Source organism: Mesoplodon densirostris, chromosome 4 (assembly GCF_025265405.1).
Source record: "Mesoplodon densirostris isolate mMesDen1 chromosome 4, mMesDen1 primary haplotype, whole genome shotgun sequence".
NCBI classification, from domain to species: Eukaryota; Metazoa; Chordata; class Mammalia; order Artiodactyla; family Ziphiidae; genus Mesoplodon; species Mesoplodon densirostris.
In genome coordinates this window covers 154,160,352-154,304,530 of record NC_082664.1, presented here as the reverse complement: position 1 = coordinate 154,304,530, position 144,179 = coordinate 154,160,352, and the positions used below count along the sequence as shown (strand labels likewise).

General features: G+C 42.8%; 2 protein-coding genes across 5 annotated transcripts; both read right to left on the bottom strand.

The window, feature by feature from the left end:
• Nucleotides 1-36,512: 36,512 nt before the first annotated feature.
• On the bottom strand, nucleotides 36,513-56,688 carry TM2D3 (TM2 domain containing 3). 4 transcript variants are annotated; one of them, XM_060095394.1, is made up of 6 exons: nucleotides 56,584-56,688; nucleotides 56,098-56,190; nucleotides 54,221-54,378; nucleotides 49,085-49,259; nucleotides 47,565-47,640; nucleotides 36,513-36,577 (listed from the first exon to the last, which is right to left on the bottom strand). In XM_060095394.1, the coding sequence occupies exons 1-6, from the start codon at nucleotides 56,672-56,674 to the stop codon at nucleotides 36,550-36,552; spliced, it is 621 nt and encodes a 206-aa protein (XP_059951377.1). In that variant the 5' UTR covers nucleotides 56,675-56,688; the 3' UTR covers nucleotides 36,513-36,549. The 4 variants fall into 4 exon arrangements, with proteins under 4 accessions (XP_059951377.1, XP_059951375.1, XP_059951376.1 ...); XM_060095392.1 differs by lacking the exon at nucleotides 36,513-36,577 and adding an exon at nucleotides 45,318-45,640; XM_060095395.1 differs by lacking the exon at nucleotides 36,513-36,577 and adding an exon at nucleotides 45,655-46,483.
• Nucleotides 56,689-58,591: 1,903 nt separating this feature from the next.
• Nucleotides 58,592-111,476, bottom strand: TARS3 (threonyl-tRNA synthetase 3). Its single transcript, XM_060097520.1, has 19 exons — nucleotides 111,109-111,476; nucleotides 110,067-110,129; nucleotides 109,161-109,357; nucleotides 102,573-102,696; nucleotides 99,174-99,295; nucleotides 97,481-97,598; nucleotides 95,403-95,467; nucleotides 92,414-92,492; nucleotides 91,358-91,504; nucleotides 90,222-90,320; nucleotides 81,572-81,738; nucleotides 79,743-79,905; nucleotides 73,019-73,156; nucleotides 70,791-70,868; nucleotides 70,606-70,706; nucleotides 63,438-63,542; nucleotides 61,149-61,221; nucleotides 60,414-60,528; nucleotides 58,592-59,093 (listed from the first exon to the last, which is right to left on the bottom strand). Exons 1-19 carry the CDS (start codon nucleotides 111,409-111,411, stop codon nucleotides 58,945-58,947), a joined length of 2,406 nt encoding a protein of 801 aa, XP_059953503.1. The 5' UTR covers nucleotides 111,412-111,476; the 3' UTR covers nucleotides 58,592-58,944.
• Between the last annotated feature and the right edge of the window lie 32,703 nt (nucleotides 111,477-144,179).

Here is a 144,179-nt window from a genome sequence, read left to right as displayed (position 1 = left end):
TCACCAGGAAGAAAAAAATTAACAACAAATGGAAAAATTATGGACGAATTTAATCATCTATAATTAACCACAGGAGAACAGCAAGTGAAACCATTCCCATTTCATTTTATTTGAGGGCTTATCTATTCAAATTATGCATGGCTGGGCTTATTCTCAGCCCCAGAGCTGACTTCTAACCAGCAGCTGGCAGAGAAGAACCATCCCGAGCACAGACAACGTCACTGTCTTCATTCTCCTGGTCCAGCCCCTGGCTGCACCATGGTGGGGGTGCCGCAGACCCACGTCTCCTTGCTCCCAGCACCCACCCAGGTCCTTCCACGAACCCTTCCTCCCTGGCCTGAACCAGTCCTGTTCTGTGGGAAATCATCTCCCCTCTGCCCTCAATCCTTTCTCCTCAGCCTCCTTCCACTCCTGGGCCTAAACAAGCCCGAGGTCTCCCCAGGATCTCCACACTGCACTGTCTTCTTGGATGGGGGCTGCCCTCTCCTCCAAGTTCAAGGGCAGGAGGAACGGGCAGCCCACATCCTGGGGCTGCACCCAGAACATGGTTCAGGGTCATCTCTCCAGAACTGCTCTTTGAAAGGCTGCACCATCTACCTTTTCCCGTCAGCATCACCCAAGGCGCCACCAAACCCTCCCGGATTCTTGCTCGTATGTGGTCCTTCAGAGCTCCGAGTCCTCTGAAATAGTTCTTTCCCTCAAGTTTAATGGCTTCTGCATCGTCCTTTTTGTGACACCACGACAGGGCTCAGGTGTAATCACAGAAAACACCCTCACAGGTTGACACAGAGGGGAGTTCACAGAGGGTGTCAGGAGTGCACAGAACCCTTTGGGCTAGAGGCGTGGCTTTGGGGTTCGTTCTCCCCGCGGAACTGGACGCCAGGTGAACTCCATCTCTGGCACCATCGCCATCAGGAAGTTGGGGAGGGGGAGGAAGCCCACGTGCCTCTCGGCTCTCAGCCACGACCACACCAGCTCCGCGGATGCCCTCTGTCTACCTCTTGCAAGCATGAGGCCATTGCTTCCACCGATGCAGAAAACCCAAATGCCTCTTGTACTGTGCTCACCAGCAGATCAGAACGGAAGCAGCAGCAGCCGGGCCTCAGCCTCACCTTCCTTTCCAGGTGTCATGTACTGAACTGCCACCCTTACTGACCGTCAGAAGCAAGTGAGCCTGAGAAATGCATCCCCAAGAGGCTGCGATGAAGAGAAGGAGGCAAAGGACATGTGCCACAGCCCCACGGTGCCCACCCCAGCCCGGACCCTGTCGTCAGCGGCTGTCCCCCTTCCTCACCACCATCCACTTCTTTGAATCCATAAGTAATTTTGTACGATGCCCTCCCCCTCCCAAGTTGTGTGTGTGTGTGTGTGTGTGTGTGTGTGTGTGTGCGTGTGCGCAGGGTGGGGGGAGGGAAGGAGAGCGGGAAGGAGAAGTCGTACTGGTCATAATAACTAGTAACTTGTCCTTGAAGACAGGGACTGATGCGCTTTCCTGTGCAGGTGTGAGCCTCGGTTACTTTGCTGAGCGATGCAGAAGCCACAGGGGCCCTACGACATTAAGCGCACAGGAGCGGATCAGGGTGGAAGAACTTTGGGGGGAACCCAAGGACACAAGAAGCCCCAGCGCAGGGAAGGGAGCTGACGGTCACAGACTACAGATAGCCTCGTGTCACTTCATTTCTCACCTCACTCCCGCACATCTCCAGGGTAGGCAGCTCGTTTTATATAAGAGAAAACTGAGGGGGGTTGGGGGCAGGAAAGATCACCCTCGTGCGGTGCTGGCAAGGTGTGCAGTAGCAGGGCTGAGAAGTGGCCACCAGCCCTTCAAATGCCGCCCTAGGGGGGCGGGGGCCAATGTTGATGCCCTGGGGACATCAGTATCCAAAGGACTCTTTCAGTTGCAAGAGACAATACCAACTCCAAATACCTTTCAAGGTTAAAAGGTGGCAGGTGGGGAGCTTACTGGCTTGTGTAGCAGGGCTTCGGTGCCATACAGCTGCACCAGGGGATTGGCAGCCTGCAGCCCAGCACCTCCCACCAAGGCCAACATTTGGCCCAGCTTCCTTGCCCCGCCCCTTACACAGGGCTGAGTCCTCTGATTGGCTGGGCCTGGGTCACGTGCCAGACCCGCAGCCCCCTCCCCCCCCATACCAGGAAGAAGGATCCTGGGTAGCGTCCTCCACTGAGCCGGCAGACACAGCGTCCGCACCTGCAGCCCCAGTCCACACACAACTTAGACCCCAAACTGGCTGACATCACGAAGGGAGAGGGGCTGTCTCCAAGGCTGCAGACCCCCCACCATGGGGCAGAGGACTCCTCTCCGTAACCTGACCGTAAGTAAGGCCTGGCAAGTCCACGGGAGCACATTAAAGGATAAACGCCACAGAAACAAAATTGAAAATAAAATTTATGACCCTTTTTCGAACCAATATCCTAAAGCTGGCCGAGACAGCCAACCAGACGTGGTCCCTGAATTGCAGGAGAAATCTAACGGGCACTTATACTATTAAACCACACCTGCGGGATGAACCTGGCCGTTTTCTAGCTCCCCGGGGGACGGATGAAGAATGAAGAGAGAAGAAGGACTTGCCAACAGTCATCTCGCGCCGTCCTCATGCTGCTCATCTCATGGATGCTCATCCGTCACACCGTCGTCAGGCCACCTCACAGACTCCTTATTGCTGCACAATCTTTCTGAGGAGGTGGAAGCATCTGTCTCTCCGGCTGAGAGATGCAGGTGGTGGGCAAATATCTGGGCCAGAGGTTGGGCCGAGGAAGCCCCAGACACCCCATTTTCATTTGATGGAAACACTCTCATTGGCTGGATGGATAAGGGGCTGTGGTTGGGCCTGCCCACCAGGCCCAGCCCCCCCCCCCCAGCCCCCTTGGAGAGGCGCTCCCAGGCTGGAGAGCCAAACCTGGAGCAGCACAGAAGCCCAGAACATTCCACGGGCCAGGGGCCAGCTTTCCACCATGGCAGCCTGCTGTTGGGCCATCCAACATTCCTCTCCATCCTTCCTTGCTGAGTTCCAGTTGTTCCTGGGTGGCGATGGGCCCAGCAACAGGCAGTGAATCACAAGTCCGTCCACTGGTCATCAGTGGTAGAGGCAGGCATGTGACCAGTTCTGGCCAAAGAAACAAAAAAGCCCACTAGGAAATTGTGTGATCATTTTCCTTCTCAATTAGCAAAGGACATGCAAGGGAAAAGTTCCTTGTTTGCTATCCCCTTTTCTTTGCACACATGGTATCGGGTAGTGTTGCCTTGAGTTGCTGGGACTGACTTAGGGAATTTCAGAAAGGCCAACTGAGCGCTGCTGACCTGCCTTGCAGCTGCCCACCTCCCTGCTTCCTGTTGGATTAGGTAACAATACTTGTGTGAATGAGATGGTGTCATATTCTGTTACTTGCTACTCAAAGCAACCAACTACTATATTCACAGTCACCTAGTGGGCTTGAGACAGAACCAGGATAACATGCCAGGCCAGTGCCCATCATACTTAACTTGGAATCCCACTTTTAAAGGTTTTCCACACCTGTTTGGAGCATGCAGCAGGTAACTGATACACACTCACACTGGGTCACATCTGGAATTCTCAGGGAGAATTCCTACTGTCAGCCAGTGGCCTTGTGTCTAACATGGTTTAGCCCTATGAATTTGCATTCTTCTTGCTTTTTAGAAATTAAACTTTTAAATTTGAGATAATTGCAGGTTCATCTGCAGCTTTAAGAATAATACAGAGAGATGGTGGAAATAAGTTGGTGCAGCCACTATGTAAAACAGTATGGAGGCTCCTTAAAAAACTAAGAATAGATTTACTATATGATCCAGCAATTCTACTCCTGGGCATATATCTAAACAAAATTATAATTTGAAGATATACATGTACCCCAATATTCATTGCAGCCCTATTTACAATAGCCAAGACATGGAAGCAACCTAAATGTCCATCAACAGATAGATGGATAAAGATGCGGTACATATATACAATGGAATGTTACTCAGCCATGAAAAACCATGTAATAATGCCATTTGCAGCAATATGGATGGACCCAGAGGTGATCATACTAAGTGAAGTAAGTCAGACAAAGACAAATACCACATAGTATCACTTACACGTGGAATCTAAAGTATGACACAAATGACCTTATTTACGAAGCAGTGCTCCTGGGCTCCCTTACCTGCTGCTCTCCGCCCGGGCGCCCCTTCCCAATAAAGTCTCCTGCTTTGTCAGCATGTGTGTCTCCTCTGACAATCATTTCCAAGTGTTAGACAAGAGCCCACTCTTGGGCCCTGGAAGGGGTCCACCTTCCTGCTACAGTTCTGGGAAAAGCCTCTGCTGCTCCCTGAGATGCAGAAGGTCTATTCAGGGGCCCCAATGCTGCCATCTGGGTTCTGAGTGGACGCCTCTTTGAGAGGCAGAATCTTCTCCCCAGATCTGCCACAGGCTCTGGGCTCACGACCAGAAGCCAGGTCCTCAGCTACACAGAGAAAGCATTAGTTCTAGCAAGGTGGGTGTCGGGGGCGGGGGGATGGTCCTTTCAGACTTGAAGCAACGAAGTCCAGGCTGGGCAGATTCTCTCTTCCCAGCTGCCTATTAAAGAGCTGTAGCAACTTACATTGAGGAACCAGCAGTCAGATGTCTTCAGCTTTAAAAATATTCATCCTCCCTGAATGTTGCCATGGCACAAGAAAGAAGAAAGGAGAAAACCATAATTCAAGAAGATATGTGCACCCCAATGTTCATAGAAGCACTACTTACAGTAGCCAAGACATGGAAGCAATCTAAATGTCCACTGACAGAGGAATGGGTAAAGAAGAGGTGGTCTGTATATACAGTGGAATATTACTCGGCCACAAAGAAGAATGAAATGATGCCATTTGCAGCAACATGGATGGACCTAGAGATTATCATGCTAAGTGAAGTTAAGTCAGACAGAGAAAGACAAATATCATATGGTACCACTTATATGTGGTACCTAAAAGAAAAAAAAAGACACAAATGAACTTATTTCCAAAACAGAAACAGACTCACAGAAATAGAAAACAAACTTACAGTTACCAGTGGGGATATGGGGTGGTAGAGGGATAAATCAGGAGTTTGGGACTAGCAGACGCAAACAATTATATACAAAATAGATAAACAACAAGGTCCTATTATAGAGCCAGAGAACTATATTCAATATCCTGTAATAAACCATAAAGAAAAAGAATATATATAAGTGAATCACTTTGCTGTACAGCAGAAATTAACACAATATTGTAAATCGACTATACTTCAATTTAAAAAAAATAAAGATTGAGTTAAGTTTCTGTAGTCCCTGTCACCTTCCTCAAAAATAGTGATAATAATAACACAGAGACATAATGTATCCTTTACACAGTTTTCCCCAATAGTATAATATCACAACCGGAAAATTGACATCGATCCAGTCAAGATTAGAACTTTTCCATCACTACAAGGACCGCTCCAGTGGCCCCTTTATAGTCACAGCCACTTCCCTCATGCCTCCCACCCCCAGTCCTTCACCCCTGGCAACCGCTAATCCATTGTATATTCACCATTCATATAATTTTGCCATCAAGAATGTCACATAGGGCTTCCCTGGTGGCGCAGTGGTTGAGAGTCCGCCTGCCGATGCAGGGGACACGGGTTCGTGCCCCAGTCCGGGAAGATCCCACATGCCGTGGAGCGGCTAAGCCCGTGAGCCATGGCCACTGAGCCTGCGCGTCTGGAGCCTGTGCTCCGCAACGGGAGAGGCCACAACAGTGAGAGGCCCGCGTACCACAAAAAAAAAAAAAAAGAATGTCACGTAAATCAACTCATACCAGTAGGTAACCACTATTTTTTTCCATTCAGCATAATTCCCTGGAGAATCATCCTAGTTGTACATGTATCAGCAGTTCCTTCATTTTATTGCCAAGTAGCATTCCACAGTATGCATGTTCTGTTTACCTGTTGCTCACAGAACCTCTGGATGGTTTCCAGCTTTTCGCTATTATGAATAAAGCTTCTATGAACATTCCTGTACAAGTTATTGTGTGAACCTAAGTCTTGACTTCTCCAGGATAATTGCCCAGGAACACAATTACTGAGTTGTAAGGTACTTGCATGTTTATCTCAAGAAACTGCCAAACTGTTTTCCAGAGTGGCTGTTCCATTTACATTCCTGCCAGCAATATATAACTGAAGTGATCCAATTACTCCGCATCCTTGATAACACTTGTTGTTGTCACTATTTTTCATTTTCACCATTCTGATAGGTGTGCAGTAATATCTCATTGTGGTTTCAACTTGCATTTCCCTAGTGACTAATGATATTGAATACCTTTTCATGCATTTATCTGCCACCTGTATACCCCCTTTGGTGGAATGTCTGTTCATGTCTTTTGCCCATTTTATAACTGAATTGTTTATTTTTTACTGTTAAGTTTCAAAAGTTGTTTGATTACTGATACTAGTTCTTTGTTATTTACATGGTTTGCAGTGTTTTCTGCCACTGTAGAAGGTTTCATCCCTTAACAAGGTCTTTCATAGGACAAAAGGCTTTAATTTTGATGAAGTCAAATCTATTGATTTTTCCTTTATGGATTGTGCTTTTGGTGTTAAGTTCAAGCTCTCTTTGCCTAGCTCTAAATCCCAAAGATTTTCTCCTATGATTTTTTTCTTAAAAAATATAGTTTTACACTTCACATTTTTAAAAAATATATACTTTACATTTATATATGAGCTATTTTGACTTTTTTTGTCATAAGGTATGAGGTTTAGCTAGGTGCATATTTTTTCCTACAGATGCGTAGTTTCTCCAGCATATTCTATTGAAAAGGTTATCCTCCCTTTGTTGAATTCTTTTGCACCTTTGTCAAAAATCAGTTGGGCATATTTGTGTGGGTCTATTTCTAGGTTCTCCTTCCTGTTCCACTGATCTTTGTGTCTATCCCGCCACCCATACCACAGGGTCTTGAGTCCTTTAGCTATAGTAAGTCTTGAAATTGGATAGACTGATTCCTCCCAATTTATTTTTCTTTCTCAAAATTGTTTTAGTTCTTCTAGTTCTGTTGTCTTTCCATAAATCTTAGAATATCTGTATCTACAAAAACCTCCTGGGATTTTGATAGGAATTGCATTTGACCAATAGATGAATTTGGAGAGAACTGGTGTCTTTACTATATTGTGTCTTCCAATCCATGAGTAAGGTATATCTCACCATTTATCTAGAGCTTCTCTGAATTCTATTATCAGTGTTCTGTAGTTTTTGGCCATACAAGTTCTGTGCATGTTTTGTTAAATATACACATACGTTTTTCTTTTTCTTTTTTGAGCAATTTTAAATGATATTGTATTTTAAATGTTGGCATCCATGTGTTTATTAATATTATAGAGAAATACAATTGATTTCTGTATGTTGATCTTCTGGCCTTGAAGTATGCACTTATTAGTTCTATCATTTGGGGGGTAGATTTCTTGGGATATTTTACAGAGACAATCATACTACCTGCAAATATGGACACTTTTAGTTCTTCTTTTTAGAGTTATATAATTTTTTATTAATTAATTTATTCATTTACTTTATTTATTTTTGGCTACGTTAGGTCTTTGTTGCTGCACGCGGGCTTTCTCTAGTTGCGGCGAGTGGGGGTTACTCTTTGTTGCAGTGCTCAGGCTTCTCATTGCAGCGGCTTCTCTTGTTACGGAGCATGGGCTCTATGAGTGTGGGCTTCAGTAGTTGTGGCTCGCGGGCTCTAGAGCACAGGCTCAGTACTTGTGGTACACAGGCTTAGTTGCTCCACAGCATGTGGGATCTTCCCGGACCAGGGCTCAAACCCGTGTCCCCTGCATTGGCAGGCAGATTCTTAACCACTGTGCCACCAGGAAAGCCCCTTCTTGGGAATTTTTAAACAAACAAACAAAAACTCCTAGAACCAATAAGCAACTGAGCAAGGTTCAAGATACAATGTTAATATACAAAAAATTCAATTGTTTTCTTATATACGAGTAATGAACTGTTGGAATTTGAATTAAAAACAGCACCATTTACATTGGCACCAAAAAATGAAATACTCAGACATAAATCTAATAAAATATGTACAAGATATATATGAGGGAAATTATATATCTTTAATGAAAGGAATAAAAGAAGACTAAATAAGTGGAGAGGTATTCCATGTTCATGTATAGGAAGACTTAATGTTGTTAAGATGTTAATTCTTCCCAACTGTAATTGATGTGTAGACTCATTACAATCCTAATCTAAATCCTAGCAAGGTATTTTGTGAATACAGACAAACTGATTCTAAAGTTTACACAGAAAGCTAAAGACCCAGAATAGCCAATACAATATTGAAGAAAAAGAACAGAGTCAGAGGACTGTCACCATCCAATTTCAAGATTTACTATCAAGATACAGTAGTCAAAGTGTATGGTATTGGTGAAAGAATATACAAATAGATCAATGAAACAGAATGGAGAACTCAGAAGTAAATACACACAAATACAGTCAATTGCTCTTTGACAAAGGATAGCAAAGGCAATTAAGTGGAGGAGGAAGTCTTTTGAAAAAATAGTGTTAGGTAAACTGCATACATGCAAAAAAATAAATAAATAAAATAAATGAATCTAGACAAAGACCTTTTATCTTTCAAAAAATTAACTCAAAATTATCTCAGGCCTAAATGTTAAGATACAGAACAATTAAACTTCTAGGCTATCACATGAGAGAATGTTTGTGACCTTGGGCTTGGCAATGACTTTTCAGATATCACTCCAAAAACATAACTGTGAATGAAAATATTGATGAGATGGAGTTCATTAAGATAAAAGAACTTATCTGTGAATGGCATTATTAAGAGAATAAAAAGATAAGCCACAGACTAGGAGAAAATATTTGCAAAACATATAACTGATAGAGGAACTGTATCCAAAATATACAAAGAACGCTTAAAACTCAACAATAAGAAAACAACCCAACTGTTTGCCCAAAGGGGGACAGAAAACCTGAACAGGCACCTCACCAAAGAAAATATACTTATGGCAAATAAGCATATGTAAAGATGCTCAACATCACATATCATTAATTTCAAATTAAAACAATGAAAAAAAAAACAACAGTGAGGTACTAATACACACCTATAATCCGAAACACTGACAATACCAAATGCTGATGAGGACGTGGAGCATTGGGAAGTCTCATTCATTGCTGGTGGAATGCAAAATACTGCAGCCACTTTGGAAGAGAGTTTGGCCATTTCTTAGAAGGCTAAACAGTCTTATCATTCACTCCAGCAATTACACCTCAAATGAATTGGAGACATGTCCACATGAAAACCTGCATACGGATGTCTATTGCAGCTTCATTCATAATTGCGAAGACTTGGAAACAACTAAGATATCCTTCAGTATGTTAATGGATATGTAAATTGGGGTACATTCATATAATAAAATATTATTCAGCACTAAAAAGAAATGAGCTATCAAGTCATGAAAAGACATGGAGGAAACATAAATGCACATTACTAAGTGAAAGAAGCCAATCTGAAAAGCCTACATACTGTATGATTCCAACTACAGGACATTTTGGAAAAGGCAAAACTACGGAGACAGTAAAAAGATCAGTGGTTGCCAGGGGTCGTGGGGAGGGAGGGATGAATAGGCAGAGCACAGATGATTTTTAGGGGAGTGAAACTATTCTGTGTGATACTATAATGGTGGATACATGTCATTATACATTTGTCCAAACACATGGAAGAGTGAACTTTAATGTAAATTATGGTCTTTGGACGATAATAATGTGTCAGTGTAACAAATGTACCATCTGGTGTGGGATGTTCATAGTGGAGGAGACCAAGTGTGTGCAGGCAGAGGGTAAATGGGAACTCTCTGTACTTTGTGATCAATTTTGCAGTGAACCTAAAACTTCTCTAAAAATGAAAGTGTACTTTAAAAAAACCCCATAAAACTGAATAACACAAAGAGTGAGCCCTAATGTAAATTATGGGATTTAGTCAATAATAATGTATTGATATTGGTTCACCAATTGTAACATACATATTACACTAATGCAAGATGCTAATAATGGGGGAAACTGGGAGCAGAGAGGAGTAAATGGAAACTATCTGTACTTCCTGCTCAATTTTTCTGTAAACCTAAAACTGCTGTAAAAATGGAAGACTGTTAATCTTTAAAAATTCAATTTCCTTAATAGCTATAGGGCTATTCAAATTATCTAATTAATATTGGGTGAATTGTGGTAGTAGTTGGTACATTTCAAGTAACTGGTCTGTTTCATCTTAGTTGTCAAAGTTATGTGTATAGTTGTTTGCAATATTTTTTAATTTTCTATTTATCTACAGAATCTGTAGCAATATCAACTGTTTCTATCCTGATATTGGTAATTTGTGTCTTCCCTTTCATTTCTGTCAGTCTTGCTAAAAGTTTGTCAATTTTATAGATCTTTTATTGATTTGGGGGGATACATTTTATTGACTATTTTATTGATTCTTTATTTGAGATGCATTTTATTGATCTTTCCAAAGAAACAGCTTTTTGTTTAATTGACTTTTTTCTATACTTTTCCTGTTTTCAGTGTCATTGATTTCTGCTCTTATCTTTATTATTCCTTCCTTTTATATGCTTTGGCTTTATTTTGCTCTTCTTTTTCTAGATTCTGAAGTGGGAGCTTAGATGATATATTTGAGACATTTGCTGTTTTCTGATGTAAATATTCAGTGCTATATATTTACCTGTTAGCACTTATTTAGCTAAATCCCACAAATTCTGATATGTTGTATTTTCATTTTCATTCAGTTCAACCTTTGAAAAAAAATTTTCCATGGTAACTTCTTCTGTGACCCAAGGATTATTTAGAAGTATGTTGTTCAGTTTCCAAGTGTCTAGAGATTTTCCTGTTTTCTTTATGTTGTTGATTTCTAGTTTGATTCCACTAAAGAAGGAAAAAATACTTGGTATGATTTCAATTCTTTTAAATTTGCTGAATGTTTATTGTAATGCGCCAGGATATGATCTATGTTGGTATATGTTCTGTGGGCACTGGAAGAGTATGGGCACTTGGAGAGTATGGACTCTGCTGTTGCTGGGTGGAAAGCTCTGTGTTGATGAGGTCCTGTTGACTGATGGTTTCAGGACTTCCCTGGTGGTGCAGTGGTTAAGACTCCACACTTCCAATGCAGGGGGTGAGGGTTCAATCCCTGGTTGGGGAACTAAGATCCTACTTGCCAGCACGGTGTGGCCAAAGAAAAAGAAACTTACAGTCAATGATTGATGGTGTTGCTGAGTACCTCCATATCTTTCCTAATTTCCTCTATAGTTGTCCTGTCAATTGTTGAAATACGGGTGTTGAGGTCTCCAACTATAATTGTGAGTTTGTCTATTTCATCTTTCAGTTCTCTCAGTTTTTGCTTCATACATTTTTACAGCTCTGCTGTCTGGTGCATTCACGTTTAATTTGCTATGACTTTTTGGTGGACTGACCCTTTTATCACCATAATTTCCCTGTCTTTAATAATTTTCTCTTTGAAGTCTATTTTATTTGATATTAATATAGCTACTTGTGCTTTCTTCTTATTAATGTTGTCTGGAATATCTTTCCCTATCCTTTAACTTTCAACCTACCTATACAATTGTATTTGAAGTGAATTTATTTTAGCATATATTTGGGTCATGTTTTCTAATACACTTTGCAAATTTCTATCCTTTACTCAGTGTATGTGTATCATTTACATTTAATGTGATTGTTGATATGTTTAAGTCAGTCATTTTACTTTGTTTTCTGTTACCTCTGCTTTTGGTTTCTGTTTTCTTTTTCCTGTTTTCCTGTGGGTTACTTGAATCTTTTTTTTAGAATTCCATTTTGATTTATAGTGATTTTGAGTGACTCTCTTTGTATACATTTTTTAGTGCCTGTAAATCATACATACATAACTTATCAATCTACTGATGTCAACATTTTACCATTTTGAATGAAGCATAGAAATCTTATCTTCCCTTACATCCCTTTTCCTATTGTTTATAGTACTATAATTGTCTTTTTTTTTTTTTTTAATTTATTTATTTATTTATTTATTTATGGCTGTGTTGGGTCTTCGTTTCTGTGCGAGGGCTTTCTCCAGTTGTGGCAAGTGGGGGCCACTCTTCATCGCAGTGCACGGGCCTCTCACTATTGCGGTCTCTCTTGTTGCGGAGCACAGGCTCCAGACGCGCAGGCTCAGTAGTTGTGGCTCACGGGCCTAGTGGCTCCGCGGCATGTGGGATCTTCCCAGACCAGGGCTCGAACCTGTGTCCCCTGCATTGGCAGGCAGATTCTCAACCACTGCGCCACCAGGGAAACCCTATAATTGTCTTAAATATGTCTTCTACATACATGTAGAACTTCATCAAACAATGTTATAATTTTTATTTCAACTCTCAAGCGTAACTTAGAAAACTCAAGAGGTGAAGCAAAATGTATTATATTTAAGCTTATCTTGACTCATTCCATTGTTCTTTCTTTATTCCTGATGTTTCAGGATTCCTTCTTTTATAATTTTCTTCCTGTTATAGATATTCCTCTAGCCATTCTTTTAGAGTAGGCCTGCTGACAACAAATTCTCTTAGCTTTTCTTCATCTGAGAAAGACTTGATTTCCTCCTTCATTCCTGAAGAACATTTTCTCTGGATACAGAATTCTTGGTGGACAGTTCTTTTTCAGCATTAGAAAGTGTTGTGCCACCTCCTTCTGGCCTCCATGGTTTCTAAAGAGAAATTTGCTGTCATTTGAATTGATTTTTTCCTATAGGTGAAATTTTGTTTCTGTCTTGCTGCTTTCAAGATTTTTCCTCTCTTTGGTTTTCATATGTTTGATTATGATGTAATATATATAAATATATTGATATAAATTATATATTTATATTAAATATAAATATATAATGTTCAATATTATAATTATATAAATATTAAAAATCTTGGCATGATTTCATTAGATTCATCCTATTTGGAATTCATTCAGCTTCTTGAATCTGTTGGTTTATTTCTTTTGCAAAATTTGAGGTGTTTCCAGCTATTATTTATTCAAATCCTGCCCTTTTCCCCTCTCTTTCTGGGGCTCCAATGACACAAATCTTAGTTCTTCTGTTATAGTCTCACGGGTCCCTGATACTCTGCTCATTTTTTTTTTAAAGTCTATTTTGTCTCTCTAGTTTAGACTGGGTGATTTTTACTGCTCTACCTTCAAGTTCACTGATTCTTCCTTCCTCTCCATTCTGCTGTTGGGGTCACCCAGTGAGCTTTTTATTTCCATTACTGTATTTTTCAGTTCTAAAAGTTGCATTTTTCATCTATATATTTTATTTCTTTCCTGAGATCTTCCATTTCTTTTCTGAGACTTTCTATTTTTCATTTGTTTCAAATCTGTTCATAATTCATTGAAGCATTTTTATCAAGACTGCCTTAAAATTATTGTTAGATAATTCTAACATCTCTGTCATCTCAGTGTTAACATGTATTGATTGTCTTTTTCATTCAAGTTGAAATTTTCCAGGTCCTTGGTATAACAAGCGCTTTTTGATTAGAACTAGGACATCTGGATATGATGTTATGAGACTGGATACTATTAAACCTTCTGTTTGCGCTGGTTCCATGATACCACTCTGGCAGGCGAACAGAAGGCACTGCTTTGTTACTGCCAAGGGGATCGACGCCCAGGTTCCCCACTTGGCCTCCACTGACATGAAGGAAGGGAAGGACCCCTTGTGGCTGGTGGCCGGGATGGCAATTCTGGGGTGCTTCACTGCTGTCCCCACGTGGCCTCTACTGACAGAGGTCGGGACGTGTGGTGCCTCATAACTGCCTGGCGTCGGTTAAAGTCCTGGCCCCCAGCTCAGCCTTCTCTGACATCGTTCCATCAGGGAAGCTGGGATACCCTGCTACACAGCCTGGCGAGGGTGGAAAGTGAGGCTCACCTACTTGCACGGGTAGGGATAGTGCCATGGTTTTTCTGGGGTGTCTGGCTGGAGTAGAGCAGTTACTGACTAAATGTTTTCTGTCTTCCTGGCCCTTTGGCTAGAGATAGCAGGCTTCTGTAGGTACTTCTTTTGTTTGCACACATTAGTGTTTTGCCTGCCTCTTCAGCTCTAAGTCTGGGCTACGTGAGGCAAAAAGAATACTCAGGGAACTCATCCCCATGTAGCTCCTTGGGTCCTGAGGTGCCTAGCCAGTCTGCCGCCTTCTCTCAATTTATCAGAGTCTTCTTTAATTTTTGGCTGTGTTGGGTCTTCGTTGCTGCACACAGGCTTTCTCTAGTTGCGGCGAGCGGGGGCTACTCTTCATTGCAGTGCACGGGCTTCTCACTGTGGTGGCTTCTCTTGTTGTGGAGCATGGGCTCTAGGCACGTGGGCTTCAGTAGTTCTGATGCACGGGCTTCGTTGCTCCACGGCATGTGGGATCTTCCCGGACCAGGGATTGAACCTGTGTCCCCTGCATTGGCAGGTGGATTCTTAACCACTGTGCCACCAGGGAAGTCCCAATCAGAGCCTTCTTATATTGCTTTAATATATAAGGTCCAGTGTTTTAATTGTACTGAGAGAAACAGAGGAAGTGTGTATATGCCATATTCCTGGACAACGTGCATTTTTAGGTGAAAATTTTCCTTCATTTACCTAGGATCAGGAACCTAAGTTGATTTACCATAGTACAAAGAGGCTATCCTACCCCCCTTTCCCCTTTGGTAACTGTAAGTTTGTTTTCTATGTCTCGGAGTCTATTTCTGTTTTGAAAATAAGGAGGGATAAATCAGGAGTTTGGGATTGACAGATACACACTCCTATATATAAAATAGATAACCAACAGGGACCTACTATACAGCACAGGGGACTATACTAAATATCTTGTAATAACCTATAAGGAAAAAGAATATGAAAAAGAATAAATGTGTGTGTGTATATGTGTGTGTGTGTATGTGTATAACCGAATCACTGTGCTATACACCTGAAACTAACACATTGTAAATCAACTATACTTCAATTTAAAAAAAGAGTCTACCCTCCAAATACTTTGCAAATCTCCAAGAGCACATTATATTGCTCTGCTTCTGGGTCGAATGTACAAGACAGAATGATCCTAATTCTATTGTGGAGTTAGGATGCAGCACAATGGTGTAAAGCCCATGAAAATGTTAAGACAATTTACTGAGGATTTCAGGACATTAATTAGCTTTTTGTGACTTGGCCCTTACACAAATAATGAGTCTAAACAGCTTTATTATTATTATTATTACTACTATTATTATTATTATTGGACACTGAGGCAATGCCAGTCACGCTGCATATCCAGATCCCCCACCAGCATGGGCCCTTCTAGGATCCCTAGAAGGGATCCTAGCCATGTTCACATGGTTGCACATTTTATAAAATTTTCAGGACTAAGGGATTTTAACTGTAATTGGCTCCAAGCAGTCTCTGTCTCCACTCTGATTTCCCATCCATTATATGTCCCCGCTTATTGGGTTTTGGGGGTGCCTATGGACATTTTGGGGTGGTTACAGATCTGAAGAGGAAGTGAGCTGAGGATATATTAAGTCTGAGTTTTGTGGGATATATTTATGTGATTCAGAGTAGCTTTGGTGTGTAATTAAATTACTGGAAGTCATCTGGTATAGGAATGTCTTCCAAAAATTTGCTTACTGTGCACTGTGTCAACTCACCTGGCAAGTGACAAGAAAATATTGACTAACTGCATAATGAATGTTATCAACTGAAAGAATATTTCAGATTGTCCACTGCACAAGAAAACTTGAAATGCCTTGTAATCTCAGCTCACATATGACAGGTACTTCATAAAGATTTCCTCAAATTGGAAATAATCCAGAATTTTACATGACATTTCATTAATGACAAGTTGTAAAGTTGAAAATAACTTTTCTAAACTATCAATAAGAAAATCAAATTTTAATCAACAGTGCTAAAGGAAAGCTTCATTTCTCTTTCGATTCTATTTACAGAAAATGCCATTACAAAGTTACTGTAAAAAAAATATATATATGGCAATGAAGTAACCTAGAGGTATGTTAGGGCATAAAATTAATTTTTAAAATTATGTTATTTTTCAGAATGCTGTGATGTTTGAGGTTTAAATTTTTACTTTCTTGTGATTTCTTATTTTTTCTCATTAAATATTCACCTTTGTACTTAGTTTTATTTGCATAATTTTATGTTCTTCTTCATAAAGTGGACTCCCAATTAGATAATCTTTAAGCCCATGTTTCTGACCCATGACCATGCACAAAACCACTCAGTTTGGTTGAGGTGGGAGAGGGTTTATTGGTGGGTGTGAGAAGTCTCACAGCACCTTTCAGGAAGAGTGAAGAATTCGACTCGGGTTGAGCTCCCAGAACCTGAGTGCCAGACTTGCTGACCCGATGCCACCCTGCCTCCACCGTGCTGGGGCGGGGGGGGGGGGTGTCCCCAACGACCCTGCCCTTGACCCCACATGCTTCATGCAGATGCCACCTTGCCTGAGGCTTCCTGGGCCCCCTCCTCAGTCACACGTGTTTGGCGTCTCATGGGAGAGGAAGTCAATGTGAAAGGTAGAATTCACAAGGCAGGGGATGGTGAAAATGTCCAGGAGGTGCTGAAAAGACTATGGGCATCCACAGTGACCGATGTCCACTCCCTCTGCTGCAGGACAAAGACCCAAGGGGTTCCAGATGCAGACAGGTAAATAAGGCTGGGCCCCGACTTCCAGGACTCCCTGGAAAGTGGGGGAGAGACTGGTGTCCTAACACCCCAAAGCAGAGTGTAAGGCTCTGGTCACAGGCGCCCTTAATAGTTAATTTCCTAAGAAGGGAGGACCACTGACCTTGACAACGCCCTAACTGGCCTGTTCAGAGGGAGCAGCGCCAAGGCTGACCCCTGGTGCCCTGAGACAGACGATCTCCTGCTTAGTCTACCTGTTGCTGCTGATGCCTCAGGAATTCTAAGCTGCTGATAAATGTTAATCTCATCACATGACCAAAAAAAAAGAAAGGAAGTTTAACAACCTAAACATATAATATAAACCAAACAGTTTCTTCTTCCCTCATCCACACAAAGAATGTAAATTACGGTGTTCTTTTAGTTTCTAAATTTCTATGTAACAACAGGATCAAAAGAATGAAAGGATAACTAATATTTCAAAACATAATCCTCCAGCAGATGCAATGTAAAACATTTGTTTGCATCACTGCTTCTGTTGTCCAGGATGCGGAAAGCTGTCCTGGGGGTAGACAATAGTAACAATTATTTCAAACATAAAGACCACAAGGGGGCTTCCCTGGTGGCGCAGTGGTTGAGAGTCCGCCTGCCGATGCAGGGGACACAGGTTCGTGCCCCGGTCCGGGAAGATCCCACATGCCGCGGAGCGGCTAGGCCCGTGAGCCATGGCCGCTGAGCCTGCGCGTCCGGAGCCTGTGCTCCGCAACGGGAGAGGCCACAACGGTGAGAGGCCCACATACCGCAAAAAAAAAAAAAAAAAAAAAAAAAAAAAAAAAAAAAGACCACAAGGAAGTCCAAGAGGGCAGCATAGGAAGATCCTGACCTCACCTCCTCCCAGGGACACACCGAATCTACAGCCACGTATGGAACAATTCCCTCTTCAGCTGCCCCACTAAAGCCGGCAACCACGCACTGACGACACAGGTGACTCTCCTTGATCATCTGGCTCTGGTGGCCAGGGGGCCTTGCATCCCTGAGTCCCATGGGATTGTAAAAATCGGGGAGACAGTTCCTGGCAGGCTACCTCCCCAGAGCACCACACAGACAGCAGACTAAAACACACACCCAGTCTCCCTGTGAAAAGGTCCTATGTACTTGTCCTGGAACTTCAGCCTGAGGGCAGGACTCAGGTTTGCCACATGTTGGAGGTTCCAGAGGTGCTCTCAAGGAGCACAGGGTGGGGACACCAGCTTCGTGCTCTGTCTAGGCCTTAGTGCCACTTGCCAGTACCTCCCAGAATAAGCTTATACACTTACTCATCTGGAGCCCCAGTTTCTGCAACTGTCACCCAGAGGACAACCCCAGATCACCTGGTCTGGAGGCCAGAAGATTTATGGGTTTATAATTGCAATCCCACAGGACTGTACATATTTGCATACTTTAAAAGCTGCAACCTGAGAGTCTGGCTTCCAATCAGCCTAAAACCTGGTGCTGACTGAGATCCCTCTCTCTAGACTGCTGGCAAGTCTCAGCACACCCTCCATGACCAGGACCTGTCATGGATAAATCAGGCTGCTTAGACAATCACAAAGATTCAAGAGACAATTCTAGGACAAGGTTGAAGGACAAGGTTCATCCCTTACACAGGCCACTCCTTCAAGACTGGAAGAGGTACCTGTTTCACTGAATACATGAACAAACAGAGATTCAAGCAAAATGAGGAAACAGAGCAGTATGTTCGAAACAAAAGAGCAAGGTAAAAACTCACGGAGAAACTTTAATGAAATAGAGACAAATAACTTACTTGATAAAGAATTCAAAGCCATGGTCATAAATATTCTTACCAAACTTAAGAAAACAATGGATGAACACAGTGAGAACTTCAACAAAGAGACAGAAATTATAAAAAAGTACCAGGCAGAAGTCACAAAGCCAAAGAACACAATAACTTACCTAAAAAATACATTAGAGGGGTTCAACAGAGACTAGATGAAGCAAAGAAAGGATCCGTGAGCAGGAAGACAGGGCAGTGGAACTCACCCAAACAGAAAAGCAAAAAGAAAAAGTAATTTAAAAAAAGGGAAGATAGTTTAAGGGACCTGTGGGACAACATCAAGCAGATAACATTCAAATTACAGGGGTCCCAGAAGGAGAGAAGGAGAAAGGGACAGAAAACTTATTTTAAGAAATAATAGCGGGACTTCCCTGGTGGTGCAGTGGTTAAGAATCCACCTGCCAATGCAGGGGACATGGGTTTGATCCCTGGTCTGGGAAGATCCCACATGTCACAGAGCAACAAAGCTTGTGAGCCCCAACTACTGAAGCCCGCGTGCCTAGAGCCTGTGCTCCACAACAAGAGAAGCCACTGCGATGAGAAGTCTGCGCACCTCAACAAAGAGTAGCCTCCATTCACTGCAACTAAAGAAAGCTCACATGCAGCAACGAGGACCCAATGCAGCCAAAAATAAATAAATAAATAAATTTATTTTTTAAAAAAAGGAAGAAAGAGATAATGGCTGAAAACTTCCCTAACTTGGGGAAGGAAAGAGACATCCAGGTCCAGGAATCCCAGAGAGCCCCAAAGAAGATGAAGCCAAAGAGATCCACACCAGGACACATTATAATTAAAATGTCAAAAGTTAAAGATAAAGAGAGAAACTTAAATGCAGCAAGAGGAAAACAACTTGTTACCTATAAGGGAATCTGCATAAGACTATCAGCATATTTTTCAATAGAAACTTTACAGGGCAGAAGGGAGTGCATGATATATTTAAAGTGTTGAAGAAACTTCCAACTAAGAATATTCTACTCAGCAAGGTTATTACTCAGAATTAAGAGAGAGAGAGAGACTTCCCTGGTGGTGCAGTGGTTAAGAATCCGCCTGCCAATGCAGGGGACACGGGTTCAAGCCCTGGTCCAGGAAGATTCCACGTGCCGTGGAGCAACTAAGCCCATGTGCCACAACTACTGAGCCTGCGCTCTGGAGCCTGCGAGCCACAAATACTGAGCCCATGTGCCACAACTACTGAAGCCCACGCACCTAGAGACCATGCTGTGCAACAAGAGAAGCCACCACAGTGAGAAGCCCACTCACCGCATCAAAGAGTAGCCCCCTCTTGCCACAACTAGAGAAAGCCTGCGTGCAGCAATGACAACCCAACACAGCCATAAATAAATAGAAAGAAAGAAAGAAACAAACAAACAAACAGAATTAATAGAGAGAAAGGATTTCCCAAAAAGCAAAAGCTAAAGTAGTTCATCACCACTAAATCAGCCTTACAATAAATGTTAAAGGGACTTCTTTAAGCTTAAAAGAAAGGGCATTAAATAGTAACGAAAACGTATGAAAGTATAAGTATCACTGGTAAAGGTAAATATATAGAAAATGTAGTGAATTGATCACTTATAAAGCTAGCAGGAAGGTGAAAAGACAACAGTAGTAAAAATGACCATAACTATAACAATTAGTTAAGGAATACACAAAATTTAAAAAACATAAAATGTGACATCAAAAACATAAAATGTAGCGGGTAGGGAAGTTTTAGAATGTGTTCAAATTTAAGCTGCTATCAATTTAAAATAGACTAGTACCTATACTTATATCTGATAAAATACTTTAAAACAAAGACTGTAATAGAAGACAAAGGGCATTACATAATGGTAAAGTGGTCAGTCCAACAAGAGGATACAAAATTTGTAAATATTTATGTGCCCAACATAGGAGCACCTAAATATACACAACAAATATTAACAGAACTAAAGAGAGAAACTGACAGCAACACAATTAATAGTAAGAGACTTTCCCCACTTACGTAATGGACAGGTCATCCAGACAAAATCAATAAGGAAACACTGGCTTTAAATGACACATTAGACTAAATGAACTAAACAAGATATCTCATACAAACAATCTCGCTTTACACCTAAAGGAACTAGAAAAAGAAAAAACAAATCCCAAAGTTAGTAGAAGAAAGGAAATAACAAAGATTAGAGTGGAAATAGAGACTAAAAAGACATAGAAAAGATCAATAAAACTGGGGTTTTTTTTGTTTTTTTTTTTGCGGTACGCAGGCTTCTCACTGTTGTGGCCTCTCCCATTGCGGCGCACAGGCTCCGGATGCGCAGGCTCAGCGGCCATGGCTCATGGGTGCAGCCGCTCCGCGGCATGTGGGATCCTCCCAGACCAGGGCACGAACCCGTGTCCCCTGCATCGGCAGGCGGACTCTCAACCACTTGCGCCACCAGGGAAGCCCAAAACTGGTTTTTTGAAAAGATAAACAAAACTGACAAACCTTTAGCTAAACTCACCAAAAAAAAAAAGAGGAATCAATAAATAAAATCAGAAATGAAAGAGATGTTACAACTGATACCACAGAAATACAAAGGATCATAAGAGGTTACTATGAACAATTATACAGCTACTGGACTTCCCCGGTGGTGCAGTGGTTAAGACTCCAAGCTCCCAATGCAGGGAGCCCAGGTTCAATCCCTGATCAGGGAACTAGATCCCACATGCATGCTGCAACTACGAGTTCACATGCCACAACTAAGGAGCCCATGTTCTCCAACTAAGGAGTCAGTGAGACGCAACTAAGGAGACTGCAAGCCACAACTAAGGAGCCCATGTGCCGCAACTAAGGAGCCTGAGAGCTGCAACTAAGGAGCCCACCTGCCACAACTAAGACCTGGCACAACCAAATAAATAATAATTTTTAAAATAATAAATAATAAATGTCAGCTCTCAAGGCTTTAAAAAAAAATTGTACAGCAACAAGTTGGACAACCGAGAACAAATGGAAAAATTCCTAGAAACATATAATCTTCCAAGACTGAATCATGAACTAAATCTGAATAGACCAATTACTAATAGGGATATGGAATCAGTAATCAAAAACCTCTCAACAACAACCAAAACAAGGCCAGGACCAGAGGCTTTACTGCTAAAGTCTACCAAACATTTAAAGAAGACTTAATACCTATTCTTCTCAAAACTTTCCAGAAAATTGAAGAGAAGGAAACACTTCCAAACTCAACTTACAAGGCCAGCATTATTCTGATATGAAAACCAGAAAAAGATACCACAAAAAGAAAATTACGGGCTTCCCTGGTGGCGCAGTGGTTGAGAGTCCGCCTGCCGATACAGGGGACACGGGTTCGTGCCCCGGTCTGGGAGGATCCCACATGCCGCGGAGCGGCTGGGTCCGTGCACCATGGCTGCTGAGCCTGTACATCCGGAGCCTGTGCTCCGCAACGGGGGAGGCCACAGCAGTGAGAAGCCCGTATACCGCAAAAAAAAAAAAAAAAAAAAAAAAAGAAAATTACATGCCAATATCCCTGATGAACATACATACAAAAATCCTCAACTAAATATTAGCAAACTGAATTCAACAATACATTTAAAAGATCATACATCAAAGTCAAGTGGGATTTATCCCAGGGATGCAAGGATGGTTCAACATCCACAAATCAATATGATACACCACACTGACAAAATGAAGGATAAAAATCATATGATAATCTCAAAAGATACAGAAAAAGCATGTGACAAAATTTAACATCCGTTTATGATAAACACTCTCAACAAAGTGTATAGACAGAATGTATATCTCCATAATAAAAGTCATATATGACTAGCCATATATGACACCTAACATCATACTCAATGGTGAAAAGCTGAAAGCTTTTCAACTGAGATCAGGAATAAGATAAGGATGCCCACTCTTACCACTTTTATTCAACAAAGTATTGGAAAGCCTAGCCAGAGTAATTAGGCAAGAAAAAGAAATAAAAGGCATCCAAATTGGAAAGGAGGAGGTAAAACTGTCACTATTAGCAGACAACATGATTTTATATATAGAAAACCTGAAAGACTCCACCAAAAATCCATTAGAACTAATAAAATGAATTCAGTAAAGTCACAGGGTACAAAATCAATGTACAAAAAGCTGTTGTGTTTCTATACACTAAGAACAAACTATCAGAAAGACAAATTAAGAAAACCATCCAATTTACAACGCATCAAAAAGAATAAAATGCCTAGGAATAAATTTAACCAAGGAGATGAAAGACCTGTACACTGAAAACTACACGACATCAATGAAATAAACTGGGGAAGACACAAATAAATTAAAAGATATTCTGTGCTCATGGATTATCATGGATTAGAATGTCCATACTACCTAAAGCATTCTATAGATTTATTGCAATCCCCATCAAAATTCCAATGGCATTTTTCACAGAAACAGAACAATCCTAAAATTTGTATGGAACCACAAAAGAACCCAAACAGCCAAAGCAATCTTGAGAAAGAACAAAGCTGAAATCACTCCCTGATTTCAAACCACATTACAAAGCTATATAATCACAACAGTATGGTACTGGCATAAAAACAGACATATAAATCAATGGAACGAAATAGATGTCCCAGAAATAAACCCACACATATATGACCAATTAATTTACAACAAAGCAGGCAAGAATACACAATGGGGAAAGGACAGTCTCTTCAATAAATGATGCTGGGAAAACTGGACAGCCACATACAAAAGAATGAAAAATCTTACATCATTCACAAAAATTAACTCAAAATGGATTAAAGACTTGAATTTAAGACTTGAAACCATAAAACTCCTAGAAGAAAACATAGGCAATAAGCTCTTGATATCTGTCTTGCCAATTATTTTTTTGGATCTGACTCTAAAAGCAAAGGCAACAAAAGCAAAAATAAACAAATGGAACTACATTGAACTAAAAAGCTTCTGTACAGCAAAAGAAACCATCGACAAAATAAAAAAGGCAACCTACACAATGGGAAAAATATTTGCAAATCATTTATCTGATATGGGGTTACTATCCAAAATAATTAAAGAACTCAAACACCTCAATAGCCAAACAACAAATAATCCATCTAAAAAATGGGCAGAGGATCTGAATAGATATTTTTCCAAAGAAGACATACAGATGGCCAACAGACACATGAAAAGATGCTCAACATCACTAATCATCAGGGAAATGCAAATTAAAACCACAATGACTTCAGACTATACTACAAAGCTACAGTAATCAAGACAGTATGGTACTGGCACAAAAACAGAAATACAGATCAATGGAACAGGATAGAAAGACCAGAGATAAACGCACACACATATGGTCACCTTATTTTTGATGAAGGAGGCAAGAATATTCAATGGAGAAAAGACAGCCTCTTCAATAAGTGGTGCTGGGAAAACTGGACACCTACATGTAAAAGAATGAAATTAGAACACTCCATACATCATACACAAAAATAAACTCAAAATGGATTAAAGACCTAAATGTAAGGCCAGACACTATAAAACTCTTAGAGGAAAACATAGGCAGAACACTCTATGACATAAATCACAGCAAGATCCTTTATGACCCACCTCCTAGAGAAATGGAAATAAAAACAAAAATAAACAAATGGGACCTAATGAAACTTCAAAGCTTTTGCACAGCAAAGGAAACCATAAACAAGGTGAAAAGACAACCCTCAGAATGGGAGAAAACATTGGCAAATGAAGCAACTGACAAAGGATTAATCTGCAAAATTTACAAGCAGCTCATGCAGCTCAACATCAAAAAAACAACTCAATATAAAAATGGTCAGAAGACCTAAATAGACATCTCTCCAAAGAAGATATACAGAGCGCAAACAAACACATGAAAGGATGCTCAACATCACTAATCATTAGAGAAATGTAAATCAAAACTACAATGAGGTATCACCTCACACCAGTCAGAATGGCCATCATCAAAAAATCTACAAACAACAAATGCTGGAGAGGGTGTGGAGAAAAGGGAACTCTCTTGCACTGTTGTTGGGAATGTAAATTGATACAGCCACTATGGAGAACAGTATGGAGGTTCCTTAAGAAACTAAAAATACAACTACCATATGACCAGCAATCCCACTACTGGGCATATACCCTGAGAAAACCATAATTCAAAAAGAGTCATGTACCACAATGTTCACTGAAGCTCTATTTACAATAGCCAGGACATGGAAGCAAACTAAGTGTCCATTGACAGATGAATGGATAAAGAAGATGTGGCACATATACACAATGGAGTATTACTCAGCCATAAAAGGAAACAAAATTGAGTTATTTGTAGTGAGGTGGATGGACCTACAGTCTGTCATACAGAGTGAAGTAAGTCGGAAAGAGAAAAACAAATACTGTATGCTAACACATATATATGGAATCTAAAAAAAAAAAAAGGTTCTGAAGAACCTAGGGGCAGGACAGGAATAAAGACATAGACGTAGAGAATGGATTTGGGACATGGGGAGGGGGAAGGGTAAGCTGGAACGAAGTGAGAGAATGGCATGGACTTATATATACTACCAAGTGTAAAACAGATAGCTAGTGGGAAGCAGCCACATAGCACAGGGAGATCAGCTCGGTGCTTTGTGACCACCTAGAGGGGGTGGGATAGGGAGGGTGGGAGGGAGAAGTAAGAGGGAGGAGATACGGGATGTATGTATATGTATAGCTGATTCACTTTGTTATAAAGCAGAAACTAACACACCACTGAAAAGCAATTATACTCCAATAAAGATGTTAAAAAATAAAAGATGTCAGTACTATTCAAAGTGATCTACAGATTCAATTCTATCTCTACCAAAAAAAAAAAAAAACCCACAATGAGATATCACCTCCCACCTGTCAGAAAGGCCATCATGCAAAAGACAAGAAATAACAAGTGTTGGTGAGGATGCGGAGAAAAGGGAAGCCTTGTGCACCGTTGGTGGGAATGTAAATTGGGCAGCCACTATGGAGAAGAGTATGGAGGTTCCTCAAATATTAAAGATAAAAGTACCATATGATCGGGTTTCCCTGGTGGCGCAGTGGTTGAGAGTCCGCCTGCCGATGCAGGGGACGCGGGTTCGTGCCCCGGTTTGGGGGGATCCCACATGCCGCGGAGCGGCTGGGTCCGTGCGCCATGGCCGCTGAGCCTGCGCGTCCGGAGCCTGTGCTCCGCAACGGGAGAGGCCACGGCGGTGGGAAGCCCGCGTACCACAAAAAAAAAAAAAAAAAAAGTACCATATGATCAAGCAATTCCACTAGTAGGTATTTATCTAAATAAAATGAAAATACTAGTTCAAAAAGATACTTCCACCCGTTTATTGCAGCATTTTTTACAATAGCCAAGATATGCATATCTAAGTGTTCACTGATGGATGAATGACTAAAGATGTGGTATATATATGAAATGGAATAGTACCCAGCCAGAAAAAAGAAAGAAATCTTGCCACTTGCAACAATATGGATGGACCTCAAGAGAATTACACTAAATGAGAAAAAGAAAATACTGTGTGATTTCACTTATATGTGGAATCTAAAAAACAAAATAAATGAACAAACAAAATAAAACTCACAGATACAAAGAACATAATGGTGGTTGCTAGAGGGGAAGGGGGGTTGGAGGGTGGGGGAAATGGGTGAAGACGGTCAATAGGTAGGCTCTCCGGCCTGTGGATGAGGAAAGCTAATCGGTGTGGCCCTAAAAGGGACATGGCTAACCAGTCCTTAAAAACACAAAGTGGAAAGTTTACTAACAGAGGCGCTTCTCAATATTGCAAACAAAGGAATAACTAGAAATTGTCCCCTCCTAGCCACAACGAACCAGGAACCAGCGAATTCTGAGGTGCTCTGAAGGGGCTCCAGGGTCACTGCAGCCAGCTCCCACACAACTTCCTTCCCTTCCCTTTTCCCTCATCTCTTGAACGACTTTGGAACTGAATTGCAGGAGATTACATTTTCTAAAAATGTCCACCGAAATATTTTAGTTTTACATGCTTTTCTCCTGAATCTCCCCACTCCCCTAATAAGAGCTGCATTTATGTCTGTTCGCCAGATGTTGAGGGGCCCCTGTCACCGACTCAGTGAGTGGACTGTGGTGGACATGATGCTAATAGCTTCAGAGCCAGGTCAGGACAGGGAACCCAGGTCCATGCGGCCAACCTCCACACCGTAGGAAAGAGCCCCAGAGACCACCCGGAGGGACTTGTGGAGAGGACCCACCGGGTGCGAGAATGAGCCCCCAGGTGGCTCTGGTCCCCACTCTTGAGTCCCACTGGCAGACAGGACAGACAAACTGCCCTGCTGTGCCTTGTCCAAATTCCCAATCCACAGTATCTGTTAAAGTAAGTGGTTGTTTTATGCCACTAAGCTCTGAAGTGATTAGTTACACACCCACAGAAGCTGGCACATTAAATAATCACAAAAATGTTCTGTCATTATGTCCACATTGCAGAACTGACCAGCCCAGATAAACAGACCTAACACAAAGGAAAAATAAATCAGATCATAAGGTGTATTACAGTCCACAGGAGATACTGTCCTAATTGGTTACAGACAGTTTATATAAATTTAAAAGAAGGGCTTCCCTGGTGGCGCAGTGGTTGAGAGTCCGCCTGCCGATGCAGGGGACACGGGTTTGTGCCCCGGTCCGGGAAGACCCCACATGCTGCGGAGCGGCTGGGCCCGTGAGCCATGGCCGCTGAGCCTGCGCGTCCGGAGCCTGTGCTCCGCGATGGGAGAAGCCACAACAGTGAAAGGCCCGCGTACTGCAAAAAATAAATAAATAAAATAAAATAAATTTAAAAGAAGATGTTGGCATACGACCGACCTCAGAGATATTGCAGGTTCAATTCCAGACCACCACAATGAAGCAAATATTGCAATAAAGCGAGTCACATGATTTCCCAGTGCACATAAAAGTTATGTTTACCCTGTACTGTAGTCTGTCAAGCGTGCAATAGCAGTATGTCTAAAAAAACAATGTACATACCTTAATTAAAAATACTTCATTGCTAAAAAATGCTCACCATCATCTGATGACGCAGGGTTGCCAGAAACCTCCAATTTATTAAAAAATGCAGTAACTGCAAAGTGCACTAAAGCAAAGCACAATAAAATGAGGTCTGCCTGTAACTCAAGAATTTCCAAAGAGAAAAAAGTTAACCTTCTATATGTTTACTCAAATTTTTTCAAACGGAAAAAAACTTAACTTTGATATTCATTAATAATGTTGGTTACTAGGTTACAAAATAAGAAAAGCAGATCATTCACAGCTTTTAGCTTCTAAATATGGCTGGGAAACTCTTTGAAAGTCATTTTATAATTGGAAAAAAATTCATGCAATGTTCTTGATAAATGCAGATAAATGAAGGTGAGTTTGTAATTTTGATTTAAAGCATCTAATTTCTGCTTCCATGTAGGAAGTAGAAAGCTGCAAATAACAATGAGAAAAATCTGGAGGTCTACAAAAATGATCATCTTTCTTGAATTTATTAGAGATGTGAGGTTGCGTGGCAACCAAATATGGTGATTTCCAAAGGAGGGGCGGAGCCTCCAGGGGAAACGTGGCTGCTACCTGTTCCCTTATGCGAAGACCAGGAGAAGCACAGGGCTGCCTTGGGGGATGGAGATCTCAGCTAAAACGTTAGCAAATCTTTAAGGGCCAAGTGTGGGCTTGCATGTACGTTTGGAACAGCTGAGGAATCTAGCAAGAGTGCTCGCAAGGGAAATACTAGGAGCAGGGCAGGAGCTGGTGAAGGATGGGCACGGACCCACCCCTTCCCCGGATCCATCCCTCCTATGAACTGAGGGAAGGGCACCAAAGCCTCCTACCCACAGGGCACAGGTAAAAATCCATTGCTTTCGAAGACAGAGAGGCAAAACCCATCTGTCTCTGGGAGAGAAGTCAGAAACCTCTTGCCCCAAGGACACAGGGAAAGATCCATCACTACTGCGGGAGTAAAATGTCCTACTTCTGGGGAAAGACAAGAAACCATTTAGGGCCCAGGACCTTAGATCAATACCAGGCAGAGGGAGGAGGAGCAGGAAACTCCTGTCCAGAATCAACACAGATACAAGGTAGATTTGGGTTGCCATGGGAGAGGGGCAGGAAGCCCCACACTGAGATTTAGGATCTAAGAATGAGCTGGACCAAGACATCAGAGGAATCCCCCTCTTACCATAAACTTCGTGCTGAGAAACAAGTAGTGGCCCTCTATCCCTGAAGGAGAGGCAAGAGCTCTCCTCGGTCGCACAGAAATTCAGGAACATCTACAGGTGAAGGAAGCATCAGAATCACTGAGAAAAACCACCTGGAACCTCAGCACCCCCATAAGCACAAGGGAAAACCATCCACATTTAGAGAAAGTAGAAGCCTTAGCTGCACTGACAGTAGCAATGAAACAACAAAACATAAATCCAGCTCAACCCCTAACTAAATTGACTCAATGTCACACACTAAAACCCAGACAGAAGAGGCATGCTAGCACAGGTGTAAATACAGTTTACCTCAGTCTGTACTGTCCTTGTACACATGAGGTCTGGCATACAATCAAAAAAATTACAATTTCAAGAAAGTAAAACATAAGTAAGAGAAAACAATCTAGAGATAAAGCAATCAATGGAAATAGATTTGATGACCCAGATAACTGAAACTGTTGGGAAATTTCACCAGAGATAAAAACTGTAAGAAAGAGTAAAACAGAAATGCTAGAAATAAACTATATGATGTCAGAAATGGAAAATTCTTGTGATAGGCACACGAGTAGAATATCACTTTGGAAAAATCAACCAGCTTGAGCATGGGTCAATAGAAATTAAGTGAACTGAAACACAAGGATAATAACGTGGCGAAAGCAAATCAGAGCACTCCAGGCCTGTAGGAACCGCCAGACGGTCTAACATACACGTAACTGGAGTGAGAGAAGAAGAGGGAGAATTTGAAGAGAAGAACTATTTGAAGAAGGTAACAGTCAAGAATTTTCCAAAAATAAGGATAAACGTTAAACCACAGCTCTAAGAATACAGAGGACTCTAAAAGGAATACCAAAAAAAAAAAAAAAAAAAAGAAGAAAGAAAAAGAAAACTCAACACCAACCAAAAAAAGGCCCACATACACCTATACACATCATGGTCAACCTGCTGAAAGATGAGAAGAAAAGCTTTACAATGTGATGACTAGAAGTAACGTTGCTTATGTTATAAACAAAAGTTGCTAAGAGAGTAAATCCTGAGTTGTCAATCACAAGAAAAATATTTTTCTTTTTCTTTTACTTTGTATTTATATGAGATGATGGATGTTCACCATACTTATAGTGGTCATCATTTCATGGTGTGTGTTTAAGTCAAATCATTATTCCATATACCCTTAAACTTATACAGTGCTGTATGTCTATTGTATCTCTATAAAACTGGAGGAAAAAACTGTTTTAAAGAAAACAAGGAAAAGCTTGAAGGCAGCTGGAGGAAAGAGGGAACATTACACACAGAGGAGCAAAGATAAGAGTTACAGGACACTTCTGATCAGAAACTGTGCAGGGCAAAGACAACAGAGTGGCTGAAAGGAAAACCCGTCAACTCAAGAGTTCTACACTCAGTGCAAATATCTGTGAAAAATTACGGGAAAACAAAGACATTTTCAAACAAACAACAGCTTATAGAATTCACTGACAGCAGACCTGCATTACAAGAAATGTTAACAGAGTCCTTGGGGCAGAAGGAGTGTCTGACAGTCACCCCACGGAGGTGGGAGAGCTGAGATGTTGAGACTCGTAAGGCCATGGGCACCAAGAAGATATGGGAAGATTTATTACCCATAAGCTTTCCTGAGGAGAGGAGGGCAGGGGCCAGCCAGCCAGGCCAAATGGCACGAGCAGTGCAGGGCTAGTGACGCTGGGCCGAGGAAAGGGCTCAGGCCCTTGGGCTGGGGCTCGCACACTGTGAACTTCCTGCTGGCACTTCTGGAGCGAGTTACCAGGTTTTCTCATCATTACCTTACTGACTTTTCCTCAGATGTGGAGCCAAAAGGGAAGAAAGGAGTGGGGCTTGAAAGCTGGAGACAGCCCAACATCAAAAATGGAGACTTACTCTTTATGACATGGATATGATGACAGAGAGAAAATCAATCAACAAAGAAATGAGGGCCACCAGAAATGGCAAAAATGGAGGTTAACTACAGAAGACTTTTCTTACTTTAAGTCACAATGAAAGATAATCCACAGCTTCTGTGAATTCCAGACAAAATACACATTTCATCCTATTCCTCATACTGTTTGCAAATAAAACTCTCCACAGATACATAGAACAGCTGGCAGAAGACTCTGAGGGGTGCAGAAGAGAAGGTGGGAGGCAGGGACCTTGACTTGAAGACCAAGCAGGCAGGGCGTTCCTCCTACAGATTCTCACCCAAGAGCTGGAGGGGTCCACAACCCAGAAATGCCAGCAAGCACAGACCAACAAGCTCCAAGGAAAGCCTCTTCTCTCTGGCCCAAAGCCTTGATAAAGGGCAACCCTGCAGGATGGAACCCACTCTACTCCAGATGAAACCTCAAAAAAGCTACTCCATCCCCCACCCCTACCCAACACTGTAGTCACAGGGATGGCAGGCAGAGTCCTGTGACCATCCCTGCCCTATGCTGACCAGGAGGCCCCCCTCCCCAGTGGGGCAGGGCCATGGAGACTGAGGGGGAGCCCTATGACCACCACCTGCTTTCCATTAGCACAGTGGGACTGTGGGCAGACTCTGGGGTGAACCCTGTCGACCATTCTGTCCCACACTAATATGAGCAGAGGCGCAGCTCCCACTCCATACCCCCCACACTGCGCACACTGTGGAGGGGTCCCCATGACCATTTCTGCTCTGCACTAAGCAAACGCCAGCACACAAGTAGTCTCCTCCCCACCAAGTAGCACATCAGCTGCAGAGACTGTGACAGCCCCACGTGCACTAAGCAAACAGGAACAAGGAGGCAGCACCTGCCCCCCCCCATTAGAGGGGGTGAGGATTACAGAGAGAACAGAGCAGGAGACAGGGATACTTAAATCGGTGCATGAAGTCCTGGGCAGACCCCTAAGCAGCCCACGCATGACCAACCAGAATGAACACATCAGAAGACTGGAGAACTGAACTCAAGGTCAAATGCTGCTCTCGTTTCAGGTTGGCCTCTGGGCAGCACATGGCTGGGCAGGACAGCACTACAAACCACACTGGCATCTGAAGCATGGCCCACAGAAGTGTGCCAGGACATGCACTTGGAACCTAAACCGGCTGAGCGCCTGCTAAAAGTAGACTGAAATGCAAACCAGAATCTCATAAACTCACACTCAATTTGTCCTGGCACATTCCACAATTACTCATCATACTGAAACCCGGAAAATCTCAACTCAAATGGGAAAAAACAATCAGCAGACGTCAACCTCAAGATGATACAGATGCTATAATTACCTGATGAGAATTTGACAGAAGCTCTCATAAAAATGTTCCCAAACAGATACTAACACTGAGAAAAGAGAAAAAAAACCAAACTCTAGGCAAAGAAAAAGACTTAAGAAGAACCAATAAAAACTTGAGAAATGAAAAATAAGTGAAATTTAAAAACTCAATGAATGGGCTGAACAGCAGGTGGATACAACATCAGAAAGAATCAATGAACCTGAAGACAGAAAAATTGAAATTATCTGATGTCAACAGAGAATAGATTTTGAAAATGAATAGAATCTCAGAAACATGTGGGACAATAACAAAATAATCTAACATTCATGTCATCAGAGACCCAGCGGGACAGAAGAATGAGTGTAATGCTAAAAAAGTATTTAAAGAAATAATGACTGAAATCTTACCAAATTTGAAGAAGCAAACCCTAAACAGGATAAACCCAAAGAAATCCATGCCTGGATACATCATAATTAAATTTCTGAAAACTAGAGACAAAGGAAAAATCTTGAAAGCCACCAGAAAAAAATGATGTGTTACCTGATGTGAACAGTAAAACTATTCCTATGACAGCATGTTTCTCATTAAAAATCATGAATGCCAGAAGGAAGCATTTTTCAAGTGTGAGAGAAAAAAGCCGTCACCCAGAATTCTATATTCAGCAAAACTGTGTTTCAGGGATGAAGGTGAAATTCTCAGATGAAGGAAACCTAAGAAATTTGTTGTCAGCAGACTTGCTCTACTGAAAAAAAAAATGCTAAAGGAAGTTCTTCAGACAGAAAGGAAATGACAATGGAAGGAAACCTGGAACACGAGGAAGGAGAAAGAGCAGAAAAGGCGTGTCAGTTTTCTGTGGCTGTAAATGTGGATAGTTTAAAACAACACACGTGGATCAGGAGTCTGGGGTGGCTTAGCTGGATTCTCTGTTTCAGGCTCTCACTAGGCTGCAATCAGGTGCCAGTGGGGCTGTGCTCCTTTCTGGATCTTGGGACCTTCTTCCAAACTCACATGGTTGTTGGAAGAATTCAATTCCTTGCAGTTATAGGTCTGAGGCCCTCAGCTCCTACAGGCTGCCCACTGCTCCCTGCCACGTGGCCCTCTACAGGTAGTTCGTATCACAGCAGCCTGTCCGTCCTATAAGGGGTCCTGGGATTAGGTTACATCCACCTGCAACAAGTCAATGAGCCAACGCTCCACTGTCAGGGAGGAGCCAAAAAAGCCCCACAGGAAGCTCTGCATGCACCCCGAGCTGGACCTGCACACCACACCCGGAAAAAGGATTTAAACAGGAAAAAGATCAAACAGGTCTCACAACACAATACCAGAAATGCCCAGGGTACAAATTTACTTGCCACACCAAGAACTGGGGCAATCACAACCTGAATGAGAAAAGATAATCAAAAGGCACCAACACTGAGATTGCTTGGAGGTTGGAATTAACCTGACAAGGATTTAAAGCAGCCATGATAAAAATGCTTCAATGAGCAATTATGTATACTCTTAAATAAAGAATAGGAAGATTCCAACAAATAAATAGAAGATATAAAAAAAGAACAAAAGGGAAATTATATAACTAAAAACTATGATAATTGAAATTAAAAACTCTCTGGACAGGCTCAACAGTAAACTGGAGATGGTAGAGGAAATAATCAGTGAATGCAAAGACCAATCAATAGAAATTTCCAATCTGAACAACAGAGAGAAAATAGACTTTAAAAAAAAAAAGAGGGCTTCCCTGGTGGTGCAGCGGTTGGGAGTCCGCCTGCCGATGCACGGGACACGGGTTCATGCCCCGGTCTGGGAAGATCCCACATGACGTGGAGTGGCTAGGCCCGTGAGCCACAGCTACTGAGCCTGCGTGTCCGGAGCCCGTGTTCCGCAATGGGAGAGGCCACAACAGTGAGAGGTCCGCATACCGCAAAAAAAAAAAAAAAAAAAAAAAAGAAGAAGAAGAAGAAGAACAGTGCCTCAGGAACCTGTGGGACAATAACCAAAAAATCTAACATTTGTATCACTGGAGTCTCAGAGAAAGAGGAGAAAGAGTATGAATCTGAAAAAAATATTTGAGGAAAAATGGCTGAAAATAATTTTTTTTAATTCAACTAATCCAAAAGTAGGCAGGAAAATATGAAAAAGAAGACAAGGAACAGATGGAACAAATGCAAACAACTAACAAACTGGTAGACTTAAATCCAATTCTATCACTAGTGATATTAAATGTAAATGGTCTAAAATTCCCAATTAAAAGGCAGAGATTGGGCTTCCCTGGTGGCACAGTGGTTGAGAGTCCGCCTGCCGATGCAGGGGACACGGGTTCGTGCCCCGGTCTGGGAAGATCCCACATGCTGTGGAGCAGCTGGGCCCGTGAGCCATGGCCACTGAGCCTGCGCGTCCAGAGCCTGTACTCCACGACGGGAGAGGCCACAGCAGTGAGAGGCCTGCGTACCACAAAAAAAAAAAGAAAAAAAAGGCAGAGATTGTCAGATTAGATGAAAAATCAAAACCCAACACACGCATCTAGAAGGAATTCAATTAAATATAAAGATATAGATATGTTATAAAAGTAAAAGGATGGAAGAAGATATACTAAGCAAACACTAATAATTAATAGTATAATATTAGTATAATAGTGGTTATATTCATATCAGAAAAGTAGACTTCAGAACAAAGTATATTACCAGGGATAAAGAGGAACATTACATGGTAATAAAGAGGTCAATTCATCAAGAAAACATCACACATTCCTCAAAAATTAGACATAGAACTACCATATGATCCAACAATCCCACTTCTGGGCATATATCCAAAATAATTCAAACAGAGATTCAAACAGATGTCTGTATACTAGTGTTCACAGCAGCATTATTCACAATAGCCAAAAGGCATAAACAACCCAAACTTCCATCAACAGATGAATGGACAAGCAATGGAATATTATACAGCCTTAAAAAGGAATGAATTCTGACACATGCTACAACATGGATGAACTTTGAAGACATAATGGTAAGTCACAAAAGGACAAATACTGTATGCTCCCTATTACATGAGGATAGAATGGTGTTTGGCAGGGAAGGGGGAGAATAAGGAGTTGTTTAATGGGCACAGAATTTCATTTTGGGAAGATGCAAAAGTTCTGGATTGTGGTGAGAGTTGCAAAACAATGTAAATGTACTTAATGCCACTGAACTGTACACTTAAAATGGTTAAAATGGCAAATTTTGTGTTATGCATATTCTATGACACCTATAAAGTTATCACAATCCTAAATGCATATATGTAACAGCAAAGTATTAGAATACATAAGCAAAAATTGAGAGAAGTGAAATGAGAAATACAAACCTATCATTACAGATGGAGACTACAACACTCTTCTGTCACTAATTGACAGAACAAGTGGATAGAATATTTGTAAATATATAAAAATGCTGAAAAATACTACCAACCAACTTGATCTAATTGACATTTATAAAACACATTACCTGGAACAGTACACACTTTTTTCAAGTACACATGATATTCAGCATGACAGACCATATTCTGAGCCATAAAGCAAACCAACAAGTTTTTTTAAATTAAAATACAAATTTTATTCTCTGACCACAATGAAATTCAACTAGAAACTAATTACAAAAATATATCTTGAAAATTCCCGAATATTTAGAAGCTAAACAGTACATTTAAAAATAATCCTTGGGGGCTTCCCTGGTGGCGCAGTGGTTGAGAGTCCACCTGCTGATGCAGGGGACACAGGTTCGTGCCCCGGGTCCAGGAGGATCCCACATGCCGCGGAGCGGCTGGGTCTGTGAGCCATGGCCTCTGAGCTTGTGCATCCGGAGCCTGTGCTCCGCAACGGGAGAGACCACAACAGTGAGAGGCCCACGTACCGCAAAAAAAAAAAAAAAAAAATCCTTGGGTCAAAGAGGAAGTTGAAAGAATTATAAAATATTTTTAATTTTATACAATGGAATTCATGAGATGTACACAAGTTTAGAGGGAAATTTATAGCATTAAGTACTTGTATTAGAAAAAGACAAGTGTCTCAAATCAATGACCCAAGCTTCCACCTTAAGAACCCGGGGGGAGAAAAGTTGGTAGGGAGGAGTATGGCTTGTATTCTGAGCATTTTTTATATTTAGAGGTTAAAAATCACTGGCTATTACCGGGGCCAATTTTCCCTTTCTGAGCATGACCTCACACTTGGTGCCCCATGTGCTTTGCTGTGAAATGAGTTCTTTGAGCAGAAGCAATCTTGTGCGAAGCAGTAAACAAGGCTAGGGAGACAAATCCACATCCAGAGTACATGTCTATTCCATGAGGATGAATCAATATCCCTTCCATGACAGAAGAGGTCCAATGGAATCAATAGCCTTGTGCTTACACATTTATACACAAGAATGGAAGCTATGGGACAGGAAGAACTTGCTCCTTGCTCTATCTCCAGTGCCCAGAATGGTGCATGTCATATACTAGCACCGCAGCATCTATTTGCTGAACAAAGGAATACACTTACATGCTCTATAGCACAAAAAATTTGCAGGGGCTATTCTTCTATTTCCTGGGTCGTGTTTTCTTCAAGATGGGCTCTTCCTCTTTTTTTGAAGCCTATGTTCCTTCCTCTATTTCTTCTGTGTTCTCCCATTCCCCCTGCAATAGTATACACAGTTGCTGAGCCAATTGTTGAGCTCTACTGAGATAATTTACATACCATAAAGTTCACCAGCCTAAAATATACCTGACTTTTCCACTTAGCATCGTTTTTGAGGTTTATCCATGTTTTAGCATGTATCAGTACTTCTTTTTTATGACCAAATACTGTTATATTGTATTGATAGACCACATTTTGTTAATGCATCAGTTGATGGATATTTGGCTTGTTTCCACTTTTGACTATTATGGATATTGTTGCTATGAACAAGTTTTTGTGTGTATATATATTTTCATTCTTCTTGGGCATATATCTAGAATTGCTGAGTCAAAAACAATAACTCTATGTTTAAAAATTTTTAAGAACTGCCAGACTGTTTTCCAAAGTGGCTGCATCATTTTCCATTCCCACCAGCAGTGTATGAGGGTTCCGAGTTTTCCATATCCTAATTCTTGTTATTGTCTCTCTTTCCTGTTACAGTCATCCTGGTGGGTGTGAAGCACTGTCATTTCTTTTTATTGTGTTCTCTTATGTCGGCAACTTCATGATATCGGGTGAGCAAATTACCCTATTTATTTTTTCTCTCTGAGCAGTTTGAAAGCTGTTATTTTGCATCCTACTGAATGTTTGGGAGCATGATAGCCAGAGGCGAGGCAGGGAAGAGCTCAACTATTTTTGCTAGAATTATCTGGTCTCTGGCCTCTTCACTAAGGTTTTCAAAGTGTCCCCAACAATGTTTCCTGTCCCCTGGGTAGGAGGTGATGTCATGATCCCTGGGGGCCATCCTGGGTTCTGGATCCGTTCTCTGGCTCAGCATGAAACCCCCACTTCCATCGGAGAGTCAGTCCTCTCATCAGTTTCTCCTCAACAGCCCTTTTCACACACCCCACCCCCTGAAGTAACAGGAAAAGATAAGGATATCCTTTTTCTCCCAACTAGTCACTCTTGTGAGTCAGAGTTCCTGGATTTTGCTTACTCACCAAGACCATTTGCAGGAGTAGCCTGGCACACCTGAGCAATAATTTTTTTTCTTCTCGTCATTTTTGGATATTTTTTATTTGGTTGCCTTTTTCCTTGTTTGCTGCTGGGCTTATTCATTTGTTTGCTTGTTCTTTGTGGCAAGAAGGCTCCAGTTTAACTACTGTGTTCATGTCACTGAGTGTTTGAAAAGGGAGATGTTGTGACCCAGCTGCTCTCTCCACTCTACCCAGAAACTCTTAGCAATATGTTTAGGTCTTTAGCTTACTCCAGGAGATTCCCCATTATTTATTCATCGAACAGTCACTGTGCACCTACTGTGTGACCACCTACTGTGGGCTCTCGCAGTTGGGGTACAGCAGAGAACCAGAGTCCTGCTCTCCTGGAGCCTCTTAGTAAATTACGCCCACGTGTCTCAATCAAGGCTTCATTTCACATAAAAGCATGTTTATAGAAGATAATTTCAATACTTTAAATACAAGAATTTATACCAAATCGCAAACCCTCTAACATCCTTGTGACACTTCACACTCTATGGCCTGGACAGAGGGGAAGCTTGAGACCGTGAGTGAAGGAATCCGCCTGCATTTTTAAGCTCTCCTGATGTATTTGAAAAGGAGAGCTTGTTTTCCACTCATTGCTTATGGGATGAATTAGAATCACTTACAAATTCCTTACTTGATGATGTGCCAAAAATAAATTCAATTCTGGCACAAAGTATTTAAAAAGTATAGGGAAACAAAGTTGTGTGGCACAGAGAAGACAATTTTACATTTTTAAATCCTGAAGCATAAAACCTTTTAAAAGTCTTTTTATAAGCACCATAAACCAGTTGCTCCCCAGCAATTTGCAGGAATCGGATTCACGTGGTGCTACGGCCAATATTTAGTTAGAGCCAATTTCTGTATATTACCACCCTGCAGCCACCTCAACTGCCAGGGCCCAGAATCCCACTCAGGTGCTTCAGTACCTGCAAAACACCCATGGCATTAACTCACTCAGCAAATATGAGGGCCACTGTGTGCACAACACTGCGCTGGGGACGACAGGGGAGAAATAAATAACACAGCACCTGCCCACCAGGAGTTACTGGGGCAAGTGGAAGAAGAATGCTGACAAAGCAAGGCAGCCATTCGTAAGACAAAGTAATGACACACAGCATGCTGCAGTGATAAATTCTCAATGTCCAGAGAACCGTCAAGAAAGGTTGGTGACTAATATGGTTCCCGGCCTGTGACAAGCTTCCCCATCTCACAGCCTCTGATCTGAGCTCCCAGCACATGGGAACAGAGCCTAAAGGTCAGACCCAAACAAGACAGTTTGCTGCCAGCAGAGGCTTATGGAATTGGCTAGAGATTACATCCACCCTCTCTGGCGCCCTTTGAACATGTAGTTCTGTTACACTTCCTTTTAGGGACACATGTATGAGTTCCTCACTCATAAATTTGGGAATCTCTTCAGCTTCCTGCTAGCTCTCTGAGGCCATCAGCTCCATCAAATCCTTGATAGGAAGAATCCCCGATTTGCTTACATCCTTTAGGTTCCAAAGACTATCCCCATATAAAAACTTTCTTAGGATTTAGGAACAAGTTCATCCATCTCCTCTTGTGGATTCAGAATCATTTGCGCTTTCGCCTTTCAAATGCTGGAGCTCCATTTTTTAACTCAGCCCACAAAGCATACAGATGGTCAACGGTCAAGATACATACCTCTCGGGCTTCCCTGGTGGCGCGGTGGTTGAGAATCTGCCTGCCAATGCAGGGGACACGGGTTTGAGCCCTGGTCTGGGAAGATCCCACATGCCGCGGGGCGGCTAGTCCCGTGAGCCACAACTACTGAGCCTGCGCGTCTGGAGCCTGTGCTCCGCAACGAGAGGCCACGACAGTGAGAGGCCCGCGCACCGCGATGAAGAGTAGCCCCCACTCGCCACAACTAGAGAAAGCCCTCGCACAGAAACGAAGACCCAACACAGCCAAAAGTAAAAATAAATAAATTAAAAGAAGGCTCAACATTAAAAAAAAAAAAAAAAAGATACATACCTCTCCCATGAACACCAGGAACAGCCAGCAATTCCCATCACTCCCCCGCTCCTCCTTGTGTGGGAGCACAGCAGTGGAGATCCTCTTCTACATGGAGCCGAGTACTGAGGGGATTCTGGGGAAATCTTTATTATAATTAGCAAAGGGGCTGCTTCCTGGCAGGAACAGGTCCTCCTCTAAAGAAATACCAGCTCAGCCAAGAGTCTCATGTACCCATGTCGGGTAAGAAAGTGTGCTGTCTTTAGAAAAGAAAGTCCCATGCAAACTGGGCTGCCCACCTGTAAGTGCAGCCCTGCTCTGTGCTCAGGTTCCCTGGGGGGGAAAAAACAAGTCAAGATTGGCTGTTTCTGGGAATATGATGGGAAAGCAACGGTAATGGGGATGCCCCACCTAGTGGCCAGAGCTGGAACTGCTACTCAACCAGACCAACACACACCTGCACAGACAAGATTCTTGATTCCTAAAGGGCAAGTTATTGCACCAAATAATTCAGTTCCGTTTTCAGGTAAACTGTAATTTATTCTGGTGAAGAAACATGTTTTTGTCACCTGAGATTTATGGAGATATTCTCAAAAAATATTTTATAGCTAAAGATCTGATAGTCTGGTTAAGTCTGCTGGCTGCTGGCACAGATGTTTAAAAAGTAACACTCAGATACCCAATTTAAAGGGAAAAATGCTAAAAATTTGTAAATGTTTCTAGGGAAATTGTTATTAAAACTCAAAAAGACCTACAAATCCAAAACAATTAATAAAATAAAAATAACATACATATCAATAATAACCTTAGATGTAAAGGGACTAAATGTTCCAACCAAAAGAAATAGACTGAATGGATACAGAAACAAGACCCGTATATATGCTATCTACAAGAGACCCACTTCAGACCTAGAGACACATACGACTGAAAGTGAGGGGATGGAAAAAGGTATTTCATGCAAATGGAAATCACAAGAATGCTGGAGTAGCAGTACTCATATCAGACAAGATAGACTTTAAAATAAAGACTGTTACAAGAGACAAGGAAGGACACTACGTAATGATCAAGGGATCAATCCAAAAAGAAGACATAATAATTGCAAGTATATATACAACCAACACAAGAGCACCTCAATAAAGCAAATGCTAACAGCCATGAAGGGAGAAACTGACAGTAACATAATAATAGTGGGGGACTTTAACACCCCACTTTCATCAATAGACAGATCATCCAGACAGAAAATCAATAAGGAAACATAGGCCTTAAATGACACATGGACTTAACTGATATTTATAGAGCACTCCACTAAAAACCAAGAGAATACACATTCTTTTCAACTGCACACGGAACATTCTCCAGGATGGATCACATACTGAGTCACAAAGCAAGCCTTGGTAAATTCAAGAAAACTGAATATCAACCATCTTTTCCGACCACAACGCTATGAGGCTAGAACTCAACCACAAGAAAAAACTTGCAAAAAAACACAAACACGTGGAGGCTAAACAATATGCTACTAAACAACCAGTGGATCACTGAAGAAATCAAAGAGGAAATCAAAAAATACCTAGAGACACACAAAAACGAAACCACAATAATCCAAAACCTATGAGACACAGCAAAAGCAGTCTAACAGGGAAGTTTACAGTGTTACAAGCTTACCTCAGGAAACAAGAAAAATATCAAGTAAACAACCTAACCTTACACCTAAAGCAACTAGAGAAAGAAAAACAAAACCCAAACTTAGAGCAGAAATACAAATTAAATACAAATTTAAAAAAATAGAAAAGATCAACAAAACTAAAAGCTGCTTCTTTGAAAAGAGAAACAAAATTGATGAACTTTTAGCTAGACTCATCAAGAAAAAAGGGAGAGGGCCCACATTAATAAAATCAAAAACAAAAAAGGAGAAAAGTTACAACTGACACCACAGAATACAAAGGATCATGAGAGATTACTACAAACAACTATATGTCAATAAAATGGACAACTTAGAAGAAATGAGCAAATTCTTAGAAAGGTACAACCTTCCAAGACTGAACCAGGAAGAAATAGAAAATACGAACAGCCCAATCACGAGTACTGAAATTGAATCTGTGATTTAAAAACTCCCAACAAACAGAAGTCCAGGACTAGATGGCTTCACAGGTGAATTCTACCGAACATTTAAAGAAGAGTTAACACCTATCCTTCTGAAACTATTCCAAAAAATTGCAGAGGAAGGAACACAGCCAAACACATTATATGAGGCCTACATCACCCTGATAACAAAACCAAAGATACCACACACACACACACAAAATTATAGGTCGGTATCACTGATGAACACAGATGCAAAAATCCTCAACAAAATACTAGCAAAAAGAATTCAACAACATATTAAAAAGCATGATACAACATGATCAAGTGGGATTCATCCCTCAGATGCAAGGATTTTTCAATACCCACAAATCAGTCAATGTGATACACCCTATTAACAAACTGAAGAATAAAAAACATATGATCTCAATAGATGCAAAAAAGCTTTTGACAAAATTCAACATCCATTTATGGTAACTCTCCAGCAAGTGGGCATAGAGGGAACATACCTCAACATAATAAAGGCCATATATGACAAACACACAGCTAACATCATTCTCAATGATGAAAAACTGAAAGCATTCCCTCTAAGATCAGGAACAAGACAAGGATGTCCACTTTCACTACTTTTATTCAACATAAGTTTGGAAGTTCTCGCCACAGTAATCAGAGAAGAAGAAATAAAAGGAAACCAAATCAGAGAAGAAGGAAAACTGTCACTGTTCGCAAATGACATGATCGATATACAGAAAATTCTAAAGATGCTACCAGAAAATTACTAGAGCTCATCAATAAATTTGGTAAAGATGCAGGATACAAAATTAATACACAGAAATCTGTTGCATTTCCATACACTAACAATGAAATATCAGAAAGAGAAATTCAGGAAACAATCCCACTTACCATCACATCAAAAAGAATAAAATACCTAGGAATAAACCTACCTAAGGAGGCAAAAGACCCATACTCCAAAAACTGTAAGATGCGGGCCTCCCTGGTGGCGCAGTGGTTGAGAGTCCGCCTGCCGATGCAGGGGATACGGGTTCGTGCCCCGGTCTGGGAGGATCCCATATGCCGCGGAGCGGCTGGGCCCGTGAGCCATGGCCGCTGGGCCTGCGCGTCCGGAGCCTGTGCTCCGCAACGGGAGAGGCCACAGCAGTGAGGGGCCCGCATACCGCAAAAAGAAAAAAAAAAAAAAAACTGTAAGATGCTGATGAAAGAAATGGAAGACCACACAAAAAGATGAAAAGATATACCATTTTCTTGGATTGGAAGAATCAATACTGTCAAAATGACTATACTACCCAAGGCAATCTATACATTCAATGAAATCCCTATCAAATTACCAATGACATTTTTCACAGAACTAGAACAACTAGCCAAAATCATCTTAAGAAAGAAGAATGGAGCTGGAGGAATCATGCTCCCTGACTTGCTACAAAACTACAGTCATTAAAACAGTATGGTACTGAACACAAAAACAGACACATAGATCAATGGAACAGGATAGAGAGCCCAGAAATAAACCCCTGCACTTATGGTCAGTTAATCTACAACAAATGAGGCAAAAATATACAGTGGAAAAAAAAGACAGTCTCTTCAATAAATGGTCCTGGGAAAACTGGACAGCTACATGTAAAAAAGTGAAATCAGAACATTCTCCAACACCATATACAAAAAATAAACTCAGAATGGATTAAAGACCTAAATGTAAGATCAGATACTATAAAACTCCTAGAGGAAAACATAGGCAGAACACTCTTTGACATAAATTGTAGCAATATTTTTTTGGAATTACTCCTAAAGTAATGGAAGCAAAAGCAAAAATAAACAAAAGGGAACTAATTAAACTTAAAAGCTTTTGCACAGAAAAGGAAACCATAAACAAAACCAAAAGGCAACCTATGGACTGGGAGAAAATATTTGTAAAGGATGCAACCAACAAGGTATATATTTTCCACAATATACAAACAGCTTATACATTTCAATGTCAAAAAATCAACCCAATCAAAAAAATGGGCAGAAGTCCTAAATAGTCATTTCTCCAAAGAAGACATACAGATGGCCAACAGGCACATAAAAAGATTCTCAACATCACTAATTATTAGAGAAATGCAAATGAAAACTACAATGACGTATCACCTCACACCAGTCAGAATGGCTATCATCAAAAAGTCTACAAATAAATGCTGGAGAAGGTGTGGAGAAAAGAGAACCCTCTTGTACTGTTGGTGGGAATATAAGTTGGTGCAGCCACTATGGAGAACAGTATGGAGCGTCCTTAAAAAACTAAAAATAGAGTTACCACATGATCCAGCAATCCCACTCCTGGGCATATAACCAGAAAAGATGAAAACCCTGATTCAGAAAGATACATGTACCCCAATGTCCACAGCAGCACTATATACAATAGCCAAGTTCATAGCAGCACTATTTACAATAGCTAAGTGTCCGTTGACGGAGGAATGGATAAAGATGTGGTACATATATACAATGAAATATTACTCAGCCATAAAAAAGAATGAAATAATGCCACTTGCAGCCACATGGATGGACCTAGAGATTATCATTCTAAGTGAAGTAAGTCAGACAGAGAAAGACAAAAATCATACGATATCACTTATATGTGGAATCTAAACAAATCATACAAATGAACTTATTACAAAACAGAAATAGACTCACAGACATAAAAAACAAACTTATGGTTACCAAAGCAGAAAGGTGGGGAGAGGTAAATTGGGAATTTGGAATTAACATATACACACTACTATATATAAAATAGATAACCAACAAGGACCTACTGTATAGCACAGCGAACTATATTCAATATCTTATAACCTACAATGGAAAAGAATCTGAAAAAATACACATACATATATGTGTATATATATACATATAAACATAACTGAATTAGTCTGAAACACTGTAAATCAACTATACTTGAATAAAAAAAAGTTAATTAAACATTTTTTTGGATTAATAAATGTTTTTCTTTCCAAGAAAGGGTCTACAACAGATCTTACAAAGACTCAGAACCATTTATCACACCAACACATTTTTTAACACTTCCACTGTGTGTTAATGAGCCAGCCAATTATGAATATATCTATTAGAATGGAGTAATGCCCTGAAAAATAAACATTTTACTTCTTAATAATAAAAGTTGCTAGGATTAGTCAAGATTATGTTTTAATATAAGAAACATAACAGGAAGAAGACTGAAAATTTTTAAAGTACCTTGTAGCTTTATTAATTCTCCAGTACTCTTGCAACATTTTATATTACTAACAAAATTCCAATCACAGGAACCAGACAAAATTTCTGCAGTTTACTTCAAACGGTCATATATGAAGACCAGACTACATAGACATTACACTGCAAAACTCAGAGATGACTGAAATTTAGGTAGATAGTCTTATTTAGCTAAAGAACAAAAACATTTCCCACTTTCTGCAATTATAGCTGACAAGCTTTTTACGGCAGATGACACTCAGGCTGGAGATACATGTGGCACAGTTTGAGGTAAGCAATATAAAACTCAAGTCTACGAATTGAACAGATTTTCAGTCACTGCACAGGTTGTTCTTCTAGTTTAAGTAAGTTTAAATTTTTCCACAGAAAAAAAAAATAGACTTCAGGCAAATAAAAACAAATTCCAGATAAACATAGTTCAGTGTTTTTTATTTTACCTTCATCAAGGCAGGCAAAGTACAGATGCTGTACATTAAAAACATACACATACACCATTCACGGCACATGGACTCCTACAGGGAAGAGGCCGTTTTCTAAGCACTGCTCCTCTCTGAAGCACACAACTGCAGCTAAATGTACAAAGAGCCATCCGCTGGTCCCACGTAGCCAACTCCAATGAGCAGGACGTCAAGCAGCGTCCATATTCCCAGGCCCCCAAAGCTGAAGAGCTTGCCGAGGCCTTCTCGCCACTGGCCCAGGTAGAAGCGGTCCGCTCCAAACCCACCAAGGGTGATGCTGCAACAGCAAACAGGCCTGGAGTCCATCAACGGCCCCCCGACTGCACCTGCATTACTGCGCCTCAGTAACCGCTAACTCACATGTGGGAAAGGGCCTCAAATCACCAGATCCCTTAATCAGGACACAGTGACTATCTCACAAATGTACAACACTAAACAATCATGGGCAACAAGACCGTTTAATTGTCAAAAGTAAACACAATTTTTAGCTGTAATGAAGTCTAATGGTTCTCTTTTCAAGAAAATCGAGCTTGTTGCTTTTTTAACCTTGAAATGGCACATCCAGGAGAGCAAAGTGGGGCTAGTCCTACAGACAGTGCAGGAACATGGTGGTCGAAGGTGGCATCGCCAGGCAGCCAACACCACATGGCTGCCCAGATCAAGTTGTGAACATTGTCAGTCACCCATCTTTAAAAATTTCATGTTCAGAATAAATGACTTTTAAGGTTCCTTCAAATTCTAAGATCTAACAATATTTGGACAACTTCTCATTGTATTTTTTTTAAAGTTTTTATTATGAAAAATTCCAAACATATAAAAGTAAAAAGAAGAGAACAGTATCCATGACCCAGCTCCAATAGTTATCAACATGTGTCCATCCCTGGTTCATCTACACCCTTCCAATCCCCCACCCCGAGTACCAAGAAGCAAACACCAGGCGTTATCACATTCACCATGAAGATTCTCAAAGAAACCATGTTGAGCCCAGAGAAGAAAATTATTCTTATTTTAAAAAAATCAGCTATTAAATGTGCCACGGTAATTTAAGATGTCAACAACGTGGGGGAAGCTGGGTGAAGGGTGTACAGGAACTCTCTAGCTTTGCAACTTTCCTGTAAATCTAAAATTATTCCAAAATAAAAAGTTTGTTGAAAAGCAGAAAGTCAGCTGTTAGTTTGAATGTGAACCACTGCTGACAAAGACGCTGGGTGTCACCAAATCTCACTGTCGTTGCATCTAATTTTCTATCGTGGACCTGTCTTTCACTTTCCAGCTGTGCCTTCCTGCCAGCAGGATCCTCCTCTTCCCCAGCCCAAACCCTGACACAGTGGTTCCCGACAAGGGGCCACTCGGCCGCCCCTGGAGGCATTTTTGATTCTCACAGCTTCAGTGGGGGTTGGGGAGACTGCTAACACCCAGTAAATGGAGTCCAGAGATGCTGCTGAACATCCTGCTCTGCACAGGATGCCCCACAGCAGAGAATTCGTGGCCCAAACGTCAAAAATGACAAGGCTGAGAAGCCTTGCCCGCGTCTCACCACAGGCCACAGGTCACCTCAGACTCTTACCCTAAACCTCCAACAGCGGATGCCCACCTTCCTAATCAGGGAATCATTTAACCAGCACCCCACCTGCCCTTCCCTCCGGTGGGAAGAACTGGTACAATTTTCTTTTCAAACTGTTGAAAAGTTTAAGTAATACAAGCAAATTTTTATGTAAAAATTTTAAGTCTATAATTATGTTTGAATGGTGGAATTATAGGTGATTTTCAACGTTTCTCTTTGTCACTTTCATTTTTTTCCCCAGTTTTCAGTACTGAGCATGTATTATTTTTTGTAATAAAGAAGAAAATTACTGAAAATTAAAGATATACATCATAAACCTACCGACTTTAATTAGTATATGGCATTTTACTAATTCACGGAACACCCAGGATGGGAAGCACTGACTGGTTCTAATGATCTCTAGTAATGACTACAGTCACCTCTAGAATGTGCAGGCCATCTTGGGAGGAAAACCAGCAACGGGCCATTAAATTCCATGAGGGTACTGGTTTGACCACCTAAATAACCCCCTACAGTGCTGTCCTTATGGTCTACCTAACACATGGCAGGATCTGAGTGGATGGAGGAGGAGCTTGGAAGAGCTCACCAACCCCAGTGAAATCCAAATGGCATCCGACTTACTAGAAACAGAGCTTACCTCAGAGCCAGAGCAGTAGACCACTTATAACCGCCAGTCCAGTTGCAGTACAGCATTTTCGGAAAAGTACGGTTACCTTAAAAAAGGGAAAACACTCCACATAAAAACATGGGTATAAAAATACTCTCACACAGAGACTAAATTATAACTAGGGGCCTTGTGATTTACAATCTAAAAGGTCAACTTTCTTTACAGAAGTAAATGTTCACTACAATGAATGGTAAAAAGAAAGCCCTGACTGTCTATGAGCACAGACTCAACATTTAAATCAGTTTTGTGAGGATCACAGCTTGAAGAAGGTAAAACATCCCACCTGCTGTGAAAACGTGGGTAATGTGGGGCTGAGAAAGACAAACCAGGCACCGGGAAGGGAGCGGGCCCACAGAGCGCCCAGGAGTCCTGGGACACTGGGCTGTCCCAGCCAGAAAAAGTGAGACTGAATCCACCTTACACCATACACCAAACCAACCCCAGGGGACTAGAGACCTAAACGTGAAAGGCCACATTTACAACTTTTAAAAGAACGTACAGGAAATTATGAATCTGGAGTAGGAAAAGATTTCTTACAACAAAAAAGGGCTAACTCTGAAAGACTAAAAACTTCAACTAACTAAAAATTTAAAGTTCTGTTCAAAAGATATCAAAAGAAAGGGGCGGGGGGGAAGTTAAAATCTGGGAGAGGATGTTAGGGACACCAAAAGGTTACTACCCAAAATATAAAAGAATTCCTAGAAGTCTGTAAGAAAAAAAAACAAAACGTAGGGATAACAAGTATTGGAGAGGATGTGGATCATCACCAACAGTTGTGTACCACTGGTGGGAATGTAAACGGATACAACCGCAAGACAGTGTATGCCAGACAAACTCCTGCACATGTGCAACCAGGAGACATGGACAAAAGCTTTGACAGCAGCACAATTTGTAAGGAAAAAAACTGTAAATAATCCAAATACAGTGGAGAAAGGATAAACTATGATACAATCTTACAAGTTATTATACAGAAGTTAAAAAAATAGTAATAAGAGAAGACAAATGGAAGAATCTTAGAGCCATGATGTTGAAAGACGGTCTCAGAAGACCATAAACAGTCTATATTATACAATTCTAAAACATGCACTACTGAATAATTTACATTATATTCTAGTACATTCATGTGATAGAACTACAAAAAATTTAAAGAAAAGGAAGTGAGATGCTAAGAACATCCAAAAGGGTGGTTACCTCTGAAGAAGAGGCAGGGTAACTGGGTGCAGGAAACACACTCTGGTAATTTCAATGGCATCACGCTGCTTTAGTTGTTAATTTGGGTGAAACTCAATTATACGTTATGCTTTATACCTTACACATTTTTTGTTTTATCAAATATTACATTTTAAAATAAAACTGGCATAACTAAAATAGTGTTAATAAATATTTCTGACAAAACAATTAAAATTTAATTCTCAAGTTTCTGGTTACAGTTCCATAAATAAGCCTAGAGAAAAATATCTTGCTCACAGATTCCCTTAACACTGACCTACCCAGGCAGTGGATATGGTCCCGCACAGTGCAGTTGGCCGTGTAGCGCTGCCGCGGGCAGGACACTGCCATGCAGCTGGTGGAGCTGGAGCACTCGTAGTCGGTTTCCGGAAGCTGCCAGCAGAACCTGCAAGTCATGTTGAGGACAAAGCTCTTTCGGGATTTGAAGTCTTGATCCTACGTACCAAAGGACACAGAACTATTCAATCATAATACAGTAGTTTGTTAATAGGTCAATAAAACTACACAGTCACATGGCACCAAATGTCTAAAATACTTTATGACCTAGGAGGAAGTGGCAGAAAAACAGGTATCAAACCAATATGTACACAATACAAATGTATATGCTATGATCCTATGATCATAAACATACAACCAAAAACATATACCTAACAAAAAACATCTAGGTAAATGCACAACAAAGTAACAAAGGTTATTTCAGAATGATAAGAGTATTCATCACTGTTACTTTGGCTAAATTTTTAATAATGCACGTGTACTTTTATAACACAGAAAAAAGGAAAATGTACTTTATAAAGCCTCGGAGTCAGAGAGTTCAAAGGGCAGAGAGTCCCTATGCTCAGGGTCATGGAGCTGCAAGCCCGTGCAGAACGCAGGAGCCCTGTTCCTGGAGGAACAGCCTGGCCACCGGGTCTCAACTCTTCCCTAGGAGCTGCCCTGCGAGTGGCCCAGAGCCCCAGGGCTGTCACTGCTGTCACACACCCACGAGCACCCAGCAGGACCGGCCCATAGGCAGCCCCAGAAAACCACTCCCAACTTAGAATGAACTGCATAGAGAGGCTGATGAGCAAGTGTTCACTGTGGGCCCTGAACTTTGAGACCAGAGAATTTTTTCGTTTCAATTTTAAATGTCCTTATTTTGTTTTCTGCCTATAAGAGCAGTCCATGTTCTTATATGTTGCACATTTGGAAATTACAGAAAAAACCTGTAACCTCTCCAGAGACAAGCACTTTTAACCTTCTTTCATTTTTCCTTCCTATAGTACAGATTTACATACGTGGAATTATACTGAAAACATTTTGTATCCACTTGACATTATACTGTAATAAATATTTTTCAAAATCATATTTAAGGGGTAACACAATCACCTCTGGAAGTATTATATTTATTAACTTTTTTGATTAATGCAAAACTCCTATTATGGACAGTATTTGAAACTGAGTAAGGCACCACGTGATTTAAGCAATATTGTTTTAAATGTCTGCATATTTCTAGTGATGCATCCATAACACGTTTCTTATCAATTGTTTTTTAAAACTAGGTAATAAGTGTACGTGGTACAAACTCCCAGAGACAACAGGAGAGTGAGGAGGAGGCTGGTGCAGCCCGGCCCTCAGCAGCACTGCCCTCCCCAGCACCAAGCACCACCGCTCACCCACTCTGGCCTTCCAGGGAGTCTGTTCTATGCATGGGCACGTTTACGTCAGATACGTTTTTTTTTTTTTTTTTTAATTTAATGTTCCCACTGATATTTACTTTTTGCTTAATTCTATAGATATTGATAAATATCCCTAGAGCTGCCTAGTTCTTCTCAATGGCTGCAATGTATTTATTTCACTACACAATGGACCATAAATTAAACTGTTCTCTTTTGTACATTCGGCTTGTTTCCAATCTTGCCTGTGTGAACAAAGCAGGTAAGAATATCCTTAGGTATATTTATTTGCATACATGTGCAATAATGTAATATCTGTAAGATAAATTCCTAAATATGGAATTGCTGGGTCAAAGCTTATGTGCATCTATAAGTTTCAGAGATAAGACAAAGTGCTCACAAGAGGCTGACTAACCTACCCGTCTGCTAACAAGATACAGGAGTGTTTGTTCCTTATACCCTTAAGAACTCAGAGTGTTAAACTTTTTGATTGTTTTGCCAATCTGATAGTTTAAAAAACGCATTGATTTGTACTTAATCATGAGAAAAATTAAACTTTTTTTCATGCATTGAAAGTCCAATTGTATTTCCTTTCCTATGAACCACCTGTTCATGTCCTAAAACCATTTCTCTAAAGGACTGTCATCTTTTTCTAATTGGCTTTTTGGAAGTCTTTATATATTATGGATATTAGTGCATTATTTGTCACATGTGTTAGAAATACTTCTTCCTAGTTTGTCATTTATCTTTGGCCTTCATGCTTTTTTTTAGGTCATGCAGAAAGCTCTAATTTTTAGTAGTCAAATCTATCAATTCCTTCTTTTATGGCTTCTAAATTTTATTTCATACTTAGAAAAATATTCCCTACTTTGAGATTATAACAAAACTATCTCATGCTTTCTCTGGTACTTTGTGGTTTCACTTTTTCACATTAAATCTTTGATCTGGAATTTACTTTGGATAAAACAGGATTCCACTTTTTTCCATACAGCTATGCAGGCACCCCAGCATTTACTGAATCCATTTCACACCACAAAAAAGTATAGATCCCAACAAAAGCTCACCTGTAGTAAAAAGATTTGTTACCTTTCCTTTTGTGAAACAGCTGTCATTAGTAAGGATACAGAACCTATCTGAAGGAATTAAACTTGCTTCAAATACACTAGCAGACTGAGCTCTTCTCCAAGGAACAGAAAGCAGCGTTTCTATCAAGCACATTTCCAGCTGAGGTAACTGGCTTGATAGCTCCCATCATAGCTGGAGCAGGAGCTAGCTGATATGAAAGGGGTTGCAGGATTTTTGCATTAATTTCTATTTATATACTTAACAGGGCCATTATAAAACAATTTCTTTGACTAGTGTAATCTAGGTAAGGTTCCCTTGCTCTGAGTCCCTATGCAGTATGCATTAGAAGGACAAGAAGAGTTTCTTTCTTTCCATTAATATGAAGTTCAAAATAAGGTGCGGGAGGGAGGGAGAGAGCTGAGTGCAGCACAGCGAAAGGATGAGCATTTGCATGTGCACCTGCGTATGCAGATGGTCACAGCTTATTTCTTCCTGAAATGCTAACTTATTTAGCGAGACAGGATCCTACAGGTGGTCATTAAACAAACAAGGGAAGAATGCACGGCCGGCCCCAGATCACCTGCCCGCAGCAGTCCTGGGGCCCGTGGTTCCTGACAGCCAATTATTTGACTGCTCTTCATTTTTAAGAAGAAACAGACAACAAGACGCTCCTGAGGCCGCCTTCAAATGCCACACTTGCGGGCTGGGCACCTGCTACTTTACAGGATTCGTGATGACTGGCTAGTCAGGAAGCAGGTGAGGTGAAAGCACCTGGGGAGGAGAAGGGAAGGAACCCATCCAGGGCACACCTCAGCCAAGGGGTGAGGATGCACCAAGGAAGGACCAGGACCCAGGAATTCAGAAACTTCCGTAAGCTTTGTAATTTCTCCTATTCTCTGCTATTTTCCGCTAAATGAAACTACTTGTTTCTGGAACACCTAAAGAAGGAAGAAATTGAGAACTATGTTTCATTCAGGAACCAGCTGTGAGAGATGAATGTCAAAGACACTGAGGCAAACAAAGGAGGCTAATTCTGGAAAAGCTCTCCTCAGCCGTCAGTTTTCTGATTTTTCACAAGGTACCTACTATCTGCCAGACCCATGAAGTATGCAATTTCAAGAGCCTTCAAACAGGTTTCGCCATTACGTAAGTAGGAAGAAAATTCTATGTAAGATACAGCAACAGAGACTAACTGATAATCCAAGGTCAGTCATGAAGATTACCCAGCAACTAGTTCAATTTTCCAGCACACTTTAAAGGGTAACTCTGATATAAGAGAATGACAAATACTGACAGTTACAAACACTATGTCCAGACACTGAGAACACATAAAATCTCATTTCCCCTTTGGAGTGAAGCCTCCCTCATGCCCTCTCCTGATACTAGACCTCAGGAGAAATAGAGAAAGAGCCTGGGGGTGGAAGGAACTTTCTAATCTAGCCCTCTGCAGACCAAGTTCCAAAAAACCGAAGGGGAAAGGTATCTTGTTCAAGTAAGTTAGAATCGCTGGGTCAAAGGGAATCTGCAAAAGAGAATATGGTGGGCTTCCCTGGTGGCGCAGTGGTTAAGAATCTGCCTGCCAATGCAGGGGACAGGGGTTCGAGCCCTGGTCCGGGAAGATCCCGCATGCCGCAGAGCAATTAAACCCGTGCGCCACAACTACTGAGCCTGCACTCTAAAGCCCAAGAGCCACAACTACTGAAGCCCATGCGCCACAACTACAGAAGCCTGAGCACCTAAAGCCTGTGCTCCGCAACGAGAAGCCACCGCAAGGAGAAGCCTGTGCACCGCAACGAAGAGTAGCCTCCAATCGCCACAACTAGAGAAAGTCTGTGCACAGCAATGAAGACCCAATGCAGCCAAAGATAAATAAATTAATACATTAATTAAAAGAAAAATCTTGCTTCCTACTGCTTCCCTTAAAAAAAAGAAAAAAGACAGAGAGAAAGAATATGGTTATGGAATCTGTGTTTTCCTCCTTGACCATCTCCCAGAAAGAGGGCGCCATGGAAACACTTTAGGAAAAGCTGTTCTGGGCCCATCTCCTGGTTTAACAAGAGACAGATGACTAAATCACAGAGCTAGTCATGGCAGGTCCAAGAGTAAAACACTGCCTCATTATTCATTTCTACTCTCTATCTCACCCACATGCTAGGACTACAATGAAGTTTGCAGTAATTTCCCTGGTCCAATGGTTCAAAAATGCAGATATGTGAGTCTCCCTGCCCTCGTCACATTCAACAGGTGTGGGGCTGCCTTCTGAAGCAGGTATCCTGAGAGCACGCTAAGGAACATCGGCTGTGGAAGCCTTTGTAGGCTCCTTCCTGGCTGTCAACATATCAGAGATGGGCTGCAGGTGTGACCACTGTAACAGGGTCATTTCTAATGGGCAACAGTTGGTGCGTTTGAGCCTTTTCTATTTCCTACTTTTTGTAAGAAGTCTGACAATTGCTTCAATTTATCCTTATGTCAAAAACTTGCTATCTGAACCCTTGTAACCAAACCTTACTTGGAGATGGAAGTTTCCATCTTCTGATGAAGTTGACTTTATTCCTCAAATCTTACTTTTAAAATGCAGAGCACTGTCTGAATTTCCTCCATAGTCAAGTCTAAACTCTACTTATAACTCGAGCTTTACCATCAGTTTATTAAGAATAAGTAAGCTGCAGTACTTACAACACAGGTAACAGAAGGTTTGACTGTGCAGTCAAAAGTGACAGGCTTCCCATAGACACAGGAGAAATTGGTCTTGCACTCTATACAGTCTGCGGGAAGTCTGCTACACAAACCATTGCTCGGACACTTCATCATATAAGGTGGGATATCGGTGCTTTCTGTGAGAGGTGAGAGAGAAGCTTATTCTCTTGGAATACTGATTACAATAACAGAGGAAAGCAATTTTCTAAGCTTAAAGAACACAATCATGAGCATAACATATATACAGTGCTAGGAATAAATTAGGACCTCAAAAAGTCTATCATGTTACAAGATGAAAAAAATGAAGGCTTACAGATGATAAAGTTCGTTCAAGATCACAGAGGGACGGCAAAACTGGAACCAGAGCCCAAATCTCTCAGTTTCCAATCCAATGTTCTTTTCATTTGAATTCACGAATTTGTAAGTGAAGCCCCTAACCCTCTAAGTGAATCAATCGGTACAACAAGGTACCAACCCTAGAAAAACGTCCTGTCATTATTCCGCTTTGGTACTTCAACAAGCCACCGTCTGCAAGTAACATTTACAATTTTACAGTACCAAAGTTCAAAATAGTTCTTTATATTAGTAACTTATTCAGTGGGTTGCAGTAAGGTTCTCCAGCCAGCCTAGCTGGGAGTATAATATATTACTATCACTTAAGAGAGGATCAAAATTGCAACCAGTATTCTCAGGAAGAGAAGCTTTCAAAAACGTCCAAGAGGTCTTCCCTGGTGGCGCAGTGGTTGGGAGTCCGCCTGCCAATGCAGGGGACACGGGTTCGTGCCCCGGTCCAGGAAGATCCCACATGCCGCGGAGCGGCTGGGCCCGTGAGCCATGGCTGCTGAGCCTGCGCGTCCGGCGCCTGTGCTCCACGACGGGAGAGGCCACAGCAGTGAGAGGCCCGCGTACCGCAAAAAAAAAAAAAAAAAAAAAAAAAGTCCAAGAGAGTAAAAAATTCTTGTGCTTTCTCTATAAAATAATCTTAGGTTTAAACTCAAGTATGCTGCTGTCTTCTAGTAGTCTTTTATAGAATCAGTAAAATACATCTGCCAGTTTCAATTTACTTAAGTAATGGAACTCTAAAGGGATGAAACTACAGAGACCAAAGTTCCATTTAGCAAAACACACTAATACTCATTTAAAACTGGTCCTACTTAAAGTCACTATTAAGTGGGCAATTCTACAAAATACCTACAAAAGGGTATAATTCCTATTATACCCTTTTGAAATAGGAACAAAAGAAAAGAAAATTTTCTTTTCTTTTGTTCCTATTACTACCGTGGCTGGAGGATGGGCACTTAGAATCACAAAGCCAAGAGTTTACAGGGCCAGGACAACCCCACTACCTTAAAAAGATGAGAAAACCGAAACCCAAAAAGGTGAATATTTTGCTCCAGCTTCCAGCAGCACCACCAGAAATAGATGCCAAGTCTGTACCAGTCCCTCTGCAATCCCTCCATTTCACACAGCCCTGGGGGAGCCTTTAATAATATCCAACATCAGGAACAGGGTTCCAAAAGCACAAGAAATTTTCTGAAGGGAAAGAAGCATTGGTTGAAGGTTATCTTGATGGATGAAGCGGAAAAAAAAAAAAACTTGAAATAAAGAGATGGAAATGGGGAGCCTGTGACTGGAAAAAGATGAGACAGGAATGTCAAAAGGTACTGAAATACCAAGACTGTCTACAGAAAAGGTATGCATCTGCCTTTAGTTCACATAATCTAAAATGCAATCAATAAAATGTTCAAAACATGGAAAGTGATTTCATATTCTACAAGAAATTTTATCCAAAAAGAAAAGGAAGAGATCACTAGATACAAATATACACGTTTACTAGAAGACAAAACGTCTAGTACCTGCTGCCCTGGGCACTACTGTGAACGTACGTGTGGGGCCCGGATCCTTGTCGGACTGAGCCAGCGGCTGCGAAGGCTCTACACTGAAGGACCCTATGATTAGAGAAACGAAGACCTCAGGCTGTGTGTGCATCGCGTCAGGCCCACAGCTGCTTGGGCAAACATCTCGGCCTGACCGCCGGGAAACTGAACATGAAACCCAATGGGGTCGACACCAGTTTAGGTCTGCGGGCAACTGGAGACGACGGGCGGTGCCGAGACCCAGCTCTGCGTCCCCGGCCGAGCCCCCAGGCCCACAGTTCGAGGCTCGCGGCTCCGGCTCCCTGAGCCGAGAGGTGGCGGCAGGACGCGCCGGACTCGGCTGTAGCAACCCGTGCCCTCCGCCCGCACTCAGCCTCCGCCCGAGGGCCCAGGCCGACAGTCCCCGCGGTCCTGGGTTCCCCACCCCTCAGCCCGGCCCGGCGCAGACCCCTGCCCCCAACTCACCGCCGCCCGAGAGAATGTAGAACTGCGAGAGGAACAGTAGCACGCGACACAGGCGGCGCAGGCCCCACAGGAGACCCCCTGCAGCCGCCATCTTGCCAGCGGAAGCACTTCCGGGCCGTGGGGGACGCCGGGCCAAGAGGTGGGGGGGGGGCGGGTCCGGGGGTTCCACGGCGCAGGCGCGGCCCCTCCTCCCGAGTTCCCCGCGCCCCGCCTCCTAGGACTGCCAGGTGCCAGATCGCTGCCAGCGCCTGTGACAAGGCGTTCACCTCTCCCCCGGCGGCTGGAGACACGGAAAGGTCACCTGGACCTCGAAAGTTACACCTGAGGGATCGAGAGCAGAGGCGGAGAAATGTGGGAAGTTGGCCGCTGTTTACCTGTGGCCGGATCTGTACGTTTAGAGACAAAAACGGCTGCTGTGCGCTTGGTACCGTGCGGAGGTTTGACGACGTTACGTTTTTGTCAGACTAAAAAGCCTCTTGTTTACAGATGAGGAAACTGGCCCAGACTGCTCGGTAAGGACCCCAGGTGTGCCAGGTGGCCCCCAAGGACCCACTCCCCGCGACCCCACGGCCCGGTTGGCGTCCCGCGAGCATCTCTCCAGGCCCGCTCTGCCCGGATGTCTAACCAGTCCTCAGAGACGCTCCTCGAAGGCGGGGAGAGGCCGGACTGAAGTGCGGCCGCGGGTCTCAGGCCCCCAGACCCCCCTGGAGGAGGCCCACCCCGGGAGGGAGCTGCTCCCAGGCCGCGGCTCCCCGCGGCCGGCACAGCGATCCGCACCTGTTCCCACCGCACCTGTTTCCACCGCAGCAACCTTCGTGCTGGGCTGCGCACGGGCCTCCCTCTCCCCGCCCACCCAACACAAGGTTGTCTGGGGTGGGGATGGAGAGTCTTCTGACACCCCCTGCCTCACTAGCACGTTTGGTGAATTCAAGGAATGTATCGAATAGTGCTTGGCCTCAATTAATTTAAGTTAGCTTAAACAGGTACATCACACAATCTGCACCTTCCAGCATCACACAGGCCTGACCCTTGAACAACTTCGGGGTGAGGGGTGCAGTGTAACTTAGAGCGGGCCCTTCTCATGCGGTTCTTCCCTATCGGTGACTCCACCTCCTTAGATTCCACCAACTGCGGGTAGAATTGTGTATACTCTAGTATTTGCTATTGAAAAAAACCCACGGGTAAGTGGACCCGTGCAGTTCAATCCTGTTGTTCACGGTCAGCTCTACTGGTTCCTCTTCCAACTCTTCAGGAAGCTAAATGATAAGTGTGTACAGAAGAGAGAGCAGGTCTTAAATTTATTTTGAATTCCACAGCACATAACCAAATAAACACAAAAAATACTGCTTGATTGGTAGCTAAATTCACTACTGACATAAAGCCATTTTAATTCAGTTCTGAGCAGTAAGGTATTCCTCTCAGTTAAAATCAGAAACCCACTTGAGTATGTAAATCAGTGGAATGTCATCCCATCAGAAGAGTAATTTAACTCTAGGGGAGCAAATTATTATGGTATAAACCTATAGGTGAAACCCTGGAAGCACTACATAACACATTTTATTTGAGAGTTTATTTTTTCTAAAGATAAATAAGGTTCAATTGTCATTTATTTAGAAGAATTAAAATGGCAACTCTTATCCTATAGTGGAAACTACAGAAGATTGCACAACACTGAATTTCTTTGAGTTCAGAATCCTTTGTTAGTAATCCAATATTTAGTACTAGCTTCTTCTTTGTGATTGTTGGTTAGTTAAAACAATTTGATTCCGATTTTGAAAATAAAGTTTCAGGACCTCCCTGGTGGTCCGGAGGTTAAGGCTCCACATTTCCACTTCAGGGAGCATGGGTTCGATCCCTGGTCAGGGAAGTTCCACATGCTGTGAGGTGTAGCCAAAAATAAGAAAAATAAAGTTTCAGTGTGAACTTTAGTATAACTTCAGTTAAAAAATACCTGAGACATAATGTTATTAGAAAATAATATCACCCCATATTCAAAAAGCTTTGCAGACTTTTATTTGAAACTTATCTTTTGAAAATCAGAATTCTTAACAGTAACATCCCATAATGCTCATTTCCTAGTATTTCCCTCTTTGATGAATGACATTTTCCCATTGAAGTCTCTCAAGGTATTTGGGAAATTTAAAATTTCCCACACTTATCCTCTCATTGTCCGCAGACACATTAGTGAATCAGATTTTGTGCATATCAGCCACTCCTTCCCCATCTCACTTCTCACTGTGCCCATCAGTGGACCAGACAGTGGGTCCTAAGTTCTCAGAAGAAGTACAAATGGTAATTAAGGAAAATGCATGTTCAGGGTTCAGAACAAGGTTACACAGATGTGAGCACAAGGAAAGGACTTCAGAATTCTTCCTCAGCATTCAGGGTACGTGATTTCTTGAGATTCTTCAATTTATCAATGGCAGAAGTTACTGAAATCTCTCCATGAATTTTGTTGTCTCTTGTTCGAACATTTACGGCATTATTTGTCTTCTCCTTTTCTCCAACCACTGTAGAAAACAAAGGGAAATAAATATATTTTCAATCAACAATTTACTAAATATTAAGTCAGCAGTCATATGTCATGTGTCTTATTAAGTTTTCTTCTTAGTACTAATCACCAAATATCAATCTAATGTCCATTTGGTCATCCTCTAAGAGTAAATTTCTTGAGACAAGGAATGACTTCTAATCCCATCTCTCTATTGTCCATTTTCGAGAACACCTGTGGTGGTCGTGGGGTACAGGTGGGAGGAGGGAGCTCCTAAAGACCCCTGACTCCACCTGGCACACTTGATGAATCAAGAGGCGGGCACCAGACACGTGCCCAACCAGCCAACAGAATTTTCTAGAATATATGTAAAAGGTTTGTTCTAATGACCCATACTGTGAGATGATGCAGAATTCTGCCGCCATGTTTCTTGCTGTCTGGAAGGAAGATACTGGCCAGCAAGTAAGGGGGGATAAAGTAGATCAAGAGAAGCATAAAGAAGCAGATCAAAACAGGGAACAGAAATGGGGAGAAATGGTCCTGGTAAGGGTTGAGTTCCCCTTCCAGTTACTTCTCTAATGATTTGGCTACTTAATTCTACCTTCCATGGCACAAGATACTCTAACTCCCTTCCAATACATTCCATCGTGTCTAAGCTAATTTGAAATTTCTGTCACAACAAGAAGGCTGACTGAAGCATCACAGTACCTACTACAAACACTTTTGATGACAAATTGCTCATAGGACAGCCCTATGCATATTTATTTTGCCTTCTACAGAAACTTTCAACTTATAGGAGATAACCATACCATGCCTGCAGGCATATAAATAAGTTTCCCTTGATTTTGAATCATTTTTACAGTCAAAATTTTAGATTCTGCATCTAATTACTCATGTTCCTCAAGGACGTTTTATTTTTTCACTTAATTCTTTTCTTTTGATCATCTTAAATTTGGAACATCTCCTAGTCATTAGTTTAATCCTAAAGATTTCTAATAAACCAGAAAAGCAAAGGAGATTATTTCAGGCCTATCACATGACTGAAACATACGGAGTATAATTCTACTGATAAGATCATTTTCCACTGTTGGTTTGAGTTATTAATTCTTCCTAGTAATACTACACCACAGGATCCATGTGAAACTTCATAACTCTTCTTTTCTGGCAAATAACAAAAAGTATCTAGCCAGGAACATCACAGACTCTTCTTTGTGTATAAGTATTCAACAGCTATTTGTCATAATCAAGCAGTTATACCATATTCTTTGTTTTTTGGGGTTTTTTGGAATTAAAGTGAAAAAACAAGCATTTGGGAAAAATGTATACAAATTTAGATTACCCAAAATAAAATTATACTGATCCAGCTGTGCATTTCGTATTTTCTTATTTAGTGTACAACTATGATCTAAGTCAACATCAGCCATGAATCCTTCTTCAAAAAATTCAGTGGATACCTATAAGAGAATGAGACACTTTCATTAATACATTGTGTATGGTAATGCGGTGGCCAGCCTCCAAGATGACCCCCAGGGTCCCACCCCCCGGTATTCACACCCTTGTGTGTCCCCTCCACCTTGTACCAGGTTGGTCTGTGTGACCACAGTGGAGGGAGAGTGATGGCACCCCACTTCTGAGATGAGGTTAAAGGGCTGAGTCACTCCCCCTGCCTCGACCTCTGAGAAGCCTCACCAGGCACCCGAGCCAGAGTCCCCCAGCCAAGTTGTCCCAGATTCTGACTCACAGAAACTGAGATAATAAATGCTTGTTGTTCTAAGCTGCCAAGTTTTGGGGTAATTTGTTACACAGCAACAGATAATATAAGTATTCTTCCTAATAGAGCCACGAGGAAAAGAATAACTATGAGATGTTTTAAAACACCAATTTCTCAAAAACATTAAGAAATAAAATAGTTCTGATATAGCTACATAGACACGACTCAGGTGTTACTGAAAACATGGGGTGGTAAATTAATGTATTAGTTATGCAATATTTTAAGGTGTGAATAACATTCCAAGTCAATGACGTTCACAGACCACATGCCAAGATTATGTACTTTAAATGTCTCTAACTTTACCTGAAGTGCATATTTTTCACAAGTTGGCTCCACAGGGATGACCATTACCTGACGAGGAGACAGCCAGAAAGGCCTGAAAAATATAATACGTATTTTTAAAATGACCATTTATTACAAGATTAAAAAATAACCAAAGAGACTTTTTTCTTTTTAAGTAAGACTTCACAAGAGAGCAGGTTCAGTAGAGGGGTGTGGAAATAAAGCAAACTATATTAAAAGGCAATAGAGGAGACAAAAGGGGAAACTGGGCATTTTGATTGGAAAGGGAGGGAAAACAGGTTGGCAGCTAGATGAAAGGGCTAAACATCACTGACCACACGACCCAGCAACCGCTCTCCTGGGTATTTATCCCAGAGAAATGGAAACATGTTCACACAAAAACCTGCACACTAACATTTATAGCAGCTTTACGTATAATAGCCCCAAACTGGAAATATCCGAAATGCCCTTCAGCGAGTGAATGCTCAAACTGTGCATCACACTACAGAACACCATCAGTAGTGAAAGGGAGCCAACGACTGGTACTTGAGATGCCTCGGATGCATCTCAAGGCAACTCCATCCAAGGAGTGAAAAAAGTCAGTCTCAAACGGCTGCACGCTGTGATTCCATTTATGTAACATTCTGGAAATGACAAAATTATGAAGATGGAGACCAGATGAGTGGCTGCCAGAGGATGGTGACAGGGATGGGGTAGGAGGTGTGTGGCCATAAAATAAACGACAGCATGAGGGATCCTTATAAGTAATGGAACTGTCCTGTACCTTGACTGGCGGGTACACAAATCTATACATGTGCACAAATGCAAGACCTGAATGAGGTTGGTGGATTGTCACTCCCCAGTTATGTTGTATACAGTTCTGCAAGATGTTACCACTGGGGAAAACTGGTAAAAGGTATGCTGGACCTCTTTGTAAGTGATTCTACAGTTATCTCAAAATGAAAATGTTTTAAAAGATGGAAAGGTGGGTATAAGCATGTTTGATGTGGGAAATGTTTGCCTTTTTCTTCAGCATATTTAGTTTGAAGGTGGAAGGAAATGCACGGGGACTATTACCAGATGGCACTTTGTGCATGTATGTTTTTACATACTTATTCTTAAATTACAAAAGCAAAATAATACATGTGACAAATGTAATTATATACATGATGAAATACAGATTATAAAATGAAAAGTAAATATATCTTTTTGAGCTCTGTTCTCACCACTGCTTCAGCCCCACCAACTCAAGAGAGCCACATTTTAAACATTTCTATTTTTATTTCTCAGGGAGATTTCCACCACAACTTGGTAGGTGTCCAAAGGCTTGCTGTGTAAACTGTGGAGGGTGGTACTCTGTCTCCACAGGGAGGTGTGCCCACACCATCTCCTGATCCTCTAGTTCTACTGCTCTCTTGCAAGACCCACCATCTCTCACTATGTTAACTATTTACAACAGAATCAACTGGAGAGAAATATAAACATGTTAATTCACACACACACATATTCATATCTGTAGTTTTGGATTCTCTGTACCTGTAATAGACTGGACAGCCCCATGACACCTCAGTATATTTCTCTAGGATTGCAAATAAAATCTAAGGGACAGACACAGACTCTGGCAATACCATCCCCATGGCCCATTCTGAGCGACCATCCACATACCAAATCTACTTGTCATCTGGTTTCCAACCTAAGAATCTCATAAGTCTCTGACCCTGTGGCCAAAGCAATAACCAGATCCCACGCATCAATGTAACCCACACCTCTGGCCACTTTTCCCTCTGGGCACATAGGGCGACCAGACATACCACCCAAAAGCCTGCACTCAGGGCATTCACCTTCCCCCTCCATCCCTGGAGGGGGATGTCACTGAGATTCTCTTTGGCTTTGGGGCCATGTGTGAACTAGGCTTACATGTTTCCTCCTAAGTCAGGGGTCACAGGGCTGTGAGGTCAACAGCATAGCGGAAGGAAGGAGGGCAGTACAGCTAGAGACAGTGCCCTGAGAGTGTGGGCCATATATGTTCCAGCGGCTAGATTTCTGAGGGGTTTGTTTGACACTGGTGAAAAGGTTACTCTTTAATTTTACTGAGATCCCAAAAAGGTAAATGATAGTGTTATGCCACGCTGCCTTTGTTTTCTTTGTTTTGTTTTCTGGTCTGGCAGATGCCACAAAAATTTTTATTTGCTGTTTGGATACTTGCTAATTATAAGGCAAGAGCCACCAATTTTTTCATATTAATTTCATCTTTTAGACATGATTTTTAAGAACAGTAGACATATAGCTTTTCTTTTCCATATCGCTTACCATTTTCCTCCATAGTTTTCTGAGAGAATGGCTATCATTCTTTCCACTGACCCCAAAATGGCTCGATGAATGATCACAGGGTTCTTCTTATCATCCCCATCCTTACTAAAAAAATGAAAATTATACACTTAATTATTCTCTTAAGATTCATAAATAACTTTATCTTCTTACCTTATATTTAAAAGGTATTTTCCCAAACTAGGTAAAACAATAGATTACTCATAAGTTGTCTTTAAACATAAATGTGCCATTAATTAGAAATAAAGGGTTTTTTTCTTTCAAATTATGGTACCTTTTATCCTTTATTTTTTTAAAGAGATTTTGCATTATGTTTCTTATTTTTTTAATAGTTTATTATTTTTAAAATTTATTTATTTTTGGCTGCATTAGATCTTTGTTGCTGCGTGTGGGTTTTCTCTAGTTGCAGCGAGTGGGGGCTACTCTTCGTTTCGGTGCATGGGCTTCTCACTATGGTGGCTTCTCTTGTTGTGGAGCATGAGCTCTAGGCGCACAGGCTTCAGTAGTTGTGGCGCATGGGCTTAGTTGCTCCACGGCATGTGGGATCTTCCCGGACCAGGGCTTGAACCCGTGTCCCCTGCATTCGCAGGTGGATTCTTAACCACTGCGCCACCAGGGGAGCCCTATGGTATCTTTTATAAACCAAAGGGAAGTAAAATATATCATCTAGGAAAAAGCAACGTAATATTAGATCACTATCTCTATTACAAATCTACTGATTATTCTAAACTACTAGCTTTATTTGAAACTACCAGTTTACTCATATTGAGAGGCAATCTTACAAATCATATTTTTTAAATTAACTTTACTTTGAACTATGGCTTACTTCACCACTAATTTATTGAACTATTATCAAAGACATTGCAAAAATAAAGAAAATGGGTTTCTGTAGTCTGTAATAGAATATGTTGGTATTCTATTAGTTTGGGTTAATGGTATGACCACGGTGGCTGGCAAAAAATTTACCAACCTTAGTTAGTTAGTAGTTATTAGAGAATATTGAAAACATATACAAAAGTAGAAAGAATAGTATAATGAACTCCCACATAACTCTTTCTCAGCATCAGCAAATGTCAACTCACAGCCAACCTGGTTTGGTCCAAATGCACCCATTCCTGACACCATCCACTGTAAACACACTGCCATATTGTAAACACTATGCCCCCATACTACTGATATATTTCAAAATGTTCCTGATACTTGTTCCAGAAGTCCACTGGTCAAATTCCGTTTACACACCTGAAACCTTCATGACATTCTCCTTACATTTGAGAATTCTCTCCTCCCTTTCAGAAAAAGATGTAAAAAGCAAATTACAACTGTTAATTGTAATAAAGTAAGGTACTCCAAGATCTGTGCACACTTTTCCCAGAAAGATAAATTTCACATTATTGCAACAAATGTAATATGTGATGCTTACAAAGTTCTTAGGACAAATTTTTATCTAAACGTTGTACCAGCTAGTTACTACTAAAACACATATACACACAGGTAAAACAGACAAATAAAAACAGAGACTCATTCATTAAACTCACTTCAAAAGAGTTTTCATTGGACATCGTCATTGCCAATCATTTCTGCTAAGAGCCACGGCAGACTGACTGCAGGCCAAATCCTCTGTCAGATCCTATAGAAGCTTTGGGGTGGGGCTGGGGGGCCTGAGTCCAGTCCTGCTCAGATATATGAAGAAATAATTCATTCTACAAACTGGAAACAGCATGGTATGTTCCTGAATGTCGCATAATGTTGCCTGTGTAGGGAATGAAAGAGAAGCAGCATGATCCTTTCACAGGCCCCTGGGTACCAGAAATTTCTGTCCCATCATTTATTTTAAAAGAATTAAAATCAGGTCTAGTCTTAAGAAGGGCAAAGAGTGACCTAAACTATGCTTACACATCTACACTTTCAGGTAAACATTAGAATTAATGACAAGTTCCCCCGAACAATCCTCGTGGATTTAGTTGGAATTACATTGGATTTAGAGATACATTTGAAGAGAATTAGTATCGTCACAATATTGATCCTTCCCAGTCCAACAGTGGTGTGAATCTTCATTTAAACAACTTTTTTTTTGCCTTTGATAAAGTTTTATGGTATATATTTCAAATAAATATTATATATTTATATTCCTTGTTAAGTTTATTCCTAGATATTTTGCTTGGTTTTTTTGGTTTTTTTAAAAAATTTATTTATTTTTGGCTATGTTGGGTCTTCATTGCTGCGCGCAGGCTTTCTCTAGTTGTGGCGAGCAGGGGCTACTCTTTTTTTTTTTTTTTTTTTTTTTTTGCGGTACACGGGCCTCTCACTGCTGTGGCCTCTCCCACTGCGGAGCACAGGCTCCGGACGCGCAGGCTCAGCGGCCATGGCTCACGGGCCCAGCCGCTCCGCAGCATGTGGGATCCTCCCGGACCGGGGCACGAACCCGCGTCCCCTGCACCGGCAGGCGGACTCTCAACCACTGCGCCACCAGGGAAGCCCGGGGGCTACTCTTCATTGAGGTGCGCAGGCTTCTTGTTGTGGCGGCTCCTCTTGTTGCGGAGCACAGGCTCTAGGCACGTGGGCTTCAGTAGTTGTGGTACACAGGCTCAATAGTTGTGGCACACAGGAGTAGTTGCTTCGCTGCACGTGGGATCTTCCCAGGCCAGGGCTCGAACTGGTGTCCCCTGCATTGGCAGGCGGATTCTTAACCACTGCACGACTGGGGAAGCCCCTTTGCTTGGTTTTTGTTATTGTTGTTGTTACTGTTTCTGAATTTTTTTTTCCATTGCACTTCTTAGCAGGTTGTCGCTAATATATATGAAAGTAAATTGATGTTTGCATTTTGACCTTATTGCTAGGTACCTTACTTTATTATCAGTTTTAATTTTTCTCCATCTGATTCTATTGGATTTCTAGACATCTTAGCATCTACATACAATGAAAATTTGGCTCTTTATTTCAATATGTCTATGTATCCCAGAACAATTGTGAGTAAGAGTACAAATAGGCTAGTCACCTTATTCTCAACTAAGTAGAGATGTTATTGTTGTTTTTTAATAAATACTCCTTACCATTACAGGAAAATTTGTTTCTGTTCCTCTCACAGGAATGAATGTTACATTTTATTCAATGCCTTTCAGTGCTGTTGAAGGTAATGGGTGACAATACACTTCATAATATTAAACTACCCCTGCTTTCTTTCTTTTTTAAAATATTTATTTATTTATTTATTTATTTGGCTGCACCTGGGTCTTAGCTGAGGTTGCTGTGTGCGGGATCTTCCTGGCAGCATGTGGAATCTTTAGTTGCGGCATGCAGGATCTAGTTCCCTGACCAGGGATCAAACCCAGGCCCCCTGCATTGGGAGTGTGGAGTCAAGCACTGCACCACCAGGGAATTCCAAAACCACCGCTGCTTTCTTGGGTAAAAAACTTACTTGATCAAGGTGATGACCTCGCTGCTCCTCCCTCTTCTCCCCTCATATCTAAGCCACCAACAGATCACATTGGTTCTATCTCCAAAATATACCCCAAATACCTCCACTTTTCTCATCTCTATGTATCACTGCCACCATGTTCTGTCATCATCTCTTACCTGGCCTACAGACCGCTGCTTCCACTTCTGCTTTCCAGTCCCCACTGTCCACACAACACCTAGGATGATGGATGGATGGATGGATGGATGCATGGGATGGGTGGATGGGTGGATGGATGGATGGATGGATGGATGGATGGATGGATGGGTGGGTGGATGGGTGGGTGGATGGATGGGTGGGTGGATGGGTGGGTGGATGGATGGGTGGGTGGGTGGATGGGTGGATAGGTGGGTGGATGGGTGGATGGGCGGATGGATGGGTGGGTGGATGGGTGGATGGGCGGATGGATGGGCGGGTGGATGGGTGGATGGGCGGATGGATGGGTGGGTGGATGGATGGATGGATGGATGGATGGGTTGCTGGGTATATGGATAGATGGAAGGATGGATGGGTGGATGGGTGGGTGGGTGGGTGGATGGACGGGTGGACGGATGGGTGGATGGGCGGATGGGTGGGTGGATGGGTGTATGAATGGGTGGATGGATCGGTGAATGGATGGATGGATTGGTGGATGCATGGATGGGTGGATGGATGGAATGATGGATGGAAGGATGGATGGGTGGAGGGGTGGGTGGATGGGTGGATGGATGTAAGGATGGATGGTGGATGGGTGGGTGGATGGGTGGATGGATGGATGGGTGGATGGATAGATGGGTGGATGGATTGGTGGGTGGGTGGATGATGGGTGGATAGGTGGATGGATGGGTGGATGGGTGGATGGATGGGTGGATGGGTGGGTGGATGGATGGGTGGATGGATGGAAGGATAGATGGGTGGATGGGTGGATGGATGGGTGGATGGATAGAAGGATGGATGGGTGGATGGGTGGGTGGATGGGTGGATGGATGGATGGGTGGATGGGTGGATGGATGGATGGGTGGATGGGTGGATGGATGGATGGGTGGATGGATGGATGGGTGGATGGGTGGATGGATGGATGGGTGGATGGCTTGCCTGATCTACTGCTCCTCCACATCCCCCTTGGATGGCTAGTAGTGTTCAAATTTTGTTGCACTAGTTGGGTTATTTTTGCATAAAGTTCCCCTACCCCTAATTCTTTTTGTTCATTTTGGTAGGTTACTGGGAAAAGATGATTTTGCAAATATGAACTTAAGACACCATCTTTTCCAAAAGGCCTGAATTTATTCTTGAAAGTTCCGTGCTTTCCCCTTTAACCTTTGAGAATTTTTATGAATTTATTTATTGAATTTATTCTTGAAAGTTCCGTGCTTTCCCCTTTAACCTTTGAGAATTTTTATTATTCTCATGTCCTGATGTAACTCTCTGTATGAACACTTCAACTATTCTTCAGCTCTTTACCTTCTCACAGGATGTAACTCTCAATGTAGCTCTATAACCATTAATCAAAACACAAGTTGGAGAATCCAAAATAAAATTTTTGTTGGTTGAACATAAATTGAGATTACTGCATAAAATCCTACACTCTGGGAAATTGGTGGTTGTTCATTTATTATAAGAATCTTATTAGGAAAGTAGACTTAAAATATGCCAATAATTTTTCCTTTTTAAATTATTTTTTTAAATTAATAATCTTGAGTGAAAGAGATCTCAACACATTATCTAATCAACACCACATCTAAAACAGGACATGGTGAGGAGAGTTTAAAGAAATGATGTGATTTTTGTCTACTTCAAGTCAGTGGAATGGTCTTTAAAAAGAAGCTGGTTCCAGGCAGAATGAAGTAAGCATGCCACACCTGACTCTCTCTGAACGCAGATGTGGACCCTGGAGAGAACATGAAGAACAGCCACCCGAGGGCTGGGAGAAGTGACTGGTGCTGGGGGATTGCCGAAGAAGACCAGAATCTCAAGTGCCACCAAACTGCACTTAGTTTTTTGTAATTTTGTCTTCCAGTTTGTGTGGCCTGGACTCAAAGACAGCCCACAAGCAAGAATACATAACAGGTGCACACAGGAAAAGCTTCAAGAGAAATCCTCACTTTCTGGCCAAGAGCCAGAAAATAACTGCCAAGTTTCAGAAAAAGTGGGGGTGGGGGACATCCTGGAATTTTCTTTTGTTTCTTTTTTCTCCTCTCTTCCTCCAGCCCCCAGCATTCCCACAGTGGCACAGAGACTAAACAAGCACCTAAAACTCCAAGGAAGGGGATCCTTCTCTCTGACCAGAACAGCTGTGATCCCAAGCGTACGTGAATCCCTGTGCTCTCTCTCTCTGGCTGGCCTCCTGATGCCTGGTCTCTGACACAGATAACCCTGGAAACAGCATGCAGAGCAGGGAAGCTAAAGCCCAGTGTTCTGGCCACAGGACTACAAAAAGGGACTTCAGGGAACCAAAAAGTGTCAGGGAAATACAGAGAGCTGGAGGTGCAGAAGAGCTGCCCCATGAAGGGGTGTATGAGCTCGGCTGGCCTCACCTCTCATTGCACATGCTTGGATCCGACTCTAACAGCACATAAAAGGCTTGAGAATTGGACTGTGGGACTTGGCCCCTGGGTGGTGCACACAGGACAGAAGGCCTCGCTGAGGCCAAGATCCACAGATGCTCATAGCCTTATATACAATGGCTGGTACAGTGAGCCCAGTCGGCCCTCCATATCCATGGGCTTCACGGATACGGATACAGATATGGATACAGAGGACCAACTGTATAGGCTCAGAAAACTGAGCTGACGTTGGAACCACAGAAGACGGGTTAGAAATTACAGCCTGAACCTGCCCAGGCAGAATGACTGCTAAAAAGTCAACAATCCCCTTAGGATTTAAACAAGACCCAGCATCTCACAGTATAATATTAACAATGTCTGGGATGCAATTCAAAACTACTCAGCATATTCATCACCAGGAAAATCTCAATTCCAAAAAAACAGATTATGGAAAGGGAATAACAGTAACTCTGCAGTGGGGAAATCTGGCAAACTTTATTTTAACCAAGTGATGGAGGTTACATCACTGGTGACAAGTCACATTGATGCCATGCACACCCTTGATAGGATGAGCCACCCTCAAAAGGTGATATACAGTATGATCCCACTTGTGTGGAATTCTGGGAAAGTGATGGAGAGGAGGTCAGTGGCTGCCCAGGGCTGGGGTGGGAGGAGAGTGTGACTATAAAGGAAAAGCACAGGAATTTGCTTGCCTGATGGAATCACAATCGTGGTGGTGGGCACACCGCTCTATACGATGTTAAAACTTACAGAACTGTACACACACACACATATACACACAAAGTCAACTTTACTGTGAGTTAAGAAAAAATTTTTTAAAGAAGTTGTTGGTTTGCAGTGATGAAACTGCCTTGTTTCCTCTGCTTTTCCTGGTAAATACCATCCTTAAGACACAGACCCAGGGTCAGCCCTTTATGAAGTCTCCCCCTCTGCCTCAGGGAGATTTCTCTGGGTCATGTTTCCACGTCCTTTGTTCATAGCTCTAACCAGAAAACTAAAGCTGACCTCCAACTAGATTACAAGCAGGTAAACAAATACATACTGAGTATCTTGCACACAGACATTCACTGATGCTTGTTTCTGTACTGCTAATGCTCAAATGACAATAATTAAGATACGAGTCCTACATTATTTATCACATTCAATCACTCACCTAACATACGTAAGATTAAATCTTACAGGCAGTTGGAAGTCCAGCTGAATTGTAGCACACTGATGGTATCTGCCAATAGCATCCTTGATTTTTATATCAATCTGTAAATTAAATGATGTTTGCTTAGAGACAGGTTTTATTTTTCTGTTAAATTTTACTTTTTTTGAAGCATATGGCCTACTTACTTTAGGACCATAAAATGCTCCATCTCCCGGGTTCATCTTCCATGGTTTCCCAAATTCCATCAAACTATTCTGTAGTTGCTATTTTTTTAATAAGAAGAGAACATTACTTACACTTAACCACCATATACTTATTGAACCTCTTTTACATTCAATAAACTACTGAGCAAGGACTACGTAAAGAAAATTAAGACGGTACTTACGCTCAAGAAACATACACATTTTAATTGGGGGAGAAAAAAGATAACTTTCTAAACTGTTCCACTGAATTCCAGGTAAGTGATAGAGGGGTACTTTGGGCACTTCCGCCGTGCAGGCCCCCTCTGCCCTACTCTCTCCAGCTCCTTTCAGGAGGCGCCTCCACACCATAAAAGGCAAGAAAGCTGTGGCCTTGTTCCTCGTGCACTCTGTGTTCAGAAGACCGGGGGACAGGCCTTGCACTCACTCTTGCTTCTCCCCTACCTCTGTGCCTGCAGCTGGTGGGCAGGGCCCCTTGGGATACAGAGGCTGTGGAAGCGGGAGGCCCACTCTGGTCTCCAGACTAAGCCATGTAAAGTCACCCAAGTTAGCTCACAGTGACACCGCTCCATACTGACGGTGATGGGGTGTGCACACAAGTATTAGTGATAGGGCTCTTTGAGTCTTCTGGCCACTCCCTGTGAAAATGGCTTCTCTGGGAAGCACCCAGGCATCCTTAAGGCCCTGGCCAGAAGACTGTCAGAACAGCAGTCAGACTCCTGTCATCGCCCCAGCGCACTGGAGCCGTGAGGGGGGTGACATTTGGGAGTGAAGCGCCCGACAGGGAAGGAAAGCAGTGGTGGTGTCTTGGGCCAGGCCAGCGTCACCCAGAAAGCCTCCTCCAGGGCCTCAGTCAGAGCAGGTCAGGAGCTGCTCCTGGCCAGACCCCAGGGGGTCCCTCAGGGACCCAACCCTCCTGCAGAGGCTTCCCTTGTGCTCCGGGCTGGGAAGGCCACCTGCACAGATGCACTTCACAAGCTGGAGCTGCCCTCCCCCGACTTTGTTTCTGAAGAGAGAAGAGACTGTGACCCATGTTCTCAGACAAAACAAGGCCCTGCTACAGCAGGTAACAGCGATTGTAGGGGCTCCCAGGGAATTAAAAGCGAAAGAAAGGCCAGGTTTGGGGGAAGAGTATACAGCAGAGGTCACTGCGTCCACTGCTCTGTCCTCTCCCTGGGGACACCGGGATAGGAAGGCCTGATGGGAGGGGCCGAGGCCAAGAAAGCTTCGGGTTGACACGAGGTCTGGGGAGAGGGGACGTCTGGGCAGAGCTGGAACCGCCACTCCCAGGCCTGGCCCGGGGATACTGCCCGGCACCTCTTCTCCCTGCTGTCTGTCCTGCCCCACGCATGCCAGGTCTCTGGCTCCCAAGAGCGCTAGGGTCTAGACTGTGGGACATGCTGGGTTTCGGACACATCAGTTTGCTTGTGCTTATGTGGGAGGGGCTGGAATGTTCTTAGGGATCTAATGATGCACTGCAACTCTGGGAAAGTGGGACCCAAGAGAGGTTTTTTTTTTTTTAATTAATTAATTATTTATTTTTGGTTTCATTGGGTCTTCGTTGCTGCACGCGGGCTTTCTCTAGATGTGGTGAGCGGGGGCTACTCTTCGTTGCGGTGCGTGGGCTTCTAATTGCGGTGGCTTCTCTTGTTGTGGAGCATGGGCTCTAGATGCACGGGCTTCAGTAGCTGTGGCTCATGGGCTCTAGGTGCACGGGCTTCAGTACTTGTGGTGCATGGGCTTAGTAGCTCTGCGGCATGTGGGATCTTCCCGGACCAGGGCTCGAACCCGTGTCCCCTGCATTGGCAGGCAGGCTCTTAAACACTGTGCCACCAGGGAAGCCCCCAAGAGAGGTTTGAGGTTAATCCAGCTCCAAGGAGCTGATGGACCTACATCAGTTCCGGTGGCAGAGGCCAAACCAGAGCTGCTGAAGAAGGAGCCAGAGAACTTCTTTAAAAACTTATGAAATTGGTTATTAGTGACCAGCACTGAAAAGAGTTTAAATGAAAACCTGAGATAAACTAAGGTGTGAAGCAAATGTAAGGTACTGCTCTTATCATTGTTTTGAAGAAAACTGGATTAACAAAATTCTAGAATGGGCACGTTTATCACAGAACTTCCAATTTTAAATTTGCATTGCAAAGCATCGCATCCTCATGCAAGGTATTTTCCATATTCACAAAAGTGAAGGGTAACACTTTGTTTCTCCCTACCTTTTCAGCTTCATCCCATATCTCAACCTCCCCTAGAAAGTTTTCAGGTCTTGTTGACAAATTTAATTGAAAGGAGAAGCCAAATGTTGAGTAAACGGATTGCAAAAACTGCAAACACCCTTTTATTTCTTCTTCAATCTGAAATTAGAGCAAATGAAAAACCTTAAACACCAAATTTAAACCTGTTTATGGCATTAAAAAACATTCTTCTTGTCAGATAGAAATAAAGCGTGCTTTTACTATAGTCAGTAGCACTGTTTGGGTTGTTGTCTTTTCCTTACTCGAATATTCACGGGACGCCTGCCAGGTGCCAATGCACACAGGCTGCTGGAGGCCCCCATGGTCCAGCACAGGGCTGGGCGAAGACCCAGGCGAGGATACCTCTCCGTGCACAATGCCACACAGGAAAAGGGCGGCTGTCCAGAGGAAGTGATGGCCAAGCTGCAGCCAGAGGAGAGGTTAAGCGTTCTCCACAGAGGCAGGGCAGGAGCTCCCGAAGCAGAGGAAACACTGAGGGTGAAGACCCACAGGATGGAGGAGTGGGCCAGGGCAGGGCAGCCGTGGGAAGCTGCACGTGACGGGACAGACGGCACAGAGGGAGCATGGCAGACAGTCAGGATAGAGGCAGGCCGGGGCCAGAGAAAATGCAGTGCTTTCAAAGCCAGGGTAATGTCTGCACTTTTTAGCCTGAGAGCAATGGAGAACCAGTGGAGGTTTCAGCAGGGGAGTAACACAGTTCAATGTGATTGTTTGAAGTACGGGAAAAAGACTGGCAAGACGAGAAGAGCAGCCCATTAGGAAGCCGTTGGGATCCTTCAGGAGCAAGAGGATGGCAGCTTGAAACAGAAGCGGCTGGAATGCAGGGAATCAGATGCGTTTGCAGGATACCTGTCCTTTCGTTCACTAACAGTAATTGCCTACATTGTCAGCACTGTGCTGGATGCTGGGAATTCAGGAATGAATGAACTTATTCAAGAATAATATATTTAAGAAGAGTGAATAGGGATTGTGATAAACTAGACATGAGAAGTGAAAACCAAAGGACACCTGGGTTCCTGGCCTGGGCCATAGAGAGGGTGCTGGTGCATCGCTGAGAGGAGGAGGACGTGGTGTGAAAGGCAAAAGAGGGGCCGATGCTGGGCCTGGCCAGTGAGAGGGCTTTTGTGATGGCCAAGCAGACACATCCTCCAGCCCCTGGAGGGCTTGGAGCTCAGGGGGGACAGCTGAGATGCAGCAGAGGTTAGGAGAGGGACTGAAGCCAGAGAGCGCAGGGTGAGAAAAGCAGGGCCGGGGCTGTGAGGCTGAGAGAGAGCATCCTTAACAGGGAGAAAGACAAGCACATCTAAATGCGGACGAGATGGGGCAGCAAAAACAGAGACATAGAGAGAGGGGACAAGTAAGGATCTGCATGTCACCAGGGGTTAGGTTTGGGGATTTTCATCAGTGGAATCATGCAGCCCTTGCTCTTTCTGTCTGGCTTTTTATACTCAGTAGAATTATTTCAAGATTCATTCATACTGTTGTGTGCCTCAATAGATCATTCTTTTTTCTTGCTGAGTGGTTTTCCACTGTATGGATATACCATTGTTCCTTTATACACTCACCTGTTATTGGGCTGTTTCTATATTTCGGCTATTTCAAATAAAGTTGCTATGAACACGTGTGGACAAGTCTTTGTATGGACATGTGCTTTCTTTTTCTCTTGGAAAAGGAAAAGGAGTAGTAAGATGGCTGGGACATATGGTAGGTTTGTGCTTTACTTGAAAGAAAAAAATTATTTATTTACTTATTTGGCTGTGCTGGGTCTTAGTTGCGGCACACAGGATCTTCGTTGGGGTGTGTGGGATCTTTAGTTGCGGCATGCATGTGGGATATAGTTCCCTGACCAGGGATCGAACCCGTGCCCCCTGCTTTGGGAGCGTGGAGTCTTAACCACTGCGCCACCAGGGAAGTCTCTGCTTCACTTTTTAAGAAACTGCCAAACTGGTTTCCAAAGTGACTGTGCTGTCTTCCATTTCCACAACCAGTGAGTGAGAAGTCCATCCCCTCCACACTCCCAACACGTGTCAGAGTCAGCCTTTTACGTCTTAACCATTCTAGTTGGTGTAGAGGCAACTCCTTATGGTTTCAATCTTCATCTCCTTAGTGACTGATCATCTTGCACCCCTTATTCATGTCCTTCTTTGCCATCTGTGTATCTCCTTAGATATGTATCTTTGACCATTTGAATGGTCAAATCTTTTTGCCCATTTTTTAACGTTTAACTTTTTGAGATTCACATGCATTTGTAAGAAATAAGACCGTTGTACCATTTACTCAGGTTTCCCCAGTGGTGATATAATTTTTGCTTCAACCGTCAAACACAACTCAGAAAACTGTGAGTTTTTCACAACTCTGAAAACTCTGAGAAAAAGGAAAAGGAAAAGGAATATTTATTGTATTTAATCATGTTTTACTTTTACAGTTGTTCTTTCTTCTTTCCTAACGTTCCAAGACTCTTTTATCATTTCCTTTCTCTTCAGAGAAATTCCTATAGCCATTCTTCTAAGGTAGGTCTAATGTCTTGATTTCACCTTCATTCCATAAAGACATTTTTTCTGAATACAGAATTTTGGGTTAACAGTTATTTCAGCATTTGGAAAATGCTGTGCCACTTCCTTCTGGCCTCTGTTTTGTTTTGTTTTTGATAAGAAATCTGTTGGGGTTTAAAAAAAATTTTTTTTCCTTAATGGTAAGGTATCATTTCTTTCTCACTGCTTTCAAATTTTTTTCTTTTTCTTTAGCTTTCAGAAGTTTGGCTATAATGTGTCTTGGTATGAATTTCTTTGGGTTTATCCTGTGTGGACTTTCTCAGCTACTTGAATCTGTAAGCTTGGTTTTTTGCCAAATTTGGCCAGTTTTCAGCCATTACCTCTTTGAGTACTTTTTCACCTCCACCTTACATTTCCAGAACTATTTCCAGAACTATTCCAGAACGCTGGTGACATAAATATTAGGCATTCTGTTATAGTCCCACTGGTCTCTGAGGTTCTGTTCATTTTTCTTTTAGTCTCTTTTCTGTCTGCTTTTCACATGGTGTCATTTCTACTGGTGTCTTCAAGTTCACTGCTTCTTTTCTCTGTCTCCTCCATTCTGCTCAGGAATCCATCCACTGAATATTTTGATTATTACATTTTTCAGTTCTAAAATTTCCATTTGGTTCTTCTTTATATCTTCTATTTCCTGAGACTGTCTATTTTTTCATTTTTTTCTAAATGTGCTTGTAATTGCTTATTAAAGCATTTTTATGATGGCTTCTTTAAGATCCTCATCAGATAATTCTAATATCCCTGCCATGTCCACATCAGTGCTCCTACACTGCCCTTCGTCATTCAAGTTGAGATTTTCCTTGTTCTTGACGTGATGATTGATTTTTGATTTCTGAAATCTAGATATTTTGGATATTATGTTATAAGACTTTGGATTTTATTTAAACTCTTCATTTTAGCTGGCTTCCACTGACTCTGCTCCAACAGGGAGGGAGCAGTACTGCCTGGTTATTGCAAAGTAGGAGCAGATGTCTGGGTTTCCCACTGGGGACCACAAGGGAGGCAGAGGCTCCTTATTACTGCTGGGTGAGTACGAGTTCTGCACCTTAGTAGGTTTCCTCTGATAACACCTCAGCTGGGAGAGGCAGGGGTATCTTGGTACTGCTCCTCATGTGGCCTTTAGCAACCTCCAGGGTGCATGGCCTCATTACTGTGGAGTGGTGGTAGAAGTTTTGTCTCTCCACTCAAGCAGGAAGTGGAAGAGGCACCTTGTGACTGCCAGGTGAGGGTGGAAGTCCAGGCTCCCACTTAGTCTCCACTCACATTACGGGGTGGGTGCGGGGAGATCCCTGTTAATGCCTGGCAGGGATGAGTAGAATTGGTATGATTTCTTCTTTTAAGTGTTTGGTAGAATTCACTAGTGATTCCTTCTGGGCCTGGAGTTCTCTTTGTGGAAATGTTGTTAACTACCAATTCAATTTCTTTTTTTTTTTTTTTTTTTTTTTTTTCTTTTTGCGGTATGTGGGCCTCTCACTGTTGTGGCCTCTCCCGTTGCGGAGCACAGGCTCCGGATGCGCAGGCCCAGCGGCCATGGCTCACGGGCCCAGCCGCTCCGCGGCATATGGGATCCTCCCAGACCGGGGCACGAACCCGTATCCCCTGCATCGGCAGGCGGACTCTTAACCACTTGCGCCACCAGGGAGGCCCACAATTCAATTTCTTTGATAAACACAGGGCTACTCAGATTATCTATTTCTCCTTGAGTAAAGTTTGGTAGCTTGTGTCTTTCAAAGAATTTGTCCATTTCACCTAATTTGTCAAATTTATTGGCATAAGCTTGTTCATGATTTTGCCTTATTACCCTTTTAATATCTATAGGGTCTGTAGTAATGTCACTTCTCTCAGTCCTGATATTTTTTTTCTTTTTCTTTCCTTTTTTTTTGGCTGCGCCATGCAGCTTGTGGGATCTTAGTTCCCCGACCAGGGATCAAACCCGGGCCCCATGCAGTGAGAGTGCAGAATACTAACCACTGGACCACCAGGGAAGTCCCCAGTCCTAATGTTTTTAATTAGTATCTTCTCTTTTTTCTCCAACAAAACTAAAGGTTTATGAATTTTATTGATCTTCTAGAAGAACCAGCCTTTGGTTTTTATTGATATTGTTGTGTTGTTCAAGAGTTAACTGGACAGGGCTTCCCTGGTGGCGCAGTGGTTGAGAGTCTGCCTGCCAATGCAGGGGACACGGGTTCGAGCCCTGGTCTGGGAAGATCCCACATGCCGCGGAGCAACTGGGCCCGTGAGCCACAATTACTGAGCCTGTGCGTCTGGAGCCTGTGCTCCGCAACAAGAGAGGCCGCGATAGTGAGAGGCCCACGCACGCACTGCGATGAAGAGTGGCCCCCGCTTGCCACAACTAGAGAAAGCCCTCGCGCAGAAACGAAGACTCAACACAGCCATAAATAAATAAATTATAAAAAATATTAAAAAAAAAAAGAGTTAACTGGACAATATTTTCTAATTTCCCTTTGATTTCTTATTTGACACATGGGTTATTTAGAAGTGTATGATTCACCTTCCAGATATTTGGAGATTTTCCAGATAGCTTTCTGTTATTGATTTCTACTTCAATTTCATTGTGGCCAGAGAACATATTTGGTACGAACTGAATCCCTTTAAATTTATTGAGACTCATTTTATGGCCCAGAATATGGTCTACCTTGGTAAATGTTCTGTGTGCACTTTCAAAGAATGTGTACTCTGCTGTTATTGATTGGAGGGTTCTATAACTGTCTATTAGGTCAAACCATTTGATAGTGGTCCTTTGCATGATAATTTTAATTTGAATTAACATGAAAACCTGAAAAAGTAAACACTAACTTCTAGGCAATACTGAAAAACAAACACATCCAAAATTCCACCAACCCCCTTAAAACAGTCCACTTAATGTACTTAAGTTAATAAAATTGGAGGAAACTTTAAAAAATAATAATAAATTTCTTGTCAAGAAAAACAAACAACCCAATCAAAAAATGGCAGAAGACCTACATATACATTTCTCCAAAGAAGACATACAGATGGCCAGCAGGCACATGAAAAGATGCTCAACATCACTAATTATTAGAGAAATGAAAATCAAAACTACAATGAGGTATCACTTCACACCAGTCAGAATGGCCATCATCAAGAAGTCAACAAAATAATAAGTGCTAGAGAGGGTGTGGAGAAAATGGAACCCTCCTACACCATTGGCAGGAATGTAAATTGGTGCAGTCACTATGGAGAACAGTATGAAGCTTCCTTAAAAAGCTAAAAATAGAGTTGCCATATGATTCAGCAATCCCACTCCCGGACAAATATCCAGAAAAGATGAAAACTCTAATTCAAAAAGATACATGTACCCCAATGTTCACAGCAGCACTATTTACAACAGCCAAGGCATGTAAGCAACATATGTGTCCATGGACAGATAAATGGATAAAGAAGATGTGGTGTGTATACATATACATATATAATATGTATATATATATATGTATATATATATATACACACACAATAGAATAGTACCCAGCTATAAAAGAGAATGAAATATTGCTATTTGCAGCAACATGGATGAACCTAGAGTTTATCATACTAAGTGAAGTAAGTCAGAGAGAGAAAGACAAAAATCATGGTATCATTTATATGTGGAATCTAAAAAATGATACAAATGAACTTATTTACAAAACAGAAACAGACTCACAGACATAGAAAATAACTTATGGTTACCAAAGGGGAAAGGGAAGGGGGAGAATAAATTAGGAGTTTAGGATTAACAGACACACTACTTTACAGATAGATAAAATAGATAAACAACAATGTGATTTATTTTCCAATGTATAAAAATAAAATTCTTTACTTTTGATTTCTGTCAGTGACTGATTGTTAAAAATTTTTAAATAGCATCAAACAGAACTTCGAATTTTCAGAGAATTATGTTCCTTTATAATAAAATAAATTATGTTCAAAAAAAACTTTTTCATGTCATGAGATTACTGATCTATGACCCAAATTAGAGAATCACAAAATGTTGGAGCTGATGGGCCCTCAGAGACTAGACTGAAGAACACATTTCACAGCGACTCTGAAAGACTCAGCGATCTGTCCAAGGCAGCACACTGGACCTGTGCTGACCACGCCTCCCCCATGTCCCTGTTTACCTGCTCCACAGTGCAGAAGATGTGAGCGTCATCCTGCTGGAAGCGCCTGACGTGGGTCAAGCCACTCAAAGTTCCTGACGGCTCATTCCTGTGAAGAACTCCGAAGTCAGCAAATCTAATAGGCATTTCCCTCCAAGATCGTGGACGATGGGCAAACATCAGACTAGAAAAGACACAATGGCACACAGCTTTTCCTTAGCATGGAAAAGATTACGTAATGATCTAGATGTTAATAAGGTACAGTTAAATGCCTCAGGATTTGTAAACACCTTATTCTGGTTCTTAGATCACCAATTTTACAAAAATTCTTCTCCCATGAATTAGTGAATTTACATCACTGCACACCCTGAGAAAGAACCCTCTTATCTTCACCAGAATGCTGTTCCCTACTCTCATTCAGCCAGGGAATATCCACTTACCATTTACAATCCATTTCAAAGGCTACTTCTTAAGTGAAGCAGCCCTGGACACTCCCCCAGAAGGGCTAGTCAGGCTTGCCTCAGGCTCCAAGAACAGCTGGAATTGCCACAATTTTGACACTGGTCTTGCTATTTTTATAACTGACTGTCTATATATCTGTTCCTTCCCCACTCTGCTCATGAGCTCCGGGGGGAAATGGATTGCATCTGAATCACCTCTGCATTTCCAGCTCCCAGCACTGGAAACACTCGGCTAATGTTCTCTGTTGAATGAAAGGCCTCGCTTCTGCAGGAAGCACCCCTGGCTCCCATATCCCATCACCACTAGGCCACTGTGGTCCTGCTCTTCCTTGTTCTGAGACATGAAAATACAAAATTACATTCTCTACTTGTGTTCAGCTTTCTTCTAATTCTATTGAAATCACAGCTTCAACTGGTACCCAATGGGAAGTTTCCCATTAAGAAGTTGTTAATACAGGTGTTTTAGAGAATGCAAAGCACTAGGTTAGCCTCCGCCTTCTGTTTTTAAAAAGAGGTTATAGAATATTTACATAACAGTTTTTAGAAAATTAAAGATAAATATATATTTTTTACATGCTGTCATCATAAAGTTGAACTTCTTTCAGTCTTTACTGAAAAGGGCAAAGAGCTTTCTTCAATGTTCAGAGGTTTGTTTTAAGTAGTTACCTTCTAAGGTAAATTTACCTGAAACTATGTAGTTGATGATACAAAGCTACAATAGTTGGGATTTTTTTTGTGGAGAATTGTATCTGTTCACTTCCAGTTGTAAAATCTGCTACTCTTACAAGGTTGTATTTGCATACCATGCAACTATATGATAATTACATTCTTTCACAGACTCTAAGACAACCTTGATTGTAAGATGTACCATTATTTTATACATCACTAAGAAAGACAATAACCATTAATTAAATTATGGCATAATGTTAAGATACCAATTATAAGATGCATCCCAATTTCAGGGGTAAAGCCATCTTAGAATCAATGAAATCCAGTCATTTATTTTGACCTCACTGTTCTTGTTACAATCAACCCAAATGGTATGTAAGAACTAGATGTTCTGCAAATATGTATATTTGAAGTGTATTACTATTAGGAAGAGAAATATTACAATAAGTTATAAAGTTGATATGTAACATTATCCTCTGAGAAGCACAAAATACTAAATGGTTTCCAGCTAACATCCCACACCTGTCAAAGAGCAAACATATTTTAAAAAGTAAATTTATTCTCCAGAATGAAATAACTTGGTAAAGATGATTTCTAACTGCCAGTCTTCAGAATAAAGGAATCACTTAGTTCCAAAAAGCAAAATAATATTAAAGACTAATTGTGAGGAAGTTTGCTATGCGTTTATAGGCACAGATCTGCTTCACTTTTAATACTCACCAGTGCCCCGGACAATTCATGGGCTTAAGGGCAAAAGTGTCCTTGTCAATGTCAAAGGTGAACATGTTGTCACTGTAATGCTGCCAGTGTCCAGAGGTTTCCCAGAGCTTACTGCTGTACACATTGGGGGAGAGCACCTCCATGAAGCTGCGTCGGTGGTACTCCTCCTAAGAGAGACGCACACGCAAAGTTAAAATCTGCTGGGACAGGTCACAACTCCAGGCAAATAACACTGTGAACAAAGATTTTGAAATTCAGGATTATGTCTTACATTAATTCATGGTTAATATGCCCTTGGCTTTAAGGGTGGTACTTTATGGATGAAAGAAAGATTAGTGTATGCTCAGTATAATTTTCACATTAAGTATATTTATTTTATAGTATAATAGTATATAGTATATAATGTTTTAATTCTTTGAGAATTAGTAATTGAAATACTATATATATATATAAACTTTTTGTAACTACAAACTCCCAAATCCTTGTACATTCCAGATAAACAGCAGGAGTTTTTTTTCTATAACTTAAGAGGTAGAATAATTTTATAACTCAGTAAGCCTCTGAGTGCCATGTTAATTTATAGTTTTGGCCCATTAAGTTTTAAATAGAAATAAAACTGGGAATTTTAATTTTTAATTTTTTTTTTTTTTTTTTTTGCGCGGTACGCAGGCCGCTCACTGCTGTGGCCTCTCCCGTTGTGGAGCACAGGCTCCGGACGTGCAGGCTCAGCGGCCATGGCTCACGGGCCCAGCTGCTCCGCGGCATGTGGGATCCTCCCGGACCGGGGCACGAACCCGTGTCCCCTGCACCGGCAGGCGGACCCCCAACCACTGCGCCACCAGGGAAGCCCTGAATTTGTAATATTTTAAGTGGCTGTTATCTACTGAGTCATGAGCTGGCTTTGCTCCCTCCCTATCAATTAACAGCTTCCCTCATTCCATCACTGGGGTCAGGAAAAGAGAGTCTTGTTTTCAAGCAGAGTTCTTCTTTTACTTTAACTTTGCTTTTTTTTTTCTTCAAGGTATCAATCTGATGATCTTTGTTCAGTGTTTCTTAGAGTTTCAACATGTGTTAATCATTTAATGGGCATCTGGCACAAACCTAGATCACCATATTTTAGCTAAGTAAAAATATATTTTTTATACAATTAAAAAAATATAAAATATACTATTTCAAAATCACTACAAAGAACAATTTTGCATCACTGACAGGGATATATTATTTGTCACTCTTCAGCTGAGCATCTTTTCAGTCCACTCGTGAAGAGCCTGGGTCTCAGCTATCCAGTAAGCTTCTTTACTTAACCTTTGTTTTTACCAAATAGGAAAATTTCAACAAAATTATAGGTCACTATGAATGGCAGTTAATTATTTAGTGGTAAGTCAGATGGATCCATATACTCAGATTAAACAACGTCCTAGCTACTTCCCTGGTGGCGCAGTGGTTAAGAATCCGCCTGCCAATGTAGGGGAAACGAGTTCGAGCCCTGATCTGGGAAGATCCCACATGCTACGGAGCAACTAAGCCCGTGCACAACTACTGAGCCTGCGTGCCACAACTACTGAAGCCCATGCGCCTAGAGCCCGTGCTCTGCAACGAGAAGCCACCGCAGTGAGAAGCCTGCGCACCGCAACAAAGAGTAGCCCTCGCTCGCCACAACTAGAAAAAGCCCGTGTGCAACAATGAAAATCCAACACAGTCCAAAATCAAATAAATAAATAAATAAATAAATTTAAAAACAAAAAACAAGATCCCAGAAATTAAAGGGGTTTTTGTGTTTTGGTTTCTTTTTACTAGAGGTTACTTTTAAAGCTAAGCTCAGAAGAGAGTAATTGATAGATTTTTTTTAACCCACTCTGGACACAATCATGTTAGGAATTTGTTTTGTTGAGGTGTTTGGAAACTATTTTAAACTATGCCCTAGGAGGGCAAGTGTCATTATGTTTGCAACTTATTTTATGCAGTTTAGCAAAAAAACAACTGCTACATTTATACATAAAATGTATACATGTATTGCATGTATATCACCTTATCTCTGTATATTATATGTGTATAATATATATATATATATATATATATATATATATATATATATATATATATATATATATTGTTTTGTCTCTCTCACATGCACATACATGTCAGGGTGAGAGAAAGCAAATTGGCAAACTTAACAATTGATGAATCTAGATGAAGGACACATGTATGCTCACTGTACTGCACTTTAACTTTTCTGTAGATTTGAACTTTTCGAAAGAAAAAGTTGGGGAAAAATATATCTGAATCCATATCATCAATTTCTTTCTCTAAAGAGTAAAGAAAATCAAGTCTGAGAAAGAGCAAAGTCATGATGACTGGCCAGTCTATAGCTCAGTCTGATGTGAAGAAATCCTGAAGGCTTATTCTGAAGATTAAAAAGCATATTTCATCCCTGAAGTAATAACTTCATACCGTAGAAGGTACTGAATCTCCACCTGCACCTATGATTTGGCCACTGGAAACAGCACTTAAATATCAGTGCATAAAGAAATTCTCTTAAGTAATTTTTCATTATAAACACTAAAGTGATTCCACTTAAACAGATCCTTTCCAAAATCACACTAAAATACCAGAGTTTTAATAAAAGCATAAATCTACAAGGCCAAAGAGAAAAAGGAGAGGAGATGACAGCTACGTACTTACGAATCTGGAAAGCAGATGAGCAGCAGCCTCAGCAGGTCTGGGAAAACTGAAACCTTACGGGAGAATCCCAGAAGGAAGACTGCTCTGGCTGGATATAGATTTCTTGGCTTCACATTTTTAAGGTATTGCTCCTGTCTTCTATATTTTAGGGTTTCCATTGAAAATTTCATTTCTTTTATGACTAATGATGTTTAGCATTTTTTTTCTGTGTTTTTTCTGCTGTTTCCATTAACAAAATCAAATATCTAGGGATAAATCTGATGAAAGATGTGTTAAGACCTCTAAAGCAGCAATAACAAAATATTGCTGAGGGAAAATAAAGATCTAAATGAGTTGACAAGATTTATATATTTATGGATTGTTAAACTCAATATTGTTGTCATTATCTGCAAATTAATCTATAGATTGAATGTCATTCCAATCCAAATCTCAGCAGTGTTTTTTTCCTTTTTTAGGAAATTGACAAGCTTCTTGTAAAAGTTATACGGAAATGCAAAGAATAGCCAAAATAATCCTGAAGAAAAATAATAAAATTAATGAACTTAAACTACTGACACCAAGACTTAAAATACAGTTATAGTAATCAAAGCGGTGTGGTACTGATGCAAGGCCAGACAACAAAGGGATCAGAAGGACAGAATAAATACCCGGAAAAAATATATATGCAATGATTTGGTTTAGGACAAAGATTCTGCTACAGTAATAAACGGTACTGAAGTTACTGGATAAGCACAGAACCTCAAAATGAATCCAAGGGAAATCATAGCCTTAAGTGTGAAAGCAACCAAGTTTTTAAACAGAACAAAGAAAAATAGCTTCATGACTCTGAAGTCAGCAAAAGATTTCTTAAACAGGACGTGAAAAACACTAAGCAGAAAAGAAAAAGTAATAAACTGGACTTCATTAAACATAAAAAGTGTTGGTCCAAAGTCATCATTAAAAAATAAATCAAGAAGCCACAGACTGAAAAATTATATTTATTATATATATTTAACTAAGGACTCAGATTCAGAATATAGAAAAAAATTCCTACAAATCAGTAATAAAAAGATAACCCAAACTTTTAAATGGGCAAAATATTTAAACAGGAGCTTCACAAAAGAGAACATCCAAGTGGCCAATAAGCATATGAAAAGATTCTCAACATCACTCTCCATCAGGGATATGCAAAATAATGCCATTATACCAAGTGTTAAAAAAGAAATAACAAGCCCCAAATGGGGTCACTTACCCCCAGGACAGGAAACCAAGACAGTTTCAAACCCCAGAGATGTGACCTTTACAACAGCCCATCTGAAATGTCCTGATCAGCATTGGTGAGGTAACTACCTGTGAAAGACCCTGCTGTTCCTCCCCCAGTAGAAGGCAGCCTGCCTGAAATAATCCTTTCTTTTCATTTGCTAACACCTTCTCGCCCCCTCCCCTCCTTCTACCTATAAAAACCTTCCATTTCGTACAGCCCCTCCTACTGCTGCTGATTCTTGAATTTCTGAATAAAGCCAATTAGTTCTTCAAATTTACTTGGCTGAATTTTGTTAAGTGTAGAAGAATTAAGTAGTCATATATTCCTAGAAGGAGTAGTAAGTGGTTCAACTACATAAAAACTGTTCAGCATTTTCTTAAAAAGTTTGTCATTACTCCCCCAGGACCTAGCAATTCTACTCTCAAGTAAATACCCAAGAGAAGTGGGTTCTTGGGAGTACCAAAGACATGATCAAGAATGTCCACAGTAGCTTCATATGTAATAGCCCCAAACTGGAAACAACCTTCATGTGCATCTACAGGAGAATAAATAAACAGATTGTACTATAGTAATAAAATGGGATAAATCAAAATACACACAACTTGGATGAATCTCACACATTAAGTTGAACAAAAGAAGCCAGAAACACAATAGTGAATACTACGATTCCATGTTATGAAGTTTAAAACCAGGGGCAATTTATCTATGGTAACCAAAATCAGCATAGAGATGATCTCAGGGGAGGGGAGGGGAGGCAGGTACAAACCAGGAAGAGACCCAAGAGGACACACGACAAGGTGGAAGGTTCTTGGTCGTGATTTGAGTGTGGCTGGTAGATGTGCACACGTGAAATGCTTCAGATTTGTCCACTTTAATGAATGTAACTTATATTTCAATCAGTAGCCTCCCTCCGAATGCAGTAATATTGTTGGGGAACCGTTGACCAAAACTGCCCACCTTGGCCAGGCTCTATGATAACCGCCTGCCTGAGTTGTCTCACAGCAGGAGGTCCTGATAAAGAACATGGTGCTGCCACCGAAAACTAACGGGGAGAATTCGGGAGGGGCTAAAAGGAGAAGGGAGGCGACGTCAGCCCATAATACGCCCTGCCAACCTCCCAGAAACCCTCGTGTTGGAATCCATCTTGGCTGAGAGATGCGCATGCCACCAGGAAGGACCCTGAGTCACCAAATATGGGCCAAGCAAGATGATTGGCCAGACACAACCTGAAACTAACCCCATCGCCATGAAACCCGAGACTCGAGCCACGTGGAGAGCAGTCCTCCTGGGGTCCCTTACCTTCCTGCTCTCTTCCCCAGGCGCCCCTTCCCAATAAAGTCTCCTGCTTTGTCAGCACGTGTGTCTCCTTGGACAATTCATTTCCAAGTGTTAGCCAAGAGCCTGCTCTTGGGCTCTGGAAGGGGTTCCCCTTCCTGCAACAACATAAGGGACCTAATGCAAGAACCACCCCCCGATGAGCCTAACACTTGGAACCATGAAAGATAAGTTTTAATCAGCACTTTTTAGCTACTCAGTTTCAGGATAGTTTTCTAGGCTGCGATAGAACAGACAACCAGGACAGAATGTGCACTGGCCATAGGTGCTGCTGCACCAGTAACCCTAAAACAGGGGGTGTGGCTTTAGGGCCAAGTGGTGGGCAGAGCTAGAAGGGCCTTAAAGAAACTGTCTGTGATGAGCTGAACACTAATAGGGAGGAAAATGTTACTGGAAGTTGAAGAAAAGAGGACCCTTGTTAGGTGGTGCCAGAGATTTGGTAACCCTGTCACCCCAGGTAACACGGAAAACAGAAAGAGTCCCCAAAGAACTCACAGACTTAGCTGGGGGTGTCCGGGCAGAATGTGGAAAGGGACAGCTGACTTCTAACTGCCTGTGACAAAATACAAGAAGACAGAAACTAGAGACAGCACTATTACGTTTCTGAGACAAATTTAGAGGAAATACAAAGGTGGCAGGACCTACCGGATTCAAAAATAAAACTTTCTCACCCTCAGACCCTCTCAGCAAAAGAGTCACAAGACTCTTGAGGACAAAAGTAAAATCTTAAGGGTGCGGCTGTCTGCCCTTTGCAAAGACCTCGGAATGAGCTGAGTACCCAATGGGGCTTTAAGAGTCTTAGGACTGCGCTTTGTACACTCAGTTAAAGATGAGGCTTTTACATTTTTAAGTCTCATCTCCCAGCAGCCTCCCAGGCAGCCCTGGGTAGGGAAGAATCTGTCCCAGAAAGAGACACAGGGACGGCTTTTATCTAAGCGTTGATTATTAACACCGTATGTAAAAGTGCCCCCCACACTCTTAAAGGAACTGTACTAGCTGGCATTGAAAGGGACAGAGACAGCACGAGAAGAAATGAGGTCTCTAGACCCCAACCTTCACAGAAGGAATCAGGCTGGGGACACTGAGAAAGCTGCTCAGAGGTCCACACAGGCAGGGAGGCTGACTCGGAACCAGGGCCCAGAGGGAAGAGAACTGAGTCCTAAATAACGAGCGTTTTCTGACCTTGGAGCAGGGAAGACAGGTGGGAATCAGGGTTTCGACAGATCACCGACCCCGGCACCTCCTTCTGCGCCCATCCCTTCCTGAGTGGGAATGTCCCCAGCCTCCTACTCCTCCATCATCATTTTATAATGTAGCGGGGTAGGGGGAGTGCGGTGGCCCACAGGTAACCTGTCTCTTTAGTCCACAGGTCTTACACTGACGGGAACTCTACCTGAGGGGCTACACCTGAGAAGCCTCCTCTGCACCGAGATGAGTTACTAGCTTCTGCGCTGATGTGGTAACCAGAGGAGACTTGGCAACCTTTTGCTCAGCACTCAACACATTCAAAGGGCAGAGCTAATTATCCTCCAGCCTTTGGGGGCTGAAGACATAAAGAGCCACCAGACGCTCAGCTGGAAGCCCTGGGGGCCAGGTCCCGGACACAAGGGCAGCCTGTGTCCCATCCAAACGCAAGCCCAGCCTTGACTGAGCTCAGTCTCTGCACTGAGGGCTTCTTCTTCCATCTAGGCGATGGGTAACTGCTAAAGTGGGAGAAAACATCACCCGGAGCCTCTGCAGGTATGTTTACATACAACATCCAGCATAGAATAGAAAATGATCAGCTGTGGAAAGAGGCAAGACTGCATACCAGGAAACCAGGAGAAGGCAAAGTCTCTGAGAGGTTTTTCTTTTTTGCATGGAAAGGCCGATTTCCTCAGACACGGATATCTGGGGGTTCAGAGTTCTTCACCTCATCTATGTCTGCCAACCATTGCCCTTCGAAGCCTCAGAGACCCCCGTCCTTCCCACCAATGCCCTTACCTCAGCGGAAGAGACCACTGGGCTTACGTATGTAAATGACTGTACAGTACTGCAACCCATACGATCAGGCCTTGGGCCTGATCATCAGCCATGTCTGTCTTGCATCTATAAAAGATAAAAGATTCTTTTAAGGCCACCATAGAGGCATCCTGTTTATTCTCCACACATTCCACCTCCAACCCAGGGAGTTCAAGGTGCTAGGGGCTGTGCTGATTTTCCAGCAAAGACAACACACCCCAAACAGCAGCTGTGATGGCCATTACCACCTGGTGAAGTCTGACACCCTTCAAAGACTCTTCAGGTCTTACCTCCCTGCTCTCTGATCTCCTCCCATGGCTAAGCAGTGGCCAATCCCTGTGGAAGGCATGCGGCCCACAGAGGTCAGCCTCCAGGCGCACAGCCGAGAAGAGAAGGAAGGAAAGCGAGTCAGAGAGTAACCAGTACAGGCCACGTACCTTCTCAGGAAGGCACTGTGGAAGGTGGTCCCCCCAACGAGAGGGACAAGCAAGGAAGAGGAAGACATGGGTCAGGGGAGAGGGGACTCAGCACAGGAAAGACAGGAGGGGAGTAGCCAGGGCAATGACGAAAAGAAGACCTAAGACATCAGTTGTCAAGAATCTTAGCAGCAAGTCAATTCTGGAGGGAGAGGACCAAATTTGAAGAAAAAAAATTTACTTAGAGATTACCTGAATCATCAGAATACACTGCAAGGAGTTTCAGAGTTTTGATAGAAAGTTGAGGATGAATTAGTGATGGGCACATAGAAAACTGAGGAAATGAAAGTTTCAGGTAATTATTAATTACAGAAAAGACACAGAAAGTACAGGAAGGAAAAGTAATCCTAGTAGTCTGCCTGGGTCACCTCTGAACAACATCTACATAGTCCTAATGAAGACTTTCTACTCTATGAACTTGTCCTATTGTACAAGTAGCTATTTTACAAAATTGTTTTTTCACTCTTTGCTCTGGAGCTGCCAAATCACCCAGGAGTCACATAATAAACAATGGCGGGGGGCACCAGTGGTCCAGGGATCACATCCTGAGAAGCAATGATACTTCACAGTTTAGCATTCTGTGCCACACAGAACCCTTCCTCCTTCCTTCTCTCAGGGGGAGTTCCACACTTGGTCTGAAGTTTATCTTAGTATCCTATGTGCTCTAGAAACTTACATGGACAAGAGGTACATTTAATGAAGTCCAAAGATAAATGTAAATATTTAGGGAAAATACAAATTGTTTCGATGTTTTTAGTTGAAGGCACAATGTGGCATTTCTCTTTGAGGTTAAAAATTCTTAGTATTATTAAAATAAAATTAATGGAAATGCTTGGCCATTTTACGATGAGAGAAAATAGTAAAATGTAAAATGGAGTTGAATAAGTATAGAATATTTTAAAAATTAACTTACTCGTATGAAATCCATAAGTGTATTATAAACGAAGGCTCCTCTGGGAAGAAAGAAACAGCTTCCAGGACTCAGATCATGGAAGAAGAAAAGTTCTTGTTCCTAGATTAAAACAATAATTCCATTTCATTTTCACTGTCGTTGCATAACATTTACTGTATACAAATGATACACTAGGAATAAAACATATACTCAGTTATTTCCGATTCTAATATTGACATTCCAAAGTCCCTCACTACTGTACTTGAATCTAACTACATATAACAGCACATGTAAAATTACAACTCATATTTATGGTTACTTAGTTTTGAACTTGGCTTTTATTTCACCTATTATTTACTGCTGATTTCCTCCTCGGCACCTTGGAGTATGGATCTCATGGGGAGACATAGCTGGAGGTGGGCTCTGGGTGACGTGACATCAGCATGGCCGTCATGCTAAGAGCCCACCCTGGCGGCCACCACCACCCAGTGTCCGTCCTCATGCCACCTTGCACGCTACCCAGCAGAGCCGAGGACATGGAGTTCCACAGCGAGTGCCTGGCCTGTCATGTAACAGCTCCTACGTGGCAGGACTGAGAGTTAAACCCAGGTCTGCCTTCTTGCAGATCTTCTTTGTTTCTGCTGTGCTTCCCAAATACAAAGTATATTATCTAGTATACACAATTTTTTTAAAAAGGTTATTTTTATATCATGATAAAAATGAAAGGTGCAATTGTTTAAATCTAATAAAAAATACAAGAAGGAAAGAGGTTAGAAGACATTGGGGTAGGAGCGTGAAAGAACTCAGCAGCAAACCATGAGCGCCAGCAAAACAGAAGACAGGAGAGGAGGAGAAGAAGAAATGTTAGTTTTGTTTTGTTTTTTTTTTTTGTGGTACGCGGGCCTCTCACTGCCTTGGCCTCTCCCGTTGCGGAGCACAGGCTCCAGACGCGCAGGCTCAGCGGCCATTGCTTACGGATCCAGCCGTTCCGCGGCATGTGGGATCTTCCCGGACCGGGGCACGAACTCGCGTCCCCTGCATCGGCAGGCGGACTCTCAACCACTGCGCCACCAGGGAAGCCCGAAATGTTAGTTTTAAGACACCCTAGTTCTGAGACACGGTCGCAGGCCAGCTCAGCAGCGCTCAGCGCGGCGCACCTTCCCAATCCTCCTGTGATCCTGGGTCTTGGCCTCCTCCTGCAGCTTCTCCCAGGCTGTCATCATCTGGTCATCAGGAAAGGATATCCCGTAGACCCTCTGCAGCGTTTCCATTTCAGGGTTACCCTCCCAATATGTTGAGGAATTCTAAACATCAGATGAGATTTGGGTAAACACACCAAACCCTTGGTTACAAATAAAACTGCTCTGAAATATGTACAGCTGGTTCATACCAGGGGCCTGAGCTACCGTGGACTTTGGTACCAGCCGGGTATCCTGGAACCACTGCCCCGTGGATGCCAAGGGATGACTGTACACAATTCCTCACCCTAACATCAGCATAGCTTACTTAAAGATGAGTTTTTGTAGACTTGGAATCTTAAATTGTTTCTAACTAAACCTTCCCAGCCCAAATTATACCATTAATCAGTAAATTATGTAGTCAGTCTGCTGTGGATTCTAGGGATGAAAAGTGAGAAAGAAAGTGTGGAAATGAGGGAAGGCCAAGCACCAAGTGCATCACCCAGGAGAGGGCAGTGGAGGAAGAGGTGTGGGGACATGAAGGCCAGCCTTGCTGACTGTCATCACCCTTCCTCCACCTGTGAGAAAACCAAGGCCTGGGATGGGCAGGACAGTGATGTCAGTCTCAGGCCTTTTGATTCCAGAATGTGTTTTCTGAATCATACCACTCTATCCCATTTTTTTTCTCGTTTTCCTACAGTACGTTATTCTCACATGCAGATAAACATTCTTGTTCACGTTAGGGCAATTCAAGAAAACAATAGTATGCAGAACAATATTTTAATATAGATGAAAAAGAAATGCACTGTAACACTTATAGTAAGGTTAAATGATAAATAATTAAAGGCTACATATAATGTTCTAATTACCAAAATTCTAAAAAATTATATTATTTTTAGAAGCCCATATAAAAATCAAATATGAATGTAGTGTTTCTAAGAGGCATGGTGTTCAGGTTATAAAAGATATTATTGAACTACTGTCTTATCTAGTTCATCTTAAGTTTACTATATTAAGAAAAAAATCAATCCTTACCTTGAAAATTTTTATCGCTTTAATTTTTCCAGTGTGTCTTACATGGGGGCCTTTACAAAGGTCAACTAGTGGACCACACCTGTAATGAAATATTTAAAACATGCCCAGGCACAGTTATAGCTTTGGGACTATTCATTAGAAACCATGTTCTATGTTTTGGGGCAGTGTTTAATTTAGGAACAACTTAATTTAAACTAATTTTTAATTTAAGGAGCAGGAAAGAGGCGATTCACCTAGTCTCAGATCCCAGCCTTCCCTCCTTGGCTCACATTCAAAAGCCACAGAATCCTTGGAAAGAAACTGTGAAGACAGAGACACCACTTTTCACTGTCACACCCTAAGGCTCCTAAAAACCTTCATTGTCTTAAAATCAGATAACCATTTCCCTGCTCTACACTAATTTTCAAAACCAAAATTATACGACAATTATTAAAAAATGCGTTGATATTTTACATTAAAAATAAACTTCACCAAACCCACAGAACGCACAACACCAACAGTGAAGCATGCTATAAGCATCAGTGTAGATGGATTGTAACTCATTTCCCACCTCTGGTGGGTAATCTTGACCATGCGGAAGTTGTGCATATATGGGGGCAAGGGTGTATGGGAACTCTGCATCTTCTTCTAAATTTTGCTGCGAACCTAAACGGCTCTAAAAAATAAAGTCTACTTAAGAAGTAAATAAATTCAAGGGCTTTTGTTTGTTTTTAGGCCCTCTGATTTCATAACAAAATGTCTAACTGTCTCTTGGTTTAGAAAAACAGCATACCGACTTAACAGTGTAAATCTCAGGCAAAGGTTTAGATCAGAGACGACACCGCTATTAAAGCACACGGGGCTGCAGCTGGGGACTCACCTGCACCTATAATGAACAAGGGACCACCAAACCCTAACAAGCGCAGACTTTTCTCCAAGTACAGAAACATTAGCAGAGTTAAGATACCAATAATGTGGGTCTGAGGGAAGGTGACTTAACATCAACCAATTTAAGGAAAATTTAGTAAAGAAAAAAAGTTGTTCCTTAACTATTCCAACCAATTTTAAGTAGTTTTAAAGTTCATTGGTTAAAAAGTTAAAAATTACAATGAATACATAAAGGGACTGGATTATTCACCAAAGTACAATGAAGCTTTAAACATGAAAACATCATTTCTCTGAATGACCAGGCTTTTATGTATTGTTCTCTGTCCAAGATGGAGGTTGTAAGTCAATGCTCAGAGAAATGGAAAAAAATGCCTGATTAGCATGAAAGACTTTAATAAGCTAATCTTTAAATAATTCCATAGAAAAAAAGCCATTTATTTTCAAAAAATTAAATACAAGCCATTCCAATTGACAGAATAAGCATCAATGTTGACCTAAGTTAAAAAAAAACCCCAAATGTCAAGTATTAAAAGCCAGAAATTTAAAACTTAGCATACCCTTTCAATTTCTTCATTTATTTTTAAACTTTAAAATGATTATACTGACACTTATTTGTATTATAGGTAATAAATAACAAAATCTTATCAGGTCATTGGAGAGCAGCAAAAATAAGATAAGCATGGTATCCACCTTCAGCATAAAATGGCCATGTGTTCATATTATCATTTAAGAAATGCACTGTGGGGGGCCTCCCTGGTGGCGCAGTGGTTGAGAGTCCGCCTGCCGATGCAGGGGATACGGGTTCGTGCCCCGGTCTGGGAGGATCCCATATGCCGCGGAGCGGCTGGGCCCGTGAGCCATGGCCGCTGGGCCTGCGCGTCCGGAGCCTGTGCTCCGCAACGGGAGAGGCCACAACAGTGAGAGGCCCGCATACAGCAAAAAGAAAAAAAAAAAAAAAAAAAGAAATGCACTGTGGGGACTTCCCTGGTGGTGCAGTGGTTGAGAATCCACCTGCCAATGCAGGGGACACGGGTTTGAGCCTTGGTCCGGAAAGATCCCACATGCCACGGAGCAACTAAGCCTGTGCACCACAACTACTGAGCCTGCGCTCTAGAGCCCATGAGCCACAACTACTGAGCTTGCGTGTCACAACTACTGAAGCCCAGGCACCTAGAGCCCGTGCTCCGCAACAAGAGAAGCCACCACAGTGAGAAGCCCACACATGGCAACGAAGAGTAGCCCCTGCTCGCTGCAACTAGAGAAAGCCCACGTGCAGCAATGAAGACCCAACGCAGCCAAAAGTAAATAATAAAATTAATAAATTTATTTTTTTAAAAAAGAAATGCACTGTGCACAGCTGTGCATAAAGGGGGTATAATTTTACTCACAGTACAATTAAGTCAGAGAACCACAGTACTTGAGTGTGGAAAGGAAGTTCCCTGTGGAGGATATTTGTGGTCGTACTTATACAGGGACCAGGTCTTCTCCGATGGGACCGTGAAGGTCACAGGCAGCCAGAGAGCAGGACACACAGGAACAGAGACGAGCAGTACCCACAAGGCAGCTGAACAAGTGCCCAGTAAAAGGGGTTGGGAGCCTAATGCCCAGCAAAACTAAGTGGTTTGGGTAGGGGCTCCCGCTGGCCTCTGCTTTCCACCACTTCTTGTCTCACTGTGAGTCCAGCTGACGCCTGGAGGGTTATGCTCTTGGACCCCAAGCAGTGGAGAGCATGGTAAGAGGCAGAGAATCACTGCCCGAGGAGATGGCCCATGACAGCTCCCACTGCCCCTCAATAAGAATGTGGGAGGACAAACAGAATTCCTTTCCCTAACAGTCCCCCAAAATGTGAGGCCCTGAGAACACAGTCTTACCCACAGGGAGAAAGAGGTTGCTACAGCTAACATCCAGAAAACAGAATGTGGGTTTTTAGTACTATCCTGATAAATACAAATGAGAAAATAACAATTCCCCTTTGGTGATAACATTTCAGAGTCCCCACCTACAGTAGTACTATACCAACCATGCAAATTTACAAACAGACCACCCACCAAAGACAGACCTGCTACTGTTAATGCCTTCAGATGTACCACTGAGCAGTGTTTAAAATTCACACACACTTTACCTGTAAACCGTGGTCGCTGGCGCATTAATCTTCTCCTTCAGGATGCGGCATTTAAATTTATTGTACTACAAAGAAAAATACATTTACATATTATCACACAAAATGTTTAAGTGGGAAAAAATGTTAACTTTTTTCAACACACACTGAATGGGCGTCCGTTATGTTCTAGGTGCTGAGACTGTGGGGATACAAAGAGCTGAGAGCCCAGAGCTGTGCCATGCAGGACGGGAACCTACTGAGCATTTGAAATGCAACTGATCTGAAATGAGGTAAACCACAAGGGCAAAACACTGGATTTCAGAGGCATAATGTGGAAAGAAGAAAATAAAATAGCTCACTAATTACTTTTTATGTTGGTTACATGTTGAAGCAATATTTTTGATTTATTGGGTTAAATAAAAGGTTATAAAAATTAATTTCATCTTTCTTTTACTTTTAAAAGGTGGCTACCAGAAAATTAAAGATGACATATGTGGCTCAGATTTGTGGATCTCATTATTGGACAGCACTGTTCTCGAAGATTCCAATTTTAACTACATGAAGTAAATAAAATTCTGAGGACATGTAAAAATTAAAAAAGGGAACCCTCCTGCGCTGTTGGTGGGGATGTAAATTGATACAGCCACTATGGAGAACAGGATGGAGGTTCCTTAAGAAACTAAAAATAGAACTACCATATGACCCAGCAATCCCCCTCCTGGGCAATATACCCAGAGAAAATCATAATTCAAAAAGATACATGTACCAAAATGTTCACTGCAGCACTATTTACAATAGCCAGGACATGGAAGCAACCTAAATGTCCATCAACAGATGAATGGATAAAGAAGATGTGGCACATATATACAATGGAATATTACTCAGCCATAAAAAGGAACGAAACTGAGTTATTTGTAGTGAGGTGGATGGACCTAGAATCTGTCATACAGAGTGAAGTCAGAAAGAGAAAAACAAATACTGTATGCTAACGCTTACATATGGAATTTTAAAAAGCAGTATTGATGAACCTAGTGGCAGGACAAGAATAAAGACACAGGTGTAGAGAACGGATTTGAGGGCACAGCGGGGAGCAGGGGGAAGCTGGGATGAAGTGAGAGAGTGACATGGACATATATACACTACCAAATGTAAAATGGATGGCTAGTGGGAAGCTGCTGCATAGCACAGGGAGATCAGCTCAGTGCTTTGTGATGACCTAGAGGAGTGAGATAGGGAGGGTGGGAGGGAGGCTCAAGAGGGAGGGGAGGGCTTCCCTGGTGGCGCAGTGGTTGAGCATCCACCTGCCGATGGAGGGGATGTGGGTTTGTGCCCCGGTCCAGGAGGATCCCACATGCCCCAGAGCGGCTGGGCCCGTGAGCCATGGCCGCTGAGCCTGCGCGTCCGGAGCCTGTGCTCCGCAACAGCAGAGGCCACAAAAGTGAGAGGCCCGCGACCCGCAAAAAAGAAAAAAAAAGAGGGAGGGGATATGGGGATATGGGGATATATGTATACATATAGCTGATTCACTTTGTTGAACAGTAAAAACTAACACAACATTGTAAAGCATTTTTACTCCAATAAAGATGTGAAAAAAAAATTAGCAGAAAACCCCAAACGAAAGAGGAAAACCCAGAATCTTTTTTTTTTTTTTCTTTTTTCTTTTTTGCGGTACGCGGGCCTCTCACTGTTGTGGCCTCTCCTGTTGCAGAGCTCAGGCTCCGGACGTGCAGGCTCAGCGGCCATGGCTCACAGGCCCAGCCGCTCCGCAGGATATGGGATCTTCCCAGACCGGGGCACGAACCCGCGTCCCCTGCATCAGCAGGCAGACTCTCAACCACTGCGCCACAAGGGAAGCCCCCAGAATTTTATTTGGTATTATACATATTGTTGAATTCAATAGCTGGAGTACTAACAACACTCAAAATTAATCAGATTTATAAAACACACATATGAAACTATTCACCCGGCCCTTCACCTACCTATATCTGCATTAAAAATTCAATCAACCCATTTGGAACAATTTGGTGAGCAGTGGACAATTATTTGTTAAAACCAGTCGTCTGTATTAAATATTGTTCACGTTCCCGGCACGAAATCACCTTAAACAGGTCCAGCAGGGCCTCCTTGCTGACTTCCAACCTTTCAAAAGGCTGCTGCTCTTTGATGATGGCCTTGCACGCGCTCTCCAGCGCTGGCAGCTCTGTGCTGGACACGGCCCTGCAGGGAAAAGCAGCGAGAATCAGCACAGATTGCTCAGACATGACCTTTGACCTGTGGCCTTTGTCACCAGCTGACCAGCCTTCTACATCGAGGAACGTGGTACTTTACTGTCCAGGACCTCAGAGGGTCAGTCATCCTTTCACAAGGCAGGTAACCCTACTTCTCAGAGGGAGACGGAGGCATCAGCTGATGAACCGCCCTCAGTTCTCTGAACAGCCCCGTTGGACACTCCCCAGCTGGACTGCAAGCTCCTCCGGGGCCTGATCATCTGGGCAGTCTTCCTCATTCTTCACACGTTTACGTTTTTGTTCAAAAGCGTAGTGTGGAGTGTGCGCCATGCCCCTGCCCTAGACCAGGAGATCCAGGCTGGGAGGAAGCTCTGAGAGTGTGAACTGCAGGTCAGCCGGCCTCCACTGGGCAGCCCCGGCTCCTCTCAGGAACCCCTGTCTGTGCTCACACCCCTTCAGCCCTGTGGGCCACCTGCATTCCTCAAACAAGCCGCACACACCCCGACCCAGGGCTGTCCCACAGAGGCCTGGTACGTTCTTCCCCCACCAGCCTCAGAGCTCGCTCCCTCTCTCCCTCCACTCCACCCCTGCTTCAAGGTCACTGAGCTCTCAGCTGACTGGCTGCCTGCTCAGGCCCCCACCTCCCCTTCACGGCCCTCACCACCTCATCACCTCCGACAGCAGACAGCTGCGTGTCTGTCTATGTCTGTCTCCCCCAGCCAGACTGCTGAGCCCACGAGGGCAGGCTGATCTGTCCAGTGCGGAGTCAGCAGCACCAAGCCTGGAGCACACAGGAGGCGTCAACACATCCTGCGGAATGACTCCGGGGTGGGGGTGGGGACTACGCTGGACAGGCTGGGAGCAGAAGCTGCAGAGTGCCAGGCGCTCGGTTAGGGAGGGGTCACTTTGGCAGCATGGAGGTGGCAGATGGCGGGAAAATGTACCACGGTCGTCCAGGCAAGGACGCTGGGGGTCTATGTTAAGGCAGAAGGTGGGGGAGAACTACTTAGGGGATAAAACTGGCAGAAGTGGATGGAGTGACTGGGGGGGTTAGGGGGTGGCAAGGAGCAGGGTGGGCTTGGGAGGACCCTCAGGTTTTGGTTTGAGAGCTGGTGGTTTCCTTAAGGGCGACAAGGGATATGGAGAAGGAGGTGGGCCGAGGCTGCGTCTGCTGCTCGTGATTTCAAGCACAGATCTACTTGAAGAACGTGAGGCCGCTGCGAACCAGCCCCTCTGGCACCAGCTGTGGGACATGTGTAGCTGCGGTGGACAGCGCCCTTGACCGTCACGGCGCAGAGCTGAACTATGTGCTCTCCAGGGATTAACCCTACAACTCTGGTCCAAATTAGTAGTTTGCCCTAGCCAAGTCTCAGGTTACATAAATAGCGTATCACATCCTTCTCAAGAAAAGAAAGAACACAATTTGAGAAGTTACACTTGAATCTAAACTCAAAAAAAATAATACTGTTCATAAATGGTGACCTAATCTATAATCACATTCTGCAATAGGTATTCAGTACACTAATGTGTAACCACTATAAACACATGCACTCAGAGGCGTTACCTGTCTTCGAGGAACATGTCGTAGTAGAACCCGTAGTCGGTGGGTGGCCCGCAGCACAGGAGGCCCCCGTAGTGGAGCTCCAGGGCTTCCCCGAGGATGTGGGCACTGGAGTGCCAGTACACCTGTGGGCAGGACAGAGGCCGTGGCCACGACCACGGGTCACGGGAAGCCATCAGGCAGACAAGAGGACAAGCGAGCACGTGGATACAGTGTAAGGGGACAGACACTGGGACACAAGGCAGCATCAATCTCTGGCAACTGCTGACGAGGGATGCTTCCTGAGCCCTCCCTGGAATCCCCGGCAGCCGGCTGCTTGGTTCTAACGTGCAGCTGCTGCTCTGTGTGGCACTGAAGCCCAGCTCCTAAACCACTTCCTTCTGTGCCTTGACCACCGAGCAGAGCAGCCGCCCAGAGCCGGTCCAGGCCCAGCGCAGAGGAACGCCAGGGAGTGCCGGGCATGGGCCCCCTTCCTCCTCCTCCGGGCAGCCTCACAGAGTCAGATTCGAGGCCACAGCGGCTGCTCATGACATCACTCACGTTAACAAGATTCTGCATCTACACAGCAGTCTTCACGTGCTGAATAGCATGTGACTGTGGAAGTCTGAAAGATAACTCAAGACAGAGGGGTCACTGAGGACTGTCTGCTGGCTGCCGGGGTCCCCTGGGCAGAGTGTACATTAGTTAATTCACTGCAGTCCAAGGGCCAGTCATAAGCTCTACAAGTTCAGAAAGTTGATTGGGTTTTGAATTACCAAGGAATCAATGGTTTATGCATACATTAAAACTAACCAGTCACCAATTATCAATAAATATAGATGCCAAAGGAACAAGACAATCGAGTCCTCTGGCAGCACTTTCCTTAATTAAATAGGAAACAAATTGCAATTAGAAAGCTGTCTGAGATAATAAACCGGAATAGAGGGAGCTAGCTGGTTGACAGACTCTGTGCAATCCCGACCCGCGGCACCAGGCCTAGAGGGTCAGTCCCTGGGGCAGAGCCCTCTGCTTGGGATGGTACAGGATGGCAGGCTGGCTGCCAGCGTCAGCCCAAGTACCTTCTTCGGTGCATTGTGCACACCTGGAAATTGCCTGAGCCAAACACTGTGTTAGGTGCTGGAGACACAAGAGAGAAGGAAATGCGAGCCGCTGGCCTCATGCGGTTTGCAGCCTAGTGGGGGAGAGGGCAGGCAACAAACCTCTAAGTGCATCATCGCAAGACGAGAAGCGTATTTAAAAGAAGATGAACAGATCGCTGTAATTAAGAATCACGGCGGAGGCCCTGTATTCACAGCGTGGTTAGGGTTGGGGGGATGTACCACAAAGCAGCTTGAGGAAGGTTGACAGGTAAGAACAGGCCAGCAACCATGCAGGCCTTGGAGAGGGATTTGAGTTTTATTCTAATGCACTGGGATGTATTAAAAGGTTTTAAGCAGAAAAGAAATTATTGAATTTACATTTAAAACATAGTACATCACAGAACTAGCAGCTTGGGTTCCTACATACATCTGGTTTTGTTTACACCTCAGATAAGTATCTTGTTTACACCTCAGATAAGTACCTTGTTTACACCTCAAATAAGTACCTATGCTTCCTGAGCATGATGTCCCAGCAGTACATTGCTGACTGCTCCTGGGACTTGGGCAGAGATTTAGAGCAGAACAAATACCCACATACATTCTCCTGCTGGACAGCATGCTTGCAAAAGGAAATATCTATTAGATATACTTTAAACTTGAAAGCTCTACCATTTTATAAAATGCTCCTTGTTTCTGGTGTACGTATTTATCAACTTTACATGAACATTCTTGTGGTCACTTTCAACATGAATTTACCTAGAGGGTGGGGACTATTTACTTTCCTATGTTACATCATGCACTAAATAGTCTTGTAAATAGAAGCATCTTTTAAAATAGAAGTTTAAGAGTTGCTATACAGGGCTTCCCTGGTGGCGCAGTGGTTGAGAGTCCGCCTGCCGATGCAGGGGACATGGGTTCGTGCCCCTGTCCGGGAAGATCCCACATGCTGCGGAGCGGCTGTGCCCTTGAGCCATGGCCGCTGGGCCTGCGCATCTGGAGCCTGTGCTCCACAACAGGAGAGGCCGCAACAGTGAGAGGCCCGCATACGGAGAGTTTGCTATACAAAGGAGATGAATTTTTGTGTAAAGTAAAAAATGCTTTACAAAATCATTAATTTTATCATCTTGTAGATCTGAGTTTTCTAGATTTGCTTTTCCAGGATTTCTTTTTCATGGATATGCATTAAATACTCATAAATGGGTTTATGTTCAAAATATTAATATGTTCATAGTAACAGGAAAATAAAATCCAAGAATAACAAAAAAAGTCTCTGTTACTAAATTACACTAAAAGAAGCATCAAGAGCTTGGAAAAGTTACTGAACCATCCTGAGCCTGTGTACTATTAACATGGTACCCGTGTGAAAAGGTAAGTGCAGACTCAGGGAGATAACGTACACAAGGGGCTGGGTCTGGTGCCTGGCACGCAACATTCTCATTTTCATAAACAACCACAGGTATTTCAGAAGTCCTGTAATGTGACACCAGGTGCCATGTTAGTATCAGGGTAGGCAGAGGGGTGGGCTGATGAGACACTCTAGAAACATTCCCCAAGATAATATGATAAATAAGTTTTCTCTTTCATGTCACTAAACACAGGGGGAAAGAACTCCAGAGGCCGACCCCTCCATGGAACATTAAGTTTGGTAGCTCCCCCGTCCCCCCACCCAAACACCTGACAGACTGAAAGCCTGCAGCAGCCCACTGTTAAAGAATCTGTTAAAGAACAGTGTCTGCAGGTCAACCAAGAGCCAGCTAGTGTGGGAGACCGCTCAGGTCTTGGCAGGATTCCGCCCTCAGGAGAGGGTGAAAACTAACTGCCGGGCCAGCTACTATGGCTGCTCCTACTTGGCTTCTCCGGAGGCTGACACCACCCGAAAGTGTCAAGTTGTTTATTTCCTTGCTCACTACCCCTCCCACCAGTGAACTCTGTAGCAGGAGCCTCTGCCGCCCCACAAGGTCTGGCACGTGCACCCAACAGCTTAGATGCTAGTCAGCTGAATGAGGGAATCAATAAATGTTCACAAGTTCTGAGGTGACAGCTGGCATATAGTTAGGTGACAGTTGTTTGGGTTAGATCTTAAGTGAGAAAAATGAAATAATACATATAAGCTATGTATCTCATTTATAAACTGCTCTTTCTGAATCACTTTTCAATATGGTATTATTAATATTATATTTATTAAACACCAACATATGCATTTTAAACCTTTGAAGGCCACAAAACCCATCATTCTTGACTTCAGTATGTGGCTTCATAATTACGTAATGTAATTGACAACATAAATAGCCAAAGTATGGTGGATTGGTCTTTAAACACTTACAGCTTGGGCTTCCTTGTCCTCAAACATGAGCAGCTCTAGGGTAGAGTCCCCTTCCAGCGGACGGTCCAGGTCCCACAGCTCCCCATTCACTTTGGCTATCACCGTGCTTTCCGCCAGCTCCTGACTGGTGAGAGAACAGTCACGTGGGGGTTAACGCATCACAGGCTAAAACAAAAGATGAAAATGATTTCCAGGGTTTCTTTCTATAGTGGGAAGTACAAACGTAAACTAATAGGATAGATTTTTTAAAATTTTGTGACACTTATTTTAAGTACAAAAGTAATAAGATACGTTCACTGTAAAAACTCAGAAAACAGAGAATGCACAGAATAAAATAAAAATCACATAAATCTCACCACCCAGATATCACCACTCATATAACATTCTGGCACGTTTTTCCAGTCTTTATCTATACCCGCCCCTCCTTCACACACCACACACACACAGGCACACACCCCCATCATAAAAAACATAGTTGTCTACATAATTTTCTTTACAACCATGCCATCAGACAGACTCCCAGAACATTCTGGAAGGACCACACTGATTAAGGAAGCCTCCTCCTGCACACCACTGCACAGACATCCGTGCACAGGCGGCTTTGTTCTTTGGTGACTTTTCTGGGAATAGGCCTTTGGAAGTAAAATTGTTAGGTCAAAGAGCATATGCCTCTAAAGGACTGCTGATAAATATTGTCTGAATGTACCACTTCCACGCACCCTGATTTTTTCAAACTTTGCCAATGTGATGTTGGAAATGGTTGTTTTAATTTGATTTATTGGCTTATAAATGTTTACTGGCCAGTTTACTTTTATGAACTGTCCATGTCCTTTGCCTATTTTCTATGAGGTGTTGATCCTTTTCCTTTGTGTGTGTGGGTGTGTGTATGTCTCTTCATTAACATTTATTGTTTGAAAATAACTGACAAAAATAACATGCTAAGAGGAGACCTAGAAAGCACAGAAAAGCACAAAGAAAAAAAATCACCCTCTGGACTTCCCCGACGGTCTAGTGGTTATGACTTCGTGCTTCCAACGCAGGGGGCACAGGTTCGATCCCTGGTTGGGGAACTAAGATCCCACGTGCGCGGCCAAAAAAAAAATTCACCCTCAATCCAGTCACCCAGAAATTGCTGTTAACATTTGCTGTCCGTCTTTCCACTTTTTTGGATAAATACATACACCAATGTAAAAATTTTAATATTATTACTCTTTATGTTATATGATAACCTACTTTTTAAACTTAACAATAAACCATGACATTTTCCCGAACAGCAAACAGACTTGTAAAACATGCTATTTGACAGCTGCAGTAGAACTAAGATTTGCTTAATGAACCCACTACTGCTGGGATTTGGGTTATTTCTTTGTGGGTTTTGGTTCTTCTTGTTTTATTTTGACAACGACAAATAAAGCTGCAATGGACATTCTTGAACATACATCTCAGTTCCTGATTATTTTCTCAGGAAAAATTCTAGAAGTAAAACTACTGAGTCAAGGGATATGCACTTTTAATGACATTAATTGGACTATATTACCAAATTTTCCTATCAGGAAAGGGTCCCAAAATACCTTTCTCTGTGCTCTCACCTTCAGGAGTACAAAATTGTGTCATCTTGACAATGTGACGTTTTCATTAGCATTTCTGTGAGTAACTTGAGCAGGGGCACAGCACTGTGGTTAACAGCACACACTCTAGGGTCAGGCCAACCTGGGGTTAAACACTGGACAATTTACTCAGCTTTTCAAAGCCTCGGTTTCCTCATCAGCAAGATGGGAATTACAGGATCTTCCTCATATATTTATCCTAAGGATTCAATAAGGTGTACGCATAATAAGAACTTAATACACGTTCAGTATTGTTATCAGTGGAGTAGAATTTTATCTTCACCTCTGCTGCCATGCCAGGCTGCTAAGGGCTCCTCAAGCCCATTCTCTCTGTCCTCTACAATCAGTGCCTGGCCATCCTTGCAGCAGGAGGTAGCCGCGTGGCTTAGGTGGAGGCAGACGCGGTATCCAGCACTGCCATATCTCAGCCTTAACACTATGCAGGGCACCTGTCCATCCGGCCCTCTGTAGATGGAGCACACATGCTAGGACCTTTGAACCATACGGACAAGGGAACACTGTACCAGACCACCCAACAGCTAGATGGAAGGAATTTAGGTCCCCAAATAAACGTATGGAGAAGCACTGCTTGCCAGCCTGGACCCCGCACCCCCAGACTGCTGTCAGAGAGGCTCTGACAGCCTGCGTCTTAACGCAGAAATAAGGGCCTGTAAGTGAGTAACAAAAACAAATCATCCGGCATTGGCTTAGCGGATGTGCCGTGGGTTACACAGAAAGAGGTACTCAGACGTGGAAAGCCAATAACCCTGTTAGAGCATAACAAAGTGCCTCCTAAGACCTGCAGGCAAATAATGTGCTTACGATGCCTGTAGCACACGAGTAAACGGTTATACAGAGGCAAACGCTGGGATACACTGGGTAACTCTTAACAAAATACTACCAGGCCAAGATAAGCTCAGATGGTATTTGTCCCCTTACGAGGGAGGCTCTCTCCGCACGCGGCCTGTAAGCTGAACTGACTGGGAGTTCAGAAGTGTGAGGCTGTGCAAGATGCAAAAACAATTTTCTGTCCCAAAGAGGAGGAGGAACAGGCACTGACAGCCCTTCTCAAAGGCCACACAGAGACAGACAACACAGGCTGGTCCAGCTACAAGGATCAGAGTAAGGGAGCCGCCTGTCCCCAACCTCTGGTTTTGTCTGACCTTGGCCCATTTAACTGAGGGAGAGAGGAACAAGCAAAAGGCAAAGGCCAGGGAATAAAAGGGTGAGAAGTCTCTGTCTAGGAGAAATCTTCAGTATGGTTACTTTCATGGGAAACTGACTAGAAGCTTCTAGTTAGAAGCCTACTACGGTTAACTGCTTGAGGGAATTGTTTTGCCAAACAAACTATAAGCCCAGCTTACAAGTACCCGTGACTGATTCTCACAGGAGCCCTGAGCTCCACGCATGCAACAGCCAGAGCCGCACCAGCAAACCTCGCGGCCTCCACGATAAACAACTGCCCGCACTTCAGATGTGGCAAGTGAGGGCGACAGACAATGACAAGCCCTCCAAATTGCAAAATCAGGGCCGACAGAGGGCGGTGGACAAGAGAGCTGCTCCCAGAGGACAAAGGGTGGCCAGATGGTTTGACCCGAGCCCCACCCACGGCCAGGCTGCAGACAAGATCTGGGGGCTCCTGAGCACCACTGTCTGCCGCATCACTCCTCTTTTTTCCAAATGACAGTTTAATCGTGACTGTGTTTATCCCACCACCATATACACGTGGCGTGGGCAGCCTCGTCTATCAGTTTACTTGCTGCTAGAGCACGAGCAGCCAGGCGATGGGGGTGTTGTGTGCTTCACCTGAAAATCCTGGGCTTTCTGCTGCCAGGGCCTGGAGTCGTCTCGCCGGGAGAGTGAGGGAGTGTGGCGGATGACACACGGCAGACGCTCACAGGTGTCTGGAGGTCCCAGCTGCACGCCACGGCAGATGCTGTCCCCAAGACCATCCTTCCTCTCTCCTGTGGTGAGAGTGCCTGGGCTGGACACATGGCCAGCCAGCAGGAGCTACGTTTCCATTCTCTTACAGGCGGCGTGGCTGTGTGACTAAGCGTGAGCTAACAGGCTGTAGGTGGGAATTAAAACGTGCTGCTCCAGGGTCTTGGCCTCAAAGCACCCTTGCTCTCCAGCCACTCTTCCCCTGCCTGCAAGCAGGTCCATGGGTGTGACCCAGCCTCCACCCCTAGATGTGAACAAGCCCTACCTAAGGGGACGGCAGAGTGACAAGATGCGGGGATCTTGGGTCCATGAAGGACTGCCTGGACCAGAGACGCCCACCCGCCTGGCCACCACGAGTCTGTCAGGGGAGAATGTGGCGTCTGCCTTATTTAAGCCATGATCTCTAGGGGCTCTTTCCTGCAGCAGTTTATTCAGAAGCCCCTGGGGGGCTCCTGGAAACACAGATGACTAACTGATTCAGGAAGTGGGGGATGGGACCCGAGAATCTGCTCTTCCATCAAGTTCCCAGTTGATGCTAATGCTGCTGGTCTGGGGACCACATTCCAAGAACTACTCTTCAGTGAACTACTATGAACTGTCCTTTGCTCATTTTTTCTGCTGGGGTATTTCCTTGGGATAAATGGCTATGTATAGAATGACTGGATCCAAGGGTTGGGGTTTGCACATTTAAGAGAGAGACTGCGCCTCTGCATCCACCCTCCAGCAGTGCCATTTCCCCAAAATCCTATCAATATGAACCATTATTCATAAATCTTTGACAGACCAATAGATAATACACAATTACTTTAAGTTGCATCTCTAAGTTTATTTTTCCTCCTTTTATGCGTCATTTTTACGCATAGCCATTTTTCCTAAGTGTTTTTGACTCTGTCCGTCTTTTCCTTAATGATTTGTACCTTACATGTTACACTTAGGAAGGCCAACACTCCCTCAGAGCAGGGAAAATCATCCATGCAATCAAGTCTCAGTAAACCAAGGGAACAGTCAGTATCATTTAATAAAACTATTATTTTTAAGTTTATTTTTATAACCATACACCTTGCTGCACCCTTACTTATTTTAATAGTTTTTCAGTTAATACTCTTCTCTAATTCACTTTTTTAGTCTCCTCCTTGTTTAATTGTTCTTTTTCTAACTGCCTGAGTTGAATTCTTAGTCATTTCATTTTTTTTATTCAATAATAAAAGCCTTCAACACTATAAATCTGTTCCTGATCACCACTCAGATGTATTACATAGATTTTGAAATAGATTCTCTTCATTAGAAGTATTTTCTAAGAATACTCCTTTTTTACTCTTTTTATTTCTGAAAATACTTGTTTTTATTTCTTTTCACCTAAGTATTTTGAAGTTTTTTAAATTTCCTAGTTTTGTTTTGTCTTGCTGTCATTTAATGCTTACTGAGTTCACAATGGATTTCACTTTGCTCACAGAATGCTAACTGTGTGTTTCTGTATTTTATTAAGATTCTGAGGAACTGAAAGCACGACCACAGGTGCCAAGAGAGAAGGCACCATCTGGGCCACAGCACAGAGATCAGGGAGCAGCCACGAAGCCTACCTTACAGTGTTATTATTCAGACCATATAATCTTAATTTTGGGCTATTTGATCAAAAACTGAGAAAGGCATGTTAAAGTCTGCCACTCTTGACTTCCTATAATCTTGTATTTCTGGTTTGATGCTACGTTATATAACTCATAAAGGTGCGTGACAAATTGGGAATTACACTGTTCTTCTATTTTAAAAATAAGCCTCTGTCTCCCATTCAATGATTCTGTCTAATGATTTAGACAGCCCTAAATTCTGCTGCCTGATGGTAACATTAAGACCACTGCTTTCTTCTTATCAGGTTTGCCTGATACAGCTTTGCCCATGCTTTAGTTTTGGACAATTTTACTTTTTAGACACTCCTGCAACCCCTCTGTCATTAAACTCGAGGGTGGTTTTAAACTGGTACCTGTGGGAATGTAAGTCACTGACTGTACAATGAGAACACGTCCTATAATGAAATGACCTTGTTTCCCAAGCTTGGACAGTCTCTTCAGTGCAGGACGGCTCAGACTTCCATCTGCCAACATGCAAATGACTCTCCATGAGGAAACATAAACTTATTTTTGCCTCAAAGCCCATTCCCAGCACATCTATTCCTCTCTCCTGGAAAGCACAGGAACAGGCTGGGAGGGGCCTTTAGGGTGTATGATATAATAGGATGAAAAATACAAACTTAACCATATTTTTCAAAGGAAATCTGAAGATTTTAATTGTTGAAAAGTTTGGTTTTTAAATAATAAGTTTATTTACATGGCAGTTTTGAGCTATAGCTTCCAAAGAATTTTATTTAATGCTGGGAATTAACATTAGCCAAAACAACACAACTTCACTGAAGTATCTAATTTCTAGGAAGGTCAAAGCTTCCAGGGCTGATCATAGCTCTAACACATACATCTTCAATCTATAATTAATAGGCCTTTTTGTACATTTCTAGAGTTGCTTTCATTTTCAGAGTATCTCTCATATATAGTATTTTATTTAATCTTTACAATCTCATAAGGTAAACGATAAAAGTATTATTATTTCCACTTAAGATGTAAGAAAACAGGCTTGGAAAGCTTGAGGGATCTGCCCACATTGGTCCAAAGACCCACCCACAGTTATTTACTGGTGGAACAATGGCTTGGAGTCAAGCCCAACAAAAGACCTGTAAAATCTCATGAAAATAACTTGATGATGAACCGGGTCAATGTACTGTCACCTGTCAAGGATTATACATTTTTCTCTACTATATGTTTTAATTAGAACTCTAAAAGTTGGACCCTTGAAAGAGAAGGAGATTGTGTTCTGATATTCAATTACTTATTAAATGGCCACTTTAGAAGCCAAGAGGTAAATAATTACCTAATTACATTTAATTTATTCAACTGAGTAAGAAAAGAATATTTTAGCAGTCCTTAAGAACACATTTTCACCAAGCTCTGGCCCAACACTCAGTACTGATTATCTGCTCCACACTACGGTTTACCTAATTTCAGCAGCCACTTGGTAAGGTGTTGTTTTCCAAGCTTCCCCTTCCACTGTTTTCCCATCAGCCACTCTTACTGTGATCACATTGCTTGTATTCCCCTTTTTTTCATAAATGGCAAGTAAGAGCTGATGATCTTTCTTCAGTATTTCAAAAAGCTTCAATCTTTCCTTCACAAAATTTGGTGGATTCTTCACCTGAAAACCATTAGAATACAGGAGGGTTAACAGACACAGTCCACTTTTTTCTAACTGCTCAGCTCTAAATAAGCCCCATCCCTTCTCAGCAGGCTCAGGTCACAGCCCCCACCAGCCCCTATGGCTCTGCTTTCACTCTCACCCCCTGAAGACTCCCCTCCCAGGGTCTAACTCCCTCCTAGCTCTCAGGGTCCTGCGCAAAGCCCTCCTCTTCCAACTACCACACCCACTGGCATGGCCCTTCTCCACAGGTTGAACATGCTCGTGCACAGAGCCACACAACCCAGCCCTTATTGATAACACCATCTGACTACGTTCTCTAGTTGTTTCTCCCGTTTGTCTGAACTCCTCAACCTGATGGATCCCTGAGGCCAAGCATAATCCTCCTCTGCGCCTACCAAATGTTGATGTGCCTGATCAATTCTGGTTGTTTTAATGATTTATATTTAAAAAGCAAAGAAGCTGGTTTCCTTAACACAAAAGAAGAGCTCTGCTTTCTCAACTTAAGGAGCCCTTTACAGCTGTGGGGCTGGCTCACCTCTAAGTTAAGACATCTTGTATCTAAGGCTAACAAAATTTTAAACACACTCCTGTGGCCCAAGCCGTAATTTACAGCAACTGTTTTAATTAAAAACACTGGTTAATTAACTACATAAGCATATTTAAATTATAGGTAGTATTTTATATTATTTCCACAGCAATGACTTACCTCACTGTCAGGCCCGCTTTCCTTCTTTTTAATGTCCTTTCCTTGGCTCTGACTAGGAGGAGGCTGAGAAATTAAGGGAAATAATAAACAACTCATCCCAATGACAACAAAGAGCAACATATCTGAAGCCCGAAGCAGGGGAGGGACAGGCCAGCAGGCAGCAAGCGTCCCATGTTTAGAGGCTCACGGCTGGGGCTCTCCTGACCATTACCTACAACCCTCAACAGGAAAGCCGTTTTCTGGGGTTCAGTCCTTCCTGAATGTGCACTTTCACACATTCTTGCTAAGTACACTTAATATATTTTGCTGTTTAAAGTTTCTCCCCCCTAAATTTTAAACAAATAATGTCCCTGGATTAATGGTTGCATAGCTGCTCCCAGAGACTTGATATGCACTGTTTGAGGAAGGTGTTGCCCAGGAGCACCACAGTCCGCTGGTACAAAGTCTGAGAACACCCACGGTCTGAGAAGGCCTTCAGAACTTAGAAATGCATTACGTTAAAAGAAGGTAAGTGAACCAAAACATTAAAATACGCTATTAACTGACAATATTAAATACGCAAATCTCAAGACAGACCTCCAAAACAAGGCAACAACTAAACACCCCAAACCACCTGTCATAAACAGTTCAGACCAGCCATTCACCAGGGGGAAGGGAAGTGTTTCTACATGGAGCTGTTGGTCTTCCTGCCCAAGGAAAGAAGTGTGAGTTTTAAACACTGCAGCATTTTTTTCAAAGACAGGAAAATGCTATTTCTACCACTGAAGAAAATGTGCGGCGAGCAATTTAGGGGAAGAGCTGAGACATTACAGCGTTAGCTCAGCCTGGCGATTGCTGGAAACGCAGAGGCCCCGGCGTGTCCAGCCTGTCGCGGGTTCCCGGCCCGAGTGAGAGCGCGGGGCAGGGGGCCGGGAGGGCAGGCCCCGCCCCGCCCCGCCGCCCCCGCAGCCGCACCTGCCGCCGCGCGCACCCCCACCTGCCGCCCCAGGGCTCTCAGCGCACCAGCTCCGCCGCACCCTGCGGACAGGCCCCCGCCCGGTACCTGCGCGCCGGCGGCCGCGCGCCCGGCCCCCTGCCGCTGCGCGCTCTCCCGCCGCGCCTGGTAGCTCAGCTCCTCCGCGAGGCACAGCCGCAGGCGGTACAGGCGGTGGCGCAGCTCGCGGTTCTCGGCCCGCAGCTGCGCCACCTCGCGCGTGAGGCACGGCCCCTCGGCCTGGCAGCGGTCGGGCGCGTTCAGCTGCTCGTCCCTCAGGCGGTGGACCTCCGTCCACAGCCAGCGGATGTCCTCCTCCTGCCGCGCCAGGCGCGACGCCACGGCATCCGCCGCCAGGGCTTCGGCCGCCATGGCATCCGCCTCGCCTCACACAGGTACCGGCGCCCGTGGGATACAGTCGCCAGCTAAGGGGCGCACTGCGGTGTGGGGGCGGGGGCCGACGCTATATAAATGGCGGTGGGGGGGGAACGGGGCGACGGGGCGAGGCGGGGCTGGCTGTGCAGTGCAGGGGCGGGACGATAGGAGCTGAGGAGGGCGGAGACATGGGGCGGGGCTATAGGAACTGTAGGGGCGGGGCGATGGGGAGGGGTGGGGCCGGCTGTACACTGCAGAGGCTGGGCTATTGGAACTGTAGAGGGCGGGGCAAAGGTGAGGGGTGAGGCTGGCTGTGCACTGCATGGGCAGGGCTGTAGGAACGGGGTGGCGGGGCAGGGGGGGCTGGTGGACCCAAGTTGGATATGCTTGGGGGCTGGGGGGCCAAAACAGGCAGAGTGACCTGGAGAGTGGAGTGGGCCCTAAACAGGCTCACTGTGCCTTCAAAGCTACGAGTATGTCACCAAAATGCATATTGTCCAAAACCATCTCCCTTCCCAGAATGGCTCCTGTTTTCCCTCTCGTGAATCCTGGCAGTTACCATTCTTTTAACTTGCCACCAGGTTCTAAAAACTGGCCACTGAGAATTGACCTTCTTTGGCCTCATGCCAAGGCAGCCCAAATGCAAAGGTTGCTGCACTAGGGCATGCAGATCGCTACAAAAATTTAAATCTGATGGCAAGAAATTGCTAGTTCCTCGAGGGTACGGCAAATGCCACATAGGTCTTTGTATCCCTTATAACCATAAGCACACACCTTCCCGTAGTAGGAACACAAGTTGGTTTTTATTAACATTCTTAGGGCTTAGAATGTAGCAAACCTTGTTCTAAATTCTTTACACAGATATTAACTCCTTTAATACTTATAGCGAGAGACACTATTGTTGTAGCCGTTTATAGATGGAGAAACTGAAGCACAGAGAGGCTAAGTGTTCAAGGTCACACCACCTCTGCATGGCACATCTGAGGTTCAAGCTTCGACTATCCGAGGCATGTTCATGTGCTGAGCACTAGGCTGCCTTTCGACCACGGTAAAGTTTAACTGAACAGGTAGCCTGATGAGATACAGGCCATGAATGTCATCGTGGTTCCAAAATGAGAGAGCTTAGTTTGGACTGGTGCAGTTGGGAAGGGAGCAGATGCTCTGGAAAAGAAAGGTTGGCAGGTGTTAGGAAGGAGGAGAGGTGGATGAATGCCTTTGTAGGAGGTGAGGGGGCGAGCTGATTGGAGTCACACACAGCTCCCAGGAGGAGGTTCCATAAGTATGACACTAATACCAGTGCGCCTTTGTTATTCCCTCCCCTGACCAGCTTCTGGACGGAGTTACACAGGCTCACAGGCTCCACAGCCTTCCCACTCTCTTCCCCACTTCCCCCCATCTGATTTCTGCTCCTCCTGTTCTGGCGTGACCTACGCACTGTCAAATACCGTGGCCTTTGTAATTTGTCTCTCTTAGGCCCCATCGCCCACCCCTAAGAAACCGCTGATCTGCTTTCTGTCACTATAGGTTAGTTTGCATTTTCTTGAGTTTTCTATAAATGGAATCATATGGTATATACTTCTTTTATTTGGCTTCTTACGCTCAGCAGAGTAATTTTGAGATTTACCCATGTTGTTGGGTATATCAATTCTTTCTTTCTTTCTCTCCTTCTTTCTTTCCTTCCTTCCACCTCCCTCTCTCCCTCCCCCCCCTCTTTCCTTCTTTCTTTCTCTTTTTTTTTTCATTATTTTTATAGGAGTATAGTTGTTTTACAATGTTGTGTTAGTTTCTGCCATACAGCAAAGTGAATCAGCCATACACATATGCACATCCCCTCCCTCTTGGACCTCCGTCCCCACCCCATCCCACCCAACTAGGCCATCACAGAGCACCAAGCTGAGATCCCTGTGCTATACAGCAGGTTCCCACTAGCTATCTATTTCACACATGGTAGTGTATTTATGTCAAACCTAATCTCCCAATTCATCCCACCCTCTCCTTCCTCCCCTGTGTCCACACATCCATTCTCTACGTCTTCATCTCTATTCCTGCCCTGCAAATAGGTTCATCTGCACCATTTTTCTAGATTCCACATACATGCGTTAATATACGATATTTGTTTTTCTCTTTCTGACGTACTTCACTCTGTATGACAGATTCTAGGTCCATCTACATCTCTACAAATGACCCAATTTCATTTCTTTCCATGGCGGAGTAATATTCCATTATATATATGTACTATATCTTCTTTATCCATTCATCTGTCAGTGGACATTTAGGTTGTTTCCATGTCCTGGCTATTGTAAATAGTGCTGCAATGAACACTGGGGTACATGTGTCTTTTTGAATTATGGTTTTCTCAGGGTATATGGCCAGTAGTAGGATTGCTGGGTCATATGGTAGTTCAGTTTTTAGTTTTTAAAGGAACCTCCATACTGTTCTCCATAGTGGCTATATCAATTTACATTCCCACCAACAGTGCAAGAGGATTCCCTTTTCTGCGCACCCTCTCCAGCATTTACTGTTTGTAGGTTTTCTGATGATGGCCATTCTGACCGGTGTGAGGTGATACCTCATTGTAGTTTTGATTTGCATTTCTCTAATGATTAGTGCTGTTGAGCATCTTTTCATGTGCCTCTTGGCCATCTGTATGTCTTCTTTGCTGAAATTTCTATTGAGGTCTTCCACCCATTTTTTGATTGGGTTGTTTGTTCTTTTGATATTGAGCTACATGAGCTGTTCATATATTTTGGAGATAAATCCTTTGTCTGTTGCTTCATTTACCAATATTTTCTCCTATTCTGTGGGTTCTCTTTTTGTCTTGTTTATGGTTTCCTTTGCTGTGCAAAAGCTTTTAAGTTTCATTAGGTCCCATTTGTTTATTTTTGGTTTTGTTTTCATTACTCTAGGAGGTGGGTCAAAAAAGATCTTGGGGCTTCCCTGGTGGCGCAGTGGTTGAGTGTCCGCCTGCCGATGCAGGGGACACGGGTTCGTGCCCCGGTCCGGGAAGATCCCACATGCCACGGAGCAGCTGGGCCCATGAGCCATGGCCGCTGAGCCTGTGCGTCCGGAGCCTGTGCTCCGCAACGGGAGAGGCCACGATAGTGAGAGGCCCGCGTACCGCAAAAAAAAAAAAAAAAAAAAAAAAAGATCTTGCTGTGATTTATGTCAAAGAGTGTTTTCCCTATGTTTCCCTCTAAGAGTTTTATAGTGTCCGATCTTAGATTTAGATCTTTAATCCATTTTGAGTTTATTATTGTGAATGGTGTTAGGTAGCATTCTAATTTCATTCTTTTACATGTAGTTGTCTGGTTTTCCCAGAACCATTTATTGAAGAGACTGTCTTGTCTCCATTGCATATTCTTGCCTCCTTTGTCATAGATTAGGTGACCATAGGTGTCTGGGTTTATCTCTGGGCTTTCTATCCTGTACCATTGACCTATATTTCTGTTTTTGTGCCAGTACCATACTGTCTTGATTACTGTAACTTTGTAATATAGTCTGAAGTCAGGGAGCCTGATTCCTCCAGCTCCGTTTTTCTTTCTCAAGATTGCCTTGGATATTCAGGGTCTTTTGTGTTTCCATACAAATTGTATAATTTTTTGTTCTAATTCTGTGAAAAATGCCATTGGTAATTTGATAGGGATTGCACTGAACCTGTAGATTGCTTTGGGTAGTATAGTCATTTTCACAATATTGATTCTTCCAATCCAAGAGCATGGTATATCTCTCCATCTTTTCGTGTCATCTTTGATTTCTTTTATCAGTGTTTTATAGTTTTCTGAGTACAGGTCTTTTGCCTCCTTAGGTAGGTTTTTTCCTAGGTATTTTATTCTTTTTGTTGCGATGGTAAAAAGGATTGTTTCCTTAATTTCTCTTTCTGATCTTTTGCTGTTAGTGTATAGGAATGCAAGAGATTTCTGTGCATTAATTTTGTATCCTGCAACCTTACTGGATTCATTGATTAGTTCTAGTAGTTTTCTAGTGGCAGCTTTAGGATTTTCTATGTATAGTATCATGTCATCCACAAACAGTGACAGTTTTACTTCTTCTTTTCCAATTTGTATTCCCTTTATTTCTTTCTGTTCTCTGATTGCCGTGGCTAGGACTTCCAATACTATGTTGAATAAGAGTGCTGAGAGTGGACATCCTTGTCTTGTTCCTGATGTTAGAGGAAATGCTTTCAGTTTTTCACCATTGAGAATGATGTTTGCTGTGAGTTTGTCATATACGGACTTTATTATGTTGAGGTAGGTTCCCTCTGTGCCCACTTTCTGTAGAGTTTTTTTCATAAATGGGTGTTGAATTTTGTCAAAAGCTTTTTCTGCATCTATTGAGATGATCATATGGTTTTTATTCTTCAATTTGTTAAAATGGTGTATCACATTGATTGATTTGTGTATATTGAAGAATCTTTGCATCCCTAGGATAAATCCCACTTGATCATGGTGTATGATCTTTTTAATGTGTTGTTGGATTATGTTTGCTAGTATTTTGTGGAGGATTTTTACGTCTATGTTCATCAGTGATATTGGTCTGCAGTTTTCTTTTTTTGTGATATCTTTGTCTGGTTTTGGTATCAGGGTAATGGTGGCCTCGTAGAATGAGTTTGGGAGTGTTCCTCCCTCTGCAATTTTTTGGAAGAGTTTGAGAAAGGTAGGTTTTAACTCTTCTCTAAATGTTTAATAGAATTTGCCTGTGAAGCCATCAGGTCCTGCACTTTTGTTTGTTGGAAGATTTTTAATTACAGTTTCAATTTCATTACCTGTGATAGGTCTGTTTATATTTTCTAATTCTTCCTGGTTTGGTTTTGGAAAGTTGTACCTTTCCAAGAATTTGTCCATTTCTTCCAGGTTGTCCATTTTATTGGCATATAGTTGCTTGTAGTAGTCACTTATGATCCTTTGTATTTCTGTGGTGTCAGTTGTAATCTCTCATTTTTCATTTCTAATTTTATTGATTTGAGTCCTCTCCCTTTTTCTTAATGAGTCTGGCTAAAGGTTTATCTCTTTTGTTTATCTTTTCAAAGAACAAACTTTTAGTTTTATTGATCTTTGCTATTGTTTTCTTTGTTTCTATTTCATTTATTTCTGCTCTGATCTTTATGATTTCTTTCCTTCTACAAACTTTGGGTTTTCTTTGTTCTTCTTCTTCTAGTTGCTTTAGGTGTAAGGTTAGATTGTTTGCGATTTTTCTTGTTTCTTGAGGTGAGCTTGTATTGCTATAAACTTCCCTCTTAGAACTGCTTTTGCTGCATCCCATAGGTTTTGGATTGTTGTGTTTTCATTGTCATTCGTTTCTAGGTATTCTTTTATTTCTTCTTTGATTTCTTCAGTGGTCTGTTGGTTTTTTAGCAGTGCACTGTTTAACCTCAATGTGTTTGTGTTTTTTACAATTTTTTCCGTGTAATTGATTCCTAATCTCATAGCATTGTGGTCAGAAAAGATGCTTGATACAATTTCAATTTTCTTAAATTTCCAAGCTTTATTTGTGACCCAAGATATGATCTATTCTGGAGAACTTTGCATGTGCACTTGAGAAGAAAGTGTATTCTTCTGCTTTCGGGTGGAATGTCCTATAAATATCAATTAAGTCTGTCTGGTCTATTGTGTCATTTAAAGCTTGTGTTTCCTTATTTATTTTCTGTCTGGATGATCTGTCTATTGGTGTAAGTGGGGTGTTAAAGTCCCCCGCTATTATTGTGTTACTGTCGATTTCCCCTTTTATGGCTGTTAGCATTTGCCTTATGTATTGAGGTGCTCCCATTTTGGGTGCATAAATATTTATAATTGTTATGTTTTCTTCTTGGCTTGATCCCTTGATCATTCTGTAGTGTCCTTCCTTGTCACAGTCTTTATTTTAAAGTCTATTTTATCTGATATGAGTATTGCTACTCCAGCATTCTTGTGATTTCCATTTGCATGGAATATCTTTTTCCATCCCCTCACTTTCAGTCTGTATGTGTCCCTAGGTCTGAAGTGGGTCCCTTGTAGACAGCATATATATGAGCCTTGTATCCATTCAGCCAGTCTGTGTCTTTTGGTTGGAGCATTTAATCCATTTACATTCAAGGTAATTATCAACATGTATGTTCCTATTACCATTTTCTTAATTGTTTGGGCTTGTTTTTGTGGGTCTTTTTCTTCTCTTGTGTTTCCTGCTTAGAGAAGTTCCTTCAGCATTTGTTGTAAAATGGTTTGGTGGTGCTAAATTCTCATAGTGTTTGCTTGTCTGTAAAGCTCTTGATTTCTCCACTGAATCTGAATGAGATCCTTGCTGGGTAGGGTAATCTTGGTTGTAGATTTTTCCCTTTCATCACTTTAAATATGTCCTGCCACTCCCTCCTGGCCTGCAGAGTTTCTGTTGAGAAATCAGCTGATAATCTTATGGGGATTCCCTTGTATGTTATTTGTTGTTTTTCCCTTGCTGCTTTTAATATATTTTCTTTGAATTTGATTTTTGTTAGTTCGATTAATATGTGTCTTGGTGTGTTTCTCCTAGGGTTTATCCTGTATGGGACTCTCTGCGCTTCCTGGACTTGGGTGGCTATTTCCTTTCCCATATTAGGGAAGTTTTTGACTATAATGTCTTCAAATATTTTCTCAGACCCTTTCTATTTCTCTTCTTCTTCTGGGACTCCTATAATTCGAATGTTGGTGCATTTAATGTTGTCCCAGAGGTCTCTGAGACTTTCCTCAATTCTTTTCATTCTTTTTTCTTTATTCTGCTCCACGGCAGTTATTTCCACCATTTTATCTTCCAGCTCACTTATCCATTCTTCTGCCTCAGTTATTCTACTATTGATTCCTTCTAGAGTATTTTTAATTTCAGTTATTTGTTGTTCATCACTGTTTGTTTGCTCTTTAGTTCTTCTAGGTCCTTGTTAAACGTTTCTTGTATGTTCTCCATTCTGTTTCCGAGATTTTGGATCATCTTTACTATCATTACTCTGAATTCTTTTTCACGTAGGTTGCCTATTTCCTCTTCATTCTTTGGTCTTGTAGGTTTTTACCTTGCTCCTTCGTCTGTAACATGTTTTTTTGTCATCTCAGTTTCTTGATGGGTGGGGTTGTGTTCCTGTGTTACTGGTTGTTTGGCCTGAGAGGTCCTGCACTGGCGTTTGCAGGCAGCTGGGTAGAGCTGGGACTTGGTGCCCAGATAAGGACCTCCAGGCAACCTCACTCCGATTAATATTCCCTGGGGTCTGAGGTTCTCTGTTAGTCCAGCAGTTTGGACTCAGCGCTCCCACTATAGGAGCTCAGGCCTGACTCCTGGCCTGGGAACCAAGATTCTGCAAGGCGTGCAGCATGGCAAAGGAAAAAAAAAAGGAGCAGTAGAATAACAAAGAATAAAAAATAAAATAAAATTAGAAAGATAAAAAATATATTACATATATAAAAAATATATTTAAAATATATAAATCTATACATTTGTATATATGTTTATGTATTTATATATAAATATAAATAAATATATATAAATATATTAAGAAAAATAAAAATATAATTGAAACAACTACAACAAGGTAAAACAGAACCACAACAGAAGACAGAAAGAAAGAAAAATGTGAATACGCCAAAAGGAGAACAATAACAAAGTACAAAGAATAAAATAAAATTAGAAAAATAAAAGATTTATTGGAAAAAATAAAAATATAAATGAATGAACAACAAGGTAAAACAGAACCACACCCTGAAAGAAGAAGAAGAAAACAAAAAAGGTGGTTAAAGGCCTTGGCTGTGGGGGAGCGGAGCTTAGGCGGGGGTGGGGTTTAGGGTGGGGGCAGGGCCTATGCTCAGGACCTGCCTGGCAGGGAAAAGGCAGCATGGCCTGAGGGGTGGCCTGAGAGTGTGGGGTTCCAGAGTTTGTTGGTAAGGCCTTAGGTGAGGGTGTGTGAGCAGGGTTTAGGCCCAGTGCAGTTGGAGGGGTCTCAGAGGGGGTCTCTGAGTGCCACCTGTAGAGGTAAGGCCCTGGGTTTGGGGGTGGGCGCAGGGCTCTGTGCTCCCGGAGGGAGCCTCCAAGCACTGGGGATTAGACCTGGGAGCCCAAGAGGCTCCCCGGTGCCCAAGTGGGCAGGGAAAGCACTGGCCACTCTCCTTTCTGTTCCTCTACCCTCCCAAGGATCTCTGCCATTGCCGCTGAACCCCTAACTATGGGTGGGCCCCACTGGGTATGAGAAATCCTCCCCTCTTCCATCTGCCCCTCAGGGGTGCAGGTCCCATTGGTCCGGCCTTTACTTTTCCTCCTCCCTCCCTCCCTCCCACTCCCTCAGGACCCATGGTGAGGGCCTCAGTGGGCAGAGGATCAGGCCTGGGTCTCAGCAGGCTCCCCGGGGCCCGTGTGGACAGCGGAAATGCTGGCCATGCTCCCTTCTGATCCTCTGCCCTCCCCATGGTACCCCTCTTTCCCCCTCCGGATGTGGGATCCCTTCCCCTCCCCCAGCTGCCCCTCAGGGGTGCCAGTCCTGTCCTGTCTCCACTTCTCCTCCCCCTTCACTCCCCCCCACACCCTACCCGGTCACTGGGGGTTTCTCCTGTCCCCTTAGGTGTCCATGGTCCCCCACCAGTGCCTGGTAGGTGCCCTAGTTTTGTGGAGTAGGGAACTCCTCGTCCTTCTAGTCCACCATCTTGACTCCACCCCTTTCTTTCTTTCTCTTGAGTAGTATTCCATTGTATGCCTATACCACAATTCGTTTATCCATTTATCTGTTGTTGGACATTTGGATTGTGTCCAGGTTTGGTCTGGGACCTATCTCACAGCAAGCTCATCCGTTCCCCAAACCCACACTGTGCTCATTTGCCCAGTTTCAGAAAGCAGAGTTTGCATAGACATATTCAGCAACTGGCTAAATCCCTGCAGTGGTTCCTTGACCCACGGACTTAAGGATATTCTCGTAAGAAAGGCCAAGTGGGAGCCACTCGAATTCTCTCAACCTTCAAAAATCGTAAACCAAAGCAAACACCGCATTCCTGGAGGAATTGCAGAGCTGACTACCACCCTCCAGGACTTGACCAGTGCAGGTGTGGAGATTCTCATCACACCTCCGTTTACCTCCCCTATTTTGCTTATGTACATGACAGGTATGTGTTGAGGAACTACAGTGGATTATCATACATTTAATTAGATGGTGACTTTAGTTGCAGCTGCTCTTCCCGATGTGCTATGATTGGTGGAGTGTATCCACATCATCCCTGACACCTTATATGCAGCTATTGGTCGTGCTAATGCCTTTTTCTCTCCACCTGTTCATTAAAGGCCATCAAAAGCAGTTTTCTTTCAGCCAGAAAGACTAGCAATATCTCCACATTCTTACCCCAGGGCTACATAAACTCTCTAGCTTTATGTCATAATCTAGTCCACAAGAAATATTCATAACTTATATGAAGAAAACCTTAAAACACTTCTGAAAGCCACAGAGGTAGACTTGAACTGATGGTATAATGTCTTTGTTCTTGGTTAGGACACCTCAACATCCTTTAGAGGTCAGCCCTCCTTACTGTACTTAGAAATTTAATATGATCCCAATAAAAATTCCAAAGAGCTTTTTTATGAACCTAGAAAAGTTGATCCTAAAGTTCACATGGAAAAGTAAGCACATAATAATAGCTAGGAAAACACTGAAGAGAAAGAGCTATAAGGCCAGCCCTACTGGATATTAAAACATATGACAAAAGCTCTATAATTAAGAATATGGACAAATATCATCTGATATCACTTATGTGTGGAATCTAAAAAATGATAGGAATCAACTTATTTACAAAACAGAAATAAACTCACAGACATAGAAAACAAACTTATGGTTACCAGAGGGGAAAGCTGTGGGGGAAGGATAAATTAAGAACTTGGGATTAGCAGATACAAACGACCATATATAAAATAGTTAAACAGCAAGGGCCTACTGTATAGTATAGGGAACTACATTCCATATCTTGTAATAACCTATAATGGAAAAGAATCTGAAAAAGGATATATATACATATATAACTGAATCACTTTGCTGTGCATCTGAAACATTGTAAATCAACTGTACTTCAATTTAACAAAAGAATATGGTGCTGGAGCATGAGTAAACAGACATATCTACAAATAGAACAGAAATTTCAGAATTAGACCCAATATAAAAATCTAGTAGATGATCAAGGTGATATCACAAATAACTTGGGCAAATGTAGTCTTTTTCTTTTTTTTTTAAAATGGTGTGAGGATTCTAATAAATGGTGTAAGGACAGCTCAATCACCATTAGGAAAAAAGTGAAGTTAGACCCATTCCTTACATCGGGCACAAGAATGAACTCAAGATGAATGAGCGATCTAAATGTAAAAATGGAAACTACACAAATACTGGAAGAAAACAGAGGTGAATTCCTCTTTAACCTTGGTGTGGACAAAGACATTCTAACTATGGCTCAACATCTAGAGGTAAATCAGTGAACAAGGATGGATAGATTTGACTACTTAAAAAATTTAACAATTCACATGGCAGATGTCACTATCAGCAAGTCAAAAAACATGACAAGCTGGGAAAAAATATTTTCAATGTACATTGCAGGTAAAAGAATTATCTCCCAAATTTATAAATACTTTAAAAATTGAGAACAAAACAGACCAAAAATCCCATAGAAAAATGAGAAAAAGACATAGTCTACAAAAAGAAATAGAAAAATGGCCCTTAAACATATGAAAGATGTTTAATTTTTACTACTAATAAGAAAAATGTAAATTCAAACTCTATTAAGATACTCTCACCCATTAGGTTTAAAAAATTCAAAAGGTTGACAGTTCACTATAGGTGAGCCTGTGGAGAAACAGGCCCTCTCATACGTTGCTGGTGGGAATACAGAATCATAGAACCTCCATGGAAGGAATCATGACAACATCTAAGAAAATTACATATGTGTTTATCCTTCAACTCAGAAATTTTACTTCTATAAATTTACTCGGAGGATACACCACCAAGAATACTAAATGCGTTTGAACAAAAATTATTTATAATTGTAATATACTGCGTAGGAGATTGTTTCAATAAACTGTGCTACATCAACACAATGAAGTATTATGCAGTTGTTAATAAAGAATTAGTAGAATCTCTATGAACTGATTTGGAGTGATTCCCAGGACATATTATAGAGTTAAAAAAAAAGTTCAAAAGAGCATATATAGTGCATATATAGTATGCTACATTTTGTGTAAGAAGAGAAAATAGGAAAAAAACATGCATATATCTGTGTGTCATCACAAAAAGAAGCAGAAGAACGATGAACAGAAGGATGGAGTTAGGTGTCTACAAGGGTTGGGAAGATGGACTAGGGTGGTGGCAGAGGGAATCATACTTCCCTGGGTGTACCTTTTTGTATAGTTTTGACTTCTGAAGGTGTATATTTTACATATTATGAAATTAAATCAATAGATATGAGACGGGGAAACGTAAATTGGAAGGAATTTGAAAAAAAATGAACTTGATTATAATTCAAATGAACGCCATAACCAAAGGGAAGGGGGAGGGAAGAAAGAATGAATGACTGTACATGCTCAGTCTCAGCCATGGTTGAGTGAGGTGGGGGAAGTATTTCGAATGAATACTGAACCCTTTTTAGAAGGTTTGATTACTGTAGTGGTCTGAGCAAAGGAATTCTGAGACAACTTTTGGTGCATTATAGGCTGGAGCACAGGAGTAAATGGATGTTATTGAGAACTAGGGTTCTCAATGTAGAAGAGAAATACGAATACAGAATACCAGAAAGCAGGAAACAACCCTATGAGGATAGATTGGAATTGAGGGATCAGCATGAACGCATTAAAATGTATGCGGATATGCTTGTGTGCACATGTACTTAAACATATGCATATATGTACATGTGTATATGTTTTTGTACATCCATGCATATATTTCCTAACGCTGTATGCTGAAGGTGTCAAGAAGCAAATACACTCAGCAGCAATGAGCGCACCTAGCATCAAGGCCTTGACCGCTGATACCATTGCTCACTAAATGAAGAATCAGGGCTCCTGGGAGAAATGGCTGATACCAGGGCTGGAGCATGTAGGTTGAAGACAAGCCTGGAGACCTTGTTTTGCTGGAAAGTAAAGTGCTCACCACCACCCTCAAAGTGATGGGAACATGTCACAAGGACATAGGAACCAGCTTGGAAGGGCTCCCACTGGCCACACTTGGGACCATTTGAACAGCAAAAACAATTAAGTACAGTAATGAATGATAAACCATTGAAAAATATAGGAATTCATACTGATAAGAGGGCTAAATGGTAAATGCAGAGGTAAACGTGTAATTGAAAAATCATACCTTTGCCACTGTCATAGTAAAGACTAGATCAGGCAAAAACAATCTAGGGAGCCTTCTGAGAAGCAGCAGGATACTTTTAAGGTTTGCAGAGTGTCTCCCTACAGACTGTTGATTAGTTGCAAGGGAGAGGGAAAAAAAAAAAAAAACTAATTACACGGTTGAGAAATCATGCAGTCCCTTGACTGGGTGATCAAACTTAACATCACCTATGAGGCATAGGTGGACATCATGCATTCCCGCAATGAATAACCCCGATATAATCACAAGGAAACCTCAGATAAACACAAAATGAGGAACATAGTATTAACAAAATGGCCATGAGGGGGAGGAGGAATGGTTTTCTTAAAAAATGTCAACATTGTGAAAGATAAAGTTAGTAGATTAAAGTTTGTAGTTCCAGATTAAAGGAGGCTAAAAAGCCATGATAAGTAAGTGCAATATCTGACCCCAGATTGGATCAGATCTGGGGGGTAAAAAGCTATAAAGGACATTATTAGATCAACCAGACAGAAGTAGAATAGGAATGCAATATTAGAGAAAAGTATTAATGTGAATGTATGAGGTTGGTCATTGTTCTAAGGTTATATAAGAGATTATCTCCATTCTTAGTAAAAGCAAGCTGAAGAATTTAGGGGTAAAGGGTCATGATGTATATAACTTACATCCAAATAGTTCAGAAAAAAGTATTGTAGAGGGAGAGAGAACAAATGATAAAGCAAAGGGTAAAAAAAGTGTTACCAGCCTCAAATGTGAGGCTTCTGAAAATTAACACCAGTTCTGAAAACTTCCATCAGATGATATCTCTCCTCCAGGTAAAGCCTTCAGGAGCTTTCTACTGCAAAGGGAGGAAAATCCAAATTTCTTTCTTTCTCCTTTTTTAAAAAAAAATATATATTTATTTATTTATTTTTGGCTGCATTGGGTCTTCGTTGCTGCACGTGGGCTTCTTATTGTGGTGGCTTCTCTTGTTGCCGAGCACGGGCTCTAGGCTCATGGGCTTCAGTAGTTGTGGCACATGGGCTCAGTAGCTGTGGCTCGCGGGCTCTAGAGCGCAGGCTCAGTAGTTGTGACGCACGGGCTTAGTTGCTCCGCGGCTTGTGGGATCTTCCCAGACCAGGGCTCGAACCCGTGTCCCCTGCATTGGCAGGTGGATTCTTAACCACTGTGCCACCAGGGAAGCCTCAAATTTCTTATCAGGACCTAGCAGGCTGGCAAGATTGACCTCCTGACGGCCTTTCCAGCCTTGCTCCCTGACCCCACGTGGTCCAACACCACATGCTGGTTCATGGAGCCCTCAGATGCCCAATGACTCCCACGCTCTCCTGCTCTGGGATTTTACACATTCTGAGTCTCTGCCTGCTCATAGCTTCCATCCACTCTTAACATCTGACTTCTTTTCATCCTGGCAGTTTTAGCTTGTGTGCCACCTTTCCACTCTATTTAAGATATCCCTCTCCCCATTTCCTCTCAGCATCTTTTTCAACAATATTGTAACTTTTATTTATTTGTTACCTGGCTTTTTTCTCTCCCTACCTGGACCTTTTCTCTGGGTAGGGAAGTTGTCTGTCTTGCTCACCATTATTTTGTATCATGCTCAGCACAAGGTGGGCAACAAAATAAAGAAAATCTTAGAGTAGAAATGGCCTGTGACAAAAATTTGGAGGCAGGAAAATGATCAGTGGGTGCCAGATGTTAGAGGGGAGGGAGGGATGACTGGTGGAGCACGGAGGATTTTAGGGCAGTGGAAGTACATCTGATGCAATAATGATGGATACATGTTATTACACATTTGTCCAAACCCACAGAATGTAAACCACCAACAGTGAACTGTGGACTCTGGGTGATAATTATGTGTCAATGTAGGTTCGTCATTGTAACAAACGTACGCCTCTGGTGGAGGTGTTGACAGTAGGGGAGGCTGTGGGCGTGTGAGAGCAGGGAGTATATGGGAACTCTCTGTACTTTCTGTTCAACTTTGCTGTGAGCCTAAAACTGCTCTAAAAAAATAAAGTCTGTTAAGAAAAAGAAATGGCCTGAGAGACTATAAAAACACCACAAGATGTCACTAATTCCCTTAGAAGTTTCAATGTGGGGTAGGTACATGATCTTTGCTGCTGGTGCAGAAGAATGTAGAGTTAGGGGTTCTGTGACCTCCAGTCCAGTTCTTACGACATTCAAAGTGTTTCACATCATTGTCACAGCTCAGCCCCAGCTTTGTACTTTCAATGGATGTTTTAAAGTGTCGAGTTTATTGCTACTCAGGCAGGGCGAGGCCAACAGATCAGGAGACCACAGCCACTGAAAAGATGGTTTGTTATTTACAGTTCCCAAGAGGAGGGGGGGCTCTGTGCCAAGCAGGGGCACATGGGGGAGCACCGGGGGTCCATCAGGAGGCAGGAAGAGCAGGAGGGAGGTGTGGGGCTCGTGATTTCTGCAGGAAGGAACAGGTGAGGCAGGGTGAGCAGGCTTACGATGGGCTAGTTTGAATTCTTTCAGCGGGCTGTGGGACAGAGGGGCTGTCCCTAGTTGTCTGATACCTGGCCCTGGGGTCATTAGGGCAGGTAGAGAGTGGCCCCAAGTGTAAGAGTCCCATAAAGGAGGTGTTTGGGGGTGTGGACTCCGGATTGGTGACTTGCCTACGAAAGATGTGCTTGCAGGCTAGTTCTTTGCTGTCTCTAGGAACTGGCCAGTCCTGGGGGTGGGGCGGGGAGGGGGGCAATCTCTTAGAAGTCAGCAAGGCCCCAAGATGTCAAACATCAGAAATACATGGTTAACACAAAGGAGTATGATGACAGAATTATTTTCTCAAGGTCACACACGAGGTCAGTAGCAAAGCCAGGAAAAACACCATCACCAGAACACCCCAAGGGACTTTGGATTCCTGAAAAGCAAATCTTCCACCCAGATACTGTAGAATAATATCTAATTGCTTCTATAAATGGAACTGGCAAGAATATTACGAGAATTGCAGATCTTTTCATCAGTTTCCTAACTGGAAAGCAGTTTATAAAAATTGGGCTTCTTTAAATCATTTCTCTTCAACTGCGAATGATCTGCGTTGTTTTTTTTCCCCTAATTTTATTGGATTGTAGTTGATTTACAATGTTGTGAGTTTCGGGTGTACAGCAAAGTGATTCAGTTATACATATACATATATTCGTTCTTTTTCAGATTTTTTTCCCGTATAGGTTATCACAGAATATTGAGTAGAGCTCCCAGTGCTATGCAATAGGTCCTTGTTGGGTGAATGATCCTAGGGTGACTTTTAGAGAGAAGACACGGTAATGTGAGTGGGAGAAAGACCCCAAGGCTATACTTCCGTCTCATGAGCAGAGGGAGAGGGACAGGCCAGAGAAGAACAGGTCACCTGCAGACGCAGCCAGGGAGCATCCTGATGTGAGCCAGGCCTGGCAGCTCCAGCAGGTGGAGCGAGCAATCATCCTGCATCTGCGTGGTGCGTAGTGAGGCATGGCTCGTGGCAGAGGCCTCCCCTGACCCGGCAATAACTCCATTAAATGGACACCAGGGTTGGATCAGAGGAGGGGGGTCATCTGTGGGACTGAATCATTTAACCAAACCATCACGCAGAAGTGTCCCAATTTCTAAAAGAAAAAGAACCATGCCCTAAGAAACAGCACTTAGCAGACAGTTTGGGAAAACCAAAATGCTCTGTTGAACAGCTGACTTTGGCTAAGTCTCCGCGTGTCCGCAGCCAGGCTGGCTGTCAGGCCATGTCCAACCCCCAACGACAGGGGAGAGAAGGCCAGAGGGATGAGTAGTTGGGTCCTGACACAGCTTCCAGCGTCACAGGGAGACCCTTCAGTATAGACCATGAGCCTGTTACACGTTTGTGATGCTGAAAATAATCGTTTGGGGGGATGCAGGGGTCGCCTGGGGAGGTGCTCACTTGGGAACCAGGGGAGGAATTTCAGCTGAAGGGGATTCAGCCAGGCTGCGTCTTGTTCATCTTTCCAAGTTCACCACTGCAAGGGGCTCACGGGTGCAGGGCAATCCTCTTAGGCCACGACAGCCAGCACTGCAGGTTTAATCCGAGGCCCCCCCCCAATCCCCGAAGACCTGCAATCTCTCCAGACGGTGGGATGAGTCGGCCTGCAGATGCCTGTGCGGTGTGGATGATGCCCACGGAGGCCACGGAGCTGCCTGGATTGGGAGGGAGCCCTTTCCCGGGCTCTCCATGTGCCAGGACAGCAGAGACAGGGGCCAGGTCTTGGTTCTATCACTGCGAGCCAACGACACGGAGAGAAAAGGAGAGGAGGGCCGAGCAGCTCTCAGAGATCCCCGGGAGTTACAAAGAGAGGATCCTGAGGGACTTGGACGTGAGCTGGGTGCTCCCACACTTGGTGTACGATGGTGTGTTCTCCTTGCAGGAGTGCAACCAGATCTTCTCCCGGGATGACTCTTTGGAGAGAGTGGACTCTTTTTTCTTGAAGCTGTGCTCCAAAGGGCCAAAGGCTTTCTGTGCTTTTTGCTCTCATCTGGAGGAATTCTGCCCTTACCTGCTCACCTGCTTTTTTCTTTACCTTCAAGGTAAGAACATGGTTTGCTCTGAGAAGTGTTAAGGTTAATGATGGTCTAATCAAAATATCTGGCACTACAACCACACTCTCTAAGAATGCGCTCCAATGCAGCATTGATTTTTATTTTAATAAAAAGATCCAATACTTCTCTCTGAAGTCTCATGATACAGAAGTAAATGCTTATGGTGTCACATAAAACCTTACACAGCACAGCCTAGGGGATGAGTTCAGTTGTCTCATAGAATGATTTGCACCTTTCTGATTTTAACGAGGACTTTTAATTGCAAAGCATAAACTATTAATAGATTAAGTTTCAGTTAATAAAAGCTGGCCTGAGCTTTCATTTTATAGGTAAAGGCACAAAAATTGCCATGGTTCCTCAAAATGTAAGAGTTACCAAATGACCCAGGATTCCACTGCTTGGTATACTCCCAAGAGAAATGAAAACATGTCCACAGAAAAAACCTGTGAGAATGTTCACAGCAGCATTATTCATAATAGGCAAGAAATAATGACCTGAATGTCCATCAAGTGACGAATGGATAAACAAAATGTGGTATATCCATGCAATGGAATATTACTCTGCCATAAAATGAAGTAATGAAGGCCTGAAACATGCTACAACATGGATGAACCTTGAAAACCTTATGCTAAAAGAAATAAGCCAGTTACGAAATGCCACATATTGTGTGATTCCATTCATATGAAATGTCCAGAATAGATAAATCCATTGAGACAGAAAGTAGATTCGTGGTTGCCCAGGGCTAGAGGTAAGGGGATTGGGAGAGACTGCTATGGGGTACAGTGTTTCTTTGTGGGGTGATGGAAACGTTCTGAAATTAGGTAGTGGTGATAAGCTGAGTACGTCTATGACATACTAAAACCCACTGGATTGCATTACTTTCAAAGGATGCATTTTATGGTACATATGTTATATCTCAAAAAAAGCTGTTATTTCCAAAAATTAGCGTGGGAGTCTTCTCAGCTGTTTCTCATCTGCTAGCCTTCCAAAGAGAGCCCTGTAATTGCCAGTTCAGATTTCCCTACCTCCTTCCTTCTAAAGAGAAAGGATTTGGGTTCGTCAATATCAGTAGGTTAAAGGAATGAAGAGTGGGGGAAGGGAAGGTGAGCGTGGGAGAGAAAAGCAACACAGAGCTGGACAGAGGAGGTGGGATTGGGAAAAGCAATGACAGCAGATGTTCTGGGGCATTTGTAGGACTACGGGAACAGAGGCAAACAAAGGAGATCCCTGTTGTGATTCTGTGGCCTGAGTACATGTGTACCACTCAAGTCTTCGAGAATTGCAGAAAGTGTTTGGTTGTTGGTCTTCATTTGCCTGAACCATAAGAATCCCAGCTTTACAATAGTTACATGTATTTTAAGATTTGTCTCAGTGGAAAAATTATCCTTGGTTTTTAAGATAGTCGTGAATTATAATGTTCAGTAAAATGGTCCATCCATGGACCAGGTCAAGATGGTGAAAGTGGATATTTATAAATGGCTTCTTATTTATACATTATTTAGGCCATCGTGTAATATAAATAATTTATACATATTTCAGGTTGTAATTAATATAAATTTATCAGAGGAGTATTTGTTCATCCATTCATTTATTGATTCTATACAACTTTATACAGTACTGTGGTAAACAAGAACAACGCAGTCCTTTATTTTTTATTACCAAGTCCTTTATTGCTATTAAATATCTATCATACAGTAAAAAAAAGAAAACCCCTTTGGTAAATATTTTTTACAATGTAATTTAAAATGTTGATAAGTCAAAAATAGCTTGAATATCTATTATAGTAATCATTTAACTTTTTAGGTAAGCGTCAATTACACAGTGAGTTTTGTTTATTTGTTGCTTAATTTTTTTCTTGTAAAGAAATAACCTTGGCTGAAAAGGAAGAGGGAGAGGGAAAAGGATCAGGTGGAGTATTAGTTGTATCTTTAACATTTTAATTCTTTAAAAAATTTTGAAGCATATCCTGGGCATATATCCAGAGAAAACCGTAACTTGAAAAGATACACATACCCCAGTGTTCGTTGCCACTCTGTTTACCATAGCCAAGACATGGAAGCAACCTAAGTATCCATTAACAGATGAATGGATAGGAAGATGTGGTATATATATATACAATGGAATATTACTCAATTATAAAAGAATGAAATAATGCCATTTGCAGCACCATGGATGGACCTAGAGATTATCATACTAAGTGAAGTAAGCCAGACAGAGAAAGAAAAATATCATATGATATCACTTATTTGTGGAATCTAAGAAAAAAAAGATACAAATGAACTTATCTGCAAAACAGAAATAGACCCATAGGCAAAGAAAACAAACTTATGGTTACCAAAGGCGGAAGGGGGTGGAGGGATAGTTTAGGAGTTTGGGATTAAGAGATACACACTACTATATATAAAATAGATAACCAACAAGGACCTTTGGTATAGCACAGGGAACTATACTCAGTACTTTGTAATAACCTATATAGGAAAATAATCTGAAAAAGAATATATATATGTGTATATATATACACATATATATAACTGAATCACTTTGCTGGACACCTGAAACTAACACAACATTGTAAATCAACTATACTTAAATTTAAAAAGTAACAAAAAAATTCTGAAACATATGTATGAAAATGTTAACACTTGTTAAATACAGAGTTAGAAACATGGCTATTTCTTATATTTCCTATATTATTTTCTATACTTTTCTGCATATTTGAACATGTTCCTCAGCAAAAATAAAAATAGAAGTATTTGAACTGTAAAAGAAATAATCTGATTGTGGTGGTGGTTACACAAATCTGTACTGATGACAACATTTTATAGAACTATACAAGAACAACAAAAAACCCACAAAAAAATGAGTGCATGTAAAAACTAGTACAATCTGAATAACGTCTATAGGTTAGTACTGTGCCAATATCAGTTTTCTGGTTTGAATGGTTGATTCATTATTCAATACATAACTAGGATTATGTAAAACATTATCATTGGAGGAAGCAGAGTGAAGGGTACATGGGAGCTCTCTGTATTATATTTACAACTTCTACTCAAGCCTAAAACTACTTGAAAATTAAAAGTTGTAAAAAAAATGTAGCAATAGCATTATCAGAATTTAACTGGAGAGATTATTTTTCAAAAATCAAATTCTAAAATGCTCACTTATTTTGCTACCTGAATTTCATGTCAACGGTCAGAATTTAGAGTTTTAAAGTAACTTTTATAGGTGATTCCCTAGGTCATAATTCTGGGCTATTCTGGGCTATTCTGTAAGTTCTTTGCAGAGGTTCACTTCCTTCTAGCATGGGGTGACCCACCTGTGCTCCATGGGGCTCACCCTTTGTAGGTGCCCAGAAGGGGCTGCTTTATGATGGGCTATCACGACACCTCCCTTCAGAAGGAAATCCATCTCCTCTCACTGTATGGGGGTAGAATCAGCCTGTGTAAATGCCTAGGAGGTCTTGCCATCCTTAGAATACACACAAGGCCAGCTGCCATCACTAGACATACATACTATAAACCAATATGTCCCAGGGTGACCACGCGGGAAAGGATCCAAGTTAGCAGTTATGCTTCGCAGCATCTGCTAAGGCAAAACGATCTAATTGGTGTAAAGGTGGAGGCATGAAGTTACTGTATTTCACTCAGTATCAACAGCTAATGAGATCCCGGGGCCCAGGAGCACTACAGTGTCCTATGTTTTATGGCCGTATTTTATATATTTATTTATTTATTTATTTATTTGCGGCATCAGATCTTACCTGTGGCACGTGGGATCTTTCACTGTGGTGTGAGGGCTCTTTGCGGTGCGTGGGCTTCTCTCTAGTTGAGGCACACGGGCTCCAGAACATGTGAGCTCTGTAGTTGTGGCGCCTGGGCTCAGTAGTTGCGGTGCACGGGCTCAGCTGCCCCGCGGCATGTGGGATCTTAGTTCCCTGACCAGGGATAGAACCTGCGTTCCCTGCACTGGAAGGCGGATTCTTTACCACAGGGCCACCAGGGAAGTCCCTATGTCCACATTTTAATGTTCTTTGCGGGAGCACTAGTTGTTACAACAGGTCATTTGTGCCCATAGAGATGAAAAGAGTGCCTGACACCCCTAACTACGGGGGAGAACCCCACACACAGGGTGAGAGGCTCATCCCTACGGCCCCTTAAGGTGGGCACTGCGTTTCTCCTGTTCCCACCCTTGTGCACTGGGAAAACAGGCAGGATCTAGAGCTGGAAGGACCATGTAAGTGTGAGCAGAGTCAGCCTCTCCCTCAGCCCGGTTCTTGGGTGGGCTCTTCCACTGCGATGTGATTCCTTGTGGCCACACAGATCACGACATGCCTGCACCTGGCAGGTATGTGACCAGCGCTGGGCGTGCGCTGGGAGGACGCGGGCTGCCTTCTAGGAGCGGGAGGGGCAGGGGGACATGACAAAGCAGGAGCACGTAAGCGCGAGGGCCGGTGCAGGCGGGGGTGGGCAGAGAGGTCAGCAGGTGGCCTTGGATACTGAAGGGGCCCCACGGAGGGTTTTAATTGGGTGCCATCAGCTCTTTGCTAGGGAAGATGGCTTCTTGTGGTGGATGGGAGGTGGGACAAAGAGGCCTTGTAGGGGACAAAGTCTCAGAGGGTTTGAATCAGGCGTGCGGTAAAGCTGCTGCCCCAAATCACAGTCAGATCCCAGAGTGGAAGAAGATGAGCTTTCCTGGTGAACCTCACGTGCCTCTGCCTCCCAAACCCACACAGGCCGCGGGTGTCCTGGGTCAGCAGCTCAGGAGAAGCCACATTTGAAAGGGATTCTGGCTCCTCCTTTTCCTTCTTCCCTGTTTGCATGAAACCCATTTGTACATATTGCAAGGAATGTGAGTATTTATTTACTCCAAAGCCCTGTGCTCAGAAAAATACTGACATGGGCTTTTGAAAAACGGCCCTTTCTTCCCAGCCCCAAGGAGCAATTGAAGGACTTATAATCATCCGTATTTCAATGAACTAACGGGCATTTGTTTAGAAGAGTGTGGCCTGAATCCTGTTTGCCCTTCTCTGCACTATTGGAACGGCCACGTCTCCAGCAAGAGATGACTTTAGCGAAGGGAAGCAAGGCAGGGATAAGTGGGAGAGCGTCTTGCCAGAACTGTGATTCCTGTTTATGTTACAATGCAGAGCAGACCCGCAGGAACCTGCAAGATGTAGCTGCCGCAGAGGAAAAAGCAAGGGTTGGAACTCAGCCCGAACCTAGCAGTGTCCTTGAGACTGAGGATCGAGAAAATCTTCAATTATTTAACAAGTATGTTCACATTCTGCATGTGTTTGCAACTTTTGAAAAGTCCTATGTTTTTCTTTTCCGTTTTCTTCCTCCCTGCGTAGCTCTGATTTCACCCCGACCCCTGACCATTTACAAATCGTTTTGTTGATGCCCATATTTTTGAGGATGTGCCCAGGTTGTTTTTGGGTTGTTGAACAGTATAGAAAAGTGGTTCTTGGAGAGCACATGAATCTCAGACCCTGGATGCCATGGAAGCACGCTCCTAATTGCCCCGGGGGTTTGTTCCTTATTGGAGCCCCATACTGCACTTTCAGAGCCTCCCGGATACCTCTGCATTTCAGTGGTAAAATTCTAACATCTGAATGTCCTGGATGCAGTGGGGAGTTCCCTGGTGGCCTAGTGGTTAGGATTCCGGGCTTTCACTGCTGTGGCCTGGGATCAATCCCTGGTCAGGGAACTGAGATCCCACAAACCACACAGCGCAGCCAAAAAAAAAAAAAAAAAAAAAAAAAGAATCGTGCAGTGATCCACTAAAATGTGTTCTAATGCTTTCCCCCCTCAAAAAAACCCTGAATATTCAACTTTTTATGGGACGTTCTGGAAGTATTCTAATATGAGTGGCCTTCGTCTGCTTCTCCGGCTCACAGGTTACGTATGTTATGGGCTACAATGAAACTTGGACTGTGCTCAGCCTTCACGGCTGTTTCTTGCAGATACAGACTCTGATGGGAAGGATTTGAGTAAACCAAGAACCGAAAGCAACTGTCAAAATGTTTTCTACTCCAGTCAAAATCCTTCCCCCTCCAAAAGGCATGAAAAATGTAAACCATCCGTTTTCTTTAATTTGCTTATGGCTTGCTTATAAATATCTACATTGTGATAATTAGTAAGCATTGTGGAAAAAGTGCACAGGCCAACATTTAATGTATTTAATTAGCGTATGTAACCGATTTTTCCATTCATAGGGCTTATTAACTTAAATATGTACTTGGGGCCTCATTATCGTAGTCTATTCACTTGGAAAGTGTACATCCTGCTTTTGATCCTTTTTCTGGCTGCGTGGAGAACCCGTTTAGTCTTGGGGCAAAGCTCTCAGGGGTCCCTGAGGCTGACCTGGGTGGGCTTGGGTTCCCTGTGATGAGCACTCCTCCTGCAGGTGAGCCCCCTCTGTGGAGAGCGCAGTGTCCTCCCAGCTGTGTCCAGCAGGCCCAAGGCCGGCCCCCAGGCATCCCAGCCCTTCCCAGAACAGGACCCAGGGTGACAGGTGCCTGCAGCGTTTGTCAAAGAGGTGATTTTTGTTTCTTTCCCCATCTACTTCTTGTTTTCAGTAAGGAGAAAGGATACACACACACACACACACACACACACCTATGGAGAAAGAGAGAGAGAAATTTATTTTAAGGAATTGGCTTGTGCATTTGTGGGAGCTGGCAAGTCCAAAATCCACAGGGCAAGCCCTGGCAGGGTGGGAATACAGATCAGACTTTATGTTGAGGCTTGAGTACGAATTCCACAGGGTAGCAGGCTGGAAACCCTGGCAGGTTTCTATGTTGCAATCTTAAGGAGAATTACTTCTATTTCAGGAAGGCTTTGTCTTTATTCTTTATTCACGTGATTGGGTGAGGCTCACCCACACTACGAAGGGTAACCTGCTTTACTCAAAGTCCACTGGTTTAGATGTTAATCACACCTAAGAAATATCCTTACAGCCACGTCTAGACTGGTGTTTAATGAAACACCTGGGCACCGCAGCCTAGACAAGTTCACACATAAAGATAAGCATCGCAAGTATTGTGTAGCCCTGGGCAAGCTGTTTAACCTCTCCATCCCTGAGTTTCTCTTGTGGAAAACGAGAATAATAAACAGTAGCTGCCTCATCAAGTACTGGGGGGAGAGAGGGTTAAATGCACAAAAATGCGTGAAGCAGCCTCTCCTGATCCATTCTTCCCTCTTTGTGCCCAGACTACTCTGTGCCCGGCATGTAGTTGGCGCTCAACTCATGCTAAGACTCAGCCGCCTGCTCACTGCGTCTTCCTCTTGGCTTCTCTTTCTGATTAAAACAACGGTCCAGTCCCGGGCTGCCGGCATCTCCTCTGTGCATCTGGCCACGCACACTGGGCCTGCGGCCACTTCTGCACCCTCAGTCCCCCTGGGCCTGAGGCCCATGCACTGAGTTAATACGAGCAGCAGAACATCCTGGTTTCGACTTTCTGTCTTGTGTGCAAACACAGCATCTCGATTATGGTTTCTTGACCCCTCCTGCCTTTCCCTGAGGCCTAGATCCTTCTTTCTTGTCTCCCTTTCCTTTTTTGCCCCCGGCCCCCACCCAGAGATAATGTAAGGATGGAAAGAAGGTCCTTGGGTCATAACTTCTTGTCAGACCCCAAGAGAGTGGGAACTCTGAGCTCCAAAGCAGCCACCCTGTGGTAGTGTGCTTTCTTTCAGCTTCTAAGGCTTTGGGTTTCCTGATTCCTGGGAGGCTCAACACCTTCTCTTTTTCCTCCATTCCCCAGGGCCATGTCTGTGTGGATACAGTGGGGTGAGACGTGCCCTGGAGTGGTCTAGGTGCGTCTCCCCCTGCCCCCAGCCTTAGGCCCTTCTGAGCTGAAGACTAAGCTCATGACTTTAGCCATTTCCCGAGGAAAAGTTGCGGCTGACCCCACCCATATCTCTAGATTGGCCCTTCTCTCCAGAGCGGTGACCAATGCTCTCACCAGCCTCCCCTGACCTGTTCTTCCCTTCTGTGCATTGCTTGTCTTCTCTCTGACCTCACTGCCCTTTCCTAGCGTGAAATTCTAAACGGGGTACCCCCAACCCTGCTGGAGAGCATGTGGAGAACCTTCCCCGCTGGGCCATCACTGGACATTCTGTCTGTGTTGGTTTATCATTTTATCATCACTCCCTCTGTGTTCACTGTTTATTGCTAACAATTTCTGCAGACTCTCAACTGTATCTTGCCATGATTTAAAGAGTTAAAATGGCCCTACATGTTGGATAAACATGCTCTACATTCTAGAACAATAGTTATGTCTGTTAGGTTAACCTGCAAAGTGCATAACCTAAATCCTATTTGCATTAGAAAACAACCTGTAATATGTCGATTTTTCTGCATCTGTGAAACACTGGTCTAAAATAATAATTGATCATCTCATACTCATGTTGAATGGAGTCCTGTGAAAAATACACCTCATTAGGTTATTTCATCACAGTAGTGATGACAGTAGGTATTATTAAGCACCTATATGGCCAGCTCCTAAATATGCCTCTTGAGAAGGGCAGTAATATGATAATTCCTCTCCCCAAATTTATATCCAGGTTCTGTGAATTAATGAATAAGTTAGAGATGCACTATGTGATTTTATTAGGAGGTGGGGAAAGTGTCTTTCCTGTCTGAGTTTTGCCACACTAGCAGCAAAATCAACTTGGGTTCCACCAACTGTTAGAAGACATTTCATCCACGCGTACGTCTGCTGCACAGCGGTCGTGGCGAAGGCCCTGCTCTGTGCCCAGTGGGGTCACCGTTCTCCCCTCACCCTCCTGCTCACCTTCAGCAGAGGAGGCTGGAGCAGGACCTCTACCCCAGGACAGCGCAGAAGTCAGGCTGGAGTGGAGGCCCTCGAAGTGGGTCCTCCCACTCAGCCCTGGGACCTGATTTCAGAAAAAGTACCCTGCATGCTTTGTGATGTTTCTCTCCTTTCCGTGAAAGGCTAGAGAGGGGATTGACTTGGACACAGCAAGCGTGTGCTTTTCTCCTTTTTCTGTTCATTCACCTGCCAAAGAAAGAACACTCCTTGCTCACAGACGCATACACTGAAGAAAAAGACAACGAAAGAGAGAGGAAGTCTTCATTTTAAGCCTCATCAGGGATAACCTCCATGTTTAAGAGCAGAGACTAAATCAGAGATTCTTCCCCCCCTACCCACACACAGCACTGTGAATTCACCAAGGCAGCAGTATCCAGGACCTGCGGCTCCACCCATGAGAAGGCAGCAGCAGTCCTGAGGACGCCCAGATGGCATTCCAGACACAGGCAGCAGGCAGGCTGCATCTGGATGAGGCACCAGAGGCGGGGAGGAGCCCAGCTGACACTGTGTTTCTGTTTGCAATCATTAAATGCATTGAAAAGGGACAATGAGGGACGAACGGAAAGAAATGCTGGGCGTGTCCTATACCTAAATATCTCACTCATGAGGGACGGAGCCTCACCTGTGGCGTCAGGTCATAATTCTCGGGTGGGTCTGGATGCTCCCGAGGAGTTCTGAGGACACTCTGTCACACACCCACAAGCCCCCTCAGGGCACAGTCGTTTTCCATGCGTTATCCTGACTCCTCTCCCCACACCTCAAAGTGCGATTATCCCCAAGTGGCAGGTTTAGGAGCTGAGGCTCAGGGCTGAAGGCACTGGCTCCAGGCCCCTGGTTCTGTGCCCTTTCCAGAGCCTCACGGCCTCCAAGGACCTGGCGCTCCTCCTTCACAGGGTGTGTGCGGGATGATGCCGGCCTGCTTCTTAGCACACCTACCGATGGAAAGAAACACCTACACCTACAGATGGAAGGTCTCCTGCCCACCAGGCCTCACTGTGGATTGGGAACAGCCAAAAACCACCCATGTGGGGTCCACACTTTTTCGTTGATTAAGCCCTTGGGAATCTCACTCTAAAATTTCCTCCACTGTCCAGCAGCACACCTGGGCAGCCAGGATGGGACCCTCCCCAGGGATGGGACCCTCAGCTCTGTTTCCACACACTCTGGTCCCTATTTTCATGCTTATCAGAATAGATGGGTTGTTTCCCCTCACACCTCCCCTGCCCCCCCGGCCCCCCGGCACACACGCTCACAAGAAGGAATCTTTTACATCCACGTTTTCCTTCTCAGAGCCCAGCACAGCCTGGGACGGAGCTCGCGGATTGGCCTGCAGTGAGCAGAGGTGAAAGCTTGCCCATCCTGGGCCCGGGTCTCCACGCACCCGGCTTGGCTTCCTCACCACCCCCCCACCCCAGTTCCTCTTGAACCCATTCTGCAGCCCGCTCCCCTCCCCCTGCCACCCCCATAAAGATCCCCCCGCCTCCCTCCATCCCTGGCCTTCTCCTCGGCTGTTCCGGGATGCGCTCCCCGCGTCCCTCCCCCCTCCTCCTGCTCCTCCGCAGGATCCCGGTCCTGGTGGCTCTCTTGATGACCTTGTGGGCCTCTACCCAATGGCATCTCCTCCCTGAAGCCCAGTCCGATCCGCTGCCTCCAGCCTAAGAGGGAACCCAAACGATGCTAGCAAAGCACCTGGGAACCAGCCCCTGCCAAGTGCCACGCCCACGACTGCTTAGGGCTCAGCAAATGGCACTTCTGTCCAAAGTCTTTGGACCGTCCCCCTGGCTTCCCTTCCCCTCATCCCACGTCCCAGCCCCAGCTGTTCCCGGGATCTGACTGCTCCTCACCACACGGCCAAGTCCAACCACCCGCACCTGGATGCTGTGGGGCTTCCTAACCCGCCCTGCTTGGTCCTGGACCCACAACCCATGGTGCCACAGCGGAGAGAGACAGATTATAAACGCATCAATCAGTCACTTTACTGCCTGGCTTAAAGGCCCCTAGGGACCTCCATGACACCAAGATAAAGTCCTTGCTCCTCAAAATGGGCTTGGAGGCCCTGGCCCTGGCCCCTGGATACCTCCCTTCCTTCCCCTAGGGCTGCAGGCTCATCAGCCTTTGGCTGGTTCTCCTCCTGGCTCAGGACTCCACCCTCCTGTCCTCCCTGGAACAGCCGCTAACACCCCCTATGCAGCAGAGGGGTGGGGCGGCTTCTTTCTGACTCTCACGTACCTCTTGGGAGGACTTTCCTAGCACTCCTTCTAGAACTGTGCCACTCCCACCTCTAGAACTATCCATCCCTCATCCTGCCTTATTTTCTTCAAGGATTTATCACTCCCTGATACATTGCATGTTTTGTTTCTTTGTTCGTTTGTTTTCTCCCAGTAGAGTGCAAGTTCTGTGAGTATAGAGATTTTATTTTGTTCACAGCTGTATCCCTAGTTCCTAGAGCAGTGCCTGGAGCACAGTAGGTGCTCAATAAATATTTGTTATAATAAATAAATAATAAGAATATTGAACAGAGGTTTAATAAGATGCATCAAAATACCAATTTCCCCACTGATGATAGAGATCAAGATTAGTGAAGTATGGCAGTGGACCAAATCCAACCCGCAGCCTGTTTTTGTAAATAAAACTTTATTGGAAAAACAGGCACATCTGCTCATTTGCATAAAGTTTATGGCTGCTTTCATGCTGCCATTAAAGTAGAGTAGTTGTGAGAAAGACTGCACTCAGCCACTGTTTTACAAAAGCATTCACTATTTAAACACTGTAACCTGTTCTCATCTTTTCTTTTTAAGGAAATTAAGATTGAATGTGAGAATTTCTCTCACATTCAATAAATCACATCGCTGTATGGTATAAGTTATATCTCCATAATACACATGAAGGTTGTTTAAAGATTTGTTAAATCAGTAAGCAAAATAGAATAGACAATATTGTGAATTTTAAAAATAATTTCAGGCCTAGTCATTAACATTTTTTCTTCAGACCCTTTATTGTTGAGAAGGACATCTAATAGATTAAATTAGGTTTACCCATGCCAAACAAATCAATGGCTCTTTTATAAAACAAGGCTTGAAGCAAGAGAAAAATGATAGATTCACATTGCATCTTGTCTATGTTTAAAATACAGTGAGCCCTATATGTCTGAAAATGTGCTTATAATTAGAAATATTGGTAAAATAAGTGTAAGTGCCTTGTTATATCTGAATTTGATCAGAAAGTATCCAAATTACCCATAATACTCTCAGCTATGCCCTCAAGTTGTCATAGAAGCAACTATCCCTTTAAACATTTTTTTCACCCTCCATAAATTAAAGATACTTGTGACACCTACCTTGTCAAAAGTGTTTGATTTTCAGATTGTACTTGAAGAAATGCACAAATTACACTTGTTCAGAGTAAGAAAAAAACAAAGCAGTACTCAATATTCTATGGTATAACTCAAGACAGATAAGACAGATTGCAGTCATTATTGTGAGAAAAGTAACCACAGTACTTGTTCAATATCCTAAAACAAAATTTACTGAGAATCCATATTGGACATGTCTGAGACCCTGGAGCATTTTAAAATTTCATATAAGCTACTGGAACTTGCTCACCTTATCTATATTCATGCACTTTATCACCCTAAACAAATTTTGAGTGATAAAAGATGCCTTTCTCCTTTCACCTTTTTGATAGTTTACAGTCATGGTGTGTGTCATCCACTATGGATGTGGATTTGCCAATTTCAGGCTGAGGTAAACTGCAGTCCTCCTTTAACACCAGGATGGAGCGATATCATCACCACTAGGTGGTGCTCTGCAATAGTAAATTCCACAGTGTTTAAACTTGGCATTGAGAGTGATTCTTTTCTTCAAGGAATGAATCACTCTTAATGCGTTTTTGCCATTCTCATCAGCACTATCTACTGCTCTCCTAACTTTAATTTGCTAAATCACCCCATTAGGAAGGAATGATGGCCTTTGACTCATACTGAAATCTCTGACGTAAAGCTCTTTAGGTTAAATAACGTGGGCTTCTGAGAAGTGCTATTAATTCTCTTTTCTTTCACAATGAACTTCAAGTGAAACAATATTGTAAAGGAATGTGAACAACACTTTTTACAGCCAACTAAGCAATTAAAAGCAAAGACAAATGAGCATTAACAAAAACCGAAATTCACCGTTCTTCATGGTATCTGTAGTTGACAGCTAAAGCTTTTGTTTATTTTCATTGCTAAGTCTTGTATGGCAAGTATGGATAGGATGAATTTTGTCTTTATCAGTGTGGTACAAGCAACCAGGCTCTGGTTAATACACTGTTTAATGGAAGCTGTTCCTAGGAGCCTCTCTGATGGACGTTAGCACTGGGCTCTGTCACCCCGGAGAACACAGTGGTTTCGCTCCAGAGAGCTTTTGAAGGCAACTTCACTCTGGGCTGCTACATTTTTCCGTGGTTCATTGGGGAAAAAATTCTGCACCATTATGTGTGAAGATCTTTCTGGTGTTGATCTGTAATGGGTACATATAGTTCCTCTCATTTGTGGTCAACTGGTAAGAACGATGGTTCTCTAAAGCCTGAGCCTCCACTCCCAGTAACTCCATTAGAACAAGTTTCTCCCCTGCAAACAACTCAGCATATAAGTAGTCTGCGTGAGGACGGATAGCAAAATCATATAGACAGAATCTGTTAAATAAGAAATACATTGAATTGGCATATTGCAAAATTAAATAACTGAAAAGTTACGTTTAAATCTTACCTCTTTCTGTATTTCCTTCATGAAAAAGCATGTCCCAGTAATAATTAATCATTTAGTTCAATACCTTGAGAAAGAATTCTTGAGTAATTTATACATATCTATATGTCTTTATCCATTTGGGTTGTTATAACAAAATACCCTCAGCTAGGTGGCTCATAAAGAACAAAAATTTAGTTCTCACAGTTCTGGAGACTGGGACGCCCAAGATCAAGGTGTTGGCAGATTCAGTGTCTGGTGAGAGCTTCTTGATTCATAGATAGCTGTTTTCTCTCTGTCTCCTCATGTGGCAGAAGGAACAAGGAAACTCTCTGAGGTCCCTTTTGTAAGGGCACCTAATTACCTCCCTAAGGCTCTACCTCCTAATACCCTCAGGTATTAGGAGGTAGAATTTCAACATAGAATTGGGGGGAGAGACATAAGCATTCAGACCATAGGAATATACATACATATATATACATATATATATATATATATATATATATATATATATATATATATAATTAAAGAATACACGCAAGTTTTTATTTGTGGGTTTTTTGGCTGTGTTGGGTCTTCGTTGCTGTGCACGGGTTTTCTCTAGTTGTGGCGAGCAGGGGCTACTCTTCGTTGCAGTGCATGGGCTTCTCATTGCGGTGGCTTCTCTTGTTGCGGAGCATGGGCTCTAGGCGCATGGACTTCAGTAGTTGCGGCATGCAGGCTCAGTAGTTGTAGATTGCGGGCTCTACAGCGCAGGCTTAGTAGTTGTGGTGCACAGGCTTAGTTGCTCCACAGCATGTGGTATCTTCCCAGACCAGAGATCGAACCCGTGTCCCCTGAATTGGCAGGCAGATTCTCAACCATTGCATCACCAGGGAAGTCCCCAGGCAAGTTTTAATAAGGAAATACTTGATCGTTTTCTAAAAAAACATTTTGAACAAATGTTTACTGAGCACCATAGTGCTAAGTGTTGGGGGGGATACAAAGAAGTAAAAGATGGTCCCTACCCTCAAAAACACATATCCATACATCCTTATTGAAGAAACCAAGCATGATTGTTTGAAACAGTACAAGGCCCTAGACACTTAGACGGCAGATTGGAAGTCAGCAACATGGAGGGTGTTGGATAAAAGAAAACTCTTCCGGAGCCGGCACAGAGAAACTCCTGGAGGGGAAGTGACTTATGGGTTCATAAATCACTGGTTCACACGCTGGCTGTGTATTGGAATCACGTGGTGAACTCACAACAGAGATTCTGCTTTAGTGGACCTGTATGCTCCCCAGGTGAATCTAATGAACCATTGCCCTAGTGTTGGTCCCAGGGCTGGCTGCTGCTCTAAGAATCCAGCTTGAATCAGAATGTAAATCAACTACATCACCCAGCACAACGTTTAGTTCTGCTGCCCTTCTTCTTATGAGGATAACATAACATGACAATCTTGATGAAAGAAGCAGCAGGTGGATTTACCCCTGGTAAAAGGTCCGCATCTTCCTGGGCCCGTGTTTTGAGTAGTGCTGCTAAATCATGAGTGGAATTTACATAGGTTTGGAGGGATAGAGGGAAGCAAGCATTCATGGAAAGAGTAAAAACAAAGGTATAGAAGTGGGAAGAAACAAGATATCTCAGAGCATTTTTGTCTATAGATCTGATGAGAGTATCATTAGTATTCCTCCTAAGCATACATATCCGTGGCAAATTATAAACGACACTAAAGGGTTATTAATGAATAACAATTTAAGATATTAATAATCGTCAGCATTTCTTTCCACATTTCCCCCTTTCAAGGCACTTAATGTTTGTAAGTAAAAATTTTTTTGTATCTGCAGCCTTGTCTGCCTGTGCCGTGTCATTTAGCTTAGAGTCTCGTACAGAATATGTGTTCAGTAGATAATTTTTCAATGCCTTATTATGGAAAAGTTTACACATATACAAAGTAAACAGAATAATGTAATGAGCCTCTGTGCACCAATTACCCAGTTTCAAAAATTATCCACATTCTGCCATTTCTGCTTCTTTTGTAAACCCACCCATTCCCTGTTCTGACTTAATATTATTTTTTAGTTTTATTGGAGGTAAAATTTACATCTATCAAAATGACTTAGTTACAGAACCACAAAGCTGGCTGTACGATTTTGGCAAATGAATACACCTGTGGTGCCCCCAACCCTGTGACAGAGAACATCTCCATCTGTCCAGAAAGTTCCTTCACATCTCTGGTCAGGCAATCCCTCACCAATCAGAGGCAACTACTAGGATTTTTTTTTCACCTTACTGAACTTTGCCTATTCTAAAATGCCATCTAAAGGAAGTGCACAGCATTTACTCTTTTGTCTTCAGATTCTTTTGCTTCGCA

Bases quoted from the DNA above. Each gene is read 5' to 3' on its own strand.
- TM2D3 (XM_060095392.1), bottom strand. From the start codon at position 56,674: ATGGCGGCTGCAGGGGGTCTCCTGTGGGGCCTGCGCCGCCTGTGTCGC. The intron at 56,191-56,583 runs GTGAGTTGGGGG...CTCTAATCATAG, and splicing joins CTACATTCTCTCGGGCGGCG to GGTCCTTCAGTGTAGAGCCT. The intron at 49,260-54,220 runs GTAAGTACTGCA...TTTGGTACGTAG, and splicing joins AACCTTCTGTTACCTGTGTT to GATCAAGACTTCAAATCCCG.
- TARS3 (XM_060097520.1), bottom strand. From the start codon at position 111,411: ATGGCGGCCGAAGCCCTGGCGGCGGATGCCGTGGCGTCGCGCCTGGCG. The intron at 102,697-109,160 runs GTAAACCGTAGT...TTCTCTCACCAG, and splicing joins CAAGTGGCTGCTGAAATTAG to TCAGGAGCTGGCGGAAAGCA. The intron at 95,468-97,480 runs GTGATTTCGTGC...TTTTCTTTGTAG, and splicing joins CCCTGCTGGACCTGTTTAAG to TACAATAAATTTAAATGCCG.